Source organism: Orcinus orca, chromosome 7, assembly GCF_937001465.1.
Source record: "Orcinus orca chromosome 7, mOrcOrc1.1, whole genome shotgun sequence".
Classification (NCBI taxonomy): domain Eukaryota; kingdom Metazoa; phylum Chordata; class Mammalia; order Artiodactyla; family Delphinidae; genus Orcinus; species Orcinus orca.
In genome coordinates this window covers 17,286,690-17,430,825 of record NC_064565.1, presented here as the reverse complement: position 1 = coordinate 17,430,825, position 144,136 = coordinate 17,286,690, and the positions used below count along the sequence as shown (strand labels likewise).

The following is a 144,136-nucleotide window of genomic DNA, read 5'->3' as shown; positions in this document are numbered from 1 at the left end:
TAACAAGACAGAAAAGGCACTAAGCATAATAGAAAATAGTGATATATTCAACTAGAGTAAAATTTTTAAAGTCACTGCATTGCACATGTTAAAATGGTGAATTTTATGTTATATGAATTTTACTTGAGTAAAATATCAAGAACTCTTATCAAAAGGCACCATAAATATGTGACATAAAAACAGAGAAAAGTATATTCTCTAAGAACTAAAATTAATTTTAAAAAATGACTACCCAAAAGAAAACTGGACAAAAGACATGAAAGGCAATTCATTGAAAAGAATGAATGCAGGATAAATAAACATATGAAAAGATGTCTGACCTCATTATGATTCAGGGAAATGCAAAGGAAGATGAACCAGTTGCATCTAGCAAATATGAAAAATCAGGAAGTCTGACAATACCAAGTATTGGCAAGCATGTGGATCAACAGGGACTTTTGTATTCCGACAATGACAGCATAAATTGATACAACATCGCTAGAAAACAATTTACAATTACCTTGTAATATCAGATGTTTGCCCTAAGAACCTGTAATTTCTCCCATAAGTATACCTAGAAAAATTCTTATAGGTATACAACAATAAACTCTATAAAAATATTCATGGGGATTCTGGGAAGGCAGTAACCTTGGTAGTGTAACTGTTTAATCTCTTCAAATTCTCCATAAGGATACACAGAGCAGCCAGGATTGGCCAAACTGAAAACCCAAGGGCAATCACTACTACAAACTAAATGACACAGAACCCACAAACCCTAAAACCTGACTGGGTGGAGACACACCTACAAGACCTGCACATCCCAGCAGCTGTGTCAGAGGAAGCAACAGAGCATGTGACAGACCTAAGAACCTCAAATAAGTAATCCAGCAGGCCAACTGTAGAAGGGCACTAGATGCAGGGAGGGGTCTGCTTACCCCCAGAGCAGTGGTACGAGGGCGGAGTCTGGAGGGGCCAGTGGAGACAGGACCTGAGAAACACTCAGAGCTGACAAGCTCAGGCTCCCATCTAGGACAAATGCCAACTGAGGAGGGACTGCCAGGAATAGAATACAAAGGGAGCAGGTCAGGAAAATAGAGAAAAGGGGGGAAAAAAAGAGGATCCTGTTAAAAGTAGTCAGGAGATCTCAGGAAGTGAGGTACCACAGTTCTTTAAGACTTAAAACCGCGGAAGAGGATATTCTAAAGCTGTAAAAGTAGAACAACTTAAATTATACCTCCTTTCTATAAGTTAGGGAAATCTAATATTATGTATGCATAAGTAACAGAAAAGGATTGAAGTCAAATCCCATGCAGTTATTTAAAGAAAAACTAAGGAGCAGAATAACATCCCAGCAGATAATAAAAGCATGCCAGATGAAATGCACAGATGAAAACAATAGCCTAATATTTCAACATGGCAAGAGGAAGAAGAGATGGAAAGGGGGCCTACAGATTAAAAGAGATCTAAAAAAGACGTCTGAAGAAAGGAAAAAAAGAACAAGCAAAGCTAAATTGTAGTGTTTAGGAATGGCGACAGTACAACAAAGAAAAGTGAAGAGCTGATTAGCACGCAAGTCAGGCTGGAGGAGGGAGGGTACTGTGAGCATTGCCGGCTTTGCGGTCAGAGTCAAGTCTCCTTGCCATGTGGTATTCAGAGGGGCTCACTTTTTAATTCATGAACTTTTCATTTTTTATGCTATATGTACATGTATATGTATGTGTGTATAATGTTATTTTAACAGTTTAAAAAAATTTTTAAGAATCTTCATAGCTGGGGCTTCCCTGGTGGCTCAGTGGTTGAGATGCCGGGGACACGGGTTCGTGCCCCGGTCCAGGAGGATCCCACATGCCGCGGAGCGGCTGGGCCCGTGAGCCGTGGCCGCTGATCCTGTGCGTCCGGAGCCTGTGCTCCACAGCGGGAGAGGCCACAACAGTGAGAGGCCCGCGTACCGCAGAAAAAAAAAAGCAAGGGAATGAGAAACACAAAATTCAGGGTGGGTTTTATTTAGAGGGAAGCAAGGAGGATGGGAAGGTATCCACAAGCTTTTATCTTAAGCTATGTAATGGGTTAACAGTGTACTTCCCATTACTGTTTCTTAATTTACAAATATGTTTATATGAAGTGTTTATCAGATCTGCACACAAAGAATAAAAAATTAAAAATGTAATTCTCCCTTTCATCCACCATTTGTTCATTCATTCAGTTACTCAACAAACGGTTCCTGTGCACCTACTCTATGCCAGGCACCGTGCTAAGTTCTAGGACAGCACAGGGAACAAAACAGATACTGCTGTTCTCCTCTTGCAGCTCACAACTTCCTAGGACTTATCACGTCACTGGAAATGGTGCTGAGTGTGAAGCAGCTTTTTAAAAATCTACAGAACTAAGAGCCAGGACAATCTCAGAACAATCAATTTCAGGATAACTGGGAGATACCTTCTTAGCATCACTTGAAGGAGGTCATTTTAAAATTAAGCTGCCAATATATCTGGAAAAGATGAAAACTGTAATTCGAAAAGATACCTGCACCCCAAAGTTCATAGCAGCACTATTTACAATAGCCAGGACATGGAAGCAACCTAAGTGTCCATCAACAGAGGAATGGATAAAGAATATGTGATATACATATACAATGGAATATTACTCAGCCATAAAAAGGAATGAAATAATGCCTTTTGCAGTAACATGGATGGACCTAGAGATTATCATACTGAGTGAAGTAAATCAGACAAAGACAAATATATGATATCACTTATTTGTGGAATCTAAAAAAATGATACAAATGAACTTATTTATAAAACAGAAACAGACTCACAGACATAGAAAACAAACTTATGGTTACCAAAGGGGAAAGGGGTGGGCAGGGATAAATTGGGAGTATGGGATTAACATATACACACTACTGTATATAAAATAAACAACAAGGACCTACTGTATAGCACAGGGAACTATATTCAATGTCTTGTAATAAGCTGTAATGGAAAAGGATCTGGAAAAGAATATATATATACATATATATGTGTATATCTATCTATCTATCTATCTATCTATCTATCTATCTATATATATATATAACTGAATCACTTTGCTGTATACCAGAAACTAACACAACACTGTATTTTTTGTTTGTTTTGTTTTGTTTGTCTTTGTAACACAACATTGTAAATCAACTATACTTCAATTAGAAAAGAAAAGAAAGAATGGTGCTGATAAAGCTGTGTGGCTCCATTCCTGGTACATAACAGCAGTGAAAGCAGCAGTGTGCCTATACATGTACGTGTGCATGTGTACGTGCATGTATCTGTGGGTGTACATACATACTATTACAAACGCATCCTCTGCTGCAGCAGGACATCTCTAGTACAGAATCAACCTGCAAGAAGTTTTACCTGCAGCTCCAGGGATCCTTTGGGTCAGTGTGCAGTGTCTGTGTCTGAGGTCCAGTGCTTGGTCAGCCCGTCATTTCCTCATCCTGCAGAGGCCGGGGGAGCTACCAGCTCTGTTCATTTTAGTCCACCTTCACAATTTCTGCCATTTCCAAACAGTGTGTGAACCTCATTTTCTTCATATCCATGTTTTCTTCGAATCAACTCATTTTTTTCGTTGAATACATCAATTTTTAAAAATGTTCATTTTGGAGAGACAGCAGTGCACAGAGGTTAAGGACACAAAGTCTGGAGCCAAGCTGCCCTGGTTTCAACACTGCTTCCCCCACTGCCTAACCTGATTTAACCCTCTTGGTCCTCGGTTTCCCCATCTATAAGATGAGGGTGATTATAGTTCTTATCACAGAGGTTTATAATCAAGTTGTGAGAATCATAGGATTGTCTCTTTGTCAAGTGTTTGAAAAAGGCCTTCCACAGAGTAAGTGCTATATGAGTGTTTGCTAAATAAATGCCTCTAAGGTAAATGGAAAACCAGTATTACCCGCCATAAAATCTTAAAACAAATAAAACCTTAAAAACAAAATAGGTTTACTAAAGCCTAGCTAGATATCTACCTGCTACAATGCTTAGTGGGGTGGCCTTAGTATCTTTAAAAATATAAAACAGACAAGAGGGAATGAGGCGAGGGAAATCTTAAGGACATCCCAACACCAGAGTGAGGCCTCCTCTCCACTCCACCAGACAACCAGGAGGGGAAGTGAAACAAGAGTAACTTTCTCACTGTGCCATGACCAGAAATCATCCCCATATGCACCAGGAATAGGCTGTATATGCTCTGGAAACTTCTGGAAAGGCCATTAAGATGGAAAGTGAGAGGTGCCCTGAGGAGAACATATAAATGAAAAATGAAAGCGGGTATTCTTTGTCGATCTATTTATCACAAACATCCCCGTATTGGGAGTAAAACATTTTACACACTGGTAGGTTGGCTCCAATGCAGAGAATCTGTTTTCACTTTGAACTGAAGCTTCGTTGTACAAGGTGCCACCAGTGGGACTGTCACTCAAGCCTCCTCTCCATCCTTAGTCTGGAGGTGACTCAGCACCTCTCAGTAGGTGATGCCAGGTGACAGCCTACAGCCAACTTGCTTTATCTTCTCTTTTGCAGGCACAGCGGGCTTAATTTCCATGTATTTATTCTTTTAAGCACCAGTGTCACCTGAGATGGATGGCTAGAGGGGCAGCGATAGATTTGGGATCTTGGCACCTCTGAATCTCCCGTTCTGTGTGGGCCAGGTTACAAAGGCCTGTAAAGTGTCAGTCTCAATGGGCCCTGATGAATGGGGTGAGCACCTTGTACAGGCTTCCTCCATAAAAGGATTAAAGGTGATGTTTAGAAAGCAGAGCTCCATCCCTGGAGGCAAGGTGCTAAGAGACATCCACACGCAGTTCTGCATAATCAGTTCACTACCAAAACAGCAAAAGTAGGAAAGGAAGATTAAACAATAATCCAAATTTCAGAGCCCTGAGCAGTGTGATGAAATGGGGAAGAGGGTAAAAGCATGAAGCCCAGAATCACAAAATGCTCTCATTTCACTCTTTTAAAACATCAAGGCTGAGGTAGGAGATGGCATTCCTGCCCTTGGGAGAATTCTTCCAAGTCCCTCGGAAAGAGTGTCCACTTCGGAGGTTCCCTCTTTGTGAATGAGCACAGGAGGGGGTAGAAAGCTGGCCACCTTAGGTGAGTGTCTCTAATAATTAACGGGGCATTCACAGTCGAGTGAGGCCCTAATAGGCCCACCTCCCAACCTGGGAAATCTCTCCACAGGGCCCTTGGCAGGAGGCCAGGGCTCCAGAGAGATGACCTCCTCCCTCGAGGCTTCAGGCTGCATGCCCCTGGAGGCACCAAGGGGCAGCAGGGGCAAGTGGAGGGTACAAGGGTCAGCACTCAGCAGTCTGCTGGCATCACCCTGCCCTCCCAGTCTTTGGTTTATGTAATGTGCTCACCCGACCCCAGTGCAGCAACCCCCTCTCCCAACATTCCTGGGTGTCCAGCCCAGGGTTTGCCCTGGTCCTGCCTTTCTCCTCCCTCTGTCCTTCCTGTACCCCTCCCACCTGCTCCCGTTTCTCTTTGCCATGTCCCAAATCTAATTTATAATGTTGAAAGACTGACATTGGAGGATGTTTCCACTTCTAGGTTCCATATTATCAAAACCAAAAATTCAGAAATTGGGCTTTGACAATAGGACTGAATCTTGGAAACTGAGACTTCCTGGGAAGTCCAGAATACAAGCCCTATTTACACAGTGAAATGACCACAGACATCTGGGAGCACAACTAAGACATCCAGTGTTGGCTTCTTGGTAGAAACTGGCCTTTCTGCTCACCCATAACATGAAAATGGTTTCAGACATCATGCTCGCTTCTCCTCCACGTGACATCTTTGCTCCCTCCTGGAGTTCCTAGAAGCCTTCCATAATTACCCAGCAGCAACCTCAGTTTCTGCATACCCTCTCAATCTGCATAGCCAGAAGAGTGCACCTCGCTAACCGATGTGAAGGAGAGTGCATCTCCAGCCAATGACAAGAGCTACCTACTGCTTGCCGGGTCACACCACTAAGAGGCACCGTGCTAAGCACTGGACAGACATCTGATATTTAATCTTGATGACACCCCATGCAGTAGGCACCATTAGCCTAATTTTACAGATGAGGAAAATGGGGCTCAAAGTAAACTTCCCAGAGTCATATGGACCCCAGAGCCTCTGATCTTAACTATTGTGCCACTGTGTCACATAGAATCGCCAAAGAGGCCTCAATGGGTCATTGGGTTTGTGTAACATTGATTTAGGTATATACTGTCAAATTACCTCCACCCCAAAAATACTGCTCCAGGTTTTCTCAGGCTTTTACCATATGGAAATACTGACGTACATCAGCCCACATGCATTTTCTATACTATGCATTTTTTTTTGAAGCCTGATGGCTAAAGTATTTTTCATGTTTAAAACTTAAAAACGTATACATGGAAAGGATGTATTGTACAACACAAGGCAGATAGCCAATGTTTTGTAATAACTGTAAATGGAAAGTGACCTGTAAAAATTATATAAAATTTTTTTAAATTAAATTTAGAAAACACATACATGGATAAAAAATAAAAATAAATATACTGTATTTGCCAACAGAATCTTATGGCTGACAATTTTCTAAAGAATTTAACCCAGAATTTCACATGAATGAATTTAGATTTAACTACCTATAGGTGGTATGTGTTAGTGGCTGTAGAGACCTCCAGCAAATTAATGAGCTTCAGTATTTTATTCTGTAAGGAAGGGATTTAATATCATTGTCCCAGGATTGTGGAGAAGATCGAGTAAGGTTATTCATGTCCAAAATACCCATCACAGCCTTCACTGAACATCTGTACTCTTGTAGTCTCCTTCTTGGGCTTCTTTAAATAAGATATACACATTTGTTTGCATATTCTTACTAAATTCTTAAAAATCAATAGTCAAATCCAATTCATCTATATATACATATATAATAAAACCATGTACTGTGCATAAAATCATTTGAAAAGAATGACACAATAACTATCAACTGACGTTTTATTTAACATGATAGAGTGCCATAGTCTCAGTACAAAGTGACCTTAACTGCTTCAAAGTTCCTTCCTTATTCTTATTGCAACAAATCATATGATGAAGGAAGACCTTCATCAGGGTCATGCAACTCGGAATGGATTCTTTGTGGCTATGTGCAGACATCTTTGGGGACGTTGGAGGAAAGTCTTAGTAATTGGCTTTAATGGGGCTTTTTCCCCACAGGCTCTGTCCTGTCTCCCTTTTTTTTATTTTTATTTTTTAAATAAATTTACTTATTTATTTATTTATTTTTGGCTCTGTTGGGTCTTCATTGCTGCATGCTGGCTTCCTCTAGTTGCGGCAAGCAGGGGCTACTCTTTGTGCGGTGCGCGGGCTTCTCATTGCAGTGGCTTCTCTTGTTGTGGAGCACGGGCTCTAGGCACACAGGTTTCAGTAGTTGTGGCATGCGGGTTCAGTAGTTGTGGCTTGAGGGCTCTAGAGATGTGCCACGAGATTAAATCAAGAAGTCCCCAGCGCCACACTAGAGTGTGGACTTGGACATAGTCAGACATAACATTTTTAAGAGATTAACCTGGTAGCATACGTGACAGATGGACTCGATGGACAAGAAGAGTCTGCAGGTAGGGACACCAGACAGGAGAGTGTCTCTGTGGTCAAGATAAAAATGACGAGGGGGCTTCCCTGGTGGTGCAGTGGTTGAGAGTCCGCCTGCCGATGCAGGGGACATGGGTTCGTGCCCCGGTCCGGGAAGATCCCACATGCCACGGAGTGGCTGGGCCTGTGAGCCATGGCCGCAGAGCCTGTGCGTCCGGAGCCTGTGCTCCGCAGCGGGAGAGGCCACAACACTGAGAGGCCCGCGTACCACAAAAAAAAAAAAATGACGAGGACCCAAAGCAGGGCACTGGAAGTGGAAAGAGAAGGGGAGGGCGGTCTTGTGAAATGTTAATTCCAGGAATTCTGAGCTGACTCGTCTTGAGGAGGTATCAGAAAGCAGTGAAAGGCAAAGAAGGATATCATTCGCTCCAGCTACAATTAGGAAATTTTTTCTAGTACAGCTGGTGAGTCTAAGGAACCTCTCTTTTAGCCTTAGAGTCCCTCCTGGCTTCCTTACAAAGACAGTGTGACAGCTGCTTGTGAGCAGGCTCTAAACCCCAGCCACCTCACTAACTAGCAGGGTAACTAAGTGTGTAAATCTAGTCGCACTCACTAAATGCTGCTGGGTCTCTCTTCTGATGGCCTAGCTTGTCCTACAGAGGTTGCTGACTCTTGTTGTGGGAAAGACACTCAGACTTAGCATTTTAAAATATGGCTTTTGTCATTCATGGAAGGTCTACATGAAGGGAACAACCACCAGGCAGAAGCTAGGCAATTAGAACAACGCAGTCCTTATCACAGGTCCCCTCTACATACACCACCCAAGATCCACCCTCCCTGCCACCCGTGCCCTGAGGGCCTTGTGCCACAAGTGCACACACTTCAGAAGGTATTTGAAAGGATGGCTAATCATATATGTTTTGATAAGAGGTCAGATATCCATTTGGAAACAAGGGGGATCTTGGGTTTTGTTTAGAAGAACAAAGGGGAGTGTGACCTTGAAGATCCGGAAAGAGGGCATGATGTTTGTTCAAAGATATTAAGGATCGTTTTTGACTACTTGCGTTTTTAACTAAACATGTGATATGAAGTTCTGTTGGTTATGGAGGAAACTGATTTCCTCAAAAGCCTTTCTAGATAACAATAAATCTCTCTTCACTCCTGAAGAAGGATGTTAGATTTGGACAAAATTCTGTGCTTTTTTTTTTAAATAAAACAGAATTGCTTTCACTTATATTTCGATTTCTTGTAATAATAGAGTTGTTCTGGGCTTCCCTGGTGGCGCAGTGGTTGAGAGTCCACCTGCCGATGCAGGGGACACGGGTTCGTGCCCCGGTTCAGGAAGATCCCACGTGCCGCGGAGCGGCTGGGCCCGTGAGCCATGGCCACTGAGCCTACGCATCCGGAGCCTGTGCTCCGCAACGGGAGAGGCCACAACAGTGAGAGGCCCGTGTATCACAAATAATAATAATAATAATAATAATAATAATAGAGTTGTTCTTCAGTTAGGTAAGTTGGGAGAGTGATTTGTACCATATAAATACTTCCCTCAAACATTCAAAAATGAGGATCCCAAACTTATCTATAGTGACAGAAATCAGAACAGTGGCTTTTGATGGTGGAAAGGCAGGGAGGGAACTGAAAAGGGGCGTGAAGGAAATTGCTGGGGGATGGGCACGTTCTGTAAAGATACAGGTAGGGGGCTTCCCTGGTGGCGCAGTGGTTGAGAGTCCGCCTGCCAATGCAGGGGACACGGGTTCGTGCCCTGGTCCGGGAAGATCCCACATGCCGTGGAATGGCTGGGCCCGTGAGCCATGGCCGCTGAGCCTGCGCGTCCGGAGCCTGTGCTCCGCAACGGGAGAGGCCACAACAGTGAGAGGCCCGCGTACAGCAAAAAAAACAAAAAACAAAAAAAACAAAAAACAAAAAAGATACAGGTAGGGATATAGATTGCACATTTGTCACACCTCATGGAACTGTACACTTAAGGTCTTTGCATTTTACTATATGTAAATTATACTTCAATTTTTAAAAACGAAACAGGGAAAGAGCATGCAAGCAGATTCCCAGTTAAACATGATAGGCCGACCATATTCATTATATCATCTCCTCTGGAAACTCCAATAAAATGAGGATAAAGGAATAGCATAGGTATATACCTATGAAGACAAAGAGATTAAGAAAGTTCATCCAATTTTTGAAGATGGACAGTGAATAGAGGAGTAGGAATTGCCAGAATGAAGAAGCTCTGAGTAAAGTGCTCACAGAAAGTGATAAGAAGCTGGCTTACTACCTTTCTGGACCCTGGGAACCTCGGGTTGTCCCCAGGCAGGAGACTGGAAATTTATCCTCTGGACTCTGGGTCCTGCAGCACCATTCAGCAGGTCCCATCCACCCACAGAGCGCTTTTAAGAAGCTGTTTAGCACCTCAAGCTTAATATAAATGGACAGACATTTGAGGAATACCTCTACCACACAAGAAAGAAACTAAAGCAAACTGGGAAAAGGAACCCAGAGGAAACAGAAACAATGTAAGGAACAGAATAAAACATTTCAATAAAACTACACCTAACATCTTTAGAGAGAAAAGAGAAGATATTGCACCCATAAAATAAGAAAAGGACACTATAGAAAGGAAATAGAAAACTAAAAATTGAAAATCAAAAACATGAGAGCAGAAATCTTTAAAAATCAATAGAAAAGTAGGAAGATAAAACTTCGTAAATTTCCCAGAAAGGCAAATCAGAAGACAAAAGATAAAGGCTTTAGAGGAGAAATCCAGGAAGCAGAGAAAACAGAGAAAAAAAGAAATCATCAACCTATACAAGAAAACTTCCCCAAACTGAAAGACACAAGTTTCTAGATTAAAATGGTCCACCAAATGCCCAACCCAAAGCCTTAAAACGCAAGCACCAGGTTGCGAGATTTTATCACACCTGGGATAAAGAGAATGTTCTAAAAGCTTTTAGAGAGAAAAAAATGGTTTACCTACAAAAAGTAAGACTTAGAATGGCACGGGTCCTCTCAACAGCTTCCTATAAGCTAAAAGCAATGGGACGATGCCTTCAAATTTCTGAGCATCAGTGTTTCAGCCTAGATTTCAATACCCACAAACAGTGTCTGAGAGAAAAACAAAGACATTTTCAAACATTTCAAAACATGGACCTTCTGTGTGCTCGTTTTTAGGAAACTACTAGAAGCTGTGCTACAGCACAACAAGTGAGACAAGAAAACAGTAAAGTATTCAGGGAACAAAGAGGACAGGAAAGCTAGGGAGGGGAGTCCCAGATGATGACAGTGGGAAGCCCCCTGTAATATTTTTACAGCAGACCCAAGGAGCAGCCCATCCTGGTTGGAGCAGGACAGAGGTCTCAGAAAGCAGCAGGCCAGGGAGAAGAGGTTATCTGATGTACTTCAATAGTTGGGAAAAACTACAAAAGGCTTAGACCAATCTGATGGGGAAACGTATGTATGCGTATATAGACAACTACACACGTGAAGGTGGAAAGCATTTACAAATTCCCAAGAAAAGGCACAATCATGGTATACAGTCGTAACAGTGTAAACACCAAATGTTGATCTAACTAAAAACTGTTCAAATACAGTGTGAAAACAGGGGGCAGAAATGTGAAAGTAGCATAAAAGAGTTAAATCCTCACCTACCTATAATAGGTGAGTCAATAGATTCTTCCACACATGGACAAATCAAGGAAAGGAATAGGAGATAGAAGATGAACTGTGGAGATAGACAGCAGAAGGAACTAATACAAGAGTTTAAAATAGTTGCTCTTGGGTTTTGAGACTAGGGAGAGGAGTTAGGTCGGGAAGCTAGTGTAAGGCTTTCAGTACCACTGGACAATTTTTTAACTTGGTAAAAATAAAATAAATATATTTTCTAATTCTCCAAAAAAGAGAGGTGTTTCTTTTGATAATTTGGGAGTAGAATTTAATTCTGTTCTCTATTTTTATTAAATTATCATTTTGGTTGGTAACCAAGAGGCTACATTGCTCTTCCTTAAATATTAGGTTGGGCCAACTTGGTATAGTGTGTATGAATCTGCAATTGCAAACATATGTGTAAAAGAAATTTCATATTTTTTTGATTTTCTGAAGTCCGATTCCAAGTCCCTATCTGGCTTGAAATTCAACTTCAGTCATTATTGAGCTTCCTTATGAGCTTCCTGCCTGAGGGTATGCAAAGGTCCTGGGGCCAAGCATTCCAGAGACTCTTAGTCTTCAATTCACAGTGGCTTTCCCAGAAATGCCTGTTGTCTCAATCCCTGTGGTTCTGAAAGGCTGAGAAACCTGGCTGCTCACATGAAGAGTGGAGGCCCGGGGTCTTGGGTGGAGTTGGAGTGCTGCCCCTGCTTAGGGCTAGCTCTTTGCCTCTGAGGCCAGACCCCCGAGAATGCAGACACCTGTCTATGGTAGAACCCACAGGCCTCCATCCTCGCCTGCCTTGGGGAATCACTCCAGCTCCCCAGTCTCACCCACCCTCCCTTCCAAAATCTGCCTGACCAGCTAAGGCTTTCAGGAAAGACTTAAAGAATTTATCTTCAAGTTGCTTCTGCTTTCAACCCTTCAAGCACCCCTGGGCTAGGACACCAAAGAGTCCGACTACCTTGGAATGAGTGGAGGGAAGAATACGAGGACCACACACAAATCCCTGTCTCTATACTACTCTGTCCTCTTGAGCTGGAGACTCTGAGGAAGGCTAGTCACCATGCCTTTGCACAACAGGTCCCAACATATTTCCATCAAATATAGGAGACCTAAGACCGTAGAATGCTCACTGGGTCAGTGGAGTCCCATTCAGCCCAGGGCTGTAAGAATTTGGAAAAGGGAGAGCTGGGGAAGTGTTGGACTAGCTCCTACATCAAATCTTCTCCTCCTTTCCAGACTCTGTGTTTCATCTTACACTTGACCAAGTCTTTCATCAGCATCTTAGTCTGGAAGCATCTACCAGCCGTGCTACATGCATTAAAGAGCTGAGTGGCGTTGACAGCACTGGGGCTGAAATTAGACATCAACAGAGTCCCCAAAGCTGTAAAGAGACCCTGCTACCTCAGACCTACTCTCAGGCCCCACTCCTCGCACCACCTCAGCCCTCTGTCTGCCCAAAAAGTTTTCTTCTAATAGCCAGACTGAAGCTAAACCATGAAGAGAACCCACGGAGGCAATTCTGCACCACGGCAGATGGGATTTTAATTCTGTTCACTAACTTAAAGTGATGTTTTAAAGTTTTTTAAAATAATTCAGAAAAAAACCACAGGGTTTTTTGTAAACTATTCAGGGTTAATGGCATTGCCTAATCATGTGTGAGAACATCCAGCCTTCAGAAGGGAAGAGAGACACTACCTCCCTCGTGCAAAGTAATTCCTGTGTCCTTGAGGTGGGAGTCTTTGCTCCCAGAGCTGTGGGCACTGCTTTAAGGCTCGCAAAAAGAGAGCTTCCAAGGCCTTCCACCAAGTGGAATGTATGCACAAACCTCACTGGTTTGGGAAGAATTGGTTCAAGTATCTCACCTCAGCCAAACAAAGGAAGTTGTATATAATGCAGTATACAGTAAGTCCCCTACATACGAACCTTCAAGCTGCAAACTTTCAAAGATGCGAAAGCGCGTTCGCTCGTCAAATCATGTAAGTTAGACACCATGTCTGGCGTACGTTGTCACGTGTGTACATTCTCTACAAGTGGTTGTGCTTTTGTGTACTTTATTGTACAGTACTGTATAGAGTACAGTAGTACAGTATCTTTATTTCAAGCCCAGGATGTCCGGAAGCAAGCGTAAAAGCAGCAGTGATGTAGCTGGTGCTGCTAAGAGGCGCCAGGAATTGGAGGCCCAGAGGAAGGACGAAGAGAGACAAGAGGAAGAGGTAACTGAAGAACCGAAGAGACTCACGATGCAGGAAGTGGCAAGGGGATTTTCTTTATTTGAGGAGGCCCTGTTAGTTTTTGAGCACAGGACCTGAACGTAAACAGTACACGAAGGTTGCAGCAGCCGTTCAGAATGCAATCCAGTGCTACCCTGTCATCTATGATGAGAAAAAAAGAGCTACTACCCAGACATCACTGGATCGTTTTTTCAAGAGGGTAGATAGAAGTGAATCCAGCAAGGAACCAGAACCTGTGCCATCCACGTCAGGCGTGAGTGATGTTGCAGCTTGCCCTCCATCTCCTATTGCTGACGACCCTTCAGCTCTACCATCTCCCACCTCCTCTCCCTCCTCCAGTCAGTAACTCTTCTGACCTGTTCACTCGATGCCAGCCCCTGGACGACAGCTGTCCTACTGTATGACTGTACTTTTCAAGGTACTGTACTGTAAGATTAAAAATATTTTTATTTTTGGTGTTTGTTTTTTATGTATTATTTGTGTGAAAAATTATAAACCTATTACAGTACAGTACCATACAGCCGATTGTGTTAGTTGGGTACCTAGGCGAACTTCGTTGGACTTAAGAACAAATTGGACTTACGAACGTGCTCTCAGAATGGAACTCGTTCGCATGTGAGGGACTTGCTGTACTTGGACGCTTTTAACAAAGCCTCTATTAAGACTTGCTTGCCACCTTTCAGTCCTTAGCTTTAAAAAATAATCCTCCTCAACAAATAAGTAGGAGCATTTTCTGAAACGTTAACACATTATTGGTATTCGTTGTAGAAATAAACAAGATTATAAAGGTATAGCTGACTAAAAGTAAGGCATTGGCTTTGAAATAATTAGGCACTGGTTTCAGAAACAAATCCAAATTCTAGGCAGTAGAAACCACACAGTCACTTTGTACATGAGTACAACATACCGTTTACTGGTCGAAGGCTTTGACTTTCAGCTGACGGACTGCAGGGCCGACTCAACAGGTGTACAAACCTTCCCACTAAGCACAGTCATTGACGGACGCCTCGGCCCCCTCTGCCCTGGCGGCTCTGAGGCCCAGCAGCCTCTGCTGACACCTGCTGGTGTCCATAGCAGAGTTTCCTCCTCCTGACCCGCTGCCTGGACTTCTGGTCTGTGTAGTGGATATTGGCTAAAACAGCAGGAAAGGTGTTATAGTAGAGGGAGAGCTGCTCTATAAGATCTTGATATTAATGGCCAGGCATTAATCAGCACCAATAACGAAGCCCAGGCAGGTATCTAGAAAATTCAAAGGGTGAAACCGGCTTTTGCAAGATTGCTTTTCCCAAACAGGATATTTGTCTGAAAACCATCCATATCCACCTCTGTGGAACCCACTCATTCTACCACTCCCGATCTCCTCCCCATTTTAAGCAAGTTATACCCAGAGAACAGAGAAAGGGCTGGCCTTATTCTCTTCAAAAGGGAATTTAAATTGTTCTGCTGTTGTTAATTAACTCAGTCCTAATTGGGAACAATGCCAACCAGAAGAAAGGGGACATGCACACGAAACACTTGACAGGTAATGTGCGAAGGGTGAGCTGCATCCGGGGACAACGCTCCTCAGGAAAGGAAATGGGATGGGAAGATTTCTTGGAAAAAAGAAAAATGAATTCTTCCCTGGGTCCAAGAACATTGTTGGGCTGTGTTGTTGGAAGCAACAGGTCAAGCAGAGAGAATTGGCAAGCAGCAGGAAACAGCTCGGCTCTACTGCCCAACGTTTGATGCGGGATAATCTCACCTGTCTAGATTGTCCCTAATTGGGACGAATAGTCTCCTTTGTGAAAATAGCAACACAATAGTTCGTCCCCAAATAGAGTATGTGTGTGCCAGGCACAGAGCTAGGCCATCTTACCGAAGCTCAGAGCAATCCTGTGTTATTATCCCCATTTAACAGGACAAGAGACTGAGACCCGGAGAGGCCGAACCGCTTGCCCAAGGTTACACCTCCACGCCAGTGACAGTGTGTGTGTGTCCTTCCAACCCAGGGCTGTCTGACCTCAGAGCCAATGCTCTTTCCTCCTCCTCATGCTTTCCTAAAGCAAACATTGAAAGATAAATAATTCCAATGCAGGCAAAAGTGCACCATTTGCCTTTTTCAATTTGTATAATTTTAAATGTCACCACAAGTTCACTTCTAAATCACTTTTAAAACAACTAACTTTGTTTTAAGGCGAGTGGGGAAAAAGCCCTGCTGTAATTTGTACAGTTGTAGAATTCGCTGTGCAGTTTTCTACTCGGCTTTCCAGGGACAGTTCAAACAGAAACAGATGACAGTCTAGGACACTTATCTTGCCTATTGCGAATACCCACCACCGCGTTTTTTTCCAGCTGGTAAAAAAGCCGTCACACGAGGTACACAATGGCCTCCAGGCACACACAGGGACTGCACGGCGAAGAGAGCTGTCAGCTGCATGCCTAGGCAGGTGTGGCAGCAACCAGCTTCAGACGAATAAACACCAACTGTAACAAGAGTTTTAATCTCATTTCCTCAACTGCATTAGAAGCACATATGCATTCAGGACTGCTGGCCGATTACCGCAGGGCCCAGTCCATATTAGTAGACAAATCTACATGACTGTCCTTCAAGTAAAAGAGCGTCTAGAATTTATCCGGTCTACTTTGCTAAGGGATAAGCTTCAAGAATCTATAAAGTTTTGCTTTAAGATTCAAATATAATCCTAAAGTCATTCTTTCATTCAAGAAATATTTGTGCTGGCCGATTAAGTGTCAGCACAATTCTACATACTGCCGATAGCCTGTTAGGAGACCGACTAGAAAAGGATTTTTTAAGAGTAGAGTTAGAGAGACAGGGAGTGCTGCAGGGGGCAGGCATTTGCTATTTCATACAGGGTGAGCAGGGAAGGCTTCTTTAATGGCATTTGAGCAGATATCTGACAAAAATGAGGGGGCAGCCCATAAAAATAACTGGGAGAAAAGGCATTGCAAGCAGTGGGAAGAGCAAGTGCAAAGGCCCTGAGGTGTATGTTTGGCATGTATCAGGAAGAGAACCAAGACCAAGGTGGCTATTGCAGAATGAGGGGAGATGTTAGATAAAGCCACAGAGGTGGCAGGGGCTGATCACTTAGGGCCTTGTATGCCTCAGCAGGAAACTGGCTTTTTCTCTGAGTGAGGTTTTTAAGCTGAAGCATGACAGGATTTGACTTATGTTCTGGAAGAATCACTGTGACTGCTGGGTGGAGAATTGTAGTGGGGTAGGAGTGGGAACAGGGAACCCAGTTAGATGGCTACTGCAATAATCCAGGTGAGGGATGCTGGTGCCTCGGACCAGGTGGTAGTAGTGAAAAAGGCTACTACTGGGCTTCCCTGGTGGCGCAGTGGTTGGGAGTCCGCCTGCCGATGCAGGGGACATGGGTTCGTGCCCCGGTCCGGGAGGATCCCACATGCCACGGAGCGGCTGGGCCCATGAGCCATGGCCACTGAGCCTGCGCATCCGGAGCCTGTGGTCCGCAACGGGAGAGGCCACAGCAGTGAGAGGCCCACGTACTGCAAAAAAAAAACAAAAAGCCTACTACTGTGAGACTGGACACTGGATATACCTTGAAGGTGGAACAAACAGGGCTGGCTGATGGACTGGATGTGGTGTATAAGAGGAGAAAGAGAGATGACTCCAAAGTTTTTGGCCCGAACACATGGACAACTAGAGTTCTTTCCTTTGCTGGGGAAGACTGAGGAGGGACCAGGTTTGGGGAGAAAGCTCAGAAGCTTGGTTTCTGACATGTTAAAGTCTGAGATATCTATTAGTTGGTGCCTATTAACCATCTTAATGGAGAGTAGCCAGTTAGATGTACACATGCAGGATTCATGGGCGAGATCTGGGCTGTTGTATAAAGTCAGGAGTCCACAGCATCTAGTAGTCATTTAAAGTTGTGAGATGCATGAGGTCATTGAAGGAGTAGAAGGGTTGAGAAGATGAGGAAGGACCAGCAAAGGAAATCAGGATGAGTTGCCAGGGGCTCATGAGGAAGCTAAATGAAGACCATGGTGAGTGCCAAGTCAATCTCTGTGTCAAATGCTTCTGATAGGTTAAGTAATTTGAAGACAGAGAATCATATTCCTTTGGCAACAGGGAAACCATTGGTGATCCTGACCAGACCCATTTCAGTAGAATAATGGGGATGGAAGCCCAACTGGAGAGAGTTCAAGGGAAATTGGGAAGAGAGAAAGCAGGAAAAAAAAGAGGGTATGTATAACCCTGTTAAGGAACTTTGCTGTAAAGGGAAAATGGGACCACTGCTGTGGGATGGTCAAGATGGGAGACATTACAGCACGTTTACATGCTGCTGGGAATGATCCAGTGGAGAGGGGAGGTGAGACGACACAGGAGAGGGAGAGGCTGACTGCTACGGTGGAGCTCGAGAGGCGGGATGGATGCACGAGTAGAGGACAGACTCAGAAAGGAGCACTGCTCATTCACCACCGTCACTGTGGTGGAACAGAAGCAAGCTATCTTCTGATGACCACTGTTTTCTCAGTGAAATACGAAGCAAGGATAACAGCTCAGAGTTAGAAAGAGAGGAGGTGTTAGAACTGAGGGCCAAGGACAGCGATGGAACCAGGGAAGTGTTAAGAACCGCAGGGCAGCGTTAGGAACTCACTTGAGCTCAGTAGTCATGAACTAAAGCTTTGTCAGTCAACATGTTCTCAGGCAGCCATGCAGCTATTCAGGGCAGGTGTGGAGAAGGCAGAGTGTGGAATTAAACCTGGGGGCTTGGGGGTGGTAAGTGAGGGTCCTACAAAGGCATGATAATGGAGGACCAGAAAATCTCAATTAGGTTAGGGGAGGGACAGTGAGAAGACAGTGGAGTCAACGATGGTGGAGTCTTGTGAGGTTGAAGGGCTGTGGGAGAGGGCACCAGAGGGAGAGAAAGGGAATGGCAGTAGGCAGTGGTTGATGAATGAGAGGCATGATGCTGAGATGAAGGCGTGGACGAGGATGTGGTTACTGATGATAACTATGGCTAAAGTTTGACTGTAGGAGCAGGTGGTTGAGACCGCTGAGCTGGCCAGTGACTGCAAGGCCCCTGGTACTGGAAGGCTTGCCTATACCAAATGACGCCAGGAGTAGTACTGGCATGAGCCAGGAGCTGATCTGAGTTTGCAAGGAACAAGGGGGACTGGCACTGGCCCTACAACAAGGGGGTGGGGAGGCAGGCGATGTACAGTCTCATGGCATAAGGCACAAAACTGGGGGTTACGTGGAGGAGGAAGGGGCAATGATCAGGAAATTAAATGGGATTCTTGTATTTCACTAAGTAGGATTTAACAACAAAAGGATTGAACATGACAGTCCTTGATCTTTCTGGCTCTCATTTCCCAAGAAGTGAGAAATGGGGGGCAGAAGCACCCACAATCTTATCCTTATCACTTGCCTTAGTCCTGTTAAAGAATCAGAGCCTCAAGTGTACTCTACTCACTCATGGACCACAAGAATATGATTATTGGGGGTGGCATTTTTCCTGTGTACTGGACTAGGCTAAAACCAAAGCCTTGAATCTCTAAGGCAACATTCCCAGCATTTTCCAAACGGTTTGCCTTCACGTATTTCAGGAGTCGTATGACATCACCTGGGACCTGAAATGGATTTTCTCCATCTTAAATCTCGCTGCCTATGCATGACATTACTTACTGAATACTCATGTGAAGAACCAGAAGCACAGAATAGAGTCGGGTCACTGCTCTCTAAAAACCCACATTGCAGAGCAGCATGACACACATCCTGCATGTTCCTTTTATTTCTTAATTTTTATTGGAGTATAGTTGCTTTACAATGTTGTGTTCGTTTCTGCTGTACAGCTAAGTGAATGTTATACATATACATATATTCACTCTTTTTTTAGATTTCCTTCCCATTTAGGTCACCACAGAGCACTGAGTAGTTTCCTGTGCTATACGGTAGGTTCTCATTAGTTATCTGTGCTATACATAGTAGTGTATGTATGTCAATCCCAATCTCCCAATTCTTCCCACCCCTTCTTCTCCCCTTAGTAACGATAAATTTGTTCTCTACCTCTGTGACTCTATTTCTGCTTTGCAAATAAGTTCATCTGTACCATTTTTCTAGATTCCACATATAAGCGATATTATACAATACTTGTTTTTCTCTTTCTTACTTCACTCTGTATGACAATCTCTAGGTCCATCCACGTGTCTGCAAAGGGCACTATTTTATTCCTTTTTATGGCTGAATAATATTCCATTGTATATATGTACCACATCTTCTTTATCCATTCCTCTGTCGATGGACATTTAGGTTGCTTCCATGTCCTGGCTATTGTAAATAGTGCTGCAATGAACATTGGGGTGCAAGCATCTTTTTGAATTATGGTTTTCTCTGCATATATGCCTAGGAGTGGGATTTCTGGGTCATATGGTAGCTCTATTTTTCATTTTTTAAGGAACTTCCATACTGTTCTCCATAGTGGCTGTTATCAATTTACATTCCCACCAACAGTGCAAGAGGGTTCCCTTTTCTCTGCACCCTCTCCAGCATTTATTGTTTGTAGATTTTTTTGATGATGGCCATTCTGACCAGTGTGAGGTGATACCTCATTGTAGTTTTGATTTGCATTTCTCTAATAATTAGTGATATTAAGCATCCTTTCATGTGTTTGTTGGCCATCTGTATGTCTTCTTTGGAGAATGTCTATTTAGGTCTTCTGCCCATTTTTTGATTGAGTTGGTTTTTTTGTTGTTTTTTTGATATTGAGCTGCATGAGCTGTTTGTATATTTTGGAGATTAATCACTTGTTGGTTGCTTCATTTGCATAAATCTCCCATTCTGAGGGCTGTCTTTTCATTTTCTCATGTTTTCCTTTGCTGTGCAAAAGCTTTTAAGTTTAATTAGGTCCCATTTGCTTATTTTGATGTTTGCTGTAGGTTTGTCCTATATGGCCTTTATTATGTTGAGGTAGGTTCCCTCTATGCCCACTTTCTGGACATAGTTTTTATCATAAATGGGTGTTGAACTTTGTCAAAAGCTTTTTCTGCATCTATTGAGATGATCATACAGTTTTTATTCTTCAGTTTGTTAATGTGGTGTATCACATTGATTGATTTGCAGATATTGAAGAATCCTTATATCCCTGGGATAAATCCCACTTGATCATGGTGTATGATCCTTTTAATGTGCTGTTGGATTTGGTTTGCTAGTATTTTGTTGAGGATTTTCACGTCTATGTTCATCAGTGATATTGCCCTGTAATTTTCTTTTTTCGTGATATCTTTGTCTGGTTTTGGTATCAGGGCGATGGTGGCCTTGTAGAATGAGTTTGGGAGTCTTCCTTCCTCTGTAATTCTTTGGAAGAGTTTCAGAAGGGTAGGTATTAACTCTTCTCTAAATGTTTGATAGAATTCACCTGTGAAACGATCTGGCCCTGGACTTCTGTTTGTTGGAAGATTTTTTTTTTTTTATTGATTTAAAAAAAATTTTTTGGCTGCGTTGGGTCTTCGTTGCTGCACGCGGGATTGCTCTAGTTGCGGCGAGTAGGGGCTGCTCTTCATTGCTGTGCACGGGCTTTCTCATTGCAGTGGCTTCTCTTGCCACGGGCTCTATGCGTGTGGGCTTCAGTAGTTGCAGCACATGGGCTCAGTAGTTGTGGCGCATGGGCTCTAGGGCGCATGGCCTACAGTAGTGTGGCACACAGACTCAGTAGTTGTGGCACATGGGCTTAGTTGCTCGGTGTCATGTGGGACCTTCCTGGACCAGGGATCAAACCCATGTCCCCTGAATTGGCAGGCAGATTCTTAACCTCCCTGCACCACCAGGGAGGTTCCTGTTGGAAGATTTTTAATCACAGTTTCAACTTCAGTACTTGTGACTGAGCTGTTCATATTTTCTATTTCTTCCTGGCTCAGTCTTGGAAGGTTGCATCTTTCAAAGAATTTGTCCATTTCTTCTAGGTTGTCCATTTTATTGGTGTAAAGTTGCTTGTAGTAATCTCTTATGATTCTTTGCATTTCTGTGGTGTCCATTGTAACTTCTCCTTTTTCATTTCTAATTTTATTGATTTGAATCCTCTCCCTTTTTTTCTTGATGAGTCTGGCTAATGGTTTATCAATTTTGTTTATCTTCTCAAAGAACCAGCTTTTAGTTTCATTGATCTTTGCTATTTTCTTCATCTCTATTTCATTTATTTCTGCTCTGATTTTTACAATTTCTTTCCTTCTACTAACTTTGGGTTTTGTTTGTTCTTCTCTCTCTAGTTGCTTTAGGTGTAAGGATAGGTTGTTTGAGATTTTTCTTGTTTTTTGAGATAGGATTGTATTGCTATAAACTTCCCTCTTAGAACTGCTTTTGCTGTGTCCCATAGGTTTTGGATTGTTGTGTTTTCATTGTCACTTTTCTCTAGGTATTTCTTAATTTCCTCTTTGATTTTTTCAGTGATCCATTGATTATTTAGTAACATATTGTTTAGCCTCCATGTGTTTGTGTTTTTTACAGTTTTTTTCCTGTAATTGATTTCTAATCTCATAGCATTGTGGTTGGAAAAGATGCTTGATATGATTTCAATTTTCTTAAATTTACCTAGGCTTGATTTGTGACCCAAGTTGTGATCTATCTTGGAGAATGCTCCACGTGCACTGGAGAAGAAAGTGTATTCTGCTGCTTTTGGATGGAATGTCCATTAAGTATCAATTAAGTCTATCTGGTCTAATGTGTTATTTAAGGCTTGTGTTCCCTTATTAATTTTCTGTCTGGATGATCTATCCATTGGTGTAAGTGGGGTGTTAAAGTCCCCCACTATTATTGTGTTACTGTCAATTTTCCCTTTTATGGCTATTAATATTTACCTTGTATATTGAGATGCACCTATGTTGGGTGCATATATATTTACAATTGTTATGTTTTCTTCTTGGACTGATCCATTGATCATCACGTAGTGTGCTTGTCTCTTGGAACAGTCTTTAAAGTCTAATTTCTTTTTCTGATATGAGTATTGCTACTCTAGCTTTCTTTTGATTTCCATTTGCATGGAATATCTTTTTCCATCCCCTCACTCTTAGTCTGTATGTGTCCCTAGGTCTGAAGTGGTCTCTTGTAGACAGCATATACATGGGTCTTGTTTTTGTATCCATTCAGCCAGTCTGTGTCTGTTGGTTGGAGCATTTAATCCATTTACATTTAAGGTAACTATCGATATGTATGTTCCTACTGCCACTTTCTTAATTGTTTTGGGTTTGTTTTTTTTTAAGATTTTTTAATGTAGACCATTTTTAAAGTCTTTATTGAACTTCTTACAGTATTGCTTCCATTTTATGTTTTTTGGCCACAAGGCATGGGGGATATTAGCTCCCCAACCAGGGATTGAACCCACCCCCTGCATTGGAAGGTGAAGTCTTAACCACTGGACCTCCACAGGGAAGTCCTTGTTTTGGGTTTGTTTTTGTAGGTCTTTTTCTTCTCTTGTGTTTCCCGCCTAGAGAAGTTCCTTTAAAAGGAACTATGCCAACCAGGGATTGAACCTGTGCCCCCGGCAGTGGAAGCACAGAGTCTCAACCACTGGACCACCAGGGAAGCCCCATATGTTTCTTTTAAATCATTATACATTATATGATCCTCTCACTAACAACCAAAAAATGAGTCTCCAAAGGCCATTATCCAAAATCAGTGTTAGTATTATAACCCAAAATGCACACTTGGGGATGGGGGACTGGTCTCAGGTCCGATTCATTGAATAAATACATCTCCTTTGATGGAGGGAAATGACAAAAGCCGTGCTCTCCTCTACCATGTCCTCACTTCCCATAAATGCTGAAGGTACAGAGGGAAAAGGTCGATAGTGACCATGAGCTTCATGCTGGGGGTTCAACATGAGAGATGGGTACTTTCCAGGGCCACAGATACCCAAGACCCCCCCGCATCATGACAGTGGAGTTCAAAATGTTCACCTCAATCCAAGTAAGAAACTATGCCACGTACTTCAGTTACCTTTGCTAATCTGATTAACCATGAGAGCCTTTTAAGAGTAAAATGAAGGGAAGAAACCTGTAACCAATAATCAGAGCCCCTCCCCCAACACACATGCATGCCCACACAGCGAAGAAAAGAGGACCAGAGTCTGGATCCTTAGACACTGTCATACTTGGACTTCTCTGTGCTCTAGAGATGTAGCTCAGCAACCTCAGGCTCCTCCAGCCCCTGCCGCCACATGCAGGAAGTGGGAAAGCCTCACTCTCCCCTCGCCCGCCCTCCTCAGCAGTGAGCAGCAGTTTTCCCAAGGGGCCCAGGCCAGGCCATCTCTCTGAGTGTCCCGCATAGGCAGGAGCACCACCACCTCTCCCGCATGCATCTGGAACAGGCAGAAAGGGAAGGGAATGAAACACCTTTGCTGTGGCAAAAAGCTCCTCAGATTCCCATAAAACTAGGTGACTATTAAGTGGGGCTAGGGCCTGTATGTTCCTTTGGCACAAGAAGAGAAAGTAAGTTCAACTGAGAATGGCAAAAATGCTTGGAGAAGGGGTGACAATCAACAAAAATTGGACACAGTCTCTCGGCCCGTGGTTGACAACCTTCCTACCATGCTTCTCCAAGTGCCCGACACCCCTTGTTTTCAGTGAGTGGCAGAACGTTCTTTGACTTTCCAGATTTTAGGCCTTGGGAAAGTGGCTTAACATCTGAGAGCATCAGGGTTTGGGGCTCCAAATTGAAGTTGATGCTGCTGCACTGCTCATAATAAGTATCATAAGACATCTGATGAGCACTTACCTCATGCCAGGCCCTGCCTACTAAGTCCCATGTAGGCAGTGTCTCACTTGATCCCCAAGACTCTGTGAGGTGGGCATCATCATCTCCACTTCACAGATGGGGTTACTCACAGCTCTACCCAACTCGAGAACTTGAATAATGGATAAAACACATGCAATATCTGGTGTACAATGATGATTCAAAAAGAAAATGAGACTTCTATATATAAGAGAATGATATTTTAAAATAATCAAATGATAATGCTTTAAAATGCACATTTAAATAATGATATGTGTGCAGAAAAAAAAGCTCCTAAAGTATAAACACCAAGTTATGCAAAAAAGTGACCTTTGAAGGGGATTTTTACTTTTACCTGAGTTGTTTTTAACAAGCATATATTACTTGTATAACTTAAAACACACTCAAAAGATCAGAAACACTAAAAAAATACATAGAAAAAATAACCTAGATGGAATATGCTGAAATATTAATGGCAATTGCCTGATTGATTTTTTTCCTTTTTCTTTTAATTTCTACACATGCATTAGTTTTTACTAATTCTTAACACAAATACATTCTCCTTAAATATACAGATACAGGCTTTTACCACCTTCACCTCCCAATTCTAGGCCCCTCCCCAGAGGTAATCGATGTTATCAATTTGGTGTATATTCTTTTGTGTATATGTATATATGTGTATACAATGTGTATATTCATATACACACACGTATTATATATACTCATTACATATATATTATCATTTTGTGCCTTTTTTAAACAAACGACATCAGTTTATGAGTCTCTCTGCAATTTTATCCATCAAGATGTCTCAAAGATTGTCCCATGTCAGTAAGTAATATGAATGTCCCCCATTGTTTTAGATTGAGTAGTAACCCAGAGTATAGATATACCAAACGTCATTTAGATACTTACAGCATTTAGGTTGTTTACATTGTTTTTCTACTATAAATAACACTGCAGTGAATTCCCTTATAAATACCTCCTCCTGCAGGCATGAGAGGGTTTCTTTGGAACAAATTTTAAGAAGCGGAACTGCGGGGTCAATAGAAGATGTACATTTGTTATTTCAATAGATAGCACATCAAATTGCTTGACCAAGTGACTGCACATGACTTTATACTCCCACTGGCAGCGTAGGCACACATCACTGCCAATACTTGTTATCAAACCCTTTACTTTTTGCCATCTTGATGAATGTAAATGATAGTCTGTTGTTGTTTTAATTTCCTTGAATAACAGGATGTGCATCTTTTCACATTTTTATAGGCCATATATGTTTCTTTTTTTTTTTTTTTTACAAATGTCTTCTTTACAAAATGTGTCCATTTTTCTGTTGCAGGTTCGTCCTTTGCTCATTGACTTGTAAGAGTTCTTCATATATTCTGGAAACTAATCCTCTGTCTACCTTGTAAGTGCAAGTAGTTTTTCCCAGTCTTTGCTGGCCTTTCAATCCGTTTATAATTTTTCTGGGGGGAGGGGGAATCTAGTTTCTCATATAGATACATCAAACTCAGAAAATTACGGCACTTGCACATTTTGTGTTTTAAGAAGGCCATCTCTACCCCCAAGGTCATAAAAATAATCCATTTTTTTTCTAATAAATTCATCATCTTGTTTTTCATGCTTATTTAATCCATCTGAAATTTTAGTGAATGGTAGGAGGTAGGGTCCTTAATCAATTTTTTAATGCCTAGGCAAGGGATAAATATCCACCTTTCTTCACTGATTACAAATACTACCTTTATTATATACTAAGTTTCCATATACAGCAGTCAGTTTCTATTCATTGATTTTTTGGTCTACTTCTGTATCACAACCAAGATGTTTTAATTACTACAGCTTTAAAATATATTTTGACATTTGCTGGCAATCCCCCCTCCTTTTTGTTTTTCCAAATTGATCTTGGCTATTCTTATACATTTGCTTTTCCAAATGAACCTTAAAATCAGTTTGTCAAATCCCAATATAAATCCTGGGATTTTGATTGAGGTTGCACTGAAGTACAGATTAGGTATAAATCGACATCTTTACTACATCAAAGCTTCCATCTATAAACATGTTATAGATGGAATATATACTCTAGTTAACATTTTTATGTTTTATATACTCTAGTTTTATATACTCTATATACTCTAGTTAACATTTTATAGCTTTTATGCACAATTTAAGTTCATTATCAGGCACTCATAAAGTCTCTTATTAGTTCTTATAACTTGTCAGTTGATTCTCTTGCAATCACATTGTCTGCAAATGAATGTGTAGTCTCCTTTCCAATGTCTGTGGGTCTCACTACTTTTCTTTTCTTATTGCACTGGCTACAATAAAAGGCAGAACAATTATGAATAGTACTGGTAATAGTGTCCTCCCTGTCCTATTCATCTAATAGGTTCGCTTAAGCACTTCTCCATTAGTAGGTTTTCTGTGGGTAACCTTCATCAGGTTAAGGGGATTCTGTTCTATTCTATTTCTATTCACGCATGGGGTTGCCCATCATCAGATGCTTTTTGGGGGCAACACTGAGATAGCACAATTTCTTTCTTCTTTATATATATATATATATATATATTTTTTTTTTTTTTTTTGCGGTACGCGGGCCTCTCACTGTTGTGGCCTCTCCTGTTGTGGAGCACAGACTCCGGACACGCAGGCTCAGTGGTCATGGCTCACGGGCCCAGCTGCTCCATGGCATGTGGGATCTTCCCGGACCGGGGCACAAACCCGTGTCCTCTGCATCGGCAGGCGGACTCTCAACCACTGCGCCACCAGGGAAGCCCTTCTTTATATATTTTGAGAATTATGTACATTGATAAGTTTTCTATGTTTTGAACCAATCTTTCACTCTTGGTTAAAAGCCCTTTTTAGTCGTAATGTATTTTAGTTTCTGATTTTTACATCTGTGTTTACAAGTGAAAAAAGCCTATATGTAACTTTCTAATAAGGAAAATAAATACATGCCAAAACAAAGGATTAGACATATGTACATATTTTTGCATTATTTGTTAAAAAGAAAACATACAGGTAAAGGTATGCTTAATTTTTCTTAAAAAAGAAACAGGGCTTCCCTGGTGGCTCAGTGGTTGGGAGTCTGCCTGCCGATGCAGGGGATGCGGGTTCATGCCCCAGTCTGGGAAGATCCCACATGCCGCAGAGCTGCTGGTCCTGTGCTCCACAGTGGGAGAGACCACAGCAGTGAAAGGCCCACATACTGCAAAAAAAAAAAAAAGAAACAAAGTGTGTGTAAATTGAATGTTTGCAAAATAATCAAATGGAGTATGCTTTAACCTGTTCTTCTACTTACTAAATTCCCTATTTGGGTTGATGGTGTCACCATCAATCCAGTCACTCGCTCCAGGAAGAATCATTGAAGTCTCCACTCCTCCTCCTACACCTTCCACACCAGCCATTCACCTAGTCCCAAAGATCCTACCTCATACCTCTCCTGGGAGGCCACAGGATGAAATGGGCAAGGTCGGGAATTTAAGAAAGACCTCGATCCACCCCCAGTGCAAATTACTGCATTGCCTTGGGTAAGTTACCATACCCTTTCGGGCCCCAATATCCTCAGCCATAGATAGATAAGATACTATCAAGACTAGAGAGTTGTGGTAAAAATTAAATAACACATGTATGTACCTAACACAATGCCTGCCATCTAATGCATGAGCAAATGTTAGCACTATGTCAACAAGGTCTCCTCTTCTACATTCCCCCCTTCTGTCAAGTCCTAGGGGAGTCCTTCCAATCTTCCTCTGGTCTACGACAACTGTCCTCTAGTCTTTCTGCCATCTGGACATTGCTGCCAAAGCTTACGTTCTAAAATACAAATCTAATCATGTAATTTATCTGTTTAAATCTTTTCACTGGCTCCCAACTACCTACTAGATAAAATTTCCAACTCCTCAGCATAGCTTATAAGGCCTAGCTCAACAGACCTTCTGCCCTTATCTTCCTCTACTCCAAGTGCTTTGTCTTTAAACAAAGCAATGCATCTTCTGGTTATGTTAACCAGACTTTCAAGTTTGATTTTTTAAGCAGAATAGGTTTTCTTAAATTAGCCTATACCACAATGAAACCAATTTGCCCTTCTAGCAGTTTTAAGCTTCATGGAATAATTCTAGAGCCAACTAACCTCTCTCAGAGTTCCAATTAGATGCATGCTGGCTGAAAGGCCCCCTTGAATTCACTACTCTTCGGGTGCTGGTAGTCCGTCATTAAAGTATTATGTTATTTTGAAAGAATGTATCATCCATGACTTAGACTTGTTCTCAATGAACAATTTTCTTCCAGAAGTACAATCATCCTGCTATCTTCTCTCTCCAAATAGATGAGTTTGATTCTATTATAGTTTGCTCCTGAAGTCAGGAAACACAGCTCAGAAAAAAACATTTCAGCAACGTTATTTGTGTGGGCTTAATACAAAAAGAAAGAAAAGCCCTCTAACATCAGAAAACCTCCCTAAAATATACCCAATTCAATTTCATGTGTGGTGGCGTGTAACATGGTAAGTGAAAAGATGGCATTCATGGTCATAAGAGACTCTTACAATCCCTGCTAGCCAAAGATAGTAACAGGGGTCTAATTAGAAACTATGGAGAAAACACAAAATAAACAGAATGACCTTTAAGTCTTATACTCTTTTTAAAGAATCCAACATGCAAGTCACCAAAATGACCTCTAATTTCAGAAAAACAAATTATAACTAAAGAACCAACACTCCATGGTGATTTTTGAATCACTATTTCTTTCACTTAAAAAAATCACGTTTTCCCCATAAATAAATATATTATTTTACAACAAGAAAGAAAACAATGAGACCTGCAGAAGAGAGAACACACAGCAGATTTTACCTCAAATGGCAGAGCTTCGGATTAATTTTTTTAAGTTTATTTGTCAATTTAAAAAACTCACTAGTGGAATAAAGAGCTTAATACAAGTATGCAAAAAGGAAGTCCTGTGAAGTTTTCACCAGGATGAAAGGGGATTAGCTTTGTAGTTCTTATAGTCGTCTTCACAGAAGAATGCAATTTCAGTTTCATTGGCTGAAAAAAAAGAAAAATAGAAAATGGAAAAAAAAGTGAATGTAAAACTAGATTTTACAAGTATGGAAATCCATTTCTCTGATTCAGTGCTTCAGTTGCCTAAAGTTAGAAAGATGAGTTACTTGTTTGATTTCACATTTCACAAAATCAGCAAGAAGTATAAGCTCTAGAATTCAACTGATTAAAAAGAAAACTAACCAAAAACATTAAAAACAAAAATTAACACATGCATCTGGTTTTCAAGAAATCATAAAATTGCTCATTTATAGTCCTCTTAACAGTCCTAGAAATAATAAGTCTTTACTTTTTCTTACTGAAGGAGGAAAACACTTTCTTTTGCCTCTCTGAAATTGGCCTGTAGGTATAATAATTTAATACTTAGAGGATCAGTAGAATATTTTACAGATCACTTTACATTCTCCCTCATGACCCATCAAAATATGTGTCTGAAGAAGTTAATTTTTTGCCTGCTTATGACTAATTCATGAGGCTTCAACAATATGCAAAGTGAAAGACACAAATTGGCTTCTACCGCAATACCTTCAAATACCTCTAATTATTCACAGGGGATATGGCACAGCTAAAGGACCCACAAAGGTTCAGAGCAGTCACAATTCTTTCAACTTAACAGGTCAAGGACTCTGTCTTCTGAAACAATAAGTCAGCAACATTATTAATTCAGAATGGAGACAAACCTGATGGAAAGCCTTCCAATTACTAAACATGCGATTCTTTAAGGCGTCACGCCAACAAGTTCCACATTTGTTTTTTAAATTAAACCAGAAGTTAATACAGTCTGCTTAGCTTTTACAGAAAGAGCAAAAAGGCCTTCAGAATCTTGACAAGAAAACAGACAAGATTATTTGTAAGGAATACTGATCACACAATTAACATATCCTCCTAAAACTGACAAGTGAAACTCTTCAAGCCAAATAAATAGGATAATAAGGAAGGATGCCAAGGATTACCACTGGTCTCCTAGTTTACAGCTCTCATCTCATTAGAATTTATCACAGAAGAACGAAATTAAAGAACTTAGCATGACATTTCTTTAAAAATGCTTTTTGCTGCTTTTAAGAATGCCAAATTTAATGTTTCTCAAACCTAAATTACCGTGCTCTTTACAGAAAATATAAAAATACTGAAAGAGGAAAATAAAATCACCCATAGTCTCAGATCCTCATTCCAGTCCTACCGTATCTTCAAGATTAGATGAAGATTAATCTTGATAAAAATCAGATTACAAGCTCTTGTCACAATAAGCCTGGATGTGCGTGGAGGGTGTAGGGGATGGAGAGACACAGAAGAAAGAAGCTGGGAATCAATGAGAGGGGCTGTAAACAAATGCACCCTGGGCAAACAGTAAGTTAAGGTACAGTGAAATTTTACAAGAAAATAGCATTTAAAAGAACGGCTAAGAGCTCTACACTTGGAATCAAGGGGCTTCAAAAAATTCAGCATTCAAAGAGAAGATATTTTGAGATCTATCCTTCATATAAAAAGCTCCTGGGGTTTCCTTTTTTGAAGAGAAGCAAGCCCAAAGGTACACTACATAATTTGCAAGTGATTCTAATATCCTCCTCCTAATGGAGAATGAGCAAAAGCCCCCCGTTCTTAATAATCACAATGCAAGGTTTCATCCATGATGTGCTATTTACATACAGAACTTTACATCGTGCTTTGCCCACACAGCACTTTGCTCAATACACACTAACTGTAATTACAATTTTACTTACTGCGGTTGACATTTATCTCTGTACCCCTTCTGAGAAACTAATATATCGTATGGCTCTTCAGGACACCAATAACAGGTTTAGAATTAAGCGGATAAAAAGAAAGAACTGACAAAGCATTTTTGTTTTGACACATAGGTTCTCTTCGTTCTAATTAACTTACAGATCAATCCATTATCTACATAATACATATAATACAGACTCAAAATGAGATCATCTAGGTAAAGATTTTATTTTCAGATGAATGAATTTTTTTCAGGAAAACTAGATTGACAAATGGGTTAAAAACTCAAATGGTCCAGGCTGTTGAAAATTTTTCACCCTTAAATTGGAGAATAACACACAAATTAAGAGTTAGTTGCTCTGAACATTCAAAAGAAAGACATAAAATGGATTTTAAACTTTAGTAATGTGGTCCTCAAACAGAAATAGAATATAATGTTTTTTTTAAATCTATAGAACTCTGTTGAAAATGTTTGAATGATTTCACGTATTTAGACTGTAAATCGACTTGCCAATTAAAATGAAAACAAATAACGAACGATTTTCAAGACCTCTACAAACCACCCTTTCCACCATTATCCCTTAAATTCCTGCTTCCCAAATTCTATTTAAAATGGCTCCAGAAGAACCCTCGGGAAGTCTACCACATGCCAGTCCCCTAGGGCACCTGATTTTAAATTAAATGTGCTGCAGGCGGCAGTGCACTCAGGTGCACAGTGCTTTGGCATGTGAATCTGAAATGAATGTGCATTCTCAAATCCAATAAATACACTCCAGCTCATCCCTTTGTCTTACTATCAAATGAAATCAAGTAAGAACTCTCCAAATACATTTGCGGTTCATTTTAATACTGACTTTCAAGTTTAATAAAATGAATGCAAGCTAGGACATCACATGTTGGATATGAAATTAAGAATTTTATAAAGTTTCCATTATAAAATACACATATATACACCTTGAACAGTAAAATAATGACTTCAATTTTTTAAATATAAGAAAAACAATTTTAAATGTAAAATCTCAAGAAAAATTAAGTGCAATGTACTTAAACTCCTCAACTAACTTATTTCAATAAACTCGCCTACCAACAAGGATTTAGTGTATAGTTTCTAAATCCCTAGGCTTGTACTAGTCAGTACCAAAGCTGTGCGCAGCACAGCAACTGTCATCTGAGGAAAGAGACTGAGACGTGCATCCTGACTGCAGTACAGATAATTAATGATCGGGGCAGACTATCATCGGGTGGGCTGTAATGTGAAAATAACTGCAGATTATTGGCAAAAACAAAAACAGAAACAAAAAAACCACGAAGGGCCAGGTGTGATTTCTGCAGCAATTTGAGACCAAAGGGACAAAGTTTCACCCTCTCCCCTGGTCCAGGACTATACCCCATCCTTGCAAGTTTCACAAAATCCTAATCTACAAATCATTCAAAACCATGCTCTCTGCTGAGTTATATTTTTAGCTTTTCACCAAAGGAGGTCAACAATCCAACAGATAGTTCCAAACTACTGTGTCTTATTTCGTAGCTGCTTGAGCATCTGTTTTCAAGCTGGCAGAGAAGATTTCAAACTAGTTTGAAGAAAACAAATAGTAAAATGAATCTGACCTTTGATAGACTGGACACTGTGATTTCCACAACAACGAGGGGAGGGCAAAAAGGGAAGAAACATGTCTGGGAGGTTCCTTCTGACCCTCTTGCTCTGGAATCTCAAATTCCCTGGTCCCACCACCTACTTAATCGAGTACAAGACCACCGCTGTTATGATGTTAACGTGAACAGCCAGTTTAACGCGCTGTCAAAGGAGAAAAGCACGTATGCCCCAAGATATTACTATCGAAAAGAGACTGGGAAAGGGACCCAAACCTTCAGGAAACACAAATCAAATATGATCCTGATAAAGAAGTGGGAGCCAAGGAATCCTATAATATGAGCTGCTTATCCAAGATCACCCAGAGGTGCTAGGCACAAAGACTGGGTTCTGGTTGTGGGCAGACAACAGGAGTGACACATAAGATGAAAACAAACCACAAGGGAGTTTGGGAATTATTACAAGATCTGGCTTGATGCGAACTCTTCCCACACATGAGCACTTATGGTTTGGCCGCCTGTATCTTGTTTTAAAATATTTCCAATGAAACATAACTGACTTTAGAAGAGTTACCCTACCCAAGTTTCTTTCCTAAACCAGAGAAGATTCAAAAGATAGCAGCAGTAGAATGCAGCGAAATGAAAGAGATAAAATATAACCCCAAAAATATTTAACACGCAAATTTATTACTTAGGGGAATTAGTCCATAAAACCACAATTGTTAATAACAAGATGAAAATCTTTAAATTATAAATAACAATTCTAGGTAAGGCCTTCTTCTTCCTTCCACAAAGCAAATCTTTTTATTTATCTATTTTAGAACTAAATCCACAAGCAAAAACCTCCCCTGACGTCAAGCGTAGGCAGAATATACAATTGGGATCTGCAATGTAGATAAAAGGCCAGAGAATTTCTCGGTGAGAAAAGAAATCTTCAAACCAGTTTGCTCCCCTAATTTCCCCCCTCACAGTCTTTCTTTTCCTTTCATGGTTTTTACAGAAAAGTCCTAATGATACATTTGTTACATTGGCATTATTCCCATGGCAATTGGCTATGATAGCAGAGTGACAGCTCTACAGAAAGATCAAGTGGTAAAGAGGAGAGAGTGATGACTTAGAATTTTTCTCTTAAACCTCTTAAAACCCTAACCAGGCATGGCACCGGGGGAGGGAAAATTCCCTAGAAAAATCACACACTTCAAGAATCACTTTTACCATCTACTTGCACTTAGAATTTTTTGCACTGCTCTAGGCAACAAAGGGGAACATGCAGGAGAGGGGAATCACTTCCCACAGGGACCAAAGTCACCCTCAGGCAGGGCTGCAGGCTTGCCATGGCAGGAGAGCAGTTTGAAGTACCACCCTGAAACCAGTGGAGAACCCACAAAAAGGATCTGATGCTGATCTAAGATCTATGGCCTTAAAACAAGAATGACAAAAAGAGGGATTTGATTTACACCGTTATAGGTGGTTCATTACTTAAATCTGAAATTAGTAACAATTAAACCAACAACTTGATGTTTTAACAAATTCAAAACATTTGCCAATTGCTTTCTCCAAGATGGCTTCCAAATAAACTAAGTATTTTTGAGGGCCTTTACATGCATTGCTCTAGATGCTTTCATATACATTCTTCTACTCAACCCATGAAAACCCTCTGAAATAGGTTTAATTATTTCTGTTTTGTTTTACAGAAATCGAAGTAGAAGTTCAGAGAGGCTAAATGGCTTCCAGGTCACAAAGCAAGCAAAATGTGGAGACTTCATTCAAACCAATTTTCTCCAAATTTAGGAGTTTATTCCTTAAAATTGGGTCCTCACTTTACAAGTAATACATGTAAATAGTAGAAAAAAGTTTAAATTATCAATGCAAGAACCATTAAATAATGTGGAGAATAAAGGGAAAAAGATTAATTACTGGCAATGCCACCACCCAGAGAAACCATTTCTATAATTTTAGCATATGATCTTTTCTCCATATACATATACAGACATGTAAACACATACATTTTAAAATAATAATGGTATCACACAATATAGTCTATTTCCATTCAATAAACAAAGATCTGCATCAATGAATCCCAAACAGAGAAGGTGAGAGATAACACCTCAGAAGGCATATCACAACGTGGGGGGAGTCACAGAGTTGAAGAAGCACTTCTGTTGGCTTGGTAATAGATATGACAGAAAATTAAGTTTGAGAAAGTCTTATTCGTCAAACTGACCTACAGAAAGTTAGAGGTAATACAGCTTCCGAACAATAGTACGAGAGAACATTCATTTCCTAACACTCCCTCAGATACTACCACTGTTCTTCACGTCTGCTAGTCTTATAATCACTGCTTGTTGAAGGTCACCCAGACATTAAGTGGCAGAGTCAAGCTGTGAACCCAAGCACTCTGACTCCAGCCTCTAATTCTTAACCACTAGAGTAGAAAACTACAAAAAATAGTATCTATTTTCATGTGCATTTCTCTCATTTCTAATAAGGCTGTACTATTTTTTATGTTAGCTATTTCTTCTATCAGTAGAATTTATTTCTCCTTTTTATACTAATTATAAGACCTCTTTATAAAGTCAGGCTAATAACTTTTTCTTTGTCATATATGCTGCAAATATTTTTTCACAGTTTATTGCTTCTCGTTTAACTCTATGTGGTCAAATCTATCATTTCTCCCGGCTTTATGGCTTCTGGCTTCAAAGGCATGCCCTTTCTAAGGGCATGCCCTTCTCCCCAAGATTATGAAACTACTGACTTACATTTAAGAAAATTTTTTTACATTATCACATTTAACCTATAGAGAATTTATTTTGGAATGAAGACTAAGAATTTAAATTTGATTTTCCCAAATGTTTTGGCAATGGGCCCAACGTTTTCTGGCTAATTCATTCTTTCCCCCACTTATCTGAGATGTCAAAATTTTGTTATACTGTGAAATTTCTTTTAGTTGGTTTTTGGATTTTCCAGTCTTTTCCATGGAGTTATCTGTCAATTCCTATATCAATACCAGTCTATTATACTAATTATAGTTTTATGCTTAACAACAAGCAGTTGTTAAGTGCCACCTGCTATAATAATATAATAGCAATTGAAGAAATAAATGCCAAATTGAAAATTGTTTTTCCAAATAACAGCAATCAATCTCATGTATTCACAATAAGGAAAGACACTGAATCTAGCCAATAGTGTAGACTTAAACACAGTAAACAAGTCTGACGTTATACAACATGGTATTTAAAATCATATTTAAATTGGAAGATATGTCAGGAACCCACTTTAGCCACATGTGTCATTTAAAAATGAATTCCTGACAGATGTGACTAAAATAACTCAATAAAACACCTGTCAAAAAAATGTAAGGCTTCCTAACATGGACTTCATGAACTTTAGAATGCTCCTTAACCCGTGCATATAAAAAAATTAGAAAGTAAGTATGATTTGCGCTGTTTCATTAGAGTCACTGACCACAAAGGCATGTCAGAGGCATAATGCCTTCAACTGCTCACATCTCTCTCACAAACTTCATCCAACTGCCACATCATTTGTAAGTGTACACATAAGTAGAATTATAGTGACATCTAATGGTCATAAAACATGTCACACAGCACTTCTTTAAAACTACATGCATATTCCAAGTTGAAAGGCTAAATCAGGCAATTTTTCAACTGTACACACTAGGCTCCTATTTGAAATTCCATGACTTGGTCGGCCCAGAGTGATCCGGATGACTAACAGAAACTACGCTGCATGTTACACAAACAACATCTCACTTCATTATTCCACATGAGTTCTACCAGGCCCTATTCTCTTAAACTATCTGCTCAAATGATGCTGATATGAGTAAGTAGGTTATTAAGTGAGTAATAACCTGTCAATCACTTAAAATAACCCTCCGCAGAATTCTGAGCATACCTTCTGGAAAGAACTATTTGCATTCTGAATGTTTGGAGAACAGATATCTACTTCCCTGGGTCAAAGGATCTGAATCTACATCATTCTTGTCCTTTTCCTCTGAATAATTATACAGTAGTGTAAAGAGCACCAAGGGTACCATTTACATTGCATTAAGTTATCCAAATATAATCAGCCAGGTATCACCATACAGGCCAGGAAAGCCAGGGCCCCCTCCAACTCTACATGGCACGCACACTCCTTCTCACCGATTCCAGCTGCTTTCAGGGTGCTGTCTTCTTTTAACAGGAGTCTGTCATCATCTTCCAAACTCAACACAAGTTCATTTGTCTAGAAAGAAAGAAAATCTGCATTTTACCAGTACTTATATGTGTTTCATGCTTGGTAAGATTCCTCAAAGACAACTGAATTGGTACTTTGAGTCACAGCAATAATTTACATTCTGCTGCCATCATTGTAGGGAGAGAAGTGAACAGATAGATACACAGTGAGTACCTGCTAAATGCACACACTCCATAAAGCACTGGGGAGACAGTGCTAGAACACAGAGCTTTGGAGCTGGAGATGGGTTAAAACTCAGGTTCCACCAATATCCAGCTGCGTGGTCTCAACAACCACCTCTTAGAGGTCTCAACAAACAAACCTCTCTTAGAGGTGCTCTTATTGTGCTCATCTGTTAAAAAACAAAAAAAGTAGGGGGAGGGATGCATCTTCTTACTACCCTGTGGAGAGGATGAAAAGAGATGAAGCATATAAAACCCTCAGGACAGTGTCAGCCACACAGGGAGTACTGTTAGCTGTCACTGTTTTGTTATCATCATCATCATCACATCCTCACAATAATCCAGGAGGAATTAGAGAGGTTAAGATATAGGCCCAGAGTATATGGCTAGTCAGCCAGGGGGCTGAGGTTCCAGCTTTGGCCAGTCTTTTTTTTTTGTTTTTGAATTTTATTTAGTTTTTTATACAGCAGGCTCTTATTAGTCATCCATTTTATACACATCAGTATATACATGTCAATCCCAATCTCCCAATTCATCACACCACCGCTGTCCCCCATGGCTTTCCCCGCTTGGTGTCCATACGTTTGTTCTCTACATCTGTGCCTCAACTTCTGCCCTGCAAACTGGTTCATCTGTACCATTTTTCTAGGTTCCACATGTATGCGTTAATACGCGATATTTGTTTTTCTCTTTCTGACTTACTTCACTCTGTATGACAGTCTCTAGATTCATCCACGTCTCTACAAATGACTCAATTTCATTCCTTTTTATGGCTGAGTAATATTCCATTGTATATATGTACCACAACTTCTTTATCCATTCGTCTGTTGATGGACATTTAGGTTGTTTCCATGACCTGGCTATTGTAAATAGTGCTGCAATGAATACTGGGGTGCATGTGTCTTTTTGAATTATGATTTTCTCAGGGTATATGTCCAGTAGTGGGATTGCTGGGTCACATGGTAATTCTATTTTTCGTTTTTTAAGGAACGTCCACACTGTTCTCCATAGTGGCTGTATCAATTTACATTCCTACCAACAGTGCAAGAGGGTTCCCTTTTCTCCACACCCTCTCCAGCATTTGTTGTTTGTAGATTTTTTGATGATGGCCATTCTGACTGGTGTGAGGTGATACCTCATTGTAGTTTTGACTTGCATTTCTCTAATAATTAGTGATGCTGAGCAGCTTTTCATGTGCCTCTTGCCCATCTGTATGTCTTCTTCAGAGAAATGTCTACTTAGGTCTTCTGTCCATTATTTGATTGGGTTGTTTGTTTTTTTAATATTGAGCTGCATGAGCTGTTTATATATTTTGGAGATTAATCCTTTGTCTGGTGATTCGTTTGCAAATATTTTCTTCCATTCTGAGGGTTGTCTTTTCGTCTTGTTTATAGTTTGCATTGCAAAAGCTTTGAAGTTTCATTTGGTCCCATTTGTTTATTTTTGTTTTTATTTCCATTACTCTAGGAGGTGGATGAAAAAAGATCTTGCTGTGATTTCTGTCGAAGAGTGTTCTTCCCATCTTTTCGTCTAAGAGTTTTATAGTGTCCAGTCTTACATTTAGGTCTCGAATCCATTTTGAGTTTATTTTTGTGTATGGTGTTGGGGAGTGTTCCAATTTCATTCTTTTACATGTAATTGTCCAGTTTCCCCAGCACCACTTATTGAAGAGGCGGCTGTCTTTTCTCCATTGTATATCCTTGCCTTCTTTGTCATAGACTAGTTGACCATAGGTGCGTGGATTTATCTCTGGGCTTTCTATCCTGTTCCATTGATCTATATTTCTGTTTTTGCAAAAACAAAAACAGTCTGACTTCTGAGAGAAGCAAATTTGCCTCTGCTGAAAGTCCACATATCTAAACACCTTGCTGACAAACACTTGGTCCCATGTCATGTTAACTAACACTTCTCGTGTGATTTGGGGTGGGGGTAGATGAGATTGCTCTCCGATGCTATTCACAAATTCAGTTAAACATCATAAATACAGGATTGCTATCTGCCTGTAAACAGCACCTAGTAGTGAGCACTAGTTGGGCACACAGTACCACCTGTCAACCAGAACGCAGCTGTTTAGTGACGGATTCTCTTTCTAGAATATGGCTGAGAGGGAGGCTCAGCAATGAGGCCTCTCAGCAGCCGAAAGAGCTGACCCAGAAGCCATGCTCCAAAGTTTTACTCACTAGAGAGCACAGGGGCTTAACCTCCAAAACACACAGATTCAAAGGGGGAAAAAGAACTTCACTAAAGACATCATTAGTTAATTGATTTAATATTTATTTATTAAATAAATAAATATCTATTTAATAGATATTTATTTATTAAATAATTAAATATCTATTTAATAGATATTTATTTATTAAATAAATATCTATTTAATAGATATTTATTTATTAAATTAATTAATATTTATTTAAGAAATATGCACCAGGTCTTAGTTGCAGCACACAGGACGCTCCATGCTGCATGCGGGATCTTCGTTGCCGGCTGCGGGGTCTTTAGTTTTGCAGCATGTGGGATCTAGCTCCCTGACCAGGGATTGAACCCAGGCCTCCTGCATTGGGAGCGTGGAGTCTAAAAAATCATTTTAGAATAGGTAATACGTACTCACAATACAAAATTCTCCAAGTACATAGGGACAGAGTGAGAAGTAGTCTCCTCCCAACCCCATCCAATTAGTTCTTCTCCAGAGAATTTGTACTGATTCTTATGTATCCTTCCAGAGACTGTCCCTGTATGTGTACATGCAGGTGGAGGTGGAGATGTGCATGTAAACTTTTTCACACAAATAATGGCATATTATATGCTGTGTTCTAACACCTTACTTTTTTCTCTTAAAATATCTTAAAGTCATTCAAAATCAGTGTAAGAGCTGCCTCATAACTTATCAAGGTTGCAGCATATTCCAATGAAAGTATTAACTCTCCCTCTCTGTCCCTACTGATGGACATTCAGGTTGTTTCCTATGTCTTCCTACCATACACAATCCTGCAACAAATATCCTTGCACATATATTATTTTGCATAAGTTTTATCTGTAAGATAAATTCCTAGAAGTAGAACTGTTGAGTCAGAGAGTAAGGGCAATTTTTATTCTGACAGATACTGCCAAATTACTCTCCAAAGAAGCAGTACCCATTTATACCAATGCTACCCATCACTGAGAGTCCCTGTTTCCCACACGCTCACCAACACAGTGTATTATCAAAATCTTTTGATCTCTGCCAATCCAGCAGATATAAATTAAGTATAGTCTTAATTTGTATTTATTTTAAGTAAAGATTTGAATATTTTCTATTTTTTAAGAAACTTGTAGGATAATTTTTTAAATGGAATTGTAAAATTAGGCCTTTCCTGTAATATAAGTTAGAAAATTTTCTCTTAGTTTTTCAGTTGTTCCTTCATTTTTCTTATAGTGTCTTTTTTTAAAAAGAAGGTGCTGAATGTCTGTTGAATAAATTAATGAATAAAGTAAAATGTATCAATCTTTTATTTTCCTATCATATTTGGACCTTCAGTCTAAGATTACTTTTAAAATTCCATGTTTACTTCAAATATTTTAATTAATTTCATCTTTTAAACTTTTAATCATAGAGAATTTCAAACATACAATGTATACAGAATAGTACAATTAACCCTCCTGTACCCATCACGTGGCCTGAACAAATTATTCACTCATGTTAGTCTATTTCATTTCGACCCTCACCTGTGGGTTTCATCTTTGATTTATGTCATTAACCCAGTGAGTACTTATTTTGGCATAAAGAAAAGGATATGGATTCAATTTAACTGTTTTCTAGATGTCTACCTAGTTCTTCCAATAACATTTACTGAATCCTCCATATTTTCTCCATAAATTTGAAATGCAATATTTAATATATATTAAATTCCTATATATAATAAGGTCTATTTTGGGGCTTCTAATTCTGTGCCATTGAACGAACAGTTTATGTGACAGTACCATACCGTTTTAACTAGTATAGTTTTATAAAATGTCTTAATATATGCCAGGGTTAGTCACTTTCATTTCTCTTTTTTCTGACTATTCTTCATTATTTATTTTTTGCATCTTAGTTTTATAATCAGTTTCTTTAGCTCATATATATATACACACACACACATCTACACACACACATATATATACAAATACATATATACACACAACTGTAGAATTTTATTTCGATGGCATTAAGTTTGTAAATTAACTATGAGAGAACTGACATCTTCTTGCTGTTGCATCTTGCCATCCAAATATCCTAATATTTCCACTTAAGTCTCATCTTGTACCCCTCTTTACATGCTTTACTTTTTTGTTAAATTGAGGTAGAATTTCACATAAAGAAAATGCATATATCTTAAGAGAAGTTCAGCTCAATGAGTCTGGACAACTGAATACCCTCACCGGCATTTAAAGTCTTCTTCTTAAAGATCTTGCATATTTCTTACTGAGTTTATTCCAGAGTGTGACTTCTTCCTTTCATATACTTTTAACAAGGATAGCTATCTGGTTTCCAAACTCACAAAATATAAGATAGAAATTATGTTTTTTCTTTCAAATCTTTTTGATAGGAATTATGACTTTACAAGTAGCCTACTGATTATAATCAAAATACAGACACACAAATACATTTTCTTGATAAAAAATAAATCATATTATGGTAATTATTTGTAACTATTGATTCATTCAATAAACACTGAGCTCATCATCCAAACAGGAGGCTCTGGTGGGAAGGTATCCAGTCACCTTTTTATTGTGATGGCAAGAAATTTCTGTGTATACCTGGTAATTGTAATTAAGAAAGTCTTTGGACCTAGAAAATTTGGGAAATGGGGAAAATGCCTTTCGTGAACAAGTTCATTAAGATACAGGAATTTGGAAGTCTCTCCCTTTGGCTAAGGAAGAAGATTAAAATTACAGGTGGGTTGGAAAACTGACAGTCTGAGCCAGTGATGCTTATAGGCCCTGCAAATGAGGAGTAGAATGCACATGGAAAAATGAGAAAAAATGTCTGGTAGTTGGAAAAGGCACAAATGAGGACCTGTGGGTAAAATTTTTAAGTCTTAAAACCATATCTGTGAAAATATATTGACTTCTTCCTTACAAAAGTTAAAGTGGAAATTTGAAGAACCATCTCTGGGGTATATAGTCTGTACTTAACTAGAATGATTATGGTTTAGATGAAAGTTTATAAAGCCAGATTCCAGAAACATTCTAAGTGACTTAATTTGTTCTGGGACTCTTTCTTTAAGTAAATACATTGTTCAACTAAAAAATAGGCCCGAATTTTTCAACTCTAACATGCCAAGATGGAACATATGTTTTAAATATAAGAAACAATTCTAAGATATTTCCAACTATAGCAGGAAAATTTCCTGATTTTTTTAAAATGTAATAATACTGATTATTTGAATATTATGAACTAGGTCTTCATTAAGGATAAAGGAATAATTTACTTATTATTCCTTTTAGGATACATGAGCTCCATGATGTAAAAATGCAACACTAAATGGAGAATGACAACCTTTTCAAAGAGCATACTGTTTCATTTTGACTTCATTTTATATATTTCCCTTCTACAATCAGACCAAGCTTCCTACTCTCCACGTTTTAGGGACAAGGTTGTAAAGGGTCCTGGCTTGGAGAAGAGAAAGTGGATGGAGTCTGTGGACAGATACAATTCTAGCATCGATACAAAGTACAGATCCCACACCACAGTCCCAGACACACACAAGCACTAAATTTTAAGTAGTTTGACAATGGATACTGTCAAATTTGTATATATAATCCTCGGTATAAAAAAATAAAGTTACTGGAAAGACCCAGCTTGATTTTAGCCCAGGGAAACTCATTTCAGATTTCTGACCTCCAGAACTATAAGAGAATAAATGTGTGTTGTTTTAAGCCATCAGAAAAAAAAATGTTTTTGAGTTACTAATTCATAGTCAACAGACGTACCCTCAGGCCAACTTCTTTATGATCTTTTGTTATATGTTTATTTCAAAGCTGATTGAGTTTATGGAGGGCATCTATGACTAGAGAAGAGAATGAAATTAAATGAATTCATAAAATACTTCCTTCAAAAATTGTTATGGAAACACTCCTACGAATGAGGCATTGTGCTAGGTATTGGAGATATGAAGAATAAGATACAGTCCCTTGTCCTTGAGTAGTCTGTATAATAGAGAAGGTTATTACTTTACTGAGAAGTCTACACAAGGTCACTGAGATTCAAGAAAAAAGATCACTCTGGTCTATCTGTATGAGAAGCAAACATAAAAACATCACTCTAAAAAGGTAAGAAAACAGAAATGGAAATATACGATAAACACATAACTAATCAGTCCTCTTTTGGGGAAGGCCATGTCCTCTGTGGAACTAATAGGTCTGTTCCCAAGAGCCACAGTCCGGGGCCTTCTCTCATACACCGGAAGAGTCAAATCAGAAAAAAACACGTTATTTTCATCTGCTTTTGGCTCCCTTCTTCTGGTACAGAATTAAGAAAATCAAAGAAATTGGACTGACAGATAATACCTGACTTCCTTTATATGTAACCTGAATTAATTTTACCACGTTTTATGCTTATTTTATGTTACACATTTGCTTGATATATAACGTTGCTTTTTTTTTAAATTAACACTTTCTTTTAAAGGATCTACTAACAGGAATATGACTTAGAGGTCTTTTTTTTTTTTTCCTTTAATGGAAAAGTAAGGCTATAGAAAGGGTAGCTACAAAATTAAAAATGCTATTATAATGGAAAATATTTTAGAAGTACATGTGTTCATTCATTGATTCACTAAGTCAACCAAAATTGATTACTTGCTATGTGTGTGCCAGATACTGTACATACAAAACATACCTTTGATTTATGTGGTTGATGCACAATCTTTAGTTTATCTGAAAGAAAAAAAAAAACAAGTTGTCTTTTTACTAAAACTATTCTAAAACTTCATTTCAAACTATTAAAGTGAGATGGGGGCAAGGTGGCAGCTATGAAATTGAGAAATCTGAGTCTTTGCCTTATGATCAGGTTCACTTAAACCTCTCGTACACAGTAAAGTAAAAATTACATTTGCATATCATTAAAATTAAAGATCACTGTATAAAGATATTTTAAAGCACTGGCCTTTGACACACACAACTGTGTTTGTACCATAACCTGAAGTCAACTCAGCACAGTTTCCCTTAGAAGACAGGTGAATGACATTATTCTACCCTGTTTGTTAGAGTCGCTAAATGCTAAGATTAGCAAATAAGGTTTAAAAAAAACAGTCTGTCTTAAATTAAGACAGACTTTGTTAATGTCTAGTACTACTACTATTACTAATCTATTAATCTCTCAGAATAGATTCAGTGACAGGAGGTCAAATCATACCAACAAGTTGTCACCACTCTCAGAATTCAAACACCATCAAGGATCACTGGTAATCTGAGCAAGGCTGCTAATACCCAAAGACTACTACTGTTTCCTGGTTTGGAAATACTACACAGGCTCACACCATCTAATCTGCTTTACTCAATTCAGAAAGTATCCAATTCTCCACTCAGTTTTATCTAATCATTTAATTAATGTATTATGATTACATGTGTTATTATGTCTGAATAAACTCTTAACCTTAAACTAAAATTCATTTCTATCAATCACGCTGTTTGATTCAACAAGGAATTCACTGAAATGAAATGAAACAAGATTAAAAAGGAACAAGATAAAACCCCAGAAAAAGGAGGAACCAAGATGGCAACCTAGAAGGACGTGCTCTCACTCCCTCTTGCGAGAACACCAGAATCACAACTAGCTGCTAGACAATCATCAACAGAAAGACACTGGAACTCACCAAAAAAGATACCCCACATCCAAAGACAAAGGAGAAGCCACAATGAGACGGTAGGAGGGGCGCAATCACAGTAAAGTCAAATCCCATAACTGGTGGGTGGGTGACTCACAGACTGGAGAAAAATTATAACACAGAAGTCCACCCACTGGAGTGAAGGTTCTGAGCCCAACGTCAGGCTTCCCAACCTGGGGGTCTGGCAACAGGAGGAGGAATTACTAGAGAATCAGACTTTGAAGCCTAGTGGGAATTGATTGCAGGACTTCAACAGGACTGGAGGAAACAGAGACTCCACTCTTGGAGGGCACACACAAAGTAGTGTGTGCATCGGGACCCAGGGGAAAGAGCAGTGACCCCATAGGAGACTGAACTAGACCTACCTGCTAGTGTTGGAGGGTCCCCTGCAGAGGCGGAAGGGGGTGGGGGGGCTCTGCTCACTGTGGGGACAAGGACACAGACAGCAGAAGTTCTGGGAAGTACTCCTTGGCATGAGCCCTCCCAGAGTCTGTCATTAGCCCCACCAAAGAGCCCAGGTAGGCTCCAGTGTTGGCTTGCCTCGGGCCAAACAACGAACAGGGAGGGAACCCAGCCCCACCCATCAGCAGACAAGTGGATTACAGTTTTACTGAGCTCTGCCCACCAGAGCAACAGTCAGCTCTACCCACCGGCAGTCCATCCCATCAGGAGACATGCAAAAGCCTCTTAGATAGCCTCATCCACCAGAGGGCAGACAGCAGAAAGAAGAACTACAATCCTGCAGCCTGTGGAACAAAAACCACATTCACAGAAAGATAGACAAGATGAAAAGGCAGATGGCTATGTACCAGTTGAAGGATCAAGATAAAACCCCAGAAAAACAACTAAATGAAGTGTATATAGGCATCCTTCCAGAAAAAGAATTCAGAATAATGATAGTGAAGATGATCCAGGACCTTGGAAAAAGAATGGAGGCAAAGATTGAGAAGATGCAAGAAATGTTTAACAAACATCTACAAGAATTAAAGAACAAACAAACAGAGATGAACAAGACAATAACTGAAATGAAGACTACACTAGAAGGAATCAATAGCAGAATAACTGAGGCAGAAGAACAGATAAGTGACCTGGAAGACAGAATGGTGGAATTCACTGCTGTGGAACAGAGTAAAGAAAAATGAAAGAAAAGAAATGAAGACAGCCTAAGAGACCTCAGGGACAACATTAAACGCAACAACATTCGCATTATAGGGGTCCCAGAAGGAGAAGAGAGACACAAAGGACAAGAGAAAATATTTCAAGAGATTATAGTCAAAAACTTCCCTAACATGGGAAAGGAAATAGCTACCCAAGTCCAGGAAGCACAGAGAGTCCCATACAGGATAAACCCAAGGAGAAACACGCCGAGACACATAGTAATCAAACTGGCAAAAATTAAAGACAAAGAAAAATTATTGAAAGCAGCAAGGGAAAAACGACAAATAACATACAAGGGAACTCCCATAAGGTTAATAGCACACTTCTCAGCAGAAACTCTACAAGCCAGAAGGGACTGGCATGATATACTTAAAGTGATGAAAGGGAAGAACTTACAACCAACATTACTCTACCCGGCAAGGATCTCATTCAGATTTGATGGAGAAATCAAAAGCTTTACAGACAAGCAAAAGCTAAGAGAATTCAGCACCACCAAACCAGCTCTACAACAAATGCTAAAGGAACTTCTCTAAGTGGGAAACACAAGGGAAGAAAAGGACCTACAAAAACAAACCCAAAACAATTAAGAAAATAGTCATAGGAACATACCTATCGATAATTACCTTAAATGTGAATGGATTAAATGCTCCAACCAACAGACACAGGCTTGCTGAATGGATACAAAAACAAGACCCATATATATGCGGTCTACAAGAGACCCACTTCAGACCTATGGACACATATAGACTGAAAGTGAGGGGATGGAAAATGATATTCCATGCAAATGGAAATCAAAAGAAAGCTGGAGTAGCAATACTCATATCAGATAAAATAGACTTTAAAACAAAGAATGTTACAAGAGACAACAAAGGACACTACATAATGATCAATGGATCAATCCAAGAAGAAGATATAACAATTATAAATATATATGCACCCAACATAGGAGCACCTCAATACATAAGGCAACTGCTAACAGCTATAAAAGAGAAAATCGACAGTAAAACAATAATAGTGGGTGACTTTAACATCTCACTTACACCAATGGACAGATCATCCAAAATGAAAATAAATAAGGAAACACAAGCATTAAATGACACAACAGACCAGATAGATTTAATTGATATTTATAGGACATTCCATCCAAAAACAGCAGATGACACCTTCTTCTCAAGTGCACACAAAACATGCTCCAGGATAGATCCCATCTTGGGTCACAAATCAAGCCTCAGTAAAGTTAAGAAAACTGAAATCATATCAAGCATCTTTTCTGACCACAATGCTATGACATTAGAAATCAATTACACGGGAAAAAAACGTAAAAAACACAAACACATGGAAGCTAAACAATACGTTACTAAATAACCAAGGGATCACTGAAGAATTCAAAGAGGAAATCAAAAAACAGCTAGAGACAAATGACAATGAAAACACAACGATCTTAAACCTATGGGATGCAGCAAAAGCAGTCTTAAGAGGGAAGTTTATAGCTATACAAGCCTACCTCAAGAAACAAGAAAAATCTCAAATAAAAAATCTAACCTTACACCTAAAGGAACTAGAGAGAGAAGAAAAAACAAAACCCAAAGTTAGCAGAAGGAAAGAAATCATAAAGATCAGAGCAGAAATGAATGAAATAGAAACAAAGAAAACGATAGCAAAGATCAATAAAACTGAAGGCTGGTTCTTTGAGAAGATAAACAAAATTAACAAACCATTAGCCAGACTCATGAAGGACTCAAATCAATAAAATTAGAAATGAAAATGGAGAAGTTACAACAGACACCACAGAAATACAAAGCATCCTAAGAGACTACTACAAGCAACTCTATGCCAATAAAATGGACAACCTGGAAGAAATGCACAAATTCTTAGAAAGGTATAACCTTCCAAGACTGAACCAGGACGAAACAGAAAATATGAACAGACCAATCACAAGTAATGAAATTGAAACTGTGATTAAAAATCTTTCAACAAACAAAAGTCCAGGACCAGATGGCTTCACAGGTGAATTCTATCAAACATTTAGAGAAGAGCTAACACCCATCCTTCTCAAACTCTTCCAAAAAATTGCAGAGGAAGGAACACTCCCAAACTCATTCTATGAGGCCACCATCACCCTGATACCAAAACCAGACAAAGATACTACAAAAAAAGAAAATTACAGACAAATATCACTGATGAATATAGATGCAAAAATCCTCAACAAAATACGAGCAAACAATCCAACAGCACATTAAAAGGATCATACACCATGATCAAGTGGGATTTATCCCAGGGATGCAAGGATTCTTCAGTATACGCAAATCAATCAATGTGATACACCATATTAACAAATTGAGGAAAGAAAAACCATATGATCATCTCAATAGATGCAGAAAAAGCTTTTGACAAAATTCAACACCCATTTATGATAAAAACTCTCCAGAAAGTGGGCATAGAGGGAACCTACCTCAACATAATAAAGGCAATATATGACAAACCTACAGCAAACATCATTCTCAATGGTGAAAAACTGAAAGCATTTCCTCTAAGATTGGGAACGAGACAAGGATGTCCACTCTCACCACTATTATTCAACATAGTTTTGGAAGTCCTAGCCACGGCAATCAGAGAAGAAAAAGAAATAAAAGGAATACAAATTGGAAAAGAAGAAGTAAAACTGTCACTGTTTGCAGGTGACATGATACTATACACAGAGAATCGTAAAGATGCCACCAGAAAACTACTAGAGCTAATCAATGAATTTGGTAAAGTTGCAGGATACAAAATAGATGCACAGAAATCTCTTCCATTCCTATACACTAATGATGAAAAATCTGAAAGAGAAATTAAGGAAACACTCCCATTGACCACTGCTACAAAAAGAATAAAATACCTAGGAATAAACCTACCTAGGGAGACAAAAGAACTGTATACAGAAAACTATAAGACACTGATGAAAGAAATTAAAGATGATACCAAGAGATGGAGATATATACCATGTTCTTGGATTGGAAGAATCAATATTGTGAAAATGACTATACTACCCAAAGCAATTTACAGGTTCAATGCAATCCCTATCAAATTACCAATGGCATTTTTTACAGAACTAGAACAAAATATCTTAAAATTTCTATGGAGACACCAAAGACCCCGAATAGCCAAAGCAGTCACGAGGGGAAAAAACGGAGCGGGAGGAATCAGACTCCCTGACTTCAGACTATAATACAAAGCTACAGTAATCAAGACAATATGGTACTGGCACTAAAACAGAAACATAGTTCAATGGAACAAGATAGAAAGCCCAGAGATAAACCCATGCACCTATAGTCAAGTAATCTATGACAAAGGAGGCAAGGATATACAATGGAGAAAAGACAGTCTCTTCAATAAGTGGTGCTGGGATAACTGGACAGCTACAGGTAAAAGAATGAAATTAGAACACTCCATAACACCATACACAAAAATATACTCAAAATGGATTTGAGACCTACATGTTAGACCGGACTCTATAAAACTCTTAGAGGAAAACATAGGAAGAACACTCTTTGACAGAAATCACAGCAAGATCTTTTTTCATCCACCTCCTAGAGTAATGGAAATAAAAACAAAAATAAACAAATGGCACCATATGAAACTTCAAAGCTTTTGCACAGCAAAGGAAACCATAAATAAGACGAAAAGACAACCCTCAGAAAGGGATAAAATATTTGTATATGATTCAACAGACAAAGGATTAATCTCCCAAATATATAAACAGCTCATGCAGCTCAATATTAAAGAAATAAACAACCCAATGTGAAAATGGGCAGAAGACCTAAGTAGACATTTCTCCAAAGAAGACATACAGATGGCCAAGAAGCACATGAAAAGCTGCTCAACATCACTAATTATTAGAGAAATGAAAATCAAAACTACAATGAGGTATCACCTCACACCGGTCAGAACGGCCATCATCAGAAAACCTACAAACAACAAATGCTGAAGAGGGTGTGGAGAAAAGGGAACCTTCTTGTACTGTTGGTGGGAATGTAAATTGATACAGCCACTATGGAGAACAGTATGGAGGTTCCTTCAAAACTAAAAATAGAATTACCGTATGATCCAGCAATCCCACTACTGGGCATATACACAGAAAACCATAATTCAAAAAGACACATGCACCGCAATATTCATTGCAGCACTATTTACAATAGCCAGGTCATGGAAGCAACCTAAATGCCCATCGACAGATGAATGGATACAGAAGTTGTGGTACATATATACAATGGAATATTACTCAGCCATAAAAAGGAATGAAATTGGGTCATTTGTTGAGACATGGATGGACCTAGAGACTGTCATACAGAGTGAAGTAAGTCAGAAAGAGTAAAACAAATATCATATATTAACGCATGTATGTGGAACCTAGAAAACTGGTACAGATGAACCGGTTTGCAGGGTAGAAGTTGAGATACAGATGTAGAGAACAAACGTATGGACACCAAGGGGGGAAAGCGGTGGGGGGGTGGGGATGGTGGTGTGCTGAATTGGGCGATTGTGATTGACATGTATACACTGATGTGTATAAAGCTGATGACTAATAAGAACCTGCTGTATAAAAAAATAAATAAAATAAAATTCAAAAATTAACAAAAACAATTAATACTAAACTTTCTTTGGGTTATTTGTATGGAAATATGTTAATATGAATGTTTCAGACATTACATGAAATTCCTAAAAATCTTATATGTTCTTGTATAATGTTATAAGTCATAATTCTAGTTATTATTTTAAAATGTATATCTCAGAAATAACTAAATTTCTTTGTCAAATCCATTATTATGAACTTTCATCAAATCTTTAACCGTGGTCATTTTTAAGTCTTTTGTCATTTACAGACAGTTCTGGGTGTACTCTGATGCTTTTTCAAAAATGTTCCTATAAAAGGGTTTCATCTTCAAGGAATTCATGGAAAAGACTCTGACAAGTACAGGTTTCTGGTAACTGACTATACTGCTGAACTGAATGAATAAGCATTTTCAGAACTCTAATGGAAAACTGATGAATTCATAAAAGTGCTAACAAAAGATCAAGATGAAAAAAAAATTAATTACATGGGACTGAGTGAACTGATGAGGATGATTATAATTTTTGTGACTTTCTGTTTGAATAAAAAATATCTGTTTAAAAACAACAAACCTTGATTTAACTATGTTCTAATAATACAGAAGAACAGGGTACCTATTCAGTTAAGAACGAGCACCCTGAATTACCCATTATTTTAAATAGTCAACTTTCAATTACCTATTGCAATTTTTAATATAAGGTCGGCCTATTCCCTGGACTATATGTATTATTAAGAAATAAAAATAAATCTAACCTAAGTGAAATACACACACTTAGGATGTAAATATGCCACAACTGCTAAAAATAAGCTTACAATGTACACAAGAAAATAAACAAATGTGACTTGTGAATTATCTATTATACTGAGTTACCTATTACACTCTTTTTTCTCACTGCAAATATATATCAGTTTGTTACTGGAGACTAAAGAAGCCAACAGTAGTTTTTTTTTTTAAACAAAAGGACCTTGCAATCAACTTGCAAAACTGTAGTTTGACCTTGCCAAATGTTAATCATGTTCTATATATTTTGCTAATAAGTCTTTAAATTAGAAATATCTTTGTTCTGATAGGTTCTAGAACCCCACAAGAAGGAGGCCACATTTTTAAGAAATGTGGTGAAGAAAATTTAAGAAATTTTCACCGGATTTTTCTCTCCAACAGAAATTGGTAAGACTTGGGAGGAAGGTAAGAAAGGAGAAATGACAAGCTAGCAAAAGATGTTGTATTAATGTCTCTTTCTTTGTTAAATCATCTCTTTCACTTGTTTTTCCCTCTTAAAAAAATAATCTTCATTATTAACAGAAACAATTTCTGTGGATATTGTTTCCTTAATGCAAATTCCTTGAGGAAAGCAACCTCATAAAAATAAAAACAAGATCTTATGTTTGTGGAGTATGTAATGTGTTCACACGTGCATTGTTTAATCTAATCTCACACAGCCTTAGAAACAAACAGGATTAGCAGTCCCGCACTGCACAACAATCAACATTTACTGCACACATGCACCATGCCTAAACGATAAGGATTTAGAAATAAAACAACATCCCCTGTGCTTTATGAACACACTGTCTGGCCAGGGTAAATCAGTAATAGATGTAGATGCCAATTAAATGGGAGGAAGGGCTCTGAGAAATCTCAGACTCTTGGTGGCCTGGCAGAGAGAACTGGACCTTTGTCCAAGGGCACAGAAATGGCAACTAACAAAAATGAAATCTGAGTCTGTGCCCTTTCCACTCCCCAACACCCAGTGTGTTCAATCCCATAGAGTGTAGCAATACTGCAGGACAAGGACAGGTGAGAAAGTAACACTTCAGCCTTTCTTGTCAAACACAAAGTGGCAGATTGTTAAAGAGCCAAATAAAGACAGTCAGTTGAAATCTATCAAAGCCATGGCGGTTCTCTAATTTCTTCACAGATAAATGTATCATTTTTCCTGTCAATTCATCTGAGTAGTATAGAAATAACAGGACAAGAGAATGTTAATAAGGTAGAATAATATGAGAGGTACATTATCCACTACCATGGAAAAACAAAAAGAAAAAGGAACAAGGAAGAAAAACAAAATCAACTGGAAAACAATGTTTAAAATGGCAATAAATACCCATCTATCGATAATTACCTTAAATGTCAATGGACTAAATGCTCCAATCAAACGACATAGAGTGAAAGGCTGGATAATAAAACAAGAGCCTACAGTATGCTGCCTACAAGGGACCCACTTTAGGGTGAAGGACACACATAGATTGAAAGTGAGGGGATGGAAAAAGATATTTCATGCATGGAACCATAAAAGACCCAGAACTGCCAAAGCAATCCTGAGGAAAAGGAACAAAGCAGGAGGCATAACCCTTCTAGACTTCAGACAATACTACAAAGCTACAGTAATCAAAACGGTGTGATACTGGTACAGAAACAGACATATGGATCAATGGAACAAAATAGAGAGCCAAGAAATAAACCCACACACCTACAGTCAATTAATCATTGACAAAGTAGGCAAGAATACAAAATGGGAAAAAGTCTCTTCAGCAAGTGGCGCTGGGAAAGTTGGATAGCTGCATGTAAGTCAATGAAGTTAGAACACACCCTCACACCATGTACAAAAATAAACTCAAAATGGCTTAAAGACTTAAACATAAGACAATACACCATAAAACTCCTAGAAGAAAACATTCTCTGACATAAATCATACCAATGTTTTCTTAGGTCAGTCTCCCAAGGCAATAGGCAATAGAAAAATAAACAAATGGGACCTAATCAAACTTACAAGCTTTTGCACAGCAAAGGAAACCAGAAACAAAATGAAAAGACAATCTACAGAATGGGAGAAAATATTTGCAAATGATGCAACCAACAAGGGCTTAATTTCCAAAATATACAAACAGCTCATACAACTCATCAATAAAAAACAAACAACCCAGTGAAAAAAACGGGCGCAAGACCTAAATAGACATTTCTCCATAGAAGACATACAGATGGCCAATAGGCACATGAAAAGATGCTCAACATCACTAATTATTAGAGAAATGTAAATCAAAACTACAACTAGTACCACCTCACACCGGTCAGAATGGTCATCATTAAAGTCTATAAATAACAAATGCTGGAGAGGGTGTGAAGAAAGGGGAACCCTCCTACACTGTTGGTGGCAATGTAAGTTGGTGCAGCCACTATGGAAAACAGTACGGAGGTTCCTCAAAAAACTAAAAAATAGAACTACCGTATGATCCAACAATCCCACTCCTGGGCATATATCCGGACAAAACTATAATTCAAAAAGATACATTCACCCCTATGTTCATAGCAGCACTATTCACAATAGCCAAGACATGGAAACAACCTAAATGTCTACTGACAGAGGAATGGATAAAGAAGACATGGTACATGTATACAATGGGATACTACTCAACCATAAAAAAGAACGAAACAATGCCATTTGCAGCAACATGGATGCAACTAGAGATTATCACACTAAGTAAGTCAGAAAGAGAAAGACAAATACCATATGATATCACTTATATGTGGAATCTAAAATATGACCCAAATGAACCCTATCTACAAAGCAGAAACAGACTCACAGACATAGAGAACAGACTTGTGGTTGCCAAGGGGGAGCAGTGTGGGGGAGGGATGGACTGAGAGTTTTGGAGTTAGTAGATGCAAACTATTACGTATAGAATGGATGGGCAACAAGGTCCTACTATATTCAATGTACTGGGATAAACCATAATGGAAAAGAATATAAAAAAGAATGTATATATATGTATAACTGAGTCACTCTGCTGCACAGCAGAAATTAACATAACATTGTCAATCAACTATACTTCAATTAAAAAATAAACAAATAGGGCTTCCCTGGTGGCGCAGTGGTTGAGGGTCCGCCTGCCGATGCAGGGGGCGCGGGTTCGTGCCCCGGTCCGGGGGGATCCCGCGTGCCGCGGGGCGGCTGGGCCCGTGAGCCATGGCCGCTGAGCCTGCGCGTCCGGAGCCTGTGCTCCGCAGCGGGAGGGGCCGCAGCAGTGGGAGGCCCGGGTACCGCAAAAAAAAAATAATAATAAATAAATAAATAAACAAATAAAACAAAAATTTTTTAAAGCTACTTCAGGCAAATGAAAAGGACAAGAAAGCAGAGGTGGAAATACTTATATCAGACAAAATAGACTTTATAACAAAGGCCATAAAGAAAGAAAGGACACTGTATAATGATAAAAGGCTCAATACAAGAAGAGGATTACACTCACTAACATATATGCACCCGGGACTTCCCTGGTGGTCCAGTGGTTAAGAATCCACCTTCCAATGCAAGGGACGCGGGTTTGATCCCTGGTCAGGGAACTAAGATACCACATACTGCGGGTCAACTAAGCCCATGTGCTCTACAGCCTGCGCCCCACCTACTGAGCCCGCACGCCACGAGAGAGAAGCCCGCGCACTGCAACAAAGAGCCGATGCAGCCAAATAAAGTAATTAATTAATTTTAAAAAACATATAGCACACAATATAGGATCACATAAAAACACAAAACAAATGACAGGAATATATTATTTACCACCGTGATGATTAAGTCAGATATTTTGATGATTTCATGATCTAAAACTGATCTTTTAAAATAACTTACATGGAACACAAGTTTGAATACACACCCACACCAGGCAAAAAGGGAAACTATATGTAGCTATGCTAACTTTAAGTGGCATCTGCAGGCTGATTCAAGTTTAAGGTTATATTTCAAGGCATGATACTTTGAAAGCCATGAAAGACGAAAGTGGAGAAGTTTCATATTTAATTAATCATGCTTTTTATTCCTTTCTCTTATTCAATATTTAGTATGTAAATTCTTTAAGTCCAATAAATCAAAGTACTTTCCACTCAGTGTCTTTAACTTCTGCTTGACTACCCCTTGTGACCTCACAATTAGTCTCTGGATATTAAAATGCATACACACGGTGAAGATTGTGATTTCAAAGTATTTTAGGTCAGAAGTTGCTCTACCAAATGGCAGCAGAATTAAAAACCACTCCAAAAATGATCTAGGGTAATAAAAAATTTATGCTTTAAAAATGTCTGCACCAATTAACAGAAATATTTATTAGGTGCATTGTAATTCTCAAGTGAAGTCTCAAATTCAAAGTTTGGTGAGTGGCACTATGCTGAAGGTTAATAACTGTACCATCTTTATAATAAATAATGAAACCCAGCTTCTCGCCTTATTACTACATTTTAAAATCAATAATTGCAACATATAAAATTACTATGTAACATGCTCAAGTTACTGGCATCTAAAATGTTAAACCTCTTCTTATAATTCCTAGTCTTTAATCATTTCTTCTTTTCTGATTACCTGACAAAGAAATTCATCTTAAACAGTTTGCCAAACATGCTATTCCTCACAAATAGGAGGAATATACAATTCATACACTTCCCTACACAATTACAATTTAATGATATACTAGAATTCCTATATTTCTAAATAACTTCCATAGTGGTTTTTATATACACAGAGTAAATTCATTTTTGAAAATCAAATTTAAAATTCACATCTATATAAAACTAATGTGAAATTATACTAATATATATCTTAAAAGACTAAGAAAAATTGGTTACCATATTTATAGTTTCTGAATGGTGGTGGCAGGCTGGTCCTCAAAGGGATATCTGTAAGAGAAAGATTATTTTTATTATAAAATATTCAAATAGACATAGTATTAAATGAATTAGCATTTTATTATACAATAGCGTCTTATACATTTGAAATATACAGTATGTATGTGGGAGACATTATTATATAGTTGATGTTCATTTAGCACATGAATCTGAGAACCCCTTGAGGGGGTTAGGTTAGTAGTGGAAACCAATGATCTAGAACGATCTTAATACTCTTACCAAATTTCAGACAACCTATCATGTAACAACTCTAACTCAGCAAAGAAAACAGAACAAAACAAAGTAAAACAATTTTTAAACAGTGTCCCAAATAGTAGAATTAGTTTTAAATAATAATTAAACCACAACCCCTACAGAGGGCAATTAAGTAACATATATCAAAATTACATATGCATATACCTTTTGACCTAGCAATTCCACCTGGAGAATTTACCATAGAGGTATATACTTTGCACACTCTTGTGCGTGTGTGTATGAAACGACCATACATACAAAGGTACTAACCGTTGCACTGTTCGCAATGCCTGGAAAAATCCAAATATCCTTCAATGGGGGTACTTGCTAAATAAACTATAATATGCCCAAACAATTAAACATATTTTTTCAACTGTAAAAAACAAAAAAGGATGAGGAAGAAGCTCTCTACTAATATGATAAGATCTTCAAGATATGTCAAGAGTAAAGGAGGCATAAGGCAGAGCCTTATTTTTAGTAAGCCACCTTTTAAGTAAAAGGGGGTAAAAATAAGAATATATGTTTGCATTTGCTTATATTTTCATGGGAGGGAGCATGATGCACTGGTCAGATAGAGAGCAGAAGTGGCAAGGAGAGGGGTCTCCCTGGTGGCGCAGTGGTTGAGAATCTGCCTGCCAATGCAGGGGACACGGGTTTGAGCCCTGATCTGGGAAGATCCCACATGCCGCGGAGCAAATAGGCCCGTAAGCCACAATTACTGAGCCTGAGCGTCTGGAGCCTGTGCTCCGCAACAAGAGAAGCAGCGACAGTGAGAGGCCCACGCACCACGATGAAGAGTGGCTCCCACTTGCCGCAACTAGAGAAAGCCCTCGCACAGAAACGAACACCCAACACAGCCATAAATAAATAAATAAAAGAAAAAGGAAGTAGGATAGCTGAATATTAAAAAAAATAAAATAAAAGAAGTGGCAAGGAGACTTCTCACTCTATTCCTTTTTACATTTTGATCTTAAAACCACAGGAATGTGTTATCAAAGAAAACTCTAAAAAATCCCACACATCTGAACTAGGAAAACTGTTTAAGTACATTTACCTTTTAAAGGTCAAATACATACCAACATTAAAATATAATTTATTCATTTATGTTATATGCATTTAAACTACCTACTACCAAATATTCCAGATACAGGGTAAATAAGAAGTTACCAAGACAAGTCCCCACTCTTGAGAGCACATGCTCCCTGTGAATCCCGTAAAAAGCTACTGAGTTGGCCAAAAGGTTCTTTTGGTTTTTTCTGTAAGATGGCTCTAGTAGCACTTAGTTGTCTTTAACTTCATTCAAAACAATTTTGTTAGATTGTATCGTGACAGCTGTCATATCAGAGTGCATTTTTTAAAAAACATATCAAAATTGGTGAATTTTTGTGTAACCATTTTAATACTGAAGATGGAAGAAAAGAAGTAACATTTTCAGCATATTATGCTTTACTATTTCAAGAAAGGTAAAAATGCAACTGAAACGCAAAAAAGAAGACTTGTGCGGTGTATGGAGAAGGTGCTGTGACTGATCGAACGTGTCAGAAGTGGTTTGCGGAGTTTCGTGCTGGAGATTTCTCGCTGGATGATGCTCCATGGTCGGGTAAACCAGCTGAGGTTGACAGCGATCAAATCGAGACATGAACTGAGAACAATCAATGTTATACCGCACAGGAGATAGACGACGTACTCAAAATATCCAAATCAAGCGCTGAAAATCATTTGCACCAGCTTGGTTTTGTTCATTGCTTTGATGTTTGGGTTCCACATAAGTTAAGCGTAAAAAACCTTCTTGACCGTATTTCCACATGTGATTCTCTACTTAAACGTAATGAAAATGTTCCGTTTTTAAAACAAATTGTGACGGGCGATGAAAAGTGGATACTGTACAATAATGTGGAATGGAAGAGATCTTGGCGCAAGCGAGATGAACCACCACCAACCACACCAGAGGCTGGTCTTCATCCAAAGAAGGTGATTTTGCGTATATGGTAAGATTAGAAGGGAGTCCTCTATTATGAGCTTCTTCCACGAAACCAAACGATTAATTCCAACAAGTACTGCTCCCAACTAGACCAACTGAAAGCAGCACTCGACGAAAAGCATCCAGAACTAGTCAACAGAAAATGCATAATCTTCCATCAGGATAATGCAAGACTACAAGTTTCTTTGATGACCAGGCAAAAACTGTTATACCTTGGCTGGGAAGTTCTGATTCATCCGCCGTACTCACCCAGACACTGCACCTTCAGATTTCCATTTATTTCAGTCTTTATAAAATTCACTTAACGGAAAAAATGTCAATTCCCTGGAAGACTGTAAAAGGCACCAGGAACAGTTCTTTGCTCAAAAAGATAAAAAGTTTTGGGAAGATGGAATCATGAAGTTGCCTGAAAAATGGCAGAAGGTAGTGGAACAAAATGGTGAATACGTTGTTCAATAAATTTCTTGGTGTAACTGAAAAATGAGTCTTTTATTTTTACTTAAAAACCAAAGGCACTCTTTGGCCAACCCAGTATGTTCACAGCCAGGGCTATGGTCTCACCAGCCGACATTAGAATCACCCAGCCCGCTGCACCAGTAGATCAGACTCACAGCAGGCCAGTCCCAGGCATGTTTAAACACAAGACAAAAACCTGTTGAGATGATTCTTTGACAAACAAAATCACAGGAGGCCAACCAGATGACAGGAGTAAATGAGGCTGGGCAAACAGGAGGGGACTGTGAGGTATGAGCAAGCATCCCGTTAAAGGGGGCTGCAGCCCATACATTCTAATCTGTTGCGCTAAAGTCTGGGGGATCAGGTGAATTTTTCTGACTTGAAAATACTGTAGGCCAAAGGAAACCTGTCTGAAGTCCAAATTTGCCTGCCTGACCCCCATCTGAAATGTCTGTCTTAGGCTTAGCAGAGCACAGACCCTCATTTTATCTTTTGTTTCTCACTTACTTATGAATTCTGGGCCAAAGAAGTATTGACTAAACATCGGAAAGGAGAATTTAATTTAATTTATTGCCATTTATATCCCCTGAACTAGACAGTGAAGACCCCTGAAGAAAGGGCTGAACTACAGAACAGATAGCTCAACGAAACTATTTTCACTTAGAGATGTCTACAGTCAAGACACCAAATCACTGCCTTACGTTCGGTCTAGATTTCTGAGAGGAGAGACAATGACAGAGGCGAACAGGAGCCCCTTTTCTCTTTCTCTCTTTAGATCTCAGCTCAACTGTCACCTCCACAAAGAGGCCTCCCCTGACAGCCCTACTAAAACAGGGGTCTTCTCTCACATTCTTCCCTTCATAACATTTTTTACAATTATAGTTTTGTCTGTTTACTTAGTTTGGTCTCTCTTTCCTATTAATTCATAAATTCCTGGAGATTAAGACACAGTGGCCTGTCTTCCCAAAACCTACGACAGTGCCTGGCACATTACAGGTTAATGAATACTGGTTCCAGTGAGAGCAAGTACTACAGCCTATTTTCTTCATCATGTTGCCAGTACCTAAAAGAGTGCCTGGCACATGGCAGGTGCTCAAAAATATACATGAGTGAATATGTATCGTTTAATCCCTTTAATCAGCAGGTAAGAACCCTGAGGTCTCAGGAAGGCAGGTGGTCAGCACAAAGCATCAAGAACCAGGACTAGAATCCAGCCCTCCCAACTCCCATCTGCTGCACTAAGAAGGGTAGGATAAAGCTGGTATCTTCCGTGGTGGCAAAAGAAAAGATTAGACGTTAAACACATTATGGTGAGAAAAAGGCTTTACATATAAAAATGCTTGAAGAGGAGGAGAGAAAGAACAAACACTTCCTTATGAAAAAGGGTGTTTCCCATTTTGTACCACTACGAATAAGGCTATGAGTATTCATACGTGGACAGACATTTTCATTTCACCTACAAGTGGAATTGGCTGGATTGTATGGTAGGTGCATGTTTAACTTGTTAAGAATTTGCCAAATCATCTTCCAAAGTGGTACCTTTTTAACATTCCCACTAGCAACATATAAGGAGTTCCAGTTCTTCCACATCCTAGCTGAAAACTAGTTTTTAATTTCTAAAATTTTTTCATTTTAGTCATGTTAGTGGGTGTGTTATGCTCTCACTATGGTTTTAATTTGCATTTCACTAAAGACCAGTGATGATGAGTATCACTGAATATGCTTATTTGTCATCCATACATTTTCTTTGATGAAGTGTGTGTTCAAATATTTTGCCCATTTTTAATTAGGTTGTATGTCTTATTACTGAGTGGTAACAGCTTGGTTTCTTTTCTAGTTATTATTTTTCTAGACACAAATCGCTTGTTTATATGTTTTACAAAGTCTTTCCAAGTCTATGGTTTGCCTCTTCATTTTCTTAAGTATATTTTAAAAAGCAAAACTTTTTAATTTTGATGAAGCCTAAGTTTTTTTCTTTTTTGTTTATTGTGCTGTATTAAGAAATTTTACCAAAATCAGTCCCTAAGATCTTCTCTTATGTTTTCTTTCAGAAGTTTTATGGTTTCAGCTTTCAAATTCAGGTCTTGAACAAAAATTGTTTTTGTATATTGTAGGAGGTAAGAGTTGAGTTCATTTCTTTGCATATGGATATCCAGTTGTTCCAACACCTTTTTAGAAAGATGACCTCTTCCCCCTAAAATGCCTTGCTCAAAACCCAATTAAACATATACGTGTAGGACTATTTCTGGACTATTTTTCATTGATATATATGTCATCTATATATCAATACCACACGCACTATCTTGCCTGATATAGCATTATAGTAATAAGTCATGAAACCAGATAGTGTTAAGTCTTCCAACTTTTTGTGACTTATTTATATATTATAGGTCTTTTTTATTTTCCTTATAATTTCTGAACAAGTTAGAATAACCTGTTTATAAACTTTAGGATAAGTTTGACATTACCTGAAGGAAAAAAGAAAGTCTGTTGAGATTTTCATTGGCATTGGAATCCACACGTTATTTTGAGGAGTCATGGTGTCTTAACCATATCGAGTTTTCTGATCTATGAACACAGTCTATCTCTCCACTTACTTAGGTCTTTTAAAATTTCTCTCAGTGATGTTTTGGAGTTTCCAGTGTAAAGTTCTTACAGCTCTATCGAATATACACTAAGTATTTCATATTTTTTGATGCTATTACTGTTTTTCAGTTTCCAACTATATATTGCTAGTAACACAATTAATTTTTGTATATTGATTTATATCCTTCAACCTTGCTAAGCTCAACTTACTAGTTCCAGTACTGTTTTTATAGACTCCATAGGATTTTCTACATAGATAATCATGTCACCAGTGAATAATGACATTTTCTTTCTTTCTAATTTGGATGCCATTTATTTCTCTTTCTTGTCTTACTGAACTGGCTAGAACCTCCAATGCAGTGTTGAATAGAAGTGATTTCTAAAAAACACCATGCCTGGTTCCTTATATTAGGAGAAAAGCCCTCAGTTTTTCACCATTAAGTATGATGTAAGGTATCAGTTTCTCATAAATATCCTTAATCAGGTAGAGAAAGTTCTCTTCTATTCCTACTTTACTGAAAGTTTCTAACAGAAGTGGATGCAGCATTTTGTCTTCATCTATTGAAATAAATACATGGTTTTCCTGTCTTAATCTATAATATGATGAATTACACTGGATGATTTTTGAATGGTAAACCATCCTTGCATTCCTAAGATAAACCCCACATGGGCATAATGTATTATTCCTTTTTAAATATTGTTGGACTTGACTTGCTAAAATTTTATTAAGAATTTTTACATCTTTATGCGTGAAAGTTATTGGTTGTCAGCTTTTTTTTTTTCCTTCCTAATTGCTTTCTCTGATTTTGATATCAGGATAAGGATGACCTCAGAGAATGAGATAATAATAATAATTCCTTTTCTTTTATTTTCTGGAAGAGCTTCTGTAGAATTGAGATTATTTCTTCCTTAAATGTACAGTAGAATTTACCAGTGAAGCCATCTGGGACTGGAGTTTGCTTTGTGAAAATGTATTTTAGTTACTGTTCATTTTAAAAAACAGAATTATTCAGGTTGTTTGTTCCTGTTTAGTGAGATTTGGTAGTTTGGGTTGAGTCTTTCAAGGAATTTTTCCAGGTACCTAGGATAACATATTTATGGCACAAAGTTGTTAAAAATGTTCCTGTATTATTCTTTCAAACTCTGTAGAGAATTGTAGTGATATAACAACTCTCACTCCTAATACTGATAACCTGTGTCTTCTCTCTCTCTTATTTTTTTCCTGATTAGGCTGGCTAGCACTTTATCAATTTTATTAATCTCAAAGATCAGCTTTGGCTGTTATTGATTTTCCCTATAGTTTTTCTATTTTCTGCTATGATCTTTTTTATTTCTTTTATTCTGCTTACTTTGGGTTTAATTTGCTTTTATTTTTCTAGTTTCTTAACATAAGGGCTGATATCACTGATTTGAGACCTCTTCTCTTTTTTACATTAAGCATTTTTAGTACCATAAATTTTCCCCAGTACTGTTTCACCAGATTCCCACAAATTTTGAAAAATTGTGTATACATTTTTATTCAGTTCAAAATAGTTTCCCTTTTCTCTACTTTTATCCATAGGTTATTTAGAACTGTGTTATTCAGTTTCCAAATACCTGGGGATTTTACAGAGATATATCTGTCACTGATTTCTAACCTAATTCCACTGTGGTCAGAAAACAACAGTACAGAGGAAGACACTGGAACTCACCAAAAAAGATACCCCACCTCCAAAGACAAAGGAGAAGCCACAGTGAGACAGTAGGAGGGGCGCAATCACAATAAAATCAAATCCCATAACTGCTCGGTGGGTGACTCACAAACAGGAGAACACTTATATCACAGAAGTCCACCCACTGGAGTGAAGGTTCTGAGCCCCACGTCAGGCTTCCCAACCTGGGGGTCCAGCAACAGGAGGAGGAATTCCTAGAGAATCAGACTTTGAAGCCTAGTGGGAATTGATTGCAGGACTTCAACAGGACTGGGGGAAACAGAGACTCCACTCTTGGAGGGCACACACAAAGTAGTGTGTGCATCGGGACCCAGGGGAAAGAGCAGTGACCCCATAGGAGACTGAACCAGACCTACCTGCTAGTGTTGGACGGTCCCCTGCAGAGGCAGGGGGTGGCTTTGCCACACCGTGAGGACAAGGACAGTGGCAGCAGAAGTTCTGGGAAGTACTCCTTGGTGTGAGCCCTGGCAGAGTCTGCCATTAGCCCCACAAAACAGCCCGAGTAGGCTCCAGTGTTGGGTCACCTCAGGCCAAACAACCAACAGGGAGGGGACCCAGCCCCACCCATCAGCAGACAAGCGGATTAAAGTTTTACTGAGCTCTGCCCACCAGAGCAACAGCCAGCTCTACCCACCACCAGTCCCTCCCATCAGGAAACTTGCACAACCCTCTTAGATAGCCTCATCCACCAGAGGGCAGAGAGCAGAAGCAAGAAGAACTACAATCCTGCAGCCAGTGGAACAAAAATCACATTCACAGAAAGAGAGACAAGATGAAAAGGCAGGGTGCTATGTACCAGATGAAGGAACAAGATAAAATCCCAGAAAAACAATTAAATGAACTGGAGATAGGCAACCTTCCAGAAAAAGAATTCAGAATAATGATAGTGAAGATGATCCAGGACCTCGGAAAAAGAATGGAAGCAAAGATCGAGAAGATGCAGGAAATGTTTAACAAACATCTACAAGAATTAAAGAACAAACGGATGAACAATACAATAACTGAAATGAAAAATACACTAGAAGGAATCAATAGCAGAATAACTGAGGCACACAAGAATGGATAAGTAACCTGGAAGTCAGAATGGTGGAACTCACGGCTGTGGAACAGAATAAAGGAAGAAGAATGAAAAGAAATTAAGACAGCCTAAGAGACTTCAGGGACAACATTAAGGGAAACAACATTCGCATTATAGGGGTCCCGGAAGGAAAAGAGAGAGAGAAAGGACCAGAGAAAATATTTCAAGAGGTTAAAGTCGAAAACTTCCCTAACATGGGAAAGGAAATAGCTACCCAAGTCCAGGAAGCACAGAGAGTCCCATACAGGATAAACCCAAGGAGAAACACGCCGAGACACATAGTAATCAAACTGGCAAAAATTAAAGACAAAGAAAAGTTATTGAAAGCAGCAAGGGAAAAATGACAAATAACATACAAGGGAACTCCCATAAGGTTAACAGCTGATTTCTCAGCAGAAACTCTACAAGCCAGAAGGGAGTGGCATGATATACTTAAAGTGATGAAAGGGAAGAACCTACAACCAACATTACTCTACCCGGCAAGGATCTCATTCAGATTTGATGGAGAAATCAAAAGCTTTACAGACAAGCAAAAGCTAAGAGAATTCAGCACCACCAAACCAGCTCTACGCAAATGCTAAAGGAATTTCTCTAAGTGGGAAACACAACAGAAGAAAAAGACCTACAAAAACAACCCAAAACAATTAAGAAAATGGTCATAGGAACATACATATCGATAATTACCTTAAACGTGAATGGATTAAATGCTCCAACCAACAGACACAAGCTTGCTGAATGGATACAAAAACAAGACCCATATATATGCTGTCTACAAGAGACCCACTTCAGACCTACGGACACATACGGACTGAATGTGAGGGGATGGAAAGAGATATACCATGCAAATGGAAATCAAAAGAAAGCTGGAGTAGCAATACTCATATCAGATAAAATAGACTTTAAAATAAAGAAAGTTAAAAGAGACAAGGAAGGACACTACATAATGATCAAGGAATCAATCCAAGAAGAAGATATAACTATTATAAATAAATATGCATCCAACATAGGAGCACCTCAATACATAACGCAACTGCTAAGAGCTATAAAAGAGGAAATCGACAGTAACACAATAATAGTGGGTGACTTTTACACCTCACTTACACCAATGGACAGATCATCCAAAATGAAAATAAATAAGGAAACACAAGCATTAAATGACACAACAGACCAGATAGATTTAATTGATATTTATAGGACATTCCATCCAAAAACAGCAGATTACACTTTTTTCTCAAGTGCACACAAAACATGCTCCAGGATAGATCCCATCTTGGGTCACAAATCAAGCCTCAGTAAATTTAAGAAAACTGAAATCATACCAAGCATCTTTTCTGACCACAATGCTATGAGATTAGAAATCAATTACAGGGGGAAAAAAAACCGTAAAAAACACAAACACATGGAGGCTAAACAATATGTTACTAAATAACCAAGGGATCACTGAAGAAATCAAAGAGGTAATCAAAAAATACCTAGAGGCAAATGACAATGAAAACACAACGATCCAAAACCTATGGGATGCAGCAAAAGCAGTTTAAGAGGGAAGTTTATAGCTATACAAGCCTACCTCAAGAAACAAGAAAAATCTCAAATAAAAAATCTAACCTTACACCTAAAGGAACTAGAGGAAGAAGAAGAAACAAAACCCAAAGTTAGCAGATGGAAAGAAATCATAAAGATCAGAGCAGAAATAGATGCAATAGAAACAAAGAAAACAACAGCAAAGATCAATAAAACTAAATGCTGGTTCTTTGAGAAGATAAACAAAATTAACAAACCATTAGCCAGACTCATGAAGGACTCAAATCAATAAAATTAGAAATGAAAATGGAGAAGTTACAACAGACACCACAGAAATACAAAGCATCCTAAGAGACTACTACAAGCAACTCTATGCCAATAAAATGGACAACCTGGAAGAAATGCACAAATTCTTAGAAAGGTATAACCTTCCAAGACTGAACCAGGACGAAACAGAAAATATGAACAGACCAATCACAAGTAATGAAATTGAAACTGTGATTAAAAATCTTTCAACAAACAAAAGTCCAGGACCAGATGGCTTCACAGGTGAGTTCTATCAAACATTTAGAGAAGAGCTAACACCCATCCTTCTCAAACTCTTCCAAAAAATTGCAGAGGAAGGAACACTCCCAAGCTCATTCTATGAGGCCACCATCACCCTGATACCAAAACCAGACAAAGATACTACAAATAAGAAAATTACAGACAAATATCACTGATGAATATAGATGCAAAAATCCTCAACAAAATACGAGCAAACAGAATCCAACAGCACATTAAAAGGATCATACACCATGATCAAGTGGGATTTATCCCAGGGATGCAAGGATTCTTCAGTATACGCAAATCAATCAATGTGATACACCATATTAACAAATTGAGGAAAGAAAAACCATATGATCATCTCAATAGACGCAGAAAAAGCTTTTGACAAAATTCAACACCCATTTATGACAAAAACTCTCCAGAAAGTGGGCACAGAGGGAACCTACCTCAACATAATAAAGGCCATATATGACAAACCTACAGCAAACATCATTCTCAATGGTGAAAAACTGAAAGCATTTCCTCTAAGATCAGGAATGAGACAAGGATGTCCACTCTCACCACTATTATTCAACATAGTTTTGGAAGTCCTAGCCACGGCAATCAGAGAAGAAAAAGAAATAAAAGGAATACAAATTGGAAAAGAAGAAGTAAAACTGTCACTGTTTGCAGGTGACATGATACTATACACAGAGAATCGTAAAGATGCCACCAGAAAACTACTAGAGCTAATCAATGAATTGGGTAAAGTTGTGGGATACAAAATAAATGCACAGAAATCTCTTCCATTCCTATACACTAATGATGAAAAATCTGAAAGAGAAATTAAGGAAACACTCCCATTTACCACTGCCACAAAAAGAATAAAATACCTAGGAATAAACCTACCTAGGGAGACAAAAGACCTGTACACAGAAAACTATGATACTGATGAAAGAAATTAAAGATGATACCAACAGATAAAGAGATATACTATGTTCTTGGATTGGAAGAATCAATATTGTGAAAATGACTATACTACCCAAAGCAATCTACAGGTTCAATGTAATCCCTATCAAATTACCAATGGCATTTTTTTACAGAACTAGAACAAAAAAATCTTAAAATTTGTATGGAGACACAAAAGGCCTCGAATAGCCAAAGCTATCTTGAGAAAAAAAAATGGAGCTGGAGGAATCAGGCTCCCTGACTTCAGGGTATACTACACAGTAATCAAGACAGTATGGTACTGGCACAAAAACAGAAATATAGATCAATGGAACAAGATAGAAAGCCCAGAGATAAGCCCACGCACCTATGGTCAATTAATCTATGACAAAGGAGGCAAGCATATACAATGGAGAAAAGACAGTCTCTTCAATAAGTGGTGCTGGGAAAACTGGAAAGTTACATGTAAAAGAATGAAATTAGAACACTCCCTAACACCATACACAAAAATAAACTCAAAATGCATTAGAGACCTACATGTAAGACCAGACACTATAAAACTCTTAGAGGAAGAACACTCTTGACATAACGCATAGCAAGACCTTTTTTGATCCACCTCCTAGAGTAATGGAAATAAAAATAAACAAATGGGACCTAATGAAATTTCAAAGCTTTTGCACAGCAAAGGAAACCATAAACAAGGCGAAAAGACAACCCTCAGAATGGGAGAAAATATTTGCAAACGAATCAACGGACAAAGGATTAATCTCCAAGATATATAAACAGTTCATGCAGCTCAATATTAAAAAAACCAAACACCCCAATCCAAAAATGGGCAGAAGACCTAAATAGACATCTCTCCAAAGAAGACATACAGATGGCCAAGAAGCACATGAAAAGCTGCTCAACATCACTAATTATTAGAGAAATGAAAATCAAAACTACAATGAGGTATCACCTCACACCAGTTAGAATGGGCATCATCAGAAAATCTACAGACAACAAATGCTGGAGAGGATGTGGAGAAAAGGGAACCCTCTTGCACTGTTGGTGGGAATGTAAACTGACACAGCCACTGTGGAGAACAGTATGGAAGTTCCCTAAAAAACTAAAAATAGAACTACCATATGACCCAGCAATCCCACTATTGGGCACATACCCATTGAAAACCATAACCCAAAAAGACGCATGCACCCCAATGTTCATTGCAGCAATATTTAAAATAGCCAGGTCATGGAAGCAACCTAAATGCCCATCAACAGACAAATGGATAAAGAAGATGTGGTACATATATACAATGGAATATTACTCAGCCATAAAAAGGAACAAAATTGAGTCATTTGTTGAGACGTGGATGGATGTAGAGACTGTCATACAGAGTGAAGTAAGTCAGAAAGAGAAAAACAAATATCATATATTAACGCATATATGTGGAACCTAGTAAATGGTACAGATGAACCGGTTTGCAGGGCAGAAATTGAGACAGATATGTAAGAGAACAAACATATGGACACCAAGGGGGGAATGTGGCGGGATGGGGTGGTAAAAAAAAAAAAAAAAAAAGAATTCTTTTTTTACACTTCAAAAAGTTAAACATAGTCCAGAATAGGAAAATCTACAGAGACAGAGAGTAAATTAGTGGTTGCCAGAGGCTAGGGGAAGGGGAGAATGGGGAATGACTGCTAGTGGGTACAGGGTTTCTTTTTGGCACGATGAAAATGTTCTGGAATTAGACAGTGGTAATGATCGCACAACTTTGTGAATGTACTATAAACCCCTAAATTGTACACTTTAAACATGTGAATTTTATCATATGTGAATTACATCTTAATAAACCCATTATTTAAAAAAAAGTTACATCAGAAGCATGCATATTAAAACATAAACCCAGAAAAAAGAAAACATTGCATGACTCAAATCCTTTCAAATTTATCAAGATTTGTTTTTATGGGTCAGAATATGATCTCTTGGTAAATGCTCTCTGAGCACTTGAAAGGAATGTATATTCTGCTATTCTTGGATAGAATGTTTTTAAAATATCAATTTAGGTTGATAGTATTCAAGTTTTCTATATCCTTACTAATTTTCTACTTGTTCCATCAATTACTGAGAGAGGGGTGCTGAAATCTCTCACAATAATTGCAGCTTCACCTAATTTTCCTTGTAGTTCTACTAGTTTTGACATGTATTTTGAGGCTCTGTTGTTAGGTGCATAAACATTTAGGATCATTATGTTCTCTTGACTAATTAATGCCTTATCATAATAAATTGAGAGCCTTTATCCCTGTAATATTCTTTATTCTGAAATTAACAGTTACTCCAGCTTTCTTTAGATTAGTATTAGCATAGTATAACTTTACCTTTAACTGATCTTTATCTTTATATACAAGAAAATACATTTTTTGCAAGCAACTTGTAATTGAGACTTCCTGTTATATGTCTGCATTTTAGTTGGGGTGTTTAAACCACTTACAATTAATGTGATTATTGATATAGCTGGGTTTAAACCTACCATTTTGCTATTTGTTTTTTATTTGTCCATCTATTCTTTAATTCCTCTTCCACTTTCCTTTATTTTTTCAATATAAAGCATTTTAAGGTATTTGACTATAGACACATAAAACTATTTAAATGATGAGAAATTTAACCACATAAACAGTGTTCAAAACTTCCGCACCTTCTGAAAGACAAGGCATCCATGGTCTCTTGGGTAGGGGTAAGCAGGAGGACCAGACACCAGATCTTAGATGCTCTGTCCTAGAACTGACATCTATTACTTTCTCCTCCAGCATATTGGTCAGGAGTTCTATCTAAATGAGCACATGGACAGCTGGTGAGCAATCATTACAAAATGTGATGTTGTAGGTACCAAGTAGAAACACAAAAGAAGTTGTTAGTTTAGCAGGCGAAACGAGTCTGGAGCACAGGAGAGAGACCAAGGAGAAATCAGTTAGGAGGGGAGAGAAAGACAGTGTGACTGGGAGAGGAAGAGAATGTCCTTTGCCTAGTGACTGGGAGAGGAAGAGAATGCCCTTTGCCTAAGTCCAAAACCCAACTACCTCCCGAAATTTCACTTGGGAGACATGGCTTAACAGTAGCAATCAGGATAAAAAAACAAAACCTAAGGATTTAAGAGATCATAGACACAATATGAAGCAACCAAGAATAATTTTAAATTAAGATGCATGAACTGAATTAACTTTTTAAGAAAAGGCAGATGATAGGCACTTGGGCTGTGCTTCCATGTCTAGGCTTTTGTAAACAATGCTGCAATGAGCACTGAGGTGCACGTATCTTTCTGAATTAGCGTTTTCATCTACTTTGGATACATGCTCAGGAGTGGAATTGCTGGATCATATGGTTGTTCTAGTTTTAGTTTTTTGAGGAATCTCCAAACTGTTTCCATGACAGATTAGAAAAGAACAGAACTATCATCTCCCTTTCCTTTTTTCTTTCTTTTTTTTTTTTTTTGAAGTATAGTTGATTTGCAATATTAGTTTCAGGTGTACAACATAGTGATTCAATATTTTTACAGATTATACTCCATTTAAAGTTATTATAAAATAATGCCTATATTTCTCTGTGCTGTACAATATATGCTTGTTGCTTCTTTTACCTTCTTTTAAATTGACTATTTGACAGTTTTTTATGATTCTACTCTATCCCCCTTTTGTTGGCTTATTAGCTGTAATTCTTTAATTCGTGTGTGTGTGTGTGTGTGTGTGTGTGTGTGTGTGTGTGTGTATTTGCTTTAAGGTTTTTAGTAAATATCTTTAACTTATCAGTCTACCTCCAAGAGATACTGTAACACTTCATATATAGTAAAAGAATCTTATATCTGCATGTTTCCATTTCTCCCTTGTTGGCCTTTGTGCTATTGCTGCCATATATTTTCCATAAACCCCACAGCAGATTATTGTTTTTCTTTAAATAGTCAAATATCTTTTTAAAAATATTTTTAAAATAAGGGAAAACAGCATTTTCTGTTTACCTTCATTTACGAATTTTTAGTAATACTTCTTTGTGTGCATCCAGATTTCCATCTGGTATTATTTTCCTTCAGTTGGAAGAAGATCCTTTAGCATTTCTTATAGTTCTATCTCCTGGTGCTAGACTCTTTCTGCTTTTGTATGTCTGACAAGCCTTCATTTCCGAAAAACGGGAACAGAATCCTAGGTTGACTTTTTTTCCTTCAATACTTTAAAGATGATCCTCCACTGTCTCCTGGCATGCATTGATCCTGATGAGAAGGCTGTTGTTGTTTTCATCTTTATTCCTTTTATGTAATGTGTCCTTTTTACTCTGGCTGTTTTTAATGTTTTACCTTTATTACCAGATGTAAGCAATTTGATCATGCTATGCCATGGTATAGCTTTCTTCATGTTTCTTTTCCTTGGGATCTGTTGAACTACTTGGATATGTAGGCTTATAGCTTTCACCACACTTGTAAAATTTCAATCATTATTTCTTCAAATAGGTCTTCCCTCCCCTGTCCCAGCTCCTCTCCTCATGGCCTCCAATTACATGTATATTTGGCTACTGGAAGTTACCCCATACCCCCCTACTGCTCTATTTATTTTTCTCTCAGTCTTTTACCTCTTTGTGCTTTATTTTAGATAGTTTTTGTTGCTATGTTTTCAAGTTTCCTTATCTTTTCTTCTGCCCACCTGATCTACATGTTAACCCTAATCAGTGCATATACATCTCAGACATGGTATTTTTCATCTGCAGTTCAATCTGGACAATCTGGGCCTTTTCTTCTTTTTTTTTTTTTTTTCATATCTTCCATCTGTCACATGCGCAGTCTTTCCTCTACTTTCTTGAACATTTGCAATATAGTCATAATAACTGTTTTAATTGTCATTGTCTGCTAATTCTACCATCCACAGCATTTCTGGTTTGGTTTCAAATGATTGATTTCTCTCCTAATTATGATTTACATTTTCTTGTTTCTTTGCATGATTGGTAAGTTCTGATTTGATGCAGGACATTGTGGGTTTTATCCTGTTGAATACTGGATATATTTGTATTCCTATAAACATACTGAGCTTTGTTCTGGAACACAGTGAAATTACTTGGAAACATCCTTTTGAGTCTTACTTTTGAGCTTTGTTAGGTATGAGAAGATCAGAATTTAGCCAAGGGTTAATTTTGCCCTACTACTGCAGCAATACCTTTCTAGATACTCCACCCAACACCCTATTAATTACAAGGTTTTCCATCCTGGCTGGTGCAACTACAAACTGTTCCCAGCCCTGCATGAGCTCTGAGTATTTTGCTTTCTGCTACCGTCAGGCAGTTCTCTACCTGGCTTCCTTACACACACATGCTGATCGTATTCAACTGAAGATTCAGGCTCTGCAAATCTTTAGAGCTGTCACTTTGTACAGCTCGTTCCATTCCCGTACTCTGCCCTGTGAACTCTGTCCAGACTCCACTCCAGGATGCCAGCTGTGACTCATAAACTCATAGAATTCTCCAGCCTCTGCCTGGATTCCCCCACCCTGCTCTGTGGCCTACATGCTCTCTCCCGCAGTAAGATGGCACAATCATAGGGGCCATCTTGTTTGTTTCTGCTATCCCATCTTGTGCTATATGATGTCCAATATCTGAACATCACTGTTTGATGTATTTTGCACAGTTTTTCAGTTGTTTCAATTCAAAGAAAAAGTTCAGTCCCTGTTACTCCACCTTGGCTGAAAGCAAAAGGCTGTAACATATCTATTATATTCTGAAAATGATTTCCTACTTTGTACTAAGTTTTTCTTTCACTTTATGTTTTCCCACCTTTGAACTTATTAACTTTGGAATCTAATGAACTTTTACAGAAGAGTTCAGGATTGCAAAATTCTGCAAAAACCCACTTAGTATTTCATTATTGGAAAGTTCAGTAGAAGGCAACCAGTAATTTTACTCATTCATTCAGGTCCCCATAAAAGGCATCCACAGAAAAATTAATTATGAGAAAAATAAGGCAACATAATAAATATACTGCTGGCAATTAGGATGCCACAAAGGAGTCTGAGATGTTAAAACACATGTTTCAATATAGAAATCAACAGAGTCTGGAAAATTATTAAAGTACCAATGGACAACAAAATAATTCTTTACCTCATAGTAAAGGCTCTAAAAATAGAAGTGGTATAATTTGTAATTTTTTATTAGATGCTGGATCTACATTTAAAGATTTTTAGGAAAGCACAAACACCTAAGGGAAAAAAAGAAACTGACTAATTCAATGACTAATCTGTACAGGCAAGAATACCAAAGACCTAACATTAATCAGAACACTGTGCCAACATTCTACCCTGAAGAAGGGTTCTATCAGGTATTAGTGTAAGACTTCAAAGTTAAGCTATATCAAGATGCTTTTTACTTTAATCATGAAATAATCTAAACATTAAAAAGTATGGAGAATAGAACGAAAGTTCATTTAACCCATCAACCAAATTTAACAAATGTTAACATATTGTCATAACTACTTCAGATCTTTACTATTTTTTTGTTAAATAAAACATTATGGATACAGTTGAAACCTTTTCTATGTCCTTCTGTAGTCCCATTAACCTCCCTTCCCAGAGGTAAGCACTAACTATCCTTAAGTTAGCATACCTTCTTCGTCATTATATTTTCATTCTGTTGTCATAGCCACAAAAGATAGAGTATTATTTTGTGTTTCAAATTTATAGAGTTAAGTATTTAAACTAAAGAATCTACAGTACATTTTCTACTACAAACAAGAGACCATCACCTCAACACTGTATTGAAGGAATGGCCCCTTTGTGATAAGGTGATAATGTGCTACGAATTTGCTACTACAAAATTATCCTGTTCCTTTCTAAATAGGAGGGGCACCAAGGGAGTGCTTCTTTACAGAAGAATGCCAGATAATAAATGCAGAAGTAGTCACAGAGTTAGAAAAAAATCCCAGTTTCTGCAACCACCAGTGATTCAGGTAAGGATCATCTATAGACACTAAAACTATTGGAAACAACACATGCATATCGTCTCAATGTTTATCGCTCCACACACTACTTATTAGTTAGAAAGATACCTTTACAACAGAGAAATCTGGTAGGCAGCACCTTAACCAAATGACCTAAATACGTATCACCAGAACTTCCAGGTCGGTGAACACACGGAGATACCAGGGAGAATGGCGCACTCCGAGAGGGCATGGAAGCTCTGCACCCTTTCCCCATGCTTTGTCCTATGCATATTTTCCACCTGGCCGTTCCTGAGTTTTATCCTTTTGTAATAAACTGGTGATCCAGTTTGTTAAATAAATAAATAAATAAATACCGCCAATAGTGGGGCAAAGCAATACCAAGTGCTTCCCGATGAGATGCAACTAGGAGGAATCACCAACATCAGGGATCAGCAAACTATTTCTGTAAAGACCAGTAATAAATATTTTAGTTTTTTGTGAGCCATACAGTCTGTCACAACTGTGTAAGTGCCACTGAAACACAAAAGCAGTACATATAATATGTAGACTAATGGGTGTGGCTGTGTTTCAATAAACTTTGTTTATAAAAACAGGTGGCAGGTCAGATTGACCCCACAGGTTGTGGTTTGTAGATCTGCAAGCTACATGGTAATCCTGCCAAAAATGTTTAACCTGAATCTAATCATAAGAAAACAATCAGACAAATCCATGTTGTGGGGCATTCTATAAAACACAGACCTGGATTTTCCTTTAAAAAAATCAATGCGATGACAGATAAATGAAGGTGGGGGCTGCTCCAGATGAAGGGGATTAAGAAGATGTGACTCGCCATGAAAAGACTCCGAAGAGCCTTAAATGCATGTTCCTAAGGGAAAGAAGCCAGTCTGAAAAGGCTACATACTGTATGATTCCAAGTGCATGATATCCTGGAAAAAGCGAAACTAGAGGCAGTAAAAAGATCAGTGGATGCCAGGGGCTTGAAGAGAGGATGAATGGGTGAAGCCTGGAGGATTTTTAGGGCACTTAAACAATTCTGTATGATAATTCATTTGTCAAAACCCATAGAACTTAACAGCACAAAGAGTGAACCTTAATGTATGCAAAGCAAAAAACAAAAAAACATTTAGGAGGACAGGGGATCCCAGGAAAGAATGCAGAGGGTGACAAGAGAATACAGCTGTACTGCAAATAGATGAAATAATCTTACTGAAGAGGGTGAAAAAATGGCGCTGACCTAAATAACTTTGTCAATGAATAGATTTTTGTAAGATTAAGGCAAAAGGAACTGCACAAAAACACTGTACTCTAGTTAATATCACGTTGTTTCCCACAGAGTACCAATTAACCACTCTGATACAGCTATACCTGTATCCTGGAATTAAACAAGTAAGTAAAGGAATGGCAGATGTTAGGAGTCAGGTTCCTCACTGTTGGATTGGGGATGTACAGATAAGCAAGGGGAGAAGGCCAGAATGATCCACGTGATAATGGATTAGAGTTGGAAACATCAGTAAGAGTTCATGTTTAACATACAGATTCAGATGGTAAACATGAAAATATTTACACCTATGCATAAGTATACAGGTTCATATATTTCTTTGCTCTGTCAGTTAAGAGAGCCTAGAAGAAATGAAACCCCAGTAATAAAGAGTATACCTAGCACTCAGATCTTGGCTTCTAATACCATTCTCCAATAAAACAAACAGGGCTCCTAGAGAAATGGCTGATTCTAGGACTGGCTCAGGATATACAAAATTAGCCTGGAACATCTTAAAGTACCAGAACTACACACAGATGGCATATGTCAAAGGGGCACAGAAGTCAACTGAAAGAGTTTCCAATGACCAAATCTAGAATAATTTGAGTAACAAAATAAATAAAATCTCCCATGCAAAAGAATTCCAAGTAAATTAACTCTCCACTCCTCAACTGTGTACTGTGCATAGTGACTTCCTTCCAAAGGGTACATTATGAGCAGGGAGACAACAGAGCAACCTTACAGTGGGGAAACCTACATTACTTCAGCCAAGCAATCAAGGTCAACATCAACAGTCATAAATCATGTAGAAAGTAGGTGCCCTGGATATGATGTGATAAAAGTGACACTTTATCTTTGTGATTTTCCTCTCAAAAACCTATAACCCCAGTCTAATGAGAAAAGCATCAGGAACATTCCAACAGAGAGGCATGTTATGATAGGCCTGACCAGTACTCCCCAAAACTGTCAAAGTCATCAAACTGGGAAAATCTGAGAAACTGTCACAGTTCACAGAGCCTAGGGAGACATGACAACTAAATGTAATGTGGTATCCTGGATGGGATCCTGGAGCAGAAAATGGACCTCAGTAAAAACTAAGGAAACCTGAATAAACTATGGACTGTAATTAATAATGCATCAATATTGGTTCATTAATTGCAACAAATGCAGCATATTAATGTAAGATGTTAATAATAGGGGAAACTGTGGAGGGGAGAATTAGATATAAACAAATATATAAAAATTAAAAAGATAAAGAAAATCTTTCTAACTATTTTAGTAGTCACCCAATAGAATAGACTGCTCTACAAAGTAACACATCACCAGGAGTAACAGGGTATGAAGAATGAGCTCTGAATTGGAAGGTTGGATAAAATCTCCACAGCTTTTCTCTATTTAACAGATGAAATAATTTTACATTCAGAATCAAGATCTAAAGTATTACAAAGTATTAAAATGCTTCCAAATCAATGAATAATTAAAATGTCATATTATCTAGATAATTGGTTCGTTTATTTATTCTGAATCTAGAAAATTTGTCACCTATATAAGGTAATATATGGTACCTCTGTGTTCAGAATATCTGATTAACATCAGATATGTTAATAATAGATTTATTTGTTTTGTTATATTTATATGCTTACATATAAATATAATCTCAAGTATTTATTATTGATATATTTATACTTATTTGTAAGTGTTAGTTTACATTTACTATACTTATGTACTATATTTATACAGCTTTAGATTTTAATGGCATGGTGTAGTGGTACAATGATTCTCAATGCAGAATGGATCAAATTTAACCAAAGTTTCTTGGCTAAGGGAGAAATACAGACAATTATGGGAAGAGACACGGTTAAGCTATGGATGGCAAAAAGTGACTATGATAAGAAAAAAACAGCTAGAAAGGCAAGAAGGCATCTAAAATAACCCCAAAAGGTCATTCACCACAATAAACATTTCTGTCTGTGTACAAGATTCGCTATGCCACAATGTCAAACATCCTTCCAGCTTTAAGTGTTCAAAACATTACAGCAAGGCCAACAGGCACATGAAAAGATGCTCAACATCACTAATTATTAGAGAAATGCAAATCAAAACTATAATGAGGTCAGACCAGTCAGACCAGACCTCAGACCAGTCAGAATGGTCATTATCAAAAAGTCTACAAATAATAAATGCTGGAGAGGGTGTGGAGAAAAGGGAACCCTCCTACACTGTTGGTAGGAATGAAAATTGGTGCAGCCACTATGGAGAACAGTATGGAAGTCCCTTAAAGAACTAAAACTAGGGCTTCCCTGGCAGCGCAGTGGTTGAGAGTCCGCCTGCCGATGCAGGGGACATGGGTTCGTGCCCTGGTCCGGGAAGATCCCACATGCCGCGGAGCAGCTGGGCCCATGAGCCGTGGCCACTGAGCCTGCGCGTCCGGAGCCTGTGCTCCGCAATGGGAGAGGCCACAACAGTGAGAGGCCCGCGTACCGCAAAAAAAGAAAAAAAAAAAAGAACTAAAACTAGAGTTACCCTATGATCCAGCATTCCCACTCCGGGGCATATATCTGAAAAAGATGAACACTTAATTTGAAAAGATACATGCATCCCAATGTTCATAGCAGCACTATTTACAATAGCGAAGACATGGAAGCAACCTAAATGTCCATCGACAGATGAATGGATAAAGAAGATGTGGTACATATATAATGGAAGACATATACATATATATACTCAGCCATAAAAAAGAGTGAAATAATGCCATTTGCAGCAACATGGATGGACCTAGAGATTATCATACTGAGTGAAGTAAGTCAGATAAAGACAAATATCATACGATATCACTTATTTGTGGAATCTAAAGTAATGATACAAATGAACTTATTTACAAAACAGAAAAAGACTCACAGACATAGAAAACAAACTTACGGTTACCAAAGGGTAAGGGGTGGGAAGGATAAATTGGTAATTTGGGATTAACAGATACACACTACTATATATAAAATATGTAAACAAGGACCTACTGTATAGCACAGGGAACTATATTTAATATCTTGTAATAACTTATAATGGAAAAGAACCTGAAAAAGAATATGTATATATATATAACTGAATCACTTTGCTGTACACCTGAAACACTGTAAATCAACTATATTTCAATTTAAAAAAACACTAGAGCAAGATGAACTAAATTCAAAGACTCTTGACACTGAGTGAATCCATTTACTTCAGGGATCCTCTTAAGCAAGCAAGGCAGTAGACAAAAGTAAAGAGGCAACTTAGTGTCGTGTTTAGGAGTGCATGATGTGCAGCTGAACAGCCCAGGTTGGGCTGTAGCTTTGCCTTGTATTAGCCATGTAATCTCAGGCAAGCTTCTTCACTTCTCTCTCTGTTCCTTAGTTTCTTCATCTGTAAAATGGAGATAATAACAGTTCCTAATTTAGAAGGATGCTGTGAGGATGAAATGAGATAACCTACTTAGAGTTCTTAGCACAGTATCTGATACATAGTAATGCTTGCTATTATTATTATTAGTTCAAAAATTTCTCAGTAATAAGCTATTTGGTCTTTGTTAAGTACACAATTCATAAAGGGTAAATTCACCAGCTTTGCAGAGTTCCACAGTACTTCAAATCAGATGACAAAGATAGGCAGAGAGCACACAAGCCAAAAAGGTCTGAACCCCAAAGTTTACCTTTTAATCAGTGGAACACATTTCCCACATGCACAATAGAAACAAGTAGTGGATATACTATTAGTAGCACAGGTGAAAGATGTGAGTAGGCTGGGCTGAGCATCTAGCTGTGATCCACACCACTGCTCTAATGGGGAGCATTCTATGGTACTTGGGAAGGAAAGAACACAGTGACCCCCGGGAGAATACATCTGCCCCTGGCGGCACTGGGGCAGCTTGAAGATTACATCTTATTCTCAAGGACTTCAGAGAACCTATTCTGCACTGTACCAAGAACACCATAGCACTCACTGTAGTAACAGTAAGAAACACTGTAACCCATAACACACACAAAGATTTTAAAATAAAAAATGTAGGGATTTGTTTTTATTTCAAAACCTGAATATGCTTTTGGCGATATCTTTTCAAAAGCAGGACCCTCTTTAATTGGCAGTATCTCAGTGCCAGCTCTCAATCTCTCCATAACAAGTCGACTGACTAGTTCGTTTTCCCTATGGGTTTATATACCTCACTTTCTTCTTAAGCAAGTAATACTGAGCAGTGAAACCACTCAAAATTAGACAAAAAAAAAAAAAGTAAGGGAGAAGAGTTTAGAAATTTTACAAAGTCAATCAGGAAATAAAATGTCAAGAATTAACTACATTTCTTAAAGTTAGCTAGACACACTTACATTCCACACACATAAAACAAGATGTTGGTCTCCCAATAACATTCTCCAGTAATAGAGTCAGAGCTCCTCTGAGAAATGGTTGATCCCAGGGCTGGGGCAGAGAAAGAACAGGACACGTCTGGAACATCTTAGACCAAAAAGTAAGGAAGTGCTCAAAGAAGGATTGGGGACATGTTAAAAGGACATGGACCCAGACTGAAGGGGCTACCGCCAGCCAAAATGGGGATGATTAGAGCATCAAAATAAAATAATCAGAGTAAAGAATTATAATCCTTTGAATAAAGTAAGAATCCTTGAGTCCACAGTGATATAAACAAAAGATTAAATAAATGGGGCGGGGGGTGAGAATGGGCGGGAAGGGTAAAAAGCTCTTCCTTACTGTAGAAAAACAACTAATGTATCTAGAAGGAATGATGGAATAAGAAAAATCACCATTTGCCAATCATCATCATAATAACTGATTCAGGCAAGAATCATCAAAGGATGCTGAACTAGTGGATGAAAGTTTGAGAAGCAACAGGACATTCACATAGTCTCAGAATATACCCCTACAAGTTAATTTTCAATTACAATAAAAATGTACAGTGGAGAAACCTGGCAGATATCACCTTAACCAACTGATTAAAGTCACCATTGCCACTAATGGGGGCAGTCGACAGCATGTGCATCCTGGTGTAAATGCACTGAGAAGTCAGCATTGTTTCAATGATTTGAAATTGAAAACTAAGGAAACCTGAATAAACTATGGACTGTAATTAATAATGCATCAATATTGTTTCATTAATTGCAACAAATGCAGCATACCAATGTAAGATGTTAATAACAGGTGAAACTGTGGAGGGGAGAAAAAGCATAACCTAAATCTAACAATGAGAAAACACTGGAAAAATCCACCTGCATTCTACAAAATAACTGGACTGTACTATTCAAAATTGCCAATGTGATGAAATACAATAAAAGACTCCAGGATAAAGAAATTAACTCAGATTAAAGGAATTAATTAATCTCAATAAGGTCTGTAAAGTAGATAATAGCATTGTTTCAACGTTAAGTTCCTGATTTTCATCACTGTACTATGTTTATGTAAGTGAATTCCTTGTTTTTAGAAAATACACACTGAAATATTTAGAGGTAAAAGGGAATCATGTCTGCAACATACTTCTAAAAGGTTCAGAGAAAAGAATGAAGTGGGAGGGTAAGAGAGGAAGGGGGAAGGTGGAGGCGAGAGAAAAACAAATGTTAACAAAATGTTGACATTTGGGGAGTCTGTGAAGAGCATCCAGGAGTTTCTGCAACTTTTCTCTGTCTGAAATTATGTCAGTTTTTAAAAATTAAGTTGGATATAAAGTACTACATCTGTCAAAACTCACAGAACAGTACACAAAGATCTGTACATTATATCATAAGATCATAATAAAAGCTTATTCTAGATGTTTCATCAAATGTTGATGATTGGAACACTTCAGTAATTGAAAACAGAGGTTAGAAACCCACAAAGGACCAATCAAAATGAAGACTAAATTCAAGCCTGCTGTATGTTAAGCTTGAAATGATACGGTAGCACCAGTGAGGCTGCCTGTCACTTCTGTCCCCACAATGACCAGCAGCTCTCATGATTTCCTGGCTGTACAGAGGCCTGCCACCTTCCTGTCACACTCCCCAGAAGGCCCTCTTGTGCTCAGCCGGGTAACACTACATTCTCTTACAATCAGTCTCCAAATACATAAACCCGTTTGTTACAAGCAAACACAGAACTTAATTTTTTTTTTTTTAATTAAAAAAGGGAGAAGCCAAACATGATAGTGACAATCTCTGATGAGGGCAAACATGTTACTAAATAAGCCTCAGGGAAACACTGCCGCTGATGCCAAGGCCCAGAGCCGGAGCCAGCCTCACACCTGGCTTAGAACACAGGTTGATATCTTTCCAAGTGTTTTTTAAAGATTACTATCATTCTAATAGTCAACAATATTTTTCAAAACACTAATAAAACAAAGTGGCTGAGATGTCTCATACCTTGCTTTAGAAATACTATAAATTCCTTTACGGTTTGGTCCAAATGAACTCCATAATATACTACAGGTCTGAAATTGCGATGCTCAAATGAACGAATGAGGCGAACCGTAATGGTCACATCTTCGGAAGCCATGTGAAGAAATTCCTGTAGCAAGGGGACAATAACATCAACTCATAATTATCTACAAGCCTGTACTTCCTCCATCAGCTCTTGGGCACCCAGCCCATCTCTCCCACACTGCACAGTTAGCAACACAGTCCCCACACCCACGCCAGATTCCGGGACAACCAAAGGGTCCCAAGGTCACTCCCACCTACCCACTGCGATCCTGGACAGCTTCATCACAGTCACTGATGTTCTGACTGGTCAAAAACTGACAGGGCACAGAAGATGAACACAATTGACTCAAGGGTGTGGGTGTGCATGTATGGGGAGAAGTGGGTTGCCCTAAACATGTGACCACTCTGGTTTGGTACACCAGCGATCTCCTCATTTGGCCCTGAGATGAAGTACACTTATATTAGCATCAACTATCAGGCTACATTTTGTTTTGTTTTGTTCTTTTTGTTTTGGCTGCGTTGGGTCTTCGTTGCTGCGCGCCGGCTTTCTCTAGTTGCGGGGAGCGGGGGTTACTCTTCATTGTGGTGTGCAGGCTTCTCATTGCAGTGGCTTCTCTTGTTGTGGAGCACGGGCTTTAGGCACACGGGCTTCAGTAGTTGTGGCATGCGGGCTCAGTAGTTGTGGCTCACAGGCTCTAGAGCACAGGCTCAGTAGTTGTGGCATGCGGGCTCAGTAGTTGTGACTCATGGGCTCTAGAGCACAGGCTCAGTAGTGGCGCATGGGCTTAGTTGCTCTGCGGCATGTGGGATCTTCCTAGACTGGGGCTCGAATCCGTGTCTTCTGAATTGACAGGTGGATTCTTAACCACTGTGCCACCACGGAAGCCCCAGGCTGCATTTTAATTTCACAAATGTTGCCAGATTTCAGGAAGGATTTAATCATGTGCCACGGTATCATCCACCTTCCACACTATTATTTGAGTATGTTTATTTCATCCTAAAACTATGTATTGGGTTGGCCAAAAGGTTCTTTCGGTTTTTTCTGTAAGATGGCTCTAGTAGCACTTGGTTGTCTTTAACTTCATTCAAAACAATTATGTTAGATTGTATTGTGACAGCCGTCATATCAGAGTGCATTTAAGAAACAGAATTATCGAGGCTTCCCTGGTGGCGCAGTGGTTGGGAATCTGCCTGCCAATGCAGGGGACACGGGTTTGAGCCCTGGTCTGGGAAGATCCCACATGCCGCGGAGCAACTAGGCCCGTGAGCCACAACTACTGAGCCTGAGCGTCTGGAGCTGTGCTCCGCAACAAGAGAGGCCGCGATAGTGAGAGGCCCACGCACCGCGATGAAGAGTGGCCCCCACTTGACACAACTAGAGAAAGCCCTCGCACAGAAACGAAGACCTAACACAGCAAAAATAAATAAATTGATTAAAAAAAAAATTGGTGAATTTTTGTGTAGCCATTTTAATACTGAAGATGGAAGAAAGAAAGCAACATTTTCGGCATATTATGCTTTATTATTTCAAGAAAGGTAAAAACGAAACCAAAATGCAAAAAACTAGATTTGTGCAGTGTATGGAGAAGGTGCTGTGACTGACTGAACGTGTCAAAAGTGGTTTGCAAAGTTTTGTGCTGGAGATTTCTCGCTGGGTGATGCTCCATGGTCGGGGAGACTAGCTGACGTTGGTAGCAATCAAACCAAGACATTAATTGAGAAGAATCAACACTATACCATGCAGGAGATAGCCAACATACTCAAAATATCCAAATCAAGCGTTGAAAATCATTTGCACCAGCTTGGTTATGTTCATTGCTTTGATGTTTGGGTTCCACATAAGTTAAGTAAAAAAAAAACCTTCTTGACCATATTCCCGCATGCGATTCTCTACTTAAACATAATGAAAACGTTCCATTTTTAAAACAAATTGTGACAGGTGATGAAAAAATGGATACTGTACAATAATGTGGAACGGAAGAGATCGTGAGGCAGGCAAAATGAACTACCACTGACCACACCAAAGGCAGGTCTTCATCCAAAAAAGGTGATGTTGTGTATATGGTGGGATTGGAAGGGAGTCCTCTATTATGAGCTCCTTCTGGAAAACCAAACGCTTAATTCCAACAAGTACTGCTCCTAATTAGACCAACTGAAAGCAGCACTCCGACGAAAAGCGTCCAGAATTAGTCAACAGAAAACACATAATCTGCCATCAGGGTAACACAAGACCATGTGTTTCTTTGATGATCAGGCAAAAACTGTTACAGATTTAATTCTATCATCAAACCAGGAGGTATTATACTCATTTAAGGATAAGGAAAGACTCAAGAGAGATTGCACTAATTGCCCAAGGTCATATAGCTGATAAAAAATGAAGCCAGGATTCAAGCACCAATTTAATTCCAAATCCCATGCACTCTCTAATGCACTGTTCGAAAAATCATCCCAAACTATTTCCTCCAAAAAATCTGCAAAGTTGCCAATGTTTTAAAAATAAAATTATGGTATATTTCTAACTAGTAGCAACTACTTCATGCTTTCAACTTTGCATAGAACTTACAGCCATAATATGCAAGTACTAAAAAAAATACCTGTAATGAGGGGAAAGCAGGGAGCAGGGGGTGGGGGAGGGGTTGTTGTTGGTGGTGGGATGAACTGGGAGATTGGGATTGACATATATACACTAATATGTATAAAATAGATAACTAATAAGAACCTGCTATATTAAAAATAAAATTCCAAAAGAAAAAAACCTTGTAATACTAATAACATAAGAAAAGCTGTCCAACCTCACCAGTAATCAGTGAAATTCAAAATAACAATGAGATATATTACTCATCAAACTGACAAATGAAAAAGTCTGACAATACCTAGCGTTGGCAAGGGTGCAGAACCAGTTAAGGCTGGCATCCAAACAGGTTCTACTTTTGGAGACAATCTGGCAATATTTAGTAAGGCTGAAGATTCACATACCTTTCAATCCAGCAATTTCATTCATAGGTAGGTGTCCTGGGGACTCTCTCACACACGGCACAAGGAGAACTGTAAAAGAACATTAATAGTAACATCATTTGTTAATCGCAAAAACTGGAAACGGCTAAATGTTCATCAGCAGGAGGATAGATAATTATGACATTTTCATACAATGAAATTAGTTCAAGCAGTGAAAATGAATGAACCTGAACTATGCACATCAACACAGATGAAATCTCAGAAAGAGTAAGGTGAATGGAAAAAAATCAAACCGCAAAAACATCAGAATACACTACCATTTACATCAAGTTCAAAAGCATAGCTTTTATTATGTTTAAAAGGAGATGATTAATTGTTCTTGCTGAGGCAGAGAAAGGATTATGCAATTAGGGAGAAGTAAAACCGGTGTTTCAATTATACTGGTTGCATTTTATATCTTAAGTAGGATGTTAGGTATAGGGATAGTATAAATTACTATTCTTTAAGCCTTTTAGTGTGTCCAAAATACTTCATAATATACACAAATAAGCCACACTAATTTGGCCTAGAAAGTCTCTCTGAATCATAGAATGCTTACACAAATATTTTACTAAGTTTGAGAGAATATACAGCACATTATGCATGAAAAGCAAAGGTTCAGCTGTTTTAATGCATAAAATAATTTGCAATTATAATCAGTATACTGTTTATAATTCAACAAGTGGTTTTTAAGGAACTACAAATAATATTTTCCCTCTAAATTAAATCTTTTGATAATTCCATTATTAAATCTTTTGATAATTCCATTATTAGCTACTAATTTGTTATTTTTTGTTGTTTTATCTAATTCCTTTTTTTTTGAGTATTGCACAGCAAATTCCAGATTTCATATAATTTCACCCTATAACACTTCAGTATGTGTCTCTAACACTGAACACTTAAAAAAACTAAAATGTCATTATCATACCTAACAAAACTAATAGCAAATACTCAGTTTCATCTAATACTTAGTCCATGTTTTGATTTTCTCTGTCCCCAAAATGTCTTTTTACAGTTAGCTTGTTTGATTTAGAATCCAAAGTCTACATACTTTATTTCACTTATATATACAAAATTTTTTAAATTAGGAACATACAGTACAAGCTCTTTATAACCTGCCTTTTAACTTAACTTCTTATGCACATTTGCCCATGTATTAAATATTTTTCTTCAATGATTTTAAGGTCTGTACAACATTCCATACTTCTTACCTCCAACATCTTATTATTGGACATTTAGCTTATTTTCAAATATACACACATGAGAAATGACTCATGAGAAGTAGAAAACCTGGGCTCAAGATGAATAAGCATATTTGTTAGATTTTTTGATACTGCCAAATTGCTCTGCAGTGGGGCACATCAGTTTTCCCATGAACAGTGTATTCCTTGCAAAACACTAGGTATTATAATAGAAAAATTATTATTACTTTTATCCACATCAATAGGTACAATAATATCTTTTTATTTATTTGCATTCTTTAGTGTGGTTAAACATGACCGAAAAACAAACAAAACAAACAAAACAAAAATCCCTTACAAACCAACAATGAAAATGTAAAACATGTCAGAAAAGTGGACAAAGATATGAACATAAAAATTTCCAAAAAAATACATTTTTTTAATGAAATCTGGTTTTACAGTGCTTCCCAAAAATTCTGACCCTAGAATCTACCAAATAATGGCAGTTCAGCAAGACGTTTACAATTTAAAATATACTGAGGTACTTAATAAAGAATCTCTCTCAAGAAAGGGATATTATCAAAGATTCCATATTTTAGAAGCAGTGTTAACAGGGTTTGTGAAAATTATGACCAACTTCTTCCTCCTCTCACCAAGTCCCCAGAACAACAAAGAAGTCCTCCAAAGCACACCACACACATACACCCAAACATGCTGGGAAGCCTATAATGCAGTCCAAGTCCCCAAAGAGTTTAGAGCTGGACGGATCAAACTTAATTATTGGCTCTACCTCTTAGCCCCAACACATAGTTGGATCTCACACAGCTGGATCTCAATAAATAGTAGCTGCTTTTATCAACAGTCTACTTGGGATTAAATAGGTTTGGGCATAAAGACAGCTCATGTAGGCAGCAGATAAAGATACAAGATTCCCAGGTACAATGAAATAAATGATACAAACGGTCTAACCAAGGAGGCTGGGCAAGCTAGCACATGCATGCCTTATGAAACTTTTCTAATTGTAGGTTTGTTTTTTTCACTTAATAAAAAGCTGCCCATATATTGTACTTAAATAGCTGAAGTTTTCAATTTAAAACTCCAAATTTGCATTAATATCTAATTTTGGTCAACAACATATGGTCATCTTCATCAGAAATTTGTTGTAATTTATACTCAGTAACTAAACCATATTAGCTACTATCAGAATGAAGCCATTATTTAATTTGCCTCAAGGACTGTTGGAAATACAGCTTGTTAGTTTAGGGAGCCAGACATACTGTAGAGACAGCTTGGAAAGCCAGTATTACAAACTATAAATGTGACATTTTCCCAGAAGGCTTGACCTACTTTAAAAAAATAGAGTCTATCATACAGAGTGAAGTAAGTCAGAAAGAAAAAGACAAATACCGTATGCTAACACATATATGGAATTTAAGAAAAAAAAATGTCATGAAGAACCTAGGGGTAAGACAGGAATAAAGACGCAGACCTACTGGAGAACGGACTTGAGGATATGGGGAGGGGGAAGGGTGAGCTGTGACAGGGCGAGAGAGAGTCATGGACATATACACACTAACAAACGTAGTAAGGTAGATAGCTAGTGGGAAGCAGCCACATAGCACAAGGAGATCAGCTCGGTGCTTTGTGACAGCCTGGAGGGGTGGGATAGGGAGGGTGGGAGGGAGGGAGACGCAAGAGGGAAGAGTTGTGGGAACATATGTATATGTATAACTGATTCACTTTGTTATAAAGCAGAAACTAACACACCATTGTAAAGCAATTATACCCCAATAAAGATGTTAAAAAAAATAAAATAAAATAAAAAAATAAATGAATCTGATCAAGTTTAAAACGCATTCCTCAAGTGAAGGGACAGAGAAACCAAAAGCAATAATTTAGGGGTAAATTAACAAAAAATATTCAAGGACATGAAAAAAGATCTGAATAAATGAAATGATAGACCATGTTCTTAACGATGATAGCTCAAAGTTGTAAAGAAATCAATTCTCCCTAAATTAAAATATAAATTAAATAAAATCCCAATCAAAATATAAAATGGTGGTCTGGATTTATCACAAATACTTCTAATCTGGATGAAAATGCTTGTGAACTTAGCAAAGTCATAAAAGAAAAAAAGAGATCAGCAGCACCAATTATTAAAACACACTACAAAGTAACAACAGTCAGATATATAATAGTAATACATGAACAAGCTAGTATGATGTTCATATATTTACAAAATGCAATAACAAAAATGTTAAAGGACAATCAATCTAAGGTAATTTAAGCTGTGACACTGAAGACTGACAAATCAATAGAACACAATAGAAAACTCAGAAATAGACTCAAGATTCGAGAATTTAGCATAAAAATGGCATTTCAGGGCTTCCCTGGTGGCGCAGTGGTTGAGAGTCTGCCTGCCGATGCAGGGGACACGGGTTCGTGCCCCGGTCCGGGAAGATCCCACGTGCCGCGGAGCGGCTGGGCCCGTGAGCCATGGCCGCTGAGCCTGCGCGTCCAGAGCCTGTGCTCCGCATCGGGAGAGGCCACAACAGTGAGAGGCCCGCGTACCGCAAAAAAAAAAAAAAAAAAAAAAAAGGCATTTCACATTTGTGTGGAAAAGATAGTTTATTTAGTCAATGGCATTGGGAAAACTGGTCAGACATTTTAAATTTTTTTTAATACATCTTTACTGGAGTATAATTGCTTTACTGGAGTATAAGTGCTAGTTTCTGTTGTACAACAAAGTGAATCAGCCATATGCATACATATATCCCCACATCCCCTCCCTCTTGAGCCTCCCTCCCAGCCTCCCTATCCCACCCCTCTAGGTTGTCGCAAAGCATCAAGCTGATCTCCCTGTGCTATGCGGCTGCTTCCCACTAGCTATCTATTTTACATTTGGTAGTGTATATATGTCATTGCTACTCTCACTTCACCCCAGCTTTCCTCCCCACCGCTGTGTCCTCAAGTTCATGTCCTCTATGTCTGCGTCTTTATTCCTGCCCTGCCCCTAGGTTCATCAGTACCTTTTTTTTTTAGATTCCATATATGTGTGTTAGCATACGGTGTTTTTCTCTTTCTGACTTACTTCACTCTACATGACAGACTCTAGGTCTATCCACCTCACTACAAATAACTCAATTTCGTTTCTTTTTATGGCTGAGTAATATTCCATTCTACATATGTGTCACATCTCTATCCATTCACCTGTCAATGGACACTTAGGTTGCTTCCATGGGTACTGTAAATAGTGCTGCAATGAACATTGTGGTACATGTCTCTTTCTGAATTATGGTTTTCTCAGAGGATATGCTCAGTAGTGGGATTGCTGGGTCATATAGTAGTTTTATTTTTAGTTTTTTAAGGACCCTCCATACTGTTCTCCATAGTGGCTGTTATCAATTTACATTCCCATCAACAGTGGAGGAGGGTTCCCTTTTCACCACACCCTCTCCAGCATTTATTGTTTCTAGACCTTTTGATAATGGCCACTCTGACCGGTGTGAGGTGATACCTCATTGTATTTTTGATTTGCATTTCTCTAATAATTAGTGATGTTCAGCATCTTTTCATGTGCCTCTTGACCATCTGTATGTCTTCTTTGGTGAAATGTCTGTTTAGATCTTCTGCCCATTTTTCAACTGGGTTGTTTGTTTTTTGGATAATGAGCTCCATTAGTTGTTTGTATATTTTGGAGATTAATCCTTTCGTCCGTTGTTTCATTTGCAAATATTTTCTCTCATTCTGAGGGTTGTCTTTTCATCTTGTTTATGGTTTCCTTTGCTGCGCAAGAGCTTTTAAGTTTTATTAGGTCCCATTTGTTTATTTTTGTTTTTATTTTCATTACTCCAGGAGGTGAGTCAAAAAAGATCTTGCTCTGGTTTATGTCTAAGCATGATTTTCCTACGTTTTCCTCTAAGAGTTTTATAGTGTCCGGTCTTACAGTTAGGTCTTTAATCTATTCGGAGTTTATTTTCGTATACAGTTTAGGTAGTGTTCTAATTTCATTCTTTTACATGCAGCTGTCCAGTTTTCCCAGCACCACTTATTGCAGAGGCTGTCTTTTCTCCATTGTATGTTCTTGCCTCCTTTGTTGTAAATTAGGTGACTATATGTGCACGGGTTTATCTCTGGGCTTTCTATCCTGTAACACTGACCTATATTTCTGTTTCTGCACCAGTACCATACTGTCTTGACTACTGTAGTTTGTAGTATAGTTTGAAGTTGGGGAGCCTGATTCCTCCAGCTCCATTTTTCTTTCTCAAGATTGCTTTGGCTATTTGGGGTCTTTTCTGTTTCCATACGAATTGTTAAATATTTTGTTCTAATTCTGTGAAGAATGTCTTTGGTAGTTTGATAGGGATTGCACTGAATCTGTAGATTGCGTTGGGTAGTATAGTCATTTTCACAATATTGATTCTTCCAATCCAAGAACATGGTATATTTGTCCGTCTGTTTATGTCTTCTTTGATTTCTTTCATCAGTGTTTTATAGTTTTCTGAGTACAAGTCTTTCACCTCCTTAGGTAGGTTTATTCATAGGTGTTTTATTCTTTTTGTTGCATTGGTAAATGGGATTGTTTCCTTAATTTCTCTGATTTTTCATTGTTAGTGTATAGGAATGCCAGAGATTTCTGTGCATTAATTTTGTACCCTGCAACATTACCCAATTCATTGATTAGTTCTAGTAGTTTTCTGGTGGCATCTTTAGGATTTTCTATGTATAGTATCATGTCATCTGCAAACAGTGACAGTTTTACTTTTTCTTTTCCAATCTGTATTAAACTGGTCAGACATCTGGAAACAGGTAATGCTGGATTCTTACTTCATACCTTATACAAAATAAACCATATGTGGAACAAATATTTAAACTAAACTGTAAAATCACAGGAAGGCATCAAAAAATGGGTATAAAATTTTATAATCTTAAGGAAAGACCCTTCTAAGCAAATAAAAGTCAGCAACCATCAAGGAAAAGGATGACAGATAATACAACACAAAAACGTAAAAAAACAGTATCTTAATAGAAACATGGGTAAAGATAATTAATAGGCAATTGGCTGAATTGTTAAGTAGTCAATAACATGAAAAGATGATCAACTTTTCTAGTAACTAAAGAACTGAAAATAGAAATACTAAGATATCAAGTTGCCATCAGATTGGTAAAATATTTTTAAATTAAAAACTGGCCACACCGGTGTTGGCTAGAGTATAGAAAAATAAATATTTTATATACTCTTGCTAAGAACATAAAATGATACAGCCTTTCTGGAGAGGAGTGGGGTAATCTATATCAAAATCTTAAATTTGCCTACCCTTTGACATGGCGATTTCTCTTCTACTAATTTACCTGGAAGATAATCACATCAAATATTTTAAAGATCCATGTGTTTATAATGATATGGTTTAAAAAGCCAATTAGTCACTCTGGAAGCTAAAAGGGCATTTATTTGTTTTTCTGGAAACTGGCTTACCAAGGTGGGGAGGTAGGCATTGAAAATAAGAAAAATAATCAAATTCTTATACAGACTGTATTTCAAGGTTACCAAATGGCTGATGAAAAAGTTCTTCTTTATAGAAGAATTACAGCTAAAAAGCACTGAAGGAATGATAGAATTTAAAAATCATGATTTACAAATTTATCAAAATGGCTAAAATAAAACAGTGATAACATCAAATGTTGGTGAGGATGCAGAGAAACTAGATCTTTCATTCATTGTTGATGGGAATGCAAAACCGTATAGCCACTCTGGAAAAGAATGGCTGTTTCTTACACAACTAAACATGTCCTTATCATAGACCTAGCAAATACACTCTTGAGTATTTATGCCAGAGAAATGAAAGCTTATGTTCACACAAAAACCTATACATGAACGCTCATAGCATATTCACGTGTAATACCCCGAAACTGGAAACCCAAATGTCCTTCAACATGTGAATGGTTAAACCAACTGTGGTATATTCATATCATGAAACACTGAGTAATAAAAAGGAATAAACTGTTATACACTTAACAATTTTGATGGATCTTAAGGGAATTTAAACTGAAAAAAAACACCAATCTCAGAACATTACATACTGCATAGTTCCATTTATATGTCACTCTTGTAATGACAAAATTATAGAAATGGAGAACAGTGTTCCGGAGGTCAGCGGGGAGGGAAGGAGGTGGCTGTGGCTATAAAAGGGTAACATGAGAGATCCTTGTGATGGAACGGATTCTTAACCATGGTGTTATCCACATTTATCTACATATGTGATAAAACTGCATAAAACTAAATGCACATGCACATGCATACATAAGAAGATGTAAAACCAGTGAAATCTAAATCCGGTCCATGGATTGTATCAACATCAATTCCCTGGGTGTGATACCAGACTGCACTGAAGCAGGATGTTACCCTTGGGGAAAACTGGATGAAGGGCATACAGGATCACTCTGTATTATTTCTTACAACTGCATGTGAATCTACAATTACCTCAAAAGTTGCTAAAAGCCATCATTTTGAAAACCCTAATGATATAATGAATGTAGGCAATGATCATAAAAGGGTGTCAAAACCATTAGGTAAAAGATGGATGGGAAACTTTAGAATGAATACTGCAGGGGCTGACAACACTTGAACTTAGTAATCAAACTTAACAAATGAATCAAGCCTCTGGATCTAACTCCTGGTTTATGGGCTATGATGGTGTCTGGAAGAACAAGTTAAATAATACCATAAGGAGGTCATCAGCCAAGTTCAGACTGTGGAAAATTCTACTGAATAAATGACTTGTTTTCTTCAACAAATAATTAGCATGAGAGATATAGAAGGAGAGGAAGGTTATAAACCAAGAGACTTAAAAGAGCTGTATCAACCAATGTTTAGACCTTGCACGGATCCTTATTTGCATAATATTAGATGATATTAGGAATTAATATCAACTCTGTTTATTTAATATTATTATGCTTCTGAGTCTTTAACTTAAAAGACTGAGGCATATAGGTGAAACGGTATTATGACTGGTACTTGCTTTCAAATACTCTGACAGAGCAAAAACAATTATGGATGTGTAGATTATTTTAAAAATTGTAGAACATTGGTAACTGCTGAAGCTGGGTATATGTGGGACCTTATCATACTACTCAATTTTTATATGCTTAAAATTTTTCATAGTAAAATCATTTTAAGAGAAGATAAGTGCACAAAGATGTACATTCAAGGAAGATTTTTTTCATTGACGTGTTTCTAATAGTTTACAAAAATAAGAATCCATCTAAATGTTCATCAATGAAGACCTAGTTAAGTAAATATGTCACACCATAAAATAAAATCCCCTTGCAGACATTAAAGGGTGAAATGGATCCAGGGACACTAACTTTAAAAGATGGCTATGACATATTAGTGAATATTAGCTCTTGCCTGTTACTTGTTTTATATATCTTTAATATTGCTTGATGTTTTCATAATGATTATGTGTTTTGAAATTAGGCTAATTTCCCTGTATACTTACATTTGCACTTTCCTGATGTATGTGGTATACAGCAACAAAAAGTTACTTTTAAAGCTAAAGTATTTCTACTTCCTTTAAGAAAAAAGAGCTAACTGAACAGAGCAAACAAAAGAGAACTTATCAAACACTATACAGAACAGAGAGGGTCAGAAACTTAGTTATACTACTGATACGTATTGAGGGACGTCAACTAAACCCGAAAAATATTCAGCAGTGAGGGGCACGGGGAGCAGGTCATGTGCCCAGGATGAGTCTATACCTGTCCAAGGTGCACGAAAGGCCTTCCATACTCAGCCCCTCCCCACCCCTGTGATGGTATTCGTCACCACCACAACCCACTTTGCGCATGTCACCCCAGCAGCAAAAACTGCCCATGATTTCCCCACGTACCAGGCTGTTCCAAGCCTCTTCTACACCTTTCCACCGCCAGCTTTTCCCCAAACTCCCTGTGCCCCTCGCCTCTTCACCTTACCACACAGGCAGCCCCCAAAACCCGGCCTGGGACCACCTGCTCCAGGACAGCATCACAGTCAGCTCCTCCTCTGCCCCAGCTCAGCTAAAGACCCCTCGGTCCTCCCACAGCACCTGACCATGTCATACTGCAGTCATCTGTTCATGGTTTATTTTTGTAAACCCAGCAACATGTGTTTCATGAGGCACATCAGAGCCCCCATCAATGTCTGGATAACTGCAGGGCTGAGGAACACTGGAATTCCTCCTGACACATCAGTCCTGCACTACAGACATACTACCCAGCGTCTATGAGCTTTTCCAGGGTCATGAAAATGTTTGAGACCCGAAGAAAAACCTTATTGCTCCAGAATATGAAAACCTTTAAAAATCAAAATTAACATTTAAGTAACTACCTACAACACATAACATTTCAAAAGCAACTCAACCCTACTTATAATTATATGTTAGATTTAATACAGGATATAGGTCCATTTTTTACGATGTAGGGTGGGGATCTTAAAAGTAACAGTGCCTAGGGCTTAGGAAGGTCATTAAACTTCCCTGCCTAAAAAAACCTGTTCTGGCTGGTACTTTACCCAGCTGGTTTGAGATAATGAAGAAAAACCCATAACCAAAGCAAAGCAAAACTCTTAAAAACAAGCAAAGCAAACACAAAACCCATGCAGGAATGACCTCACACGGAGCCCCCACGTCCCTGACAGGTAACCGCTGCATCATCAGAGCCAAGAATAGATGTAGTCCAGCACCCTCCCCTCCTGGACCAGCCTTACAGGTCAGGTTGAAGCTGCTTTTTATGGCCCAGGATCCAGCAGCGTGAGCAGGAAAGGTGGAAATTCAGCATGGAATGGTCAGGGAAAGTCCAGACAAGCTGCAAGCCAGGTTCCCTAACAGTTTAACACCTCTCAGCTCTCAGCTGGCTCCTCTCCCCCAGGCAAAGTTCTGAGCTAAAGAGCTGTAAACCACCTTGGTGGGGGGTGGCTCCTGAGCTGAACAAAAAGCTCAGAGCCCAGCATTATGATAAGCACAAAACATGCAAATGCATAAAATACTCCATTGATGACCTCTCTCAGCTAAAAACAACAAAAAAAGTAACTACAGCCAATTCTGGTTACTCGCAGTGGATAAGAAGTAACTACAGCCAATTCTGGTTACTCACAGTGGATAAAAAGTAACTACAGCCAATTCTGGTTACTCACAGTGGATAAAAAGTAACTACAGCCAATTCTGGTTACTCACAGTGGATAAAAAGTAACTACAGCCAATTCTGGTTACACGCAGTGGATAATGTCTGTAAAGTGTTCGTGAACACTGAATTCGTGAATACCGAACCACTGCTCCTAGGGAAATACAGGGCCAGGTTCTGGGGAGCCTCTGGTTCCTCTAGCCACAACATTTTCATCAGCCAATAAATACATAACCTTGTTTTATGTGCATTTCTGTTTAAAGACACCTTATTTGACATATATTGTTGATTCATAAACGCTGAACTCACAGCCAACAGTATTACAAGTCATGCCTGAACAAAGCTTACCTGATGCACGGATTTTCTCTGTAAGGCACACGCAGCCCTCTTGCACTTAGGAACACTAGATGGCACTACGTTTGGGGGCCATTTTAAACAGTGACATCACCAACAACAAGCATAAAAATGTGAAAAGCATGGCACTAAATAACGCACAATGCAGACAACTGTTTACAATATGAGCTGAAACAAGATGGCAGCAAGTTGCCTGGTTTGACCTCAGCTGGTAACATGAATTTTGTTGACTCAAGTGTGTCATTGGGGAATGCGCATCGGGGAATGACCAAGAAAGTGCCTGAGTATTGCTTTCACTCACAAGTAAATTTTAGTGAGTAGGCGAATTCACAAATACACAATCTGTGAATAATGAGGACTGACTGTATTACCAAAAAGAAAAAAGAAAAAAAAGTGCTTTCCAGTATTTGAAGAAAGCATGCTCTTGACCTTTTTGTCCGAGAATGGAAGACAATCCAAAATGTCCTTAAGAGTTAGAAGCTTTAAGTGTAGAAAAGCACTCAGCACTCGGGCAGTTAGCATGGAGACGATTTTACAACCACCAGGCAAAAGAGTGCACTGGCTGACTTTCCTTTCCACAACAGGCAGAAGAAGGGTGTACGCGACTTGAAAATTAACAGACTCCTAAGGTGAAACCTTTTGAAAAACTACAATATTTTGTAAAGTTATATCTACTCCCTAAATTTAAGTACTGTAAAATCAAAATTGTCATATATGAAGTTTGCTTTAAACCTTGTCTTACCCATATGAAAAAGGTACAACTTTCAAAAAACTAACGTTCTAACCACATACAAAAATATATATGTGTATTACTCACACTAAATGCTTAATTTTCCTCTAGATTTAGGAACTAATATTACAGGGCAAAGAGTTTATTTGCCTTCCTTTTGAAACAAATCAATAAAAAGAAGAAATACAGTTTATTGTTCTTTTACATGAGGAAACTAAACTGGCATAGATGATCAGGTATAAAAGTAGGAAAAAGAAGAGTTCTGCTAAGATTCATCATTACTCAATATGTAAATGATTCTGACAATGATGTTGGAGTAAATAAACATATGTACTACTAAATATCATCCAAATATGTCATTTTACCCCTTAAAAAGTTGTTTAAGGGAGAGGGAAAAAACCTCCAGAGAGGCAGAGGAAAAAACCCTACATTCTCTTTATTACTCTTCTTAAAAATACTGACCACCTAGCACACTGCTAAGTAGGTGAATGAGAAATGTTCACCTTTTAAAGAGAATACAACCTTGGCAAATTAGTAACTAAAGTTCATAAGAATGACAAATTATAATCAAGTCACATTTAAGACTATGCCTAAAATGTTAATTCCATTTATCTATTCTGGCCTACTTCAAAAGCAAAATTTTTTTTAAACTTTTAAATGGAAAACAAAATTTTATTCTAAAAATAGATCTTGGTAACAATGAAACACCAAAAGCTTGTCATTATAATAAAAAGAAAAAAGTTAACAGAAATTTGCTTTAAAAATTTTCAAAAGCATAATTTTTAAGAAATGAAACTACACATTTATAGAGTAGGACCACGTGAGGATCAAATAAACATTTGAAAACCTCTTGGTCTTTTTCTTCCAAATGTTTAGTTGTATAATTCATATCAAAACCCTACTATAGGGACTTCCCTCATGATGCAGTGGTTAAGAATCTGCCTGCCAATGCAGGGGACATGGGTTCAAGCCCTGGTCCAGGAGGATCCCACATGCCGCGGAGCAACAAAGCCCGTGCACCCCAACTACTGAGCCCGTGCTCTAGAGCCCGCGAACCACAACTACTGAGCCCACACGCCACAACTACAGAAGCCCGCGTGCCTAGAGCCCATGCTCTGTAACGAAAGAAGCCACCACAATGAGAAGCCCGTGCACTGCAATGAAGAGTAGCCCCTGCTCGCCGCAACTAGAGAAAGCCTGTGTGCAGCAACGAAGACCCAACGCAGCCAAATAAATATATTTTTTTAATTATAAAAAAACCCTATTATATTAGAAAACTCAATTTATTCATCTTTCACTGACGTGAAACTTTTGAGAAAGAGATTTTCAATGTACTAACTTATGAAAGATGTAAAGTCTTTGACCTCAGCCATTTTTAAGATAGTTTAAAAAGATAAAGTCTCACACCTTAGGTGCTTAAGATAACATAGGAGGTGCAAAACAAATATTAGTTAAATCAGACGACCACACAAATACTTCTCCATGCTATAACTGCTTTACTGCAAGATGACATTAGCAGCTGGCCTTTCCTGAGGAAGAGTCAGTCAATCAATTCTAGTAAATAAACCCTTGCTGTTCACCCTGAGTACACCACCCACTGACAAATCAACACCTACAATTCCACAGACCTGCCTCTGTGACCTTCAATTTGGGGAGAATACACAAAATCATAATCTGTTTTCTCTGCTCACAGCAGGTAAGACTCTCAGAGAACTAACTATTCTGGGCAGTTGAGTTTTCCAAAGGGTTTGAGACTTAACCATTTGGAAAGAATATTTCACGCACTTTCCTTCTTGTTTTAAACAAGGTACACTGAACGTAAATTCGATTTTTCTTGATACACAGTCATCAGTGAGAATGTTAATCCTTGTACAGTGTGTGCGGGAGATGATTCTCCATGGCACTCTCACGCTTCTGCACGTCTTGCGAGCAGAGGCGCTGGCTGCTCTAGCTCTCAGATATCTTTTCAAGGATGTGTGTATAGCAAACAACCCAGGAAGACAGAGATATTCTCTCCCTCCAGAATAGGGGGCAGGTTGGTTTGTTGTCCACTATAATAAAAATAACGTCTCTCTCTGGGCTAAGTTTGGGCAGGTTCGCTTGCAGTTCTTTTTTTTTTTTTTTAAAGTGTTGCTACATTATCTTTCCAACAGTACATTTATTTATTTACGGACTGCACCATGTGGCATGCGGGATCTTAGTTCCCCGAGCAGGGATCGAACCCGTGCCCCCTGCAATGGAAGCACGGAGTCTTAACCACTGGGCCACCAGGGGAGTCCCTGCTTGCAGTTCTTTATAAAATATTTGGATTAGCTAAACTCAGGGTTCTACAGCTGTGGACTCACGGGGCAAGAGGAAATGACACAAACAGGGAGCTCATGCTATTGGCTGTGCTATAATGCAGTCCCTTGTCTCAGACCCAGGAGTTCCATGTAAACTGTGACAGGCTGATCTGTCAGCTTCTGAGTAGGATAAAATCCCAAGACTCTTTACAGTTCTTGACAGTGTGTGACAAGGATGGGATGCTGGCAGAAACATGGCTTTCTGGAACAGAAAAGACAAAGGTCCCACGGGTTTAGGGCGTATAAGAAGATTCCCTGGGATCCAGAAGCAAATGTTCTTGTCCAAGTGGTGGGTGTGGGGTTGTAAGGGCTAATTAACCTTTAGAGGATGAGCAGCAAAAGGGAGGATTGAAACAAACTGCCCAACGGCCCTTTGGTTGTTGATCAGTCTCCTTGGGGTGGGAGGGGAAGGGATGCAACCATGGCAATGAGGCGCAAGCCCTGTGGCCCCAGATGAGAGGCAATGAGGCTGTAGCTGTTGAGTAGAGTCCCCAGAGCTGAAACAAATTATGTCATCAATGGGGGTCTAGAGCTTTTGGGTAACTGAAAAATTCATTAAGTTGAGCCATGAAGAGCCACCGGGTCATATGAAACTAAACATATGTGTGCCTTGCTAACTGGCACAGAGCTCCTCTCCCCCTCTGTAACCCTGATCCCTCCTCTTGCCCCCTACCCTGACATCTGCTTTAAAGAGGAGCATTAGGGGTAGCCTGAGGTCTCTCTGTCCCCAAGAGAGACTGAAGGCCTTATGCACCCAAGCATACTGAGGAACTTCAGGGAAAGGAGGGACTCAAATGTTTATGGCTCTGTGGATACAGGCACCCACGTCTGTCCTACCTGGCCCTGTGCAGGAGGTACTCAGATTCAGCTAGTGGGATATGGACACGATTCGCAGCAGGGAAAGGAAACTAATATGAGGGAGTAGATGGGATGCTTCAGGCCAATTCAAAGTACTGTTGTTGTTTCTACATCTGATTGTACAAATGATGCATATATATATATCCTTATACTTCCCTGTCTACAGTGCCAAAGGAGATTCTCCCCCATCAGGAAGAGCTATAGGTAGAGAAATGCTAGTGGGAGAAGCTCCCCTGCCGTTTGTCATCAGTGCGTGGGTTGGGACGTCATACAATTGCCCTATCCACTGATGTTCAAGGTTTTCAACATATAAAAAATGTCCTGTCGGTTGGCAAGTCAGAGACCTCAGTCTCAATGGTCCTGTGCTGTTATCACACCTCCACCAGCTAAATCCAGGGCTCTACTCAACAAGTAAAGTTTCTTGGGATTATGTGGGTGGATTCATAATGCCCAATCCCTTTGGCCATCAAGGAACAACAGCTGTCTCCTCAGCCTCCTACCACCAAGAAAGAACCCTAGCACCTCGTTGGTCTCTTTGGGTACTGGAGACCGTGTGTGCCTGGGATGGCTCTGTGATGTGTCAGTGTGGCCAGGCGGAGCTACGGTCCCCAGAATGCCCTTTCTGGTATGCTTCTGGTTACTCTGAGCCACAAGGGATATTTCCTCCTGAATGTTAGAGGAAGAAGCATATTTTGTATGTACTTTGTAGCATACACATTTTGTAGATGTAATTAAAGTCCATAATCAGCTTACCTTAAATTAATCAAAAGGGAGATTCTCCTGGGCGGGCCTGACTTAATCTGTTAGAAGCCCTTTAGGAGGACTTAGGCATCCCTGAGCTCAGAGACTCTAAATCACAGTGGGGTCTACACTTGCTCTCCCTTCCCCGGGGTCCTCCCTCCTGAGCACTGCTTGAGACCATGAGCCTCAGCTGGTGTCTGTAGGGTCCGGTCTGCTCCTCATGGGCCCTTCCTGACTACCGGCCTCTGAACGTCTAACCTACTTAGCCAGTCCCCACCATGGAGTAAGCCAGTTCCTCGTGTGACATGTGTGTGGTATGTGTGTGTTCTGTATTTTGTCTTCTACTGGTTCTGCTGCTTCTCCAGTTGAACCCTGATTGATAAAGTCCTCACTTGGACACTCTACTTGGTCTTTTAACCTACAAGGCAGTATCCTGAGTGGAGCCCAAACCAATCAGCAGCATTGAAAGTGGTCTAGCAAGCTGCGGTACATCTCTACCTTTGGGCCCTACAACCCGACAACCCCTTTGAGGTACCAGTCACTGTGGCTGATGATTTTGCGAACTGGAGCCTCTAGCAAAGGGAAGTCAGCCTCCACCCAGAGGCCCCTTTTGGTCTTGGGCTCCTCACCCCCCTGACACAGCTTGTGATTCTTCAGCCTAATATTCCCATTCGGGAGTGAGTCAACTCCAGCTCAATGACTAATAAGATGGGAAGAACCAAACAGGTTCCCTTATCAAATGGAAATGATATGTTTAACAACTTAGCAAGTTGAGTCCTATGTGCATATCAGTCTGATTTGGAAAAGTGGCAGCTTTCCCTTTGGGGAAAACTTTCTTCTTCACTCCACCACTTGAAGCAAAGTTACTGACTCAACAGGACCCTCTGTTCACAGCAAGGTTCCCCTAACTGCCTGGGCCTAGCTCACAGATGGTTTGGCTAAGCTGAAACCCAGCAGTGTCCACTGGCCTACTGTGAATGTTCAGCCGAGCTCCAGCTGTGAAAAACCAAAACCAGACATGTTCACTCTGCTCAGTGGCAGAACTGAAGGCTGTTCCCATAGCTCTGGCTAATATTCCCATAGGTGAATCTTAGGTTTTACTTACTCTTGAGCTGTTGCCAAAGGCCCAGCTATTTGATCTACCTCTTAGAAAACCACAGAGTGGCAGATCAAAGACACTTCTCTAAAGGGCTGTGAATCGTGGAAACAATCCTCAGAAGAGTAGAAGAAAATTTCTTTCTTCCCAACACAGTAGACCTCCCAAACCTCCCTAACACCCACAGCTACTTGGGACTGTTAAGCACTGAAACCGCCGCCTAAGAAATCAACTAAAAAAGAATTCTCACTCTACCTCCCTCATCTCCTCCTGGAACACACCCTAGAATGGCAGTTGGTTCACTGAACACAGCTATCCCCAGAAAGGGATCATCCTCTCTCTGCTGTTTCCTGGGAAATGATCAGGACAAAGAGGAAGAGAGCAGAGGGGCAGTTATAGAGACCAGTGTGAAATCCTGGGATTCCACCCAGACCGTTCCTGTGCATAATGCTTCTTTCTTTCCCCTTCAGGTACCCCCAGCCAGCCTGACTGGTACATCTTCCATGTGGCAAGGTGGCCAAAAGGGGGCTTAGGGGATTTGAACATAACTCTGGTTCAGCTTCCTGGATTCTCTTGTTGGACTAACGATGACGTAGATCACATCGGTGGAGTACGCTTCAGGCCAGAGTGGGGGACCTAATGGGTCTCCGTAAGTTTTATAAAAACTCCCTTCAGGGAATAGGAGTTGATTAGAAAAAAGGTGAAGTTATAGCTTCTGGAATGGGACACACACATTTTTGTGGAGGTGGAGGGAGGGAAGTAACCTCACCACCTGGGGAGAGAACAACTTGTGCCCCAGGAGATAGGGGTGGGAAGGATCATTCGTTAACTATCTTTTATCTTTCAGAATTGCCCCAGAGCAGTTCTCATGAAGCAGAATACCCTGACAAGGTTCCCCCAAACTGATATAAGCACCTTAAATTTAACTGACTCCTGAATTTGCCACCCCTGACAGATGGCTCTGACCACAACGATAACCATCACCAACAAGTGTATCAGAACATCTGTCCCAGCTCCTGTACCTCTCCTACAAAACACCTATCAAGGGCTTCCCTGGTGGCGCAGTGGTTGAGAGTCCACCTGCCGATGCAGGGGACACGGATTCGTACCCCGGTCCGGGAAGATCCCACATGCCGCGGAGCGGCTGGGCCCGTGAGCCATGGCCGCTGAGCCTGCGCGTCCAGAGCCTGTGCTCCGCAACGGGAGAGGCCACAACAGTGAGAGGCCCGCGTAACACCCCTCAGTTAAAATGGCACAAGGTCAGATCCACTGAACATGTCTCTGTCCTTATCTTCATATCACTTTGACGTCAGTGAAGGAAGATCACACTCAACTTCTCAGAAGCACTCAACATGGCTGAAGAACTTGCTCATCCTTCTCTGCCTCTGTGACACCACTTTCTCCAGCTGTCTCTTAGTGCACTGCTCCTTTTCTATATCTCTTCCAGGCTCCGCTCCTCTTTAAGAACCTGAAATGTTAGTGCTCCTCTGACAACTCTCTCAAACACATTTCCAGCCCTGAGGTCGAAACTGGGTTGGCTACTTAACTTCTCTACTTAGATATCACCAGGCATTTAACATTTAACATACCCCAAGCTGAACTTGGCAGTTTAAATCTCACACCTACCCCCAACCCTGATTTCCCCATCTCAGTCGATTATACAATCATTCACTGAGTTACTCAAGCCATCAGCAAAGGATTCCTCCTTTCCCAACTCTCTAGCTAACCCATCAGCAAACCTTCTCAGCTCTTTCCCCAAAACATACCTTGAATTTCCCCATTTCTCTCCATCTCCCTTACTGCTACACTAGTCCAAGCCTCCACTGTCTTTGTCTCTATTGGAAAAACAGAAAAGCTTCCCAATCGGTCTTTCCACCACCAGTGTGGTCCCCTCAATCCATGTGGCATATAACAGCGGGAGTGATCTTCTAAATATGTAAATCTGAGTATGTCTCCCCTGCTTAAAATTCTTCAAAGGCTCCCCAGAACCCCTAAAGTAAAGAAGTGAACTCATCATCATGGCCAGCAAGTCCCTGCATGATTTGGCCCCAGACCCCATCTCCCCCGGGCCACCACACAACAGTGACACTGGCCCCTCTTTCACTTCTTCCAACACATCGAGCTATTTCTGGTCTTTACACAGGTTGTTCCCTAGCTTGAAACATGCTTGCTTTACTGGATCTTCCCTGTCCTTCTGTTCTCAATGTAAATGTCACCTCATCAGAAGGACCTTTCCTGACTGACTCAACCCCACTTAGTCCTCCTTTGCTCTCAGTTTTCCCCCCACTGTGACACAATAATGCATGAGGCAAAAAGGGCTGTGTTTTTAGTACCAATTTGCTTATTTCTGATTTTTAGATGAATGCTGTTGCGGATTGTACTGTGCCCCCCCTAAAAAAACATGTTGAAGTCCTAACTCCCACCCAGGACCTCAGAATGTGACCTTATTTGTAAATACAGTTGTTGAAGACGTAACTCATTAAGGTGAGATCATACTGGAGTAGGCTGGGCCTCATATCCAATATGACCAGTGTCCTTATAAAAGAAGAGGGCCTTGTGAAGACAGAAACACAGGAAAACACCATGCGAAGATGGTGGACTGAAGTGATGCACCTACAAGCCAAGGAATGCCTGGGGCTACCAGAAGCTAAGAGAGAGGCATGGAACAGATTCCCCCTCACAGCCCTCAGAGGGAATCAACCCTGCTCACTGATTTTGGACTTCTAGCCTCCAGAACTGTGGGACAATAAATATCTGTTGTTTTAAGCCACCCACTTTGTGATACTTTGTTATAGCAACCCCAAGAGACTAATACAAATGCCAAAGTGCAAAGACATATATAGAAGGGGGGAAAGGTGTTCTTACAGAGGGAGGTGGTGGGTAAAGGGGCAAAAGTGACTGTTTTAACATTATGTTTGCTTAAACTAAAACTTTCATTTTCAAAAGTAACCTAATTATTAAAACATGAACTAGAGTTACAGTGAAGCCTCACTACCACTGCATTATTGTCATTTGTAGGAAAAATATATATTTGGTCTTCATTCACAGTTCCTGGCTCACAGCTCCCAAAACTCTTGGAATTTCCTGAACGATGGGATGATATTTGGTCTCTTGTCCTCAGTTCCTGAAAACACTTCAGGGAAGGTGACTTTCGGGATCCCACCCAAAGGTGGGGGCTGGTTGTCAGGAGAACCAACTTTCAGTCCCACTCTCTGCCGGAAGTTGAGTCAATCACCACTGGCCAGTGATTTAGTCAATCATGACTACGTAACAAAGCCTCCATAAAAAAACCCAAAAGGACAGCTTTTGGGACCTTTTCAGAGAGCTTCCACATTGGGAAACCAGAACACTTCCACATGCCCCCATGCTTGGCCCCATCCACCATGAGGACAGAAGCCCCTTTGTTCAGGACCTTGACCTTCGTATCTCATCTGGCTGTTGATTTATATCCTTTTATAATAAATCAGTAATCTAGTGAGTAAACAGGTTTCCCTGAGTTCTGGGAGCCCTTCTAACAAACTAAGTGAACCCCAAGAGGGAGTCGTGGGAACCTCTGATTTACGGCCAGTTAATCAGAAGTATAGGTTACAACCTGGACTTGCAATTGGCATCCTGAATTGGAGGAATCATCAGAACCTCCAATCTGTAGCTGGTCAAAAGCACAGGTAACAACTTGTGACTGGTCTCTGAAGTGGAGGGAGGTATTGTGGGACTGAGCCCTTTGTCTATGGAATCCGATTCTATCTCTGGGCAGACAGTGTCAGAAATGAGTTGAACTTTTGTATACCTGCTAGCAACCAAGAATTGATTGTTGATGTGGGGAAGTCTCCACACACACACATTGGAACTGGGTCCAGGAACCCAACTCAAACAGGCCAAGAAAAAAAAAACAAAAAACTGTCTGTTATTACACCAATCCATATTAAATGGTACTGCAAACAGTTCCTGAAAAATTATAATGGAGTCAATGAAGAAAAGCCACAGACTCCTCAGTCTCAACTCTACGACCTTATAATGAGGATAGGAGCAAGTTCTTTAACCTCTAATTTTGTTATGAATTTGCTTCAAGGTTTCTGCTTTAATAAACAGCATTAATGATGATAATAATAGCTACTCAGCATGTGTCAAACATTGTGTTAAATGCTTCAGAAACATCATTAGTAATCCTCAATTACCTATCAGCAAAGCAGGTCCAAGTGTCCCCATTTTACAGATGAGGAAACAAAGGATGTGTGAGTCAAGAACAATGATGCTAACTCAGTAGCAGAGCCAAGACCAGGATATAACGTCTTGTGACTTCCATCAAGAGCTACCTATTATATCACACAAATAATGTATTTGGCAGACTCTAATACAGAACAACCAGTTTCACTGGAGCAACGTTCCCATTACTTTCACACTTAATCAGAAAGCACTGTTAAGATAAATTCAAAACTTACTGTTCGTATCACTCATCCCAGGAAGGATGCTTTTTAAAATAAACTGTTTCTAAGGTAATATTTTAAAATGTACATTATACAAGCACTAGCTAAAGTTGAATTTGGCCTTACTGAAACTCACTTTTAATGGCAAACCAATAAGTATCTGACCAGTTGGCTGTTTTTTTTTTCATTTAAGTATAGTTGCTATACAATATTATATAAGTTACCACTGTACATTTTTTAAAGGTTCTACTCCATTTATAGTTATTATAAAATGTTGGCTATATTCCCCTACCACTTGGCTTCTTCAGAAGAAAAATATCCTGCTATTGAATTTGGTAAGTTTCAAGTTTAACCACATGTAACAGCTTTCACATAGCCAAAACAGAACTAATGCTCTCCTGAAAAGAATGGAGAACAATGAGTCTGTATTCAACTTTAATAGCCAGAACTTAAGTTACAAATTCAGAATCTAGTGTAATTCACAGAGAAAATAATACTAATGATTTTTAAGCGGTACTGTTCTCTGCTTCTGGGAAGATGGAGTAGATGTACTTTTCCCTATGCTTCCTGCTAAAGTACAACTAAAAATCCTGGACATTATCTATAAAACAAACATAAGAGGATCAAAAAAGTGGAGGGAGGGTGGCAGACTGGCCAGGGACCTGTAGACCTGAGGAACAACATGGTGGAGTGGTCCCTGGGTTTTCATATGTCTCAGACACAGAGCTGAAGAAGTCAGCAACCCAGAAACACGAACAGGTGCAGGGAAAAAAAAAAAAAAAAAAAAGCTTGAACAAAGCCTGCTCTCTCTAGCCAAAGGACCAGGAAAGGGACAGCCTAGCCAAGACAGCCAAAACTTTTAGACAAATGAGCCCTCGAATCCAGCCAGAAATCACATAAAAAACTGCAGCCCCACTGCCATGAGCAAAGGCAGAGCTAGAGCCTAGACGTCTACCCTTCCCAGGCTTTAATGAGGAGCCCCAGCCCCTGCCAGGGTCACATCAGAGAAGGCTGAGTAGGGAGTTGGACAATAATGAGCTTGACTCCCTGCATCTCAGAGTCAGTGGAGACCACCTGCAGAGCTCAGACTTCCACCTCCACAGTAATAAAAGTCCTTCCCCTTCCACACTGGGGCGCTGTGGAGAGTTTAGCTAAGCTACCCCACAGTATTGCTACCTCGGCATCCATTTTGCTGGCTGTGTGGCCCACAGGGACCTTAAACTGAAACTTGCCCCCTCATGCAAGCATGTGCCCTAGATAGCAGCCCTCAGAGTCACAAGCAAATACGAGCTCCTGATATGACTTCTCCAACAGCCCCTGTGATCACCAGTTTCCCCTGCCTCCCAGGGCCTGCCCCTTACACACCCCTTAGATAAAACCCCCATGGAGCTTACTAGAACCCTGTACTTCCCATCTGAATTGACCAATCTGGCCTTAGCCTGGGAACCCCAAAGCATTCCACCCATAGACCCTAATAAAGCCATGTGCTCCAGGCCCTGTTGCTCGCTCTCTCTCTCTGCACCCAGTCTTGACCTCGTCATCTGGCCCCTCGAGGAGTGCCATGTACTCCCTCCAGGACCTGTGAGTAATAAACTTCTCTATTTCAATTTCTCTATGGTCCTCTGCTGGCCACAGCTCACCATCCAGCAATCTGTGCTCCACTTAACAAATGTTAATTTAACAAAGCAGGTAGTGTCAGAGGGGGCCCAGTGGAGAGTCAGGAAGCTCTCGCCTCAAGAACCTAGAAAAAGAAAAGCAAAACAACCCAAAGTAGGCAGAAGGAAAGAAATAATAAAGAACAGAAATCAATAAAGTTGAAAATAGAAAAATGGTAAAGAGAAAGTCAATGAAAAAAGAGCTAGTTCTTTAGAAAGATCAAAAAAATTGACAAATCCTGTGCAAGACTGGCAAAAAAAAGAGAGAAGATGTAAATGACCAATATCAGAAACAAAACAGAGAATATCATCAAAGAGTCTGCATACACCATGAGGGTAATAAGTGAATACTATTAACAAATCTACATATGCGCATTTCACAGCTTAGATAAAATGGGTCAATTCCTTGAAGAACACAAACTACTACTGCTAATCCAATATGAAATAGATAATCTGAATGGGAACTATTAAGGAAACTGAATTCAGAATTTTGAAACTCCCACAAGAAAAATCACCAGGCCCAGTAGGTTTCACTGGAGAATTCTACAAAACACTTAAAGAATTAACATCAATTCTACACAATCACTTCTAGAAAACAGAAGAGGAGGGAACATTTCCTAATTCATTTTATGAAGCTAATAGTTACAGGATAACACACCAGACAAAGACATTATAAAAAAGAAAACCACAGACCAATATCCCTTATGAATACAGACATAAACATCCTTAAAATATTAGCAAATAGAATTCAACAATATACACAAAGAATTATACACCACAACCAAGTGGGGTTTCTTCCAGGGAAGCAAGTCTAGTTCAATATTCAAAAAGCAAGCAATGTAATCTACCACATTAACAAACTAAAGAAAAAAAAATCACAAAATCATACCAATTGATGCAGAAAAAGTATCTGACAAATTTCAACATTCATTCATAATGAGAATTCTCAGAAAGAGAGGGGAACTTCCTCAATTTGATAAAGAGCACCTACAAAATAACCTACAGCTAACATTACACTTAATGGTAAAAGACTGAATGCCCTCCCCCGAAGATCAGGAACAAGGCAAGGATATCCACTCTCATCACTCTTATTCAACATAGGGCTGGAAGTTCTAGTCAGTGCAATAAGGCAAGAAAAGGAAATAAAAGGCACATACGTCAGAAATTAAACTGTCCCTATCTGCAAATGAATCTACATAGAAAATGCCAAGGAACAGGAATCTAACAAACACAAAACAAACAAATAAAAAACCACTTCTAGAATAAGTGAATTCAGCAAAGTCACAGGATACAAGATAAACAATTGTACAAATACAAAAAAAAATCGTATTTCTATATACTAGTAATGAACACATGGACACAATTAAAAGTATAATACCATTTGCAATCACTCAAAAACAATTAAATGTTCAGGTATAAATCTACCAAAACATGCACAGGACTTACACTGAAAACTACAAACTGCTGATGAAAGAAACAAAGATCAAAATAAATGGAGAAACATGCTGTGTTCATAGACATGGTAAAAATATCAATTCTCTCCAAATTGATATTCAAGTTTAACACAATTTCTGTTCAAAATCACAGCAAGATTTTTTCTTTTGTAGACACGGACAAGATTATTCTAAAATTCATATGGATTGGGAAAATAACTAGAATAGCTAAAAAAATTTTGAAAAAGAATAAAGTAGGAAGAATTGCTTTACCCAATTTCAAGACTTATTATACAGCTACAATAATCAGAACTGTGTGGTACTGGTGGAGGAATAGATACATAGATCAACAGAAGACAGAACCCAGAAAAGACCACATAAATATGCCCAATAGATTACTGACAAATGTGCAAAATCAGTTCAATAGAGGAAAGATATCTTTTCAACAAATGGTGCTGCAGCAATTAGACATCCAAGGGGGCAGGGGAGGGGGGGAGAACCTCAACCTAAATCTTACACCTTATACAAAAATTAACTAAACCTCATTATGTTAATTTTAAAATGCAAAACTATAAAACTTTTACAAAAAATAGGAGAAAATCTTCAGGATCTAGGGCTAGGCAAAGATTTATTAGACTTGATACCAAAAGTGTAATCCACAAAAGAAAATATTGTAAGAACTGGATTTCAACTTATGCTCTGTGGAAGACTGTTAAGAGGATGAAAAAACAAAATAAAAACTGGAAGAAAACATTTGCAAACCACATATCCAACAAAGGAATAGTATCTGGACTATATTAAGAACTCCCAAAATTCAACATTAAAAAAAATCCAATTTAAACACGTGCAAAAGACACAGAAATTTCACAGAAGAGATATACAGATTGCACAAATAAACACATGAAAATATGTTCAACATCGTTAGTCATTAGGGAATGCAAATCTAAACCATAATGAGATACCACTACACACCTATCAGAATGCCTAAAATAAAAAAGTGATAACACCAAATGCTGGCAAAGATATGGAGAAACTGGATCTCTCATTCACTGCTGGTAGGAATGTATAAGGTAGGAATGTATAAGGGTGTAGCCACAACAGCGGTTTCTTACAAAACCAAACATGGAATGGCCATATGGCCCAGATTTGCACTCCTGGGCATTTATCCCAGAAAAATGAAAACATGTTCACAGAAAACCCTGTACATGAATAGGAGGGATGTATAATGGTAGGAATGTATAATAAAAGGGTGTAGCCACAACGGCAGTTTCTTACAAAACCAAACATGGAATGGCCATATGGCCCAGATTTGCACTCCTGGGCATTTATCCCAGAAAAATGAAAACATGTTCACAGAAAACCCTGTACATGAGTACAGATTCTGTACTAGCAGCAGCTTTGTCCTTCAACAGGTGAATGGTTAAACAAACTGGTTCATCCATATGATGGAATACACTCAGCAATAAGAAAGAACTACTGGTACACACAACAATCTGGATGAACCACCAGAGAGTTGTGCTGAGTAAAAAAGCCAATCCCAAAAGATTACAAACTACATGATTTCACTTATAGAGCATTCTTGAAATGACAAATTATAGCAATAGAGAGAACACATTCCTGGCTGCCAGCAGCAGGGGAGGGGGAGGGGCAGGAGGGAAGCAGCTGTGGCTATCACAGGGCAACATAAGGATGATGATGGAAATGTTCTGTATCCTCAACATATCAATGTCAATGTACTGTTTGTGGCATGTACTATAGTTGTACAAGCCATTACCACTGGGATAAATGGGTAAAGCGTACAAAGGATCTCTGTGTTATTTAACAATAAGAGCACATAGGGACTTCCCTGGCCGTCCAGTGCTTCCACTGAAGAGGGCACAGGTTCGATCCCTGGTCGGGGAACTAAGATCCCTCATGCTGGGGGAGCTGGGGAGCACATAAGTCTACAATTATCTCAAAATAAAAATAAGGTTTTTTTTTAATGGCATTATCTCAAAACAAAGTTTTTTAAAATGGCATTATCTCCAAAAGAATTATCAGCTAAATCATTTGTCATCAGATTTTAATATTTCTAATTTTTTTTGTTGACAGGCAATAAAAGAGCTCACTAGAAAAATCATCTCTAACAACCTAGTTCCAAAGCATTTACCAAGTGCTTGTCATGTGCAACTAGGAGCTAGGTTAATAGGCAAAGATGAGGAAGACAATGTAGATTTAGAAGAGAGTTTATACTTCTAATGAAGCTGAACAAGAACTACAGTACTGAGCGCAAGATAACTTCATAAAACACTTCATTATTCCTGCCCATAGTCATAAGTATTTCTAAACAGAATACTTGACCACTGCACGACCAACTTACATATAAGTAACTCTAAAGTCTTCCCTTCCTTCCTTCCTTACTCCCAGCCAGTGTAGGACACTTTCCGCCAGGAACCCTGACCCCCATCCAAGCCCTGGTCTCCATGTCTCAACTAAGCCCAAACCAACCCCGACCCCGAGCCATGCTGGCTGGGCAAAATCAGGAGAAGGGAAAGGTGAGAACCACACACACACCCATTCTCCTCTCACCCAACTTGCTGCAACTTCTCTGAATACGAACACCCAAAGGAAGAAAACAATGGCAAAGGGGAAGGGCTGGTTGAGACCTCCAGCTGCCAGGCCTCCCCTCACCAGTTACATCATCAGAAAAGGAAAAGACACATAAGAGGGGAAAAGGAATAAAAAAAAAAAAAAGAAGAAGAAAGGAAAGAAAAGCTATGGTACGTTTTTACGCCATCCCCTCAGCTGTCACCTCCCCACCCTTCACAAAACAAAGGCGCCCAACTCTGCCCAGCTCTCTCCACTCCTGTCCCAGAAGCATTTCGCAAGTGCCTCTGAACCCAAGTCCCCCTAAAACTGAGTTCCCTTACCAAGTTTATGATTAATATCTTTACCCAAAATTTTATTCCCTTTCTTGTCCCCTCAGACCCCAAACCTGTGCTAACTGAGCACTAATCAACCAGAGTCAGATGACTACAATTGCTGTTGTCGATAACATCTTTAGCGTACTAAAATTGCTATTATAGACATCATCATTAACGTACAAACTCAGGTTGGTTCTCCAGGGCAAGATGAGCTAACAGATCCCCAAGCCATGGACCACCTGGCCAGAGAATGGTAAACCAGAGACATCTTGACTCCCAAAACTAGAAACTACAATTAAGAAATGTCACAAAACAATGATTAATCCCAGCCTCTTTGTTCTTCCCCTTTTAAAAACCCCCCTAACTCAAAGATCAAGTTGGAGTGGCTAGGAGGCTTCTCCCACTCCCTTGCTTGGTGCCCTGCTGTACAGTAAACGCTGTGCATTCCTTCACCACAAGCCCATGTTAGTAGACTGGCTTTGCCGCCCATCGGGCTAGCAGACCCCAGCTGGGTTCAATAACACCTCCTTCCCTTTAAAACACACTGTTCTCCTCCCAGCTTTGGTGGAGCCATGCCTCAGGAGTCACATTCCAAGAAACTGGAAAACAAATACTAAATGAATATAATCCATCATTTGTGAATACTCTAACCCTTGCCTTCTACTGAAGCTTTACTGTAAAGCTTTTTATTGATTTTCACATTTTAATGGCTAGGTTACTCTTAGAAATTAGAGGTTTAGTTTATACCAAGAAATATTAAACTATTATCCACACCTACCGGGCAAGAACTGCTTTCACCTGTTAATATAACTTGCCCATCTGGCTTTCCACTGAGACCCAGCAAGTGAAGCCTGTGAGTAGTCAAAACTGGCAACCCAAGGATGTGAGGGCAAGCTGCAATAATGATAATGGCCTCTCCACTAACTAGGACGGTCGATCAGGCTAACGAGCTGGCTCATCAGGTTCCCATCTTCCCTTAACATATCAGGTGTTCTGTTTCCAAGGCCGGGGGTGTAACAAAGAGACTACACGGCCCTTGCACAAGAGTTCATCTACTTTAACCCACAGTTTCACATTCAGTTCTAATAAACTTAGTTTCTAAGTTCATGGCTAATCAGAAGGAATACGTTTCATAGAGAAAAAAGCACTCTGTTCATTCACCCAAAATTTAAGTGCCTAACAAGTGCCCGGCACTTGGAGACGGAGCGTTGATTTATACACAGTGATCCCTGTCTTCCCTGGCTTACGCAGGCAAGGGGGCTCAGACAGTAGAAGAGTAAACTAAAATAAATGTAAAGAAAATAATTACAAAAAATAATTACAAACTGTGATTGTCGCTAAAAGGATATAAACAGAGCCAACGAACTTGTCTTTTCACGGGATATGAAGAGCAATTTCCTTTCCAGTACTGTCAAAACATAGAATTAAAAAATTCATACAATTTATTAACCCCAAATACACTCTAAAATTTACTTTTAAAAATTAAATCCCAGCTGCTGACTTGTTACCCTCTATGCTAAAAGCTGAATGGCATTTCAAATCCCTAGACTAGAGATGGTAATGCAGGGCATAAGGCAGTATTTCCACAGATGGAGGTTACAAAAAATAGGTCACTGAGAAGTGAGGGAAGGAAGCAGTAAGACAAAAAGCATGCCTTCAGCTATTTCAAAACTTGGCCTAGGCTGGGCCCTCTAACAAGGAAAAACACTCTTCTCCTCCTTGTCAAGATCACATAGCACCCTGCTCCCTGGGATCCACAGTCCCTACTAGTTCCATACTTTAGTTGCTTTAAGCAACTTTTATAGACTAACCTGGGCACAAAACCACCATGTGCAAGGTTGGTTTTTAAGGAAAGTGGAGTATCTTCCAAAAAAAGGAACCAACAAATCAACCCCACTTAAACTGGAGACTGCCAAGTTAATTTAAAACACTAGCCGTGCTCTCTGCAATGTTTAGCTCCATTCAGAACTCAATCACACCAGCCAACCTTGGAGGAATATAAACAAAATTACATTATCAGAGGTACCTAACCTTTTCAGATGTGCCAAACACAATAACCTCGTGTTAAAACCTACTGACTGGAAGATATATTTGACTGCAAATCTGACCCACACAGGGAATAATCTGCATTTCCATCAAGAAGGCTGTAAGCACCAGATGATGGAGCAAAAGTGAATCCAAGCTCCATCTGAGCCTAGGAGTGAAGACAGTCCTGAACTGTCATTTTGGAAGACACTCACATCTCTTACAATTCAAATGTAATTTCCCCAAAGTTAATTCCAAAATTTTTGTTAGTTTGGCTTTGCTTTCTCAAACAAGATTATTCATAGACTTGAAGACTAGATGTGTTCCCTGCTATTGCATCTCCACTTCTTCCCTTTTCACAAAGCCTGACCTCTATTAAGTTACGAACTTATATCTGAAAGCTTCTACCTAGACTTTCTTTAGTCTAAACACCTCAGCTATAAATTAATGGCACGGGGGAGAGGGGGGCTGGGGGCGTGGATCTGTACTCCACTCATCTCGTTACAAATTAGGAATTGAAGAGGAATGGTCTCTCTTTTTTGAAAGCTCTCCAGAGAATTATTTTCCATCAATTCCCTCCTTGCACCCAGCTCCTTTGTAACCGCTGCCACAAAATTCTCCCTTTGGGTCTCTTAGGCATCACCCTCAAACTCTCCCATCCACCTGTGCTGTTCCGTTCTCCCATGGAGAACATCGGCCTCTGTAACAACCTTGCAAAGCTGCCCCCCTCAGTCTCCTCATTCTCTGCTCAGAAGCCTCTAACTTCCCATTTCACTCAGAATAAAAGTCAAAGTTCTGCATCATGTAGCCAGCCTGCCACCTCCTTAACTCTCCAGCCTCATCTCCTAACTTTCCCTCACTCCCTGCTCACACATTTACACTAACTTTCTGCCTGGAATGCTCCCTCCTCTCCTTGAGGGCCTCTCTCAAATGTTACCTTCCCTTAACCCTCCACCCGCCCCCCCCCATGTAAAACTGCAAACTTCCAACTCCCTATCCCCCAGCAAACTATTTAACTGATGTTATTCACTACTAGCCCCAATGTAAGTTCCAGGAATGCAAGGATTTATCTGTTTTATTCACTGCTGTATTCCCAAGGTCTAGAACTGCGCAAGATACCCGACCATTCAGTACGCATTCATGAATGAAGGAGTCATTTACTTAACAGATATCTGCTGAGCACCTAGTCCGGGCCAAGTTTGTTAAGTCCAGACAAATAAAACACTGTCCCTGACTTTGACGCACCAGATGGATTACTGCACACAAACAAAACAGGACTGCAAACTACGGCCACCAGCAAGCCACAGAACGTGCCAAAAATTCAAAGGAAGAGGTCTCGGTTTTGCCCTTCGGGAACACAGTCCAGCTTCCCACCCTCGCGAGATTCTCCAGGGACCATCGCCAGAGGGCCTCTTCTGGTCCCCTGAGAGGGGTGGGACCCTCGCCCTCCCCAAGCCCGAGAGGTTACTTGTCCAACGGTGCAACTTCCGGCCGGACACAAGATTTAATAAAACAAATTTTAAAACCTCCGCCCTTCAGCTTCCACCCCCCCCCCCCTCCTCTGCCTCGCAGGTCACCCCCTTCAGTGGCCCGCAACCGAATCCTCACCCCGGCCTGACCGCCCTCACAATGGAAAGCGCCCTACTTCCGCAGTCCCCACCTGCTCCCGGCGTCCCCTGCGTCTCCTCCCTGGTGCGCATGCGCGAGCAAACCCTCCTGCGTTGCGGAGAGGCAGGCCGTGAGCGAGGCTGGGCACGCCCCCAGCGTACAGCTGGCTCCTGATTGGCTGCCTCTTGCTCTCCTGAGCGCTGTTGGGGAGGCCTGCGGCTGCGCCTCTGAAGGCGCTGGCAGTTGACTCTTGTGCGACTGCTTACTGCTCCTCGCCGTCTTCGCGGGCTTCCTGGAATCGTTGTAACGCCGCCGGCATGTCTCAGGTATAACGTGTGCCCAGCCTAGCTGCGAAGGTGCCACGGGGCGGGAGGCTGGCGCGGGGATCATCCCGCAGACACAACCCTGCAAGGTCTTTAACTTCCGGCTCTGCTGTTCTTCCTGGACCCATGCCCAGCGCACTCTTTGGACAGAGAGCCCTGTAAGCGGAACTTTCCGTGTTTGGACTCACAACACCGCTTCTTAGCCCGCAACTGCTGGCAAGGTGCCCATGGGGAGGACTTCGCAGTGAAGCAGGAATTGGGGTTGGAGGCGAGGGTCCTAGGAAGACAGATAGGATGTAGTGGGTTACATGGATCGAAAGAGTAAGGGGACCGTGTGCCCCATTCGGAAGGACACGGCAGGAGTAGGGGCGCCATACAGAGTGGAGAAGCAAGGAGGCTGTGGTTGAGAGCCTGGAGGTCAGGGAAAGTAGGGGCTGAGTGTCCGGCGTGAGAAGGGGTGACCTAGAGGTCTTTCCCTCCTTCGACTGTAGACGCTTTTCTGGGACCTAGCAGTGTGGGGCGACCTTTGGCTCCTCTACCCTCCCTCCAGTCAGGCACTGGGTCAGAGGTCGGCGCTGGATGCCCTCTCTCAGGGGGAGGGGGCCAGCGGGCTCTGGACGCTGACACTGCTGCGCTCATGCCCTATTCCTTTCTCAGCTATTTCAGTCACGCAGTGCCAGCCCTATCCGCAAGTCAGGGCTGTCCTGGGACCCTTTTCTGGCCAGGGAGTTGGCCACGCTGCCTTTTCTGTGAAGTGTATGCCCACTGCAGGCAGTCGTAGGCTGTCTCCTTCACCTCTGTTTCCAGTACCTGATACCTAGTATAGTGAGAGAGCCCAATGCATAGTTGTTCATCAAATGAGTGAACCGATGTGCTTCCCCTCCTGGTTTTGCTGAATCTTTCTAGCCGTGCTGTTGAGTTGAGGAAAGACTGCTTTTCCTCACCTGCACTGCAAGAGCGAGTGCTGCCTTTCCAGCCCCCCCATCCCCACTACTGTGCTCTATTCAGGCCTCTTCTCTCCCTCGACTTTAGGCTGAGTTTGAGAAAGCTGCTGAGGAAGTTAAGCACCTCAAGACCAAGCCAGCAGACGATGAGATGCTGTTCATCTACAGCCGCTACAAACAAGCAACTATGGGTGACATAAATATAGGTATGCTGAGGTTCATCAAATGAGTGAGGGCCGAGACTCATCAAAGCAGGCTCAGCAGCCTTGGTTGGTGCTGGAACTCTTAATCCCTGGGTGGGAACCTCACTCTCAAAACCACCCACAGCCCTACTGCCCTACTCTTAAGGCAGTTCATGGGATTCCTGAGGTTTAAGCTGGGAGAGGTTCCCCAGAGATCATGTTCCTGGATGGGGTTCACAGACCCTGCACTGTTCTTGGTTTCTTCGTGGCTCGTATAGCAGTATTCAAATCCTAGTTTGGGAAGAACTTTATTCATTCCAGCATTTTCCATCTATTTGGGAGGAAGCAAAGATCCCAGCTTGGGAGAAATTTGCTCCAAGCTCTCAGATCAGTAGTAGTTCTGTTGAACCATACTGCTTCCACCCCAGATGGGCAGGATCAAAGTCAGAGCACTCGGCAGCTAGGCCAAGCCTGATGGCAGGAGCAGAGAAGCAGCTGGCTTCCTGCGGCAGGTCGGAAGCGTTTTTGCTGATAGCAGTTCCAGATGACCATTTGGCCCCTGTCAAAAAATCTTGGTACGGATTTTGAGGCCTTGGTTTGGACAACCATATTCTGTAATCCTGTCTTTTCTGCCTTGGACAGTTTTCATTCTGCCCATAAGTTCCTGAAACTCAGGAGTATATGGCAACAGCACGATGCAGTCTATGAAAGGATTCAGAGGTGGTGGCCATAGTAGCGTAGAAGGAGGTCACCCCGCCCCTGTTCAGGAGGGCAAGTGTAGCCCCCAGTTCCACTGCAGTTGGGGTAGAATGTGGAGCTGGTGGGCTGGCTGCTAAGGATCCTGGGCAGTGCCAAATCAAAGATTACAGGGCGGGCTTAGTTCAGAAAGGTCTTGTGGTGAAGGTGAGTTTTACCCTGGGTTTATAAACTCTGCATCTTCCTAGGGAGGCAGGAGAGATGAAATGGGGGTCACCAGAATGGCTGAGAAGCTTTTCTGACAAACACAATTTTCACAGAGACTGGCCTCTGCCCTGCTTTCACATAAGTATAGGTAGACTGGCTTGGGAATCTTATCACTTCCTGATTAGCTCCCTCTAGGGCTGCACTGTCCAATACAGTAGCCACTAGCCACATGCAGCTATCTAAATTTAAATGGCAAATACTTAAATAAAATCAACAGTCCAGTCCCCAGTCACACAAGCCACATTCCAAGTGCTCAGCTGCCATAAGTGGCAGGTGGCCCCTGAGTTGGACAGTGCAAATGTACAACCCTTCCATCATCACGAAAGGGCTGTTAGGATGTGCAGTTCTAGGATTCTGTTGATGATCCTGCAGGCACAGTCTCGCTCAGGTATCCCTGGGAATGCTTCCTGGCAAGCACTTGGGGGGAGACTTGATGTTTCTCAGGCACAGTGGTCCAGGCTATGGGCACTGCGATCGTTCCCCTTGGCTTTCTTCTCAGTGTGGCAGTGAACGAGGTCAGCAGGGAAGTAGTAAGTGTGTTTTCCAAGTGCAACTGATAACAGGTCTATATGTGTAAACCCATGGTATAACTTAAAGGAATCTTGCCCTCACGAACAGAATTCCCACAAAACAACAAGAAATAGACTAACAATTTGGTAGCAGAATGGGGCAAGGATATGAACAGACAGTTCACAGAAAAGGACACCCAGAAAACTGATAATAATGTGGGAGAGAAATTGGGTGGGAAAAGTGGGAGGAAACTTTATAGTATTCCCCTTGTGGTGTTTGAATTTTAAACCAGATGAATGGATTGTAGTACTTGTTTTAAAAAAAAAAGAAAAAAATTAAAGTACGGTTTTTAAAAGAAATTTTGGAGTTATTTAACTTATAAGACAAGGACTCTCTAGTAATGAGAACAGTTTTCCTCCTACTTTCTCTAGATTTTAAATTTGGATTTCTGTACATGTGGGTTTCTGAAGGCAGAACCCACCGTACTAGACCCATTTAACTCCATAGCAGAGCCTAGAAGGAATAGTGTAATAAAATATAGCTTTCATGGCAAGAAGATTGATAAAGTTCCTTATTAGAACTTGCAGCAGGTCTCATGTCTTTCCTTCTCTTGTTTAAGAACGGCCTGGAATGTTGGACCTCAAAGGCAAGGCCAAGTGGGATGCGTGGAATGAGCTGAAAGGTAATTGTTCTAATATGTTTCCCTCATTTGGGAAGCCCAGTAATGAAATACTCTTCATTAAGGAGTATAAGGGGTGAGGAGAGAGAACACAGTGGATGAGGCACATGCTGGGGAACCAGTTTGACCGGGGCCAGGATGGAAAAAAAACTGGGCCGCCTACTTATTCTTCTAATACCACTTATGCCTTTTCCAAAAACACCATCTCTGAGTCATGGTATCATCTGGAGAGAGGAGGGGCTGGGGACCAGGCCACTAACAGACTGGGAGGTGATAAGAGTTGGCTTGGCCTTTATATGTATTTAGAATAAGGGGTGGTTTCCTGTCCAAACCTCCCTCTCCCCCACAAGGCCAGGCAGTGACCCTCTAGCCCAAGCAGCCCTCCCCAGTTCCCTTCCAGCCAGAAAGGCACCTAAAAAAAAGGAATGAACTAATGCGTGGCAAGCTGCTGGCACATCGTAGCCTTGGTGAATGGAGCTATTATGCGCTAAGCAACAGCAGGCAAGAAGTATCCCAGCTCTGACTTAATCACGTGCCACCTGCAGCCGTAAGACCCAAAAGTTGGCACTAAAGTGCCTGCCAGCTTTTGTGCCCTAGCTAGCTTGTTTCTGAATAAGCCCTCTGTCTTCCTGCAAATGAGAAACACTTGAATTCAAAAGGGGCCAGAATACAAAAAATACACTCCTAGGATTTGCAAGTAACTGGAAGAGGAATGCCCGTCTGACTGTCCATTCTCATTGGGCATTTCCATACCATTCCCAGGCCCCATGTACTTGCCCTTGCTCCAGAACACACTCTGATTCTCAGTGAGTATCTCTCCTTCACCGTAGAATCCAGGACTCTGAGCATCACTGTCTCTGAGGGGTATCTCCAGTGTCCCCTATATTCCCCTCCGAGAGCCAGCTGCTGTGCTCAGAGTCCTCAGAACTTTTCTCATAGCTTCTCTCTGGGAGTAGAGGGTGCCTGGCTTTGTTTTTTCCCTGGCAGCTTAACAGCTCTGGGAGATAAGAGCCCGACAGAGAAATAGGTGATAGGTCAAAGCCAACTGTGAAAGTCAGCAGGACCAATAGTCACTGCAGCTCCCCATGTTAGGCTTGACATGACAGTAGGGGGACTCACATGGGCTCAGTGCTTTATGGAGCATTGCCTGTGGATCAGGCTCCTCGAGGACTTCAAGTCAAATCCTGGCCAGGTCTGTGAGGTGTAGGTAGGAGAACCACCACCCCCTTCACAGGTGAGAAATTGAGCCTCAGAGCATTAAACCAGGGCTCTAAAGTCTGCTACCTTTCTACCATGCTGCCTCTGTGACAAATAATCTTGTTGATGCCTTACAGGGACTTCCAGGGAAGATGCCATGAAAGCTTATGTCGACAAAGTAGAAGAACTAAAGAAAAAATATGGAATATAAGGGACTGGGTTTGGCTGCCAGCCACACATTTCACCTAAACTGATCTAATACCTTGTTTTTCTAATACTGTGGATGAAGTTAGTAAATAACTAGTTAACCCAGTTGCTCAAAATAGCCCAGGATATGACACTAACAGAGTAGGGGCTGAAATGGTTACTGATCCTTGCTGAGCAGTTTTTATCAATAGATCAATTAAAAGTATGTTTGTTACTTTAAGTCTTTGATAACCTGGGTTCTTGAAATAATGTACTCTGTGCGATCTCTCGTCCTCACTTTTTCTAACAGTTTCATCTGGAAGTGTTTGAGCTTACCCTTCTCGCTCTCCTCTATGCTCTGCTGGAGGGTGGGCAGGCACTCCCACCTGTTGAGACCTGGCATGTGCTCACCTCTCGTGTGGAGGAAAAGGATTATAGAAGTGGCCTTTCCCACCTCCTTCCCTCAACTCCAGCCACACTGGTCAGGCGGGCTGAGATGTCAGTTTGCAGCTACTGCCAACCCTCTGTCAGGAACATTGCTGGCCGCAAGCTCTGAGGAAGGCAGGGTTGATGAGTGTCTGAGGTCTGTCTGAGGTCCAACCAGTCCATGGTTGCAGAGCAAACAAGCAAGGGTGGAAGCCCCAGTCAGGGTGAAATGTGCATCTGCAGGGAGCATTCCCAGAGTCCGTGTGGAAGCTTGGCCACAGGCAGCTGGGCAGGCCAAAAACAAGTAGGGAAAGCGAGGGCTTAGCAGGGAGAAGGGCAATCAGGACCTAGGAAGGGCAAGGGGTTAAGGTTGCAGAGAAGAAAGGCTGGAGCTTGACTTTGGAGGATGCAGCCGGTTGCATAGTAAAAAGGAAGAAAAGGAGACAGCTGTCAGACCCTCCCTGACCCATGTTCCCTGTCAGTCACTTCCACAGTCCTACAGGGGAAGCACTCCTATTTCCATTTTGCGGGTGAGGATGCTAAGGCCAGAAGGAATTCGGGAGAGGCTCTCTGAGGCCAGGAAGCGTAGTTCTCCCCTCCCGAGCCTGTACCCTGGTTTTAGACATAGTTCAACCTTGCTCGACAGTGAGACCTGAGCATTACAGTGACTTGGCCAGGGTCACTCAGCTGGTAAAGAAACTCAGAACCAGCGTTCAGGTGCAGATCTCCCTGGTCCAGATACCTGTACCATCCAAGGTGGCCTCACAGACATGAGCTGCATTGTGATGGGAGACACAGGAGCAGCAGGGAGGACAGGCGTCTGGTGGGGCTGGCGGATGGCAGGCCTTCAACGCCGAATGGGACTAGGTAGTGGAAAGTTGGTAACCAAGTTAAAAAGTACAGATTTTTTTTTTTTTTTTTGCGGTACGCGGGCCTCTCACTGCTGTGGCCTCTCCCATTGCGGAGCACAGCCTCCGGACGCGCAGGCTCAGCGGCCGTGGCTCACGGGCCCAGCCGCTATGCGGCATGTGGGATCTTCCCGGACCGGGGCACGAACCCGTGTCCCCTGCATCGGCAGGCGGACTCCCAACGACTGCGCCACCAGGGAAGCCCCAAAAGTACAGAATTTGACCGTAGGTGATGGGGAGCTGCTGGGGAGTCGACATGGTCAAAGGCATTCAGACGGTCAGTCTGACTGTATCAGTAATTATTGAGAGTAGCTAATCGTCCTGTTCCAGCCCAGGCTGCCCAAGGAAAGCTAAGCCCCACAGCTCAGATGTAGACGGTAAGGTCACCCCAACAAAGCAGTAAGGTCAAGGTCCAAAACGCAGACATGGGGCCCAGGGGAGGTGAAATCCTGAATAGCAGTGTCACTTGTGCAGCGCCAGTTCCTGGGCATGGATGTGAGTGAGGGTATATGAGGCAGGGAGCCCACAGTCCTCTCCCACCTCGCTTCACCCAGGCTGCCAAGACCACCCAACTCATGGGCATCTGTGAGCCCCAAGGGAGGCAGTGAGGAGTCATAGCCACTCGCCTGTACCCATTTTTGGATCATCTTTGCTCGGTTATTGGCTGTTTCAGGAGTAAACCAGAGGACAAACAGTCTTAAATAGAGGCAAGGTATGGCGCTTGTCCAAACAGACCTGGTCCAGGGTCGGGCCTAGCGCACCCACCCCGGGGTTGTGAGAAGCTCCTGGCATACAGTAGGTGCCCCGGTGTGTAGCACGTTATCAGGAATTTCTCTCTCACCCTCCTTCAAACCAATTTTTGTCGCTGGCAACATCCCTGGCAATATCTATCAGAGTCAGGGACCTAGCGCAAGAGCAAATTATCACTCCTTTGGTAATACTGGAGAGGGTGTGGATAAGAAAAGCACCTGCCTAGTACCCTGCCCTATTTCTAGCTTGTGAAAGGCAGCCAGGGGCTGTGCTCAGGCTCCATGTCACTGCCTCGCTGCCAGCCAGGATCCCAGAAGAGTGGGCCTGAGCTTAAGGAAGCCCTGATAAAGATAGCGCAGTCTGGCCGCCTGCAGTTAGTTACACTCCGCTAAGACTGTACGGTGATGACTCGTATCTCTTCTCCAGCGGATGCCGATTGCAGAGAAACACTGGAGTGAAAAGGCGGACCCAAGGCCCCTCTGCCCACCACTGGCTTGGCCTCTGATGGGTGGCCGTCCTTTGCGGAGGACCTGCAGAGCCAGGCTCCCTCTCAGTCTCTTTGCTTCAGTTCTGAATGTTATCCATGGTGCCTTGAGGTGGGGACTACACCTCCTAGCTGTGTAATGGGGGTTACTGTGTCCATTACTCAAACGAGGAAATGAAGACTCAGGTGATGAGTAGACCCAAACCCAGGGCCCTCTGGCTGGGGAAGGGCTTTCTCATCCCCTTCCGTCGCGTTGCCTCTCGTGACTGCTGGCTACCCCTCCCTTTGCACCTCCTTCGTCTGTCCAATGACCGTGGTGCCCCCTATCTCGCTGGGCCAGCGTAAGACGCTGCGGAATCCCACACCGGCTGGCAGCTCCTTCCTGAAGAGTGGCTTCGAAAAGCAGGTCACCTCTCCAAGGCTGGAGTGGGGTCCAGGAGAGCTGTACATTTTAGGCACCTCAGGTGATTCCGAGGCTCTGCCAGGTTTAGGAGAGGCCCTCCCCACTCGCTATAAAGTAGTGGTACCGGTTTCTCCGAAAGCAACGTTGGTCTGGCATTCTGAGAACATGTCACCAGTAGCCTTGGGGGCTGTGCCTGCTCTCGTAGCCTCTGCAGGAGTACAGCCCAGGGAGGGCTCACAGGTCTGGGGAGAAAATGCGATAGGCAGTGGGGAGCAGGCAGGACACCAGTCTTCACCCCCTCCTCAGGTACACCCCGCACTTGGGTGGGACTTCTTACCTCCAGTCAGACTTTGGTGACAGACGTACGTGTGAATCCCACTTCGGGCTCTCAGGTGCTGAATCACCTATCTTCCTAGAGCCACACTTCCTTCATCTGGAAAATGAGCCGATAAGATGGGTAAAGTGCTTAGCGTGATGCCCAGCAAACGGCAGCTTGCTAGCAGCCTGGAGGGCTTCCCTTCTCCTCACCCTCAGTACTTCCCTCCCCAACTGTGTGGACAAGCCTTGGCCTTGAGGACACAAACTGCTGCTCCCCTCTTAGCAGTGCTTCAGTAATTGGGGGTCAGCCATGGCCTAGGATGTTCTCCCTATTCCAAAGTAGTTCCAAGATCCAAAAGCCTGGGAACTGCTGCTGTGGATCAGGGACCGGGCATCTTGGGGGACATGGAAAGGCCACTGGAGTGCAATCTGGGGACCTTGGCTCAGCCATTGCCCTAGTTACATGGACATAGGGCAAGTTATGTCACCTCTGTAAGCCTCAGTTTCTTCAATAAAATGGGGCTGAGCAGAAGGTCATGTGTCCAGCGTAGAAAGGAAGGAGAGCCAGAGGTGGGGAACAAGAAGGCCCCAGGGATGGCCGGCTTGACAGGAATCAGGCTGGGAAGTTGTGAGGGGGCGGTTTAAACAGCCAGATGAATAAAGGTGTGTGAAATTAAATTACAGGTATTGGACATGAAAGGATGCTCCGCATCACTAATCATTAGAGAAATGCAAATCAAAACTACAGTGAGGTATCACCTCACACGGGTCAGAATGGCCATCATCAAAAATTCTACAAACAATAAATGCTGGAGAGGGCGTGGAGAAAAGGGAACCCTCTTGCACCGTTGGTGGGAATGTAAATTGATACAACCACTATGGAGAACAGTATGGACGTCCCTTCAAAAACTAAAAATAGAGCTACCATATGACCCAGCAATCCCACTACTGGGCATATACCCTGAGAAAACCATAATTCAAAAAGAGTCATGTACCACAATGTTCATTGCAGCTCTATTTACAATAGCCAGGACATGGAAGCAACCTAAGTGTCCATCGACAGATGAATGGATAAAGGAGATGTGGCACATATATACAATAGAATATTACTCAGCCATAAAAAGAAACGAAATTGAGTTATTTGTAGTGAGGTGGATAGACCTAGAGTCTGTCATACAGAGTGAAGTAAGTCAGAAAGAGAAAAACAAATACCGTATGCTAACACATATATATGGAATCTAAAAAAAGGAAAAAGGGTGGTTCTGAAGAACCTAGGGGCAAGACGGGAATAAAGACGCAGATGTGGAGAATGGACTTGAGGACACGGGGAGGGGAGGGTAAGCTGGGACAAAGTGAGAGAGTGGCATGGACGTATATACACTACTAAGTGTGTGAAGTGGATAGCTGGTGGGAAGCAGCCACATAGCACAGGGAGATCAGCTCGGTGCTCTGTGACCACCTAGAGGGGTGGGATAGGGAGGGTGGGAGGGAGACGCAAGAGGGAGGAGATATGAGGATATACGTATATGTATAGCTGATTCACTTTGTTATAAAGCAGAAACTAAGACACCAACGTAAAGCAATTACACTCCAATAAAGATGTTAAATTAAATTAAATAAAAAGTAAATTACAGGTATTCGGAGTTGAGGATGAGCCCAGAGAAATAACCAGCGGAGGCAGGCTTTAAGGGGCTGTGGCTTTGCGCTGGCTCAGGGCAGGACAGCACCTCTGCCCTCAGCAGCTCCCAGGGAAGAGACGGTCAAAATGTTTCTTCCCTTATTTATTTGTTTGTTTGTGTGATTGCACACAACCTCTCTTTTGAAAGGGCTTGAGGTAGCTAAGGACAGACCCCCCAAAATGAGCAAAGCCCCATCAGGATCCTAGGTCTAAGGATAACTCAGATGCCCTCCTTGTTCTGAAAGAGCTGTAAACCAGAAACTGCAACAGGTGCTCTTGGATGCACCTGTACATCCTCTGTACACCTCCAAACAGAGAATCCCCCTTGCTTCGCAACAGCCGCCTGCCTTGAATACAACTCAACCCTTGGAGGACCAGGAATTAGTCGACCTACAGCTTTTTTCTTATTTTGTGATTTTTTTAAAATTTATTTTATTTATTTATTTTTGGCTGCGCTGGGTCTTCATTGCTGCGCACGGGCTTTCTCTAGTTGCGTCGAGCAGGGTCTACTCTTCGTTGCAGTGTGCGGGCTTCTCATTGCGGCGGCTTCTCTTGTTGCAGAGCACGGGCTCTAGGCGCACGGGCTTCAGTTGTTGTAACACGTGGGCTCAGTAGTTGTGGCTCACGAGCTCTAGAGCACAGGCCCAGTAGTTGTGGCGCACGGGCTTAGTTGCTCTGCGGCATGTGGGATCTTCCCGGACCAGGGCTCTAACCCGTGTCCCCTGCATTGGCAGGCGGATTCTTAACCACTGCGCCACCAGGGAAGTCCCATTTTGTGATTTTTTGATAAGTATTCTTGCTAAGTAATCAATGAACTAGTGTAAGTCTAGACTGAAAATATTTTCCTTTTTATGTAGCTGTAAAGATAGCCCCACAAAGGCTTTCCAGAGAAATCAGCGAGATATCAAAAACAGCACAGAACTCTGCACTTGGTGCAGGGTAGCCTAAGTGTGTGACTTGTAGGGCCCCAAAATGCCCTGTTAGAGTGGGTTAGGTTGTGTTCCCCCAGGAGATACATCCAAGTCCTAACCCCCCCCCCACACACACACACACACTCACACACCCCAATACCTGTGGATGTGACCTTATTTGGAAAGAGGGTCTTTGCAATTGTAATTGAAACAAGGATCTCAAGACAAGATCATCCTGGATTAAGGCTGGGTCCTAGTGCAATGACTGTTGTTCTTATAAGAGGAAGGAAAGGGAAATTTGAGACCAAGACATGCACAAAGAGGAGGACAACGTGAATACGGGGACACAGGTTGGAGTTACATATCTAGGAGCCAAGGAATGCCAAGGGCTGCCGGCAACACCAGGAGACAAGAGAGAAGCGTGGAATGGGTTTTCTCTGACTCCCCAGAAGGAAGCAACCCTGCCCATACCTTGCATCTGGACTTCTGGCATCCAGAATTGTGGGAGAATAAATTTCTGGTCTTTTTTAGTTACCCAGTTTATGTGATTTGTTACAGGAGCCCTAGGAAAGTGATATGCCCACTGATCCCCGTGTGGCCGCTCATGGGCTGGTCTCTTACACAAGTAGCCCTTCTTTAGAAGACCCTGAATGTCTTGGTCAAGTACAAATGAGACACCATTATGTGGAGGGCTCTCTTGTGAACACTTGATTGGGCTCACCTCTGTTAGAAATCAGGGGCCTTAAAGGCATGGGAGTGAGCACAGTTCTGGTGGAAATCATGAAAAAGCTAGGGCTCAGGCTGCTGCCAAGGTGACCATACTTAGAAATCACCCACCAGCACCAGGGCATGAGCATCTGGCAGGAGATTTGCCAAAGAAAGGGGAGACTGCAAAGTGGGAGGGGTTTGGAGGGACTCATTATCTCAGCCCTTCGCACAGTTTTGCCTAAGTGTGGCCCTGAGGAACGTTGCCAGTTCACCAGGCCATATAATTTGAATCACAAAGTGGCCACTCTTATTCGTTCTGACCTTGAGTAAGTTTCTTATTTTCTCTGAGCCTCAGATTTTTTTTTTTTGGTCTATAAAATACGGATAATCTATATGGTGCAGAATTGACTGAGATTTAATAAATGCCTAATACACAAAAGAAAAATGAATACATAATAGCTATTATTAATCAACAAAAGTGTTTGGGTTTTTTTGTTTTGTTTTTTTTTGCGGTACGCGGGCCTCTCCCTGTTGTGGCCTCTCCCGTTGCGGAGCACAGGCTCCGGACGCGCAGGCTCAGTGGCCGTGGCTCACGGGCCCAGCCGCTCCGCGGCATGTGGGATATTCCCAGACCGGGGCACGAACCCGTGTCCCCTGCATCGGCAGGCGGACTCTCAACCACTGCGCCACCAGGGAAGCCCATGGATTAATCTTTTTATGGTTTTAAGATCTGAGAGGTTCTGGTTGAGGTAGCCAAGACTCTTCCCCAATATTAAACTGTATATCCTTTGTGCTCATGTGTGCTTGGACCAGCACCCCTGATTTTGAGGTATAATTCCCCCTCCCCTATTCCTGGGGAATTAGCCCATCAAGGTCCTAGAGTATAGGAGGGATCATTTTTCCTGAAGGTCCCAGCATGAAAATCCTAGGGAAGAATGATTGCCTGGGTCTTTTGACCCTCTTTGAATGATCTCATGGCCAGCGGCATAGAACACCTTAAGTGGCCAGGCCTCAGTGGAAAGTTCGCCCATCCTCCAAAATCTCTAACTGTAGGGACATGATAAGCGGGAACTGCTTGCTGGCATCTTTCCCAGAAGCGTGGAAGAAGCTGTTTGCCATAGCAAAGAATGATGTCAATAAAACCTCTTACCTGAGATTTTTTTTTTTTTTTTTTTTTTTTTGCCGTATGCAGGCCTCTCACTGTTGTGGCCTCTTCCGTTGCGGAGCACAGGCTCCGGACGCGCAGGCTCAGCGGCCATGGCTCACGGGCCCAGCTGCTCCGCGGCATATGGGATCTTCCCGGACCGGGGCACGAACCCATGTCCCCTGCATCGGCAGGCGGACTCTCAACCACTGCGCCACTAGGGAAGCCCTTACCTGAGATTTTATTTGGACACTTTATCTGTTGCTGTGTAACAAGCCACCCCCCAAATTAGTGGCTTAAAATAACAACTATAATTTCATCATCATTTTCATAGTTCTGGGCTTGACTAGGCTCAGTTGAGTGGCTCTTGTTCAGGATGGCTCATGTGGTTGCAGCTAGATGGTGGTGGGGATGAGGTCACCTCAGAGCTTCCTCACTCACATGTCTAGCGGTTAATGCTGGCTGTCAGCCAGAGCACCTACACGCAGTTCTCCATAGGGCTTGGGCTTCCTCACAGCATGGTGGCTGAGCTCCCAGAGTGAGTGCCAAGGGACCCAGGTAGAATCTGTACTGCCTTTTATAACCTAGCCTTAAAAGTCACATGGTATCACCTCTGCCATAGTCATAGCCCACCCAAATTCACGGAGGAAGAACACGGACCCCATTCTTGATGTGAAGAGTATCATAATCACAATGTAGGAAAGGCCTGTGGGATGGGAGACACTGTGGCAGCCGTTTTGGGTTATACATAACCTGCCAGAGATTTATGGGCATATTGCATGTGGCCTCCATCAAACGGTCCTTTCCAGATAACCGAACCACTACATCCTCTTTTTGCTTAAGCTAGTTTGACATGGGCTTCTGTCATTTCCTGGCTACACTATAACGCACATCTCACAGGGCTACTCTAAGGATTAGATGATTGATATTGCTTGCAAAACTCATAGCACAATGCAAACTATAGGAGCTCCGTAAGTGGAAGTTCCCTTCCCCCCTGATCCTTCCCTTCCAGTGACTCCTCATTTCCCCTGTGGCTAGTGAGAATTTGCAACTAATGCCATCTGTGTTGCAAGACAGCAGTAGCAGTAACCTTTACCATCATGAACAGTTCATATCACGTGCTTACAGTTACAGTCAGGAATTTTGTAGTACATTTGCTCCAGCCCAATACAGACAGAACTCTGCTCTTAAGCTGTGATCTTTGTTCCTTCTACCCACCAATTTAACATTTCCATCAATATGATCCCAAGCTGGAACCTTCACTGACTTCATATTATAAGCAAAAGATTTTGCAAATTGATTTTTAAAGAGTTTTTAAACAAGGCTTTTAAGATACAGTTTCTTTACATTATATCCCAAATCTCTAGACAGACATTACTTTCATACCCCAGTCCCAGACTATGCTGCTTTTAAAAAAAATTTTCTCTGATTTGAAAAACAATGTGCATGCATTGCAGAAAACTTGGGAAATACCAGAAATATGAAAAAGAGAACAAGTTACTTCTCATAATCGTATAGCATATAATGGGAATCACATTGTATATAAAATTCTGTAACCTGATTTTTCTCCTCTAAAAGCATATCATGAAAAATGTCTGCATAATATTTGCATTACATTGTTGGACTGTAATTTAATTAGTACCCTGATGGACAATATCCAATTTTGCTATTATTATAATATTTTGTTAAACAATTTTATATACAGGTCTTTGAAAACATGTTGATTCTTCACCCTTAGAATGTCATTTATTGATTCAAAATGTATGATCTTTCATACATATTTTTAAGTTAGTTCCATAAAAAGTTCTTACTGGTAATGTACAAAAGTGCTCTTTCACTATCACATCCTTGCCAACACTGAGTATTATCACTTAAAAATTATTTTGTTTTTACAATTTGGCAGGTAAAAAGTGGTGTTATGCAGTTTGAGACTCCCTTGAAAGTGAGAGGGTTTGATGTCTTCTCCAGGTTCCTACCTCTAGTGGCCTCTGCTCCTCCAGACTCTCCCTCCCTCTGTCTCAATCTCTCTGCCATCTTTTGCACAGTTTCAGCTCGTTTGTTTGGAGCAGACGTTTCTTTCTCAGTTCCAGCTCTTCTCTCCAAAGTCTCAATCTGCCTGGGAGCATAAGGCCAGATGTTTTCCATTAACCGAGGTCACGTGTGTTAAATGGTTAACCAGGAAGGCCCTGGAGGCGGCAAGAGTTCCCAGTTGGACTGCACGCAGGAAAGCCGCGTGGGGCAGAGGCGCATCCTCTAGGCTGGGCTGGCCGGATGCCACAGGCAGGGGGACATCAAACGCCTAGCCTTTCCTGGAGTCTCTGCGGGCTGAATGTGAGGATGCAATCCTCCTGCACCACGCAGTCAAGACGCACATGCTTGCACAGGATCCTGAGCTCTTGGATGGGCGGAAGGAATGGTGTTCCTGGCTGGGAGGGAGGAAGCCGCTTTCCTGCAGGGGTGGCCCCAGGCCAGAACAGAGGGACACACAGATTGAGGGAGGGTCTGCAGAAGCAGGTGATGCAGAGCAGGAAAAACTGGTCTTCTTTTAGCCACACCGAACTTTGAAGGACTTTTTAAGGACTTTCAACTTATTTCTGTCCATTTAGTTATGAAACGTTACAAACCTACAGAAAAGTGAAGACTCTTTTTTTTTTTTTACAGTGATCACCCGAGTATCCCCTAACTCGATTTTTACCACAGCATTTTACTCTAGTTGTTTTATCAGATAGCAATCCATCCACTACTGTATCCAGCGACCTGAATGATTTATTGGATGCAGTTCAAAGTAAGTTGCAGACATTAGTATGCTTCTCCCTGAATACTTAAGCATATATATTATTAAGTAGAGTTCAACATTTGCTTACAGTTTTATTATTTCTTTGGGGTAAAATTTATTTACAAAAAATGCAAAAATCTTAAATGTACCAACTTATAAGTTTTAACACGTGCATGTACCTGTACAACCCAGATCCCTATCAAAATATAGAACACAACCGTCGATCCAGGAAGTTCCTTCATGTCCCTTCCCAGCCACTATCTGTCACCATGCTCTCAGAGGCAAACATTGCTCTCATTTTTTTCTACCATAAATTAGTTTTGCCTGTTCTGCAACTTCATATGGGTGAAATCATACATTTGTATCCTTTGTGGGAGGCTTCTTTCACTCCATCTAAGGACACTTTATTATGTACGAGAAAACTATCAAACTATAGGGCCAGCCAGAAACCCAGTTTTTATTTGAGACGAGGGAAAAACTTTTTGTTAAATAGAATTTCATTTAAAACCACAGTGGGAAACACCATTAAGAGAGTATGAAGACAAGCCACAGGGTGGGAAAATATGTTTGCTATATGTCTATCTTACAAAATACCAGTATATATAAAGAATTCCTACAGATCAATAACAAAAAGACAGATAACCCAATGGAAAAATGAATAAAAGACTTGAACTTCTCAAGGAGGCTATCCAAGTAGCCAATAAACACATGAAAAGTTGCTCAACCTCACTAGTCATCAGGGAAATGTAAAACCATGATGTGAGACAAGTACACAGCCATCAGAATGGCAAAAATGAGAAAGAAAAAAAAAATGTCAAGAGTTGGCAAGGATGGAGAGCAACCAGAACTCTCCTACACTGCTGATGTCTCATCAGCACCAATATTTCAGCTCAAATATTTTTTTTTACAACTGTGTGGCAATACCTACTAAAGCTAAACATGCATATACCCTATGGCCCAGTAATTCAATTCCTGGGTATACACACAAGTGAAATGCATACACATGTTCACAAAAAGACTTGTACAAAAATGTTCATAACAACACTATTCACAATAGCCAAAACCTGGAAACAACCCAAATGCCCATCATCAAGAGAATAGATAAATAATGTTCACACAGTGGCATAATAAATGGACAAACTACAGCCTCATGCAACAATATGGACAAATCTCATAATATTACAGGGAGTGAAAAAAAGACAAAAGATAGCATAGATATCAAACTGCTTAACAAAATATTAGCAAATCAAATCCAGTGATACATAAAAAGGATAAAGTGAGATTTATTTCAGCAATACAAGTTTGGCCTAACATTGCTTTAATTCATACCAAAAGACTAAAGAAACAAAATATGATTACTTCAAAAGATGGAGGAAAAGCACTTGACAAACGTCATCTCCCCATTCATGACAGAAACAGAAACTCTCAACAAACTAAGATCACAAGGAACCTTTTTCAACTTGATGAAGCGTATAAACAATACAACTACAGCTAACATCCTACCTAATGGTGAAAGACTGAATGCTTTCCCTCTAAGATTAGGGACAAGGTACAAATGACCACTCTCACTTCTATTCAACTGTGTACAGGAGGGTCTAACAAGGCACTGTGGTAAGAAGAAGAACTATCTAGGTTGGAAAGAAAGAAGTAAACCTATCTTTATTCAGAGATAATATGATTACATCGAAAGAAAAACTCAAGGAATCTACAAAAAAGCTGCAACTAATAACAGAGTTTAGCAATATCCCAGGATGCAAGAGCTACTCTTCTACTAACTTTCAATTTATCAGATATGTGTTTTGAAAATATTTTCCGCCAGTTTGTGGCTTGTCTTTTCATTCTCTTCACAGTGTCTCTCAAAAAGCAGAAGTTTTAAATTTTCTTTTGTGGATCCTGCTTTTGGTATTTTATCTAAAAAGTCATCACCAAATCTAAGATCTCCTAGATTTTGTCTTATGTTATCATCTAGGAGTTTTATAATTTTGTATTTTACATTTAAGTCTATGACCCATTTTGAGTTAATTTTTGTGAAACATGTAAGGTTAATGTCTAGAATAATTTTTTATTACAAGTGGATATGCGGTCATTCCAACACCATTTGTTGAAAAGACTACCCTTTGCTCCCTTGTCAAAGATCAATTGACTGTTTTCTGTTCCATTATTCTCCTTGTCTATTCTAGTACCTGATACCACACTGTCTTGATGACTGTAGCTTTATTAGTCAACTGATTTTTGACAATGGTTCCAAAATGATTCAGTGGGGAACGGGATAGACTTTTTGACAGATGGAGCTAAAACAACTGTAATCCATACGGGAAAAAAATTAAAGCTGTCCCTTTTTTCATACCATATATAAAAAATTAACTCAAAATGGATCATAGACCTAAATATAAAAGGTAAAACTATAAAACTACTAGAGGAAAACATAAGAAAATATTTGAAACCTTGGGGTAAGCAAAGATTTCTTCGATAGGACACAGAAAACACAAAGCACAAACCATAAAGAAAAAAATTGATAAATTGCATTTCATCATAATTAAAACCTTTACTCTTCAAAGATGTAATTAAGAAAATGAAAATGAAAGGGCAAGGCTAAACTGGGGGAAAGATATTAGCAATACATTCACCTGACAAAGAAATTATATCTAGAATATGTAAAGAGTTCTTACAACTCAATAATAAAAAGAAGATAAAGAATCCAATTTCTAAAAATTGGTAAGAGATTCTAAGTCACTTCACAAAAGAAGATATACAAAGGGTAATAAGCCCAAGGGAAGATACTCAGCATCATTAGTCATCAGGGAGATGCAAGTTAAAACCACAGTGAGATACCATTACATATACACTAAAATGTCTCAGATTAAAAAGACTGACACTACTAAGTGCTGAAGAAGATGTGCAGCAACTATATCTTGCTAATGGGAATGTAAAATGGTGTGACCACTTCCCAGTTTGGTAGTTCCTTATAAAGTTAAACAGACTCTTACCCTATGACCGAGCAATTCCTCTCTTTAGTGTTGATGAAAGACAAATGAAAACACATGTCCACTCAAAACCTAATACCCAAATGTTCATAGCAACTGTATTCTCAGTGGCCAAGAAACAATTCCCATATCCATACAGGAGAAGGGAAAAGAAAATTGTTGTGTACTCGTACAACGGAATTACTACTCAGCAGTAACATGGAACTACTGAGACACGAATGGACATCCAAAACATTAGCCTGAGCGAAAGAAGTCAGACACAAGAGCGCATATTTTATATTTCACTTACATGAGACTCTAGAAAAGACCAATCTGATCTACAGTGTCAAAAACCGGATCAGTGATTGCCTGGGGCCGGAATGGAAGGGCAGAATTGTTTGAGAAGGAATACAAGGGAATTCTTTTGAGTGATATAAGTGTCTTCTATCTTGATTGTGGCGGTCTACATGAATATATAAATTTATCAAAACTCATCAAAATGTATATTTAGAATGAGTGCCTTTTATTGTATTCAATTACACCTCAATAAAATTTATGGTTTTTAAAGAAACAAAAAAAGCACCGTTAGAGACACAAATTAAGTTGTATTTTAATTACACCTTACATTTTAAGTCTAATAAAATTTGGATACACTTCCAGTCTTGCCAAAGAAAGGAAGGCTGTCACATATGTGAAAACTATACTAGAAAAAAGTACTACAGAAGAGAGATGTCTCGGGAAAACAATGATAATTAAGTTCGTGTTCTAGCAATGAAAATAATAGGTAATTCAAAGGCAGAGGTCCTGGCGTGCCAGGAAGTTATCCTGGAGAAGGCAGAATTTGAGGCAGACATCACAGGCAGTAGAATTTGTGTGAGAGGCAGAAGGCATTGCAGGTGGAGAAACCCCAAGTCTAAAGCTGTGCAGGTGACAGTGGCCATGAAATATCTGTGTAGGAGAAGACTGGGCTGTCACATGTAGGCCTGACAGCCCAGGGCCCTGGAAGGAGGATGGGGACCTACCCACAATTGCGTAGGAAGACAGAACAGGGCTGGAGACAGTCGAGAGAGAGCCAGCTATGGTTCTCAGAGGGATATGCAGAGATGGCATAATTGCTCCCTGGATGGAGTGGGCCCAGGTCTGGAAGAAGGAAGGCCTGAGGGCCTGATAAGCAGAGTGTGAAGCCCCCAGGGAGTCAGCCCTAGGACAGAGTGCTTAAAGTACGGGACTCACTTCAGTGCCAGCAGGCCTGGATTCAAATCCTGGCTCTGCCACTTATTACTAACCTCTCTGAGACGCCATTTACTCATCTGGAAGGGGGGTTGTTATGAGGATTGAATGAAATCAAATGTATTCAGATGCATAAAGCGCCTGGCACCCAGCATCTACTCAGTAAGTACAGCAGTTTTTACTGTGAGGAGGGAACAAAGACTTAGTGTACAAATTCCAGAAGATGAGCTCAAGCAGTTCCTACCTATTACATACGTATAGCCAAACCCCTTCACTGAGTTCCTATGATATCCTGCAAGTATGTCTCTTGGCAGACTGATCACACGCACGGAATTTAAATGATCTGCTTATGGGTCTGTGGTCCCCACCGCCTACCAGACAATGGAATTGGAGCTGTACTGGATACACAGTAGACAGTCAGGGCCTACTGAGAGACTGAACCTTTGTAGGAAGCACAGACCTTTGTAGGAAGCCAAGGGAAGAACTCTGACGGTGCCAGCCGTCACTGTAGGGGTCCCAGCAAGCTTACACAGGTCCTGTTGCCTGGCTCACTGTACAGCCTCTTCTTGTGGTGGCTGGAAAGAGCACTGTGAGAGCAGACTTCTGCTGAATCCTGAGCTTTTTATGCGGAGCTCAATCCTGGACCCCACTGCCTGCCTCTTGCCACCTGCCTGGTGGGACCTGAGGGGTGTCTGCTTCTCTGGCTTACCTCCTGGTACTTCTCCCCTCCCCCAACAACTACAGATCCAGTTGACCTCAGGCTGTGGCACCGTTGTGCGTTCTTGAAAGAAGCTGGTCCCTCCTTTCCCCCAACTGGTAACTCCTTCCTCTATCCCACCCACGCCCGTGGATACAATTCTATCCTGGGACTCTGGGTGCTGTATTACAATTATTTGTTAACACAACTACCTGCTCCCTCCTGGTGAGGTCCTTGAAGACAAGGAATGTGTCTTCTCCATCTCTGTATCCTCAGAGCTTAGCCACATAAATCCTCAATAAATATTTGTTAAATGGTTGGATGGCTGGATGTCAAAATTCCATTTACTTCTTGCCGTACTCCACCTTACCCCCTTCAAAGATATTTCACAGGGGCTTCCCTGGTGGCGCAGTGGTTGAGAGTCTGCCTGCCGATGCAGGGGACACGGGTTCGTGCCCCGGTCCGGGAAGATCCCACATGCCGCAGAGCGGCTGTGCCCGTGAGCCATGGCCGCTGAGCCTGCGCGTCCGGAGCCTGTGCTCCGCAACGGGAGAGCCCACAACAGTGAGAGGCCCGCGTACCGCAAAAAAAAAAAAAAAAGATATTTTGCAATAAATTATATTAATAAATCTTCATTGCAATCCACCATTACCATAATTACAAGAATGTTTTTTGCTATAACAGCTACGCCAAAAATCTCAGAAACTCTTACAATAGAATTTAATTGTTCACTCATGGGAAGCCCAGAACCGATTTCCCACTCAGTGGATGGCTCTTTCCAGGGCCCTGGCTCTGCCTTCCCCTACAGCCTTGGAGTTCTCTGTATTCAGCCTGCAGACTGGGAAAGAAAGTGGAGGTTTTTACGGGCCAGGTCTGGAACTGACATGTATCGCTTGTGCTGATAGCACACTGGCTAGGATTCAGTCATACGGCACCCAGACTGTAAGGGAACCAGGAAATGTGGTCTGGCTGTGTGTGCCCGAGAGAAGAGGAAATGGATTTGCTTGGTGGCCCGCCCTGCCCTTTACGTGGGTAGACTATTTTAATATCAGAAGGGCTTTTATGATTAGAGAGGAACAACTCCTACCACTTGTATGGAAATGAATGCAGCCTTTATTAAACACAACGCAATTTTAATAAACCACATTTAGAGAACAGTTTTTCATAAATATTTGAACACTGATTACAGACTTAATTCAATAAATTTCCTCAACAAGTTAAACTAAAATTAGAGTCTTATCACGACGGATTATTTGAAGCTTCACATACTCTCGTTCAAGAGTCAGCAAATTATGGTTCACCGTCTGCTTTTGTAAATAAAGTTTTATCAGCCCCCAGCTGTGCCCTTCATTCAGAGGTTGTCTGTGGCTGCTTTTGCACTACAACAGCAGAGCTGAGTAGCTGCAGAAGAGTCCACATGGCCTGCAAAGCCTAAAATATTAAGTATCTGGCCCTTTAAGAAAAAGATGTAGACTGAAAGAAAATATCCACAAATACACCATGGGATACATCTTATGATCATCACCCTTTTAGCTGCTTTTTACCTTTGTGGGATTATGGTGGGGTTTATTCTGATAACTTCTAGGAATACAGTAAAAAGACTTGAAAAGGAAGGAGAAGGGAAGGAAGGGGAGGGAGAGGAGGAAGCATATGCTTGCTTTATGGGGACTCTTTTTTTACTTTTATTTTTTTTGCGGTACGCGGGCCTCTCACTGTTGTGGCCCTTCCCGCTGCGGAGCACAGGCTCCGGACGCGCAGGCTCAGCGGCCATGGCTCACGGGCCCAGCCGCCCTGCGGCATGTGGGATCCTCCCGGACCGGGGCACGAACCAGCGTCCCCTGCATTGGCAGGCGGACTCTCAACCACTGAGCCACCAGGGAAGCCCTGGGGACTCATTTTTAATTAACTAGGACAACTAGAGGTTTTATCTCCCAGAACTCAGGAAATGCAGTCTAGGCAGTTCTCTTCTTTCAGAGTCTTGCCTAATCCATCATCTTGCAGCACACTCTCGGGCTCTTTCTACTTTGTGACTTTGTGTGGCCATCAGTGCTGCTAGGTCCTTGCTACTCTCCCTGCTCATCTCTCCCTTGCTCACATTGCCTGTGCTCACTTGTTTCCACTTGCAAACACAGAGAATATGTTGGACGGATGCAGTTTTATAAACAGAGCCTCAAGAAATAAGAGATCCATACATTATCAACACCGTCCGTATTATTGAAGTTTATTTAAAATACTATCTTTTTGTACACATTACATAAAGTTTTCCCTTTCTAGGTAGCATTATAGTCTCATGTCTTTTTACACTAAAATTGCTCTTAACAACTACAACTATCCTGCTGTTTGAGGCCAACAGCAAGATACTCCAGGCCCCTCCTCACCTTTCACTACTCCCTGGACATGGAATCAGTTACCTTCTAGTGGAGTCCTGACTCCCTTTAATGTAGAATTATATTAGAATACAAAACCTGGGTACTTAGAATTAGGCAAAATAATAGTAATCTTCTGCTGTCATTTTTGAAGTTATAGACCCGGAGAAGAAATGTCTTTTGAACGTGTCATTGCTCACCTTTCAAAATGATTCTTTTTTTAATGCTAGGAAGACAGCAACCTTGAAAACTTGACTTCACAGAGACAGAAAAGTTTTTCTGCTTTCCAAAAGCTTCCCACTACTTATCAAAAGCAAAGCTTGGGGGGCTGAGAACAGACTGTTGGTTAACTACAATATAAAGATGGATGCAGAATTTGACCTAAGGGGTGTTTTCACTCCAGGAGAGGGAGAGAAGGACAGGAAGTGATCCTGGAGGGTCTTCTCTTACCCCTCCCTCCTCTAGCTGAATATGGAGGGAGGGGACCAAGTCCCATAAGAGTAAACTACCCCAGGGCTTCCCTGGAGGCGCAGTGGTTGGGAGTCCGCCTGCCGATGCAGGGAAGGCGGGTTCATGCCCCGGTCCGGGAGGATCCCACATCCTGCGGAGCGGCTGGGCCCGTGAGCCTTGGCCGCTGAGCCTGCGCGTCCGGAGCCTGCGCTCCGCGGCGGGAGAGGCCGCAACGGTGAGAGGCCCGCGTACCGCAAAAAAAAAAAAAAAAAAAAAATGAGTCCCCATAAAGCAAGCATATGCTTCCTCCTCTCCCACCCCTTCCTTCTCCCCTTCCCCTATTACTCAGTTCCTACCCTCAGCGGACCGGAGGCAGAACAAGAAGAGGCACACGCACATATGGAGGGACCCCTGCCTCGCCCACCCAGTGCTTTTTCTTGTAGCCTCCCTGCTGAACTGGCCCGTAGCGAGGCTGGCGGCTCCGCTAGGGGCGGGGCAGGGGGAGGGGCGGGGCGAGCTCGCGCTGTACTTTGGATCCTTGGCCTCTAGAGGGCGCGCTGAAGCCTCGACTCGCCAGCCTCATTGAAACCCGTGAACCACGTCCCCGCCTCGGCAGCATATTCCTCCTCCTTGGAAGCTCATGTCAGTTTCACCAAAGCTTTGTGTCAGGCCCTACTTTTGTAGGCTGTGTTGCAATGAGGTAGGGTTTTTTTCCCTCTTCTAAAAGTGAGTTATTATAATTTGAATGTGGTTTCTAAATATGTGCCATTCCACCCTGGAGATTTTCATATCCCTACACACAAAGACGTGTGAGCACCCCTGCCTTTGAAAGTGACTCTGGAAGGTCTGTCCCCCCACGGGGCCGTACTTTGGGACATCCTGGGACAGCACCATTCATTTCAAAAGCGAAATCTGCTCAGAGCCTCTCACCTGTGAGCTTCTCCCCCAGGATGGGAGCAGAACCCGCCTTTGCAGACACTCCCTCCTTGTCTCTATTTTCTGGATTTCCCCCCTTCCTTTCAGCTCCTCTCCAGAAATACTTAGGTTTAATGTTGTCTAGGAATATTTGCCTTTCGAAAAAGAACAGAATGTTCTGGCCTATTTCAAAATTGGTACTCCACCCCTACCACCCGGCTCCTGCTGAAAGTGGAGCACATTTTCTCTAATTTTCAGTGTGAAAACCTGGTAGGGATGAATTCTGTAGGTTAGACGCACAAAAGTGGGGCACTCCTCCTATGAGTGAGTACTCAATCCAAGTTTTTAACTCTCAGACTTGCCCACAATGAACCTCTAGCAACTTGCAGATTGCAGTTTAAATTTTCCTACCCTGGTTCCTGTGGCGGTTTCTCCTTGTGAGTTTCTGCTCTGTAAATGAGATTCCTTGTATCCACCTGTCTGTCTCTCCCATTTTGAAGGCAGCAGTTTGCCCTGTGACCTCACTTCTCTTATGGATCTAAGAAGAGTTATTTTCAGTTTGCTCAGTTTTTTACTTGTTATATGGAGTGACAGCTTCTATACTTTTCACATGCTGAACCAGAAATCAAAAGTCTGCCTGTGTTCTTTTTTATTTCTTTATTTCCCTGTAAAATTTTGCTTTTTTCGATTAATATTGATACAATAATCTTTCTTCATTTTGTTAATTCCTCATTATTTCTTTAAACTTTTATTAATATCTACTTTATTTGAAGTGATTTGAACCTTCTAATTCACTTTGGTTTATGTTTCACTCCTTTTACCTTAGAAAGTTGAACATTTAATTCATTTATTTTTACACAATTTTGTTTTCTACTAATTTTTTAAAACCTACTACCTTGGTCTCATATAATTTTATCACTTACATTTTTCTTGATGATAGCGACAATAATGAATGCCATTTTGTTTTCAGTTTACCTTAGTTGTTACATATTTATATTTTGCTTTAATCCCATTCTAAGTGATTAAACTCTTTTTTATAATTTAGTATTATTTTTACTATCTGACTACTTTTATTTTGATTCTATTGTGATAGGAAACTGTGGTCTCTTCGATAAATAAATTTTACAACTACCTGAGATTTTTCCATGGCCAACTACAGATATTTGAAAGATGTTTCATAGGTTTGTTGAAGTGGAATAATAAGTCTTTGCTTTAAGAAGTTTCCGTGACAGATGTAATGAAGTTCCACACGTGTTACGGTGTCTGAGACCAAAAAACAAAAATTCAGGAGGCTTAATAAATAAGTCTTATTATTATCTCTCAGTTGCTCTGGGTGGTTGACCCTCTAGGTGTGTTGACTACCCCGGGTTACTCAGGAATGCAGTTACTCCCAACCCCCAACTGGGACTCTCTGATCATGATTGCAAAGGAAGAGAGAGAAAGCAGGTCACACATTGGCTCTAACATGATTGGCCCAGAAGTGAGGCATCAATTCTACTCTTACCCTATTAGGCAGAATTTGTCATATGGACTTGCCTTGATGAAAGGGGCCTGGGAGATGAGGGGAGAACACATGATTATATAAGGTACAGCTAAAAAACATCAGAGAAAGACTGTTATTCTAATATGGAGTGATCTCCACTGTATGTGGAAAATATGATATAGCCTGCTTTTTGGTGTAAAAATGGGAAATAAAATCTAAAAGAATACAAGGGCTTCCCTGGTGGCGCAGTGGTTGAGAGTCTGCCTGCTAATGCAGGGGACACGGGTTCGAGCCCTGGTCTGGGTGAATCCCACATGCCGCGGAGCGACGAGGCCCGTGAGCCACAACTACTGAGCCTTCACATCTGGAGCTTGTGCTCCACAACAAGAGAGGCCGCGATAGTGAGAGGCCCACGCACCGCGATGAAGAGTGGCTCCCGCTTGCCACAACTAGAGAAAGCCCTCGTACAGCAACGAAGACCCAACACAGCCAAAATAAATAAATTAATTAATAAACTCCTACCCCCAACATCTAAAAAAAAAAAAAGAATACAAGTGCCTACTTATCGGCTGCAGGGAAGAGATAAGGCAGAATTGTAGAAACTCTCTGAGTGTATATTTTATTATAGTTTTGACTGCTGAGATTCACAAATATTTCATATGTGCGTAATTAAATAAAATGAGAGCACTGAAAAACTGAACCAATCACCTTATTTGTTGAATATATAATATGAAATAAAGATAGAATTATTTCAAGTGGTTTATGGCAAAACATGACATTAGATATAATAATTTTAAACATATATAATCAGTTCAACATATCTAGTATCCATATAGAGAAGCTTTTGAAGTCCATTTGCGTTTTTGGAAAAGTTTGAGGTGTCTTATGTTCTAAAGTCATTGAGTCATTACAGTGATAGTCACATTATAATCTGTTATTAAAGTACCATTGGGTATTTCACAACTACAATCCTTTTCATAGAACTGCCTCTTAACAGTAGGATGGTGTTGGCTGAAGAATGCCTCAATAGTGATTTCCTCTTTTTCCTTACTTGGAATAGAATCTGACTAGTATCTATAGTAAAGCTTTGAAAATGTTTTCGTTTGTGTAATTTGGTTAGAGTTCTAAAGTAATACATATGTAAATTAGGAAACATTAAAATCGTGTAAATGGTGATTTTATTTCTTTACGTGGGGTGCCTAGTAGACTGGACGTGGGATGCTTGGAATATTAGATACTCAGGATAAAGAACAAAGTCTTTATAAAATCCTCGATATAATCTGTCTCTTCCCATAAATATCCTGGATTACCAAGCATAAAAGCAACTGAGTTTCTCTATTGCCATCCTAATCTCGAGTCATTCCTGTGTTTATTAAATACAACTTTTCACGAGGTAGTTTCCCGTAGCGTCATACTGCAATCTATGCCTCTACATTTTATTAGGACCTCTAAAGCGTTACTCATAATCATTATTGGCCTACAAAATAACTCTTTACACATAAAAGGAGAATTGCCACAACTCAAAACTTATAATACCTCAATATAAAATCAAATGACTAGGTATAAAAATAAATCTAATTATAGATGTGGATTATTTGAAGCACACAGGTAACTAGATGTGTTAGTATAGCCTAGTAGTTAACTGCACTGCCTTTATTACCAGCCGAGCCCACCAGAACAGTTGGGTTTAAGTCCCCACGGTTCTCCTAACCAGAGAGTGAAATTTAGACAAGCCTAAATTTTCTTTGTGTTTACTATACAATGAATAGCAGTGCCTGAGTCACAGATTTGTGAAGGACAAGGAAATTAACACACGTGATTGCCTTCATAGCACTGATTTATACATTGTAATTGCTCTTTACAGATTATGCACTCAAATTGAGACAGGCCTGGGACCTGGGACCCTTTGCTGCCCTGCTGCAAAGCTTGCACTTGGACACACCTCTCCTGGAGCTACAAAATACAAAGAAACTACATGGGACTAAAAATAACTGTGTGCATGCCCAGTGGGGGCAAATTCTGGACCCAAAAGATACAAAAGGCAAAAAAAAAAAAAAAAAAAAAAAACCCAACTGCCATTTCTGCAGAGCCTGGAGCAAAAACTTGGTGTTGGGAGCAATAGCCCCATACTGCGCATGCCCCCCAGCATCCTCACTCAACACCACAAAGGGGTGGGCAAACCACCTAAGCCACCTCCTGCCCAACCCCTGACACACCCCTACCCTCACCCCCTATAAGGAACCAGCTCGTGCGACCCCCCCCCACCCATAGTGAGTGAACAAGGGAACCTGTCACTTGTTCTCACTCCCTCCTGCGGCCACTTCAGGGGCCCCAGTGAAGCCTTGCCTGAATTTCTTGTCTGGCCTCTAGTCAGTTTCTATTGACTGGGGAAAGCCAAGACCCCTGGTCGGTATCAAAACTCTTCAAAGATTCTTAGAAAAAAACTTTAAACATCTCAACATGTCACACAAAGGTAATTGGAGAATTCTCTATCGGTTCACATGATAAATGTAGCTCAGGCATGTCTCCAGGAAGGATCATCTGCCTCGGAACTTGAATCCCAATCTCTGGGAATGACAAAATGCCCTTCAGAAACTTAAAACAGGAGTGTCTTATCCCAGACCACGGTTGGAACCCTGGAGAATCTCACTGTTCTTTACTATTGTATATTCTTTTATTACACTGGATGTACACTAGGGCCCACAGATTTGATTCTCAGGCATCTGACTTTAGACAACTCCTTGTTCCTCCTCCCTAAAGGAATCCTCCGGTAAAGCACAAAGGTGGGGTTAAAACATTTTTTCACTGATTTCTGGATGCAAACTTGATTTCTGTGACCACAGAGTAGGCAGAGGTTGTATCTATTTGCACCTCCTGCCTCTTAAGTCTTTCCAGGCTCTCTCAATCAGCTCCAGGATCTCCAAGGGGACAGAGCTTAAGGCAAAAGGTTTCTTAACATTATTTTCCTATGTATGTGACTGGAAAATGAAGTAACAAAAACATCAGAAAGAAAAAGGATTTGGGGTCTCCCAGAGAGGTTTGTAAGGGTAGCTGGATCTCCTGTAAAAACCCATGTCAGTGTCATCCTCTGACAGAGTCCAAACCCACCTAAAATGGAACTACCTTCACCCAC

General features: G+C 40.5%; 2 protein-coding genes across 6 annotated transcripts; one reads left to right on the top strand and one right to left on the bottom strand.

Annotated features, from left to right (window-relative positions):
• Positions 1 to 29,056: 29,056 nt before the first annotated feature.
• On the bottom strand, positions 29,057 to 115,588 carry C7H2orf76 (chromosome 7 C2orf76 homolog). Of its 4 annotated transcripts, none has more exons than XM_004276504.3 (7): positions 115,462 to 115,496; positions 84,886 to 84,954; positions 81,850 to 81,994; positions 56,168 to 56,218; positions 43,826 to 43,863; positions 36,715 to 36,796; positions 29,057 to 29,227 (listed from the first exon to the last, which is right to left on the bottom strand). In XM_004276504.3, exons 3-7 carry the CDS (start codon positions 81,980 to 81,982, stop codon positions 29,151 to 29,153), a joined length of 381 nt encoding a protein of 126 aa, XP_004276552.1. In that variant the 5' UTR covers positions 81,983 to 81,994; positions 84,886 to 84,954; positions 115,462 to 115,496; the 3' UTR covers positions 29,057 to 29,150. The 4 variants fall into 4 exon arrangements, with proteins under 4 accessions (XP_004276552.1, XP_033296268.1, XP_033296269.1 ...); XM_033440377.2 differs by having other exon boundaries at positions 115,410 to 115,482; XM_033440378.2 differs by lacking the exon at positions 115,462 to 115,496 and adding an exon at positions 113,143 to 113,184.
• A 5-nt stretch (positions 115,589 to 115,593) lies between these two features.
• On the top strand, positions 115,594 to 120,634 carry DBI (diazepam binding inhibitor, acyl-CoA binding protein). 2 transcript variants are annotated; one of them, XM_004276505.4, is made up of 4 exons: positions 115,594 to 115,735; positions 116,765 to 116,882; positions 118,951 to 119,013; positions 120,345 to 120,634. In XM_004276505.4, exons 1-4 carry the CDS (start codon positions 115,727 to 115,729, stop codon positions 120,416 to 120,418), a joined length of 264 nt encoding a protein of 87 aa, XP_004276553.1. In that variant the 5' UTR covers positions 115,594 to 115,726; the 3' UTR covers positions 120,419 to 120,634. The 2 variants fall into 2 exon arrangements, with proteins under 2 accessions (XP_004276553.1, XP_049568189.1); XM_049712232.1 differs by lacking the exon at positions 115,594 to 115,735 and adding an exon at positions 115,867 to 115,890.
• The last annotated feature ends 23,502 nt before the right edge of the window (positions 120,635 to 144,136 follow it).

Excerpts from the sequence above, each read along its gene's own strand:
- C7H2orf76 (XM_004276504.3), bottom strand. The coding sequence starts at position 81,982 with ATGGCTTCCGAAGATGTGACCATTACGGTTCGCCTCATTCGTTCATTT. Across the intron at positions 43,864-56,167 it reads ATTCAGAAACTATAAATATG|ATAAACTAAAGATTGTGCAT; the intron begins GTAACCAATTTT and ends TTTTTCTTTCAG. Across the intron at positions 29,228-36,714 it reads CCTGAAAGCAGCTGGAATCG|CCAATGAAACTGAAATTGCA; the intron begins GTGAGAAGGAGT and ends CTTTTTTTTCAG.
- DBI (XM_004276505.4), top strand. Across the intron at positions 116,883-118,950 it reads TATGGGTGACATAAATATAG|AACGGCCTGGAATGTTGGAC; the intron begins GTATGCTGAGGT and ends CTCTTGTTTAAG. Across the intron at positions 119,014-120,344 it reads TGCGTGGAATGAGCTGAAAG|GGACTTCCAGGGAAGATGCC; the intron begins GTAATTGTTCTA and ends GATGCCTTACAG.